At 42.0% G+C, this 144,179-nt stretch overlaps 3 protein-coding genes across 5 annotated transcripts; 2 read left to right on the forward strand and 1 right to left on the reverse strand.

The window, feature by feature from the left end:
- Positions 1 to 2,928: 2,928 nt before the first annotated feature.
- LOC307216110 (guanylate cyclase 2G-like) lies at positions 2,929 to 37,214 on the forward strand. The gene is made up of 22 exons (XM_079975966.1): positions 2,929 to 3,198; positions 6,132 to 6,480; positions 9,487 to 9,596; positions 11,933 to 12,077; positions 13,098 to 13,233; positions 16,499 to 16,602; positions 17,052 to 17,206; positions 18,411 to 18,560; positions 19,200 to 19,259; positions 21,424 to 21,507; positions 21,875 to 21,979; positions 22,789 to 22,860; positions 24,016 to 24,181; positions 26,972 to 27,127; positions 29,098 to 29,275; positions 29,953 to 30,096; positions 30,670 to 30,862; positions 31,788 to 31,962; positions 33,570 to 33,668; positions 34,439 to 34,530; positions 35,327 to 35,434; positions 37,078 to 37,214. The coding sequence occupies exons 1-22, from the start codon at positions 2,941 to 2,943 to the stop codon at positions 37,153 to 37,155; spliced, it is 3,117 nt and encodes a 1,038-aa protein (XP_079832092.1). The 5' UTR covers positions 2,929 to 2,940; the 3' UTR covers positions 37,156 to 37,214.
- A 3,657-nt stretch (positions 37,215 to 40,871) lies between these two features.
- Positions 40,872 to 77,651, reverse strand: TECTB (tectorin beta). Of its 2 annotated transcripts, none has more exons than XM_079976034.1 (12): positions 77,421 to 77,651; positions 58,642 to 58,812; positions 57,561 to 57,738; positions 56,086 to 56,276; positions 55,131 to 55,273; positions 54,955 to 55,027; positions 51,863 to 51,966; positions 51,693 to 51,776; positions 50,486 to 50,648; positions 47,854 to 47,923; positions 43,682 to 43,714; positions 40,872 to 41,040 (listed from the first exon to the last, which is right to left on the reverse strand). In XM_079976034.1, exons 3-12 carry the CDS (start codon positions 57,634 to 57,636, stop codon positions 40,988 to 40,990), a joined length of 990 nt encoding a protein of 329 aa, XP_079832160.1. In that variant the 5' UTR covers positions 57,637 to 57,738; positions 58,642 to 58,812; positions 77,421 to 77,651; the 3' UTR covers positions 40,872 to 40,987. The 2 variants fall into 2 exon arrangements, with proteins under 2 accessions (XP_079832160.1, XP_079832159.1); XM_079976033.1 differs by having other exon boundaries at positions 43,682 to 43,710; positions 47,850 to 47,923.
- Positions 74,961 to 115,982, forward strand: GPAM (glycerol-3-phosphate acyltransferase, mitochondrial). 2 transcript variants are annotated; one of them, XM_079975969.1, is made up of 21 exons: positions 74,961 to 75,109; positions 77,831 to 77,961; positions 79,556 to 79,678; positions 79,898 to 79,971; positions 82,785 to 82,898; positions 83,610 to 83,759; positions 84,333 to 84,429; positions 85,046 to 85,182; positions 87,365 to 87,464; positions 88,918 to 89,130; positions 89,533 to 89,646; positions 94,229 to 94,320; positions 95,927 to 96,042; positions 97,184 to 97,254; positions 99,748 to 100,012; positions 100,383 to 100,525; positions 101,703 to 101,780; positions 109,917 to 110,057; positions 110,824 to 111,013; positions 111,132 to 111,190; positions 113,013 to 115,982. In XM_079975969.1, exons 2-21 carry the CDS (start codon positions 77,860 to 77,862, stop codon positions 113,127 to 113,129), a joined length of 2,496 nt encoding a protein of 831 aa, XP_079832095.1. In that variant the 5' UTR covers positions 74,961 to 75,109; positions 77,831 to 77,859; the 3' UTR covers positions 113,130 to 115,982. The 2 variants fall into 2 exon arrangements, with proteins under 2 accessions (XP_079832095.1, XP_079832094.1); XM_079975968.1 differs by lacking the exon at positions 74,961 to 75,109 and having other exon boundaries at positions 109,920 to 110,057.
- The last annotated feature ends 28,197 nt before the right edge of the window (positions 115,983 to 144,179 follow it).

Below are 144,179 nucleotides of genomic sequence, written 5' to 3' on the forward strand. Positions count from 1 at the left end.
TGAAAGTAGGTCAATATTATTTCAGTTGGAGTGTCTATGTGTGTTATGGTTGAGGGGTGGGATAAAGGTTCCTTCATTAATCAACTCCTGGGGCAAGATTTCAGCTGGCATTTCCTAGCTGTTACCTTATAATCATTATGCTCCTATTAGTTTGATCTAAGCTATTTATATAATGCCTTCCATCAGAATTTTGCAAAGCAGTTTACATAAAAGAATTAAATTAATAAGCTTCCATATATATATATATATATATATATATATATATATATATACACACATACACAATAAAGCTCCATAGATAAGCTACAAGCAACAGCAAAGACCCAAAACCTTTTTCGAAAGGTAGATCTAGATCACCAAATTCAAGTTTATCATTGGCTATTATTCATGATTAGTATCAGAAGCTGCTTCCGGAACATTTAGTGTGGCTGCATACAAGATTTTTGCAGCACCCACACATTTTTGCTATTTAGTCCAGATTTACACTTTTGAAGAAAAATCCCATAATTAAAAATAAAACACCTGTTGCCAATGTTCAAATTGTGATATCTCAACGACCTGTTTGCAATATTAATACCCCCCCCTCAATATGGAAGCAAATAAATATCTGTTGCTAGGAAAAATAATCAGGAAAGTGTTAGTGCGGACTTCCTTAACCTTGGCCCTCCAGATGTTTTGAGACTACAATTCCCATCATCCCTGACCACAGGTCCTGCTATCTAGAGATCATGGGAGTTGTAGGCCAAAAAAATCTGGAGGGCCGAGGTTGAGGAAGCCTGTGCTAGTATCTTCATGCCCTGCTTGTTGTCTTCTCAGACTGTAATTTCCCAGTGTTTCATACTACTGCTGCTTACCCAGGAGGAAGGGGCAGGGCGGAGCTTGCTGCTGGTGCAGTGGCAGAGACAATCTGACGCCATACTCGCACCACACCAAGCTCAGCTCCTCCCACCCCTTTCAGAAACCATCTGCAACATGCAGCACTGGGAAGTCAGGTCAGCAGTGCGTCCCTGTCTGCACTACCAATCACTATTGCCCCCAGAGGCAACTGGTTGGCCACTGGGTGGGTTTCTGGTCAGATCAATAGGGCTTTCCCTACATTTTTACGTTCTTAACACTCCAGCCCTCAGAACAGGGTGGCTCTTGAGTAGCCCTGTGGTGGCAGTTTGGAAAAGAAAGGCCACCTCACCGGGAGCTATGTGCTGGGAAGCACATGAGTTGTTCTGACTTATCTTTCTCGTCCCCTCAGGACAAAGTGGTCCTCAGGTAGCCCTTTGGTGGCAGTCAGGGCATGTGGCCCTCAGTCTAAAAACATGTCCCCACCTGTGCTTGGAAAACATGTGTAAGGTAGTGTCAGCAACAGGAAGTGACAAGTGTTCCCTAAGAGATTTTAAATATCAGAGACTCAACAGGGACATTAAAGTGGAATCCAAGCATCTGCTTTAGTGGACTTGGACTTTAGGACTATTCATTGATTAAAAAAAACTGGATCAAAGGGAACAAATTTCGGACATGTAACAGTCAGACACAAAAAGTTTAAAGATCATTCGGAAGGCTTCTAAGTCAGCATATTGTTATCACCAGTAAAAGGCAATAAAAATGTAGCATTCCTCCCCCCCTCCAGCAAAGCTGCTTAGAAACTTTGTCACAAGTGCCCACCAAATACCGAACCTTTCTGTGGATAATTAAATGATCCTAATCACACGTATTTCAAAATGAGCTTACATATACAAAATTTACACACTTGAGAGGGCTTATAATTTCTGAGGTCGACCAATTGCAAAATAGCAGCAGCAGTTTTTGTTGTTTTTTTTAAAGTGGGTTCTCCCAGCCTCCACAGAACCACCACCAAGCTCACCATTCAGGGACTGTAGCAATGAGAACAATATTCTGTGGATGCTACAACACATTCACAAGCTGCACTGAGTTCAGACTAAACTGCAGTGCAGAAGTGTCATTTGTGAGAAGATTCCACATCAATATATTTTTGAAATGGAGGGCACTGCTTTGACATCTCAGTTTTGAAAACTTTCAGTGTGAAAACCGCACTTGGTCAGGCATGACCATGGGATCAGTTTCAACCATGTGAAGAGTGCAATAAACGGATTGGCAGAGCTTTAGCACTTATTTAAACCTCAAATGTTCTGTTAACACCAAGACTGCAGGTTCAGTCCCCATCAGGGACAACTGCATATTCCTGCACTGCAGGGGGTTGGACTAGATGATCCTTAGGATCCCTTGCAACTGTGATTTTATGATTCTATGAACATCCAGTAAGCTGTAGGGTACTGTTTTCCATTATCTGGATCACTCATGATGGGCAACCTCATAGAGGTTTGCACTCAACTCTTCTTAAAGCCACAAGGGACATTATTATTTGCAAGCACATAATTGCATCCTTCTAGATTGTACTTGCTGTAACAACAGAGCAGAAATAATACCTGACACTTTGCCAGATCCTGAAATTTTGTAAACAAGGTGTTTTGTAAACACTCATTTTACAGAAAGGAGTACACACACCAACATTTCCCTTGGATGTTTCCTGTCGGCTCAGTTAATTTAAGCAGAGTTTAGCAATGTCAGCAGCAACGACAAAAATACCTCTTCAAAAGTTTTAAACTGACCTTTTGACACATCAAGATTGGAGGTAGTGCTGCAAGGAAGCTGTTTTGGTGATCAAGGATTCTGTTAATTAGAACTGTTGATGACATGTCATGCTACAGGCAGAGGTGTTGATATACGTAATCATTTCAAGCAGTGGTATAAGTAACACAGAGAAAAGGACGACATAAGGTTTGCAAATTGGAGAGCAGCTTAGTATTTGGTTCAGTGATGCAGTGGTACATGAGCAAATGCCCACAGAATTTCTTCCACATTTACTATGGTTCAGTGATCTCATTTGCTACTGCAGTTTATTCCACTAACACTGCTAGTGATCTTGGAATGCCCAAGCTTGTAATAGCCTTTCAGGCTCCTTGGAATATCTCCCATCCCCTGAGTGGCCAAAGGTTAAGCTCCGCTGTCGAGATTGCCATCGATAAGGTCAATGCGGATCCATCTTACCTAGGCAATTACAGCTTGGAGTTTATTTATGCAGACTCTGGGTGTGAAGCAAAGAAGTCTCTGCATGCTTTCATCAACCAGTTTCAAAAAGAACACATTTCTGCCTTGTTCGGACCAGTTTGCTCAGAGGCAGCAGAGGTTGAGTATGAATTCATCCTGCTTTTTCTCTTTTGTTAATTGTAATAGACAATATTTGTTATCGTGTGCAGCCAACCAGGACACATCCACACCATGCATTTAAAGCACATTCAATGCTCATTTAAAGTGCAAGGCTTCCCCCAGAGCATCCTGGGAACTGTATTTTGTTAACGGTTCTCGGAATTGTAGCTCTGTGATGAGTAAGCTATAGTTCCAGGGTTCCTTGGGGAAAAGCCATGTGTGTTATATGTGTGTTAAATGTACTTTAAATGCATCCAATCAGGCTTTACGTTCCTCTCTTCTCCCCTGCAGATCTCGCTGCACCCCTAAAATCTTCACTGGAGTGTCTCCCAACCTTTCAGCGAAGATTTTGAGGATGTATACAGAGCTGTGAGGTGTGGGGGGCAGGGAAGAAAAGAAGGTGATTTCCTGTTGTGTGAGCAGATATTTATTCCACTTGTGCATAGTCCTGTTTACAAACTTCTCTCACCTTTCTAGAATAGCCTGTAGGTTGTATTTAAAGACTGGAGTTCACTAATCTATTTTATCTAAAAGAGGTGCTCTCCTATGCAGTTGTGGAACTGCTGAGGCCACAGCCAAGATATTGCGGGTGGGAGGCTGTGTGCCTCTACTGTATTTTAGGACACAGTTTGATTATATCTCAGACCTAGCTTAATTTCTAGTCTTTCCATTAGTTCTACGTACTTAGTGCCTATAAACAATTAAAATGGGGCTCTGCACTCAGTGTGTCTGCAAAAAAAAATCACAAAACATTTGTTGTTGTTTTTAAAAAGCAAGGTGACTGATAATATCACTATAATAATTGCTTGCCTGTCTCTTTGAAATATCGTTGGCTCTACACACGGATGGATTAAATCTGTCATGGCACCTGGTTGTTATGCACATGGTTGTTATGCAAGCAGTGGTTTTTGCAATCTTGATTTTGATGGGAACCTAACTTTGGCAACTTAAAAAGGAAATTAACAAACATTATGTGCCACTTAAGCCATAATAAAACCTCAACAAAAACCCCAAAACATTCTCAATAAAAAGACAATTAAAATGGGCATTTAAAAATATTCACAATGAATTAGAATGAACAATTAACTAAAAACATGTAATTTCTATTTGTCTGGATAGGCTTGCCTGAACATAAAAGTTTTATGTGGCTTCCAAAATGAGTGCAGCAAAAGTGATGATTATAGGAGGGTACTTTGTGTTGCCACACAAAGTGGTTGTGGGCTTTTGATCTATTTTTGTCCCCAGCTAAGGAAAATCCCAGTCAGGACTTCACCATGAGCATATCCTCCGACATTTCTGGCACTGAAATAGGGATGCTCCGTTTTTGGTCCTGAGCTCTCGGGCCTGTATCCCATCTTTCCACCAGGTGGTGCACAAACAAGCTAACAGCTGGAAAAGAAACTGGAATCCTGGAGGAGGAGGAGAAGGAATGGGCTTGCTTGAATTCTCTACAGCAGAGGTGGAGAAACTGTGGTTCTCCATACATAACCAGATCACAGCTTTCAACATCCCCAACTCCTAGCCATGCTGACTGGAGCTGATGAGAGGAGATGGGGAGTTCCAAAGAGAAAAAAAGAGCCCTAGTATTAGGCTGGGGAGGGGAGATGCTGCAGCTGGGACAGCAAAGCTTTTCTCTGCAACCTTAGTCTGTTTTACTATGCTCCAGCTCATACCCACCAACATTCCTCCAATGAAAATAGGGGTGTCCTATTCAATAATAATAATTTTACTATTTATATCCCACCCATCGGCCTGGATTGCCTCAGCCACTCCGGGAGGCTTCCAACATATATAAAAGCATAATAATACATTAAGCATTTTAAAAAAACCCTTCCCTATACAGGGCTGCCTCCAGATGGCTTGGGGGGTGGGTGGGTCAGATAACTCCATACCCTCCAACATTTCTCTGATGAAAATAGGGATGTCCTAAGGAAAAGCAGGACATATCAAATCAGAAACTGGGACTGTCCCTGAAAAACAGAGACACTTGGAGGGTCTGTGTTAAATGTGCAACCATTTGTACATATTATTAGAGCTCATGGAGATCTTTAAATTAGAGCCTGCCTATGACAAAAGGCACAACCTGCATTCATTTCAGATGGGCTTGGAAGCAAACAAAACATAGAGTGCTTTGGGGCATGATGGATATGCATGAATAAAGACAGCACAACTCAATTGTGATTTAAATATCCATGCATATATTCTAGTAAATGGTTCACAGTGGTCTCGATAACTGGTATCACAATTGATTTGGGAGAAATATTGGTGTTAGTATCTCACCACCCAATCAAACCCAATGCTGAGTTTAGCTTGTGTTTATTTATGCATTAATATATATCAACTTCACACCTAATTATGTTATATTGTGTTATTCTCTTCTTTTCTGTATCTACTTAAAGCTCCTTTGTTTAGACAAGTTTATCCAGACATGTGGATGTGGACATGTTTGAATCTCTTTTTCGTTTGCCACTGACTTTGTATTTAAATGTTTTAAATTACTTTTTTATTGATAATTTTAATATTTCTTGTAAACCAGAGGTTGTTGTTTTGTTTTGTTTTTACAATCAAGTGGTATATAAGTTCTGTTCAGTAAATAAATACACTGAAATCCTATTGCATTGAAATCCTATACACTGAAACCCTATTGTCATTACTTATGGGCACCATTATTGCAGGCAGTGAAATAGAGAAAAATGATTAACAGCTGGTTTTTGTATTTCCAGAAATGGGAAATCAGGCATTATGTGTTTCAGTTTCACATCCCCCAAAGGCCTCGATGCAATCTGAAACCTATACAGCACCTAAAAGATCTTCATTTGAACAAAATGCTATGAGTGACAGTCAACCAAGTTTACTTATTGCCTCTTGAATGTTACTAATAAATCCAGTTCTTTTTATTATTCTCCACCTAGGCAACTGGTTTGCTAGCTTCTCAGTGGAACATCCCCATGTTTGGGTTTGTTGGCCATACAGCCAAGCTGGAAGATTCCTTTGTTTATGACACTTATATCAATCTTGTCACCCCTCTGCAAATGATCGGGGAAGTCCTTTATAAAACTCTCCACTATTTCGGGTGGAGGTACGTTGGCCTCTTCGGAAGCTCAAGTGATGTTTTCACTTGGGCTGAAACAGAGGAGTTGTGGGCTTCTGTAGAAAATCAACTCAAAAGCAACATCACCATCACTGCTAAGGTGAGATACAACACAAAAGATCAAAGCCTCCATCAAGACAAGCTCAACTATATAGCATCAGTTGCCAGAAGTAAGTTTTTTGTTTCGTTTTTCATGACAGGTTTCTGAGCTCTGGAGGTAAAGAGATCATTCTCCATGTGAGTTCATAAGTCTCTCAGCACCATTGTAAGATGAACTCTGTACATGAAGGATGGTGACCAAAACACTTTATTTGGAACAAACTCAAACCAACATTGGACATGAGAAAAGCCCAGCAGAAATTTATGTCCTCAGCTGCCTCAAGGTCTGGTACTTAAAGTGCCAGACCCTAGTGAAATGAAACACACACAAAACATGGGCTGGACTTACAAAAGGGATTTTACTTCCCAATCCATTTCCCATGGCTTGGTGAACTGTATCTGGCCCATGGTCCACTGGTTACCCACCTCTTACTTAAATAACTTCTGCAAATAGAAGAGTGTCCTCTGCAAAACATAACACACTGCCGCTCAACTTATCAGAAATTGAAGCTCATTGCAGTTTTTTCTTCTCCCTATATGCTGCCTTTGTGTACCTTTGAGCAGATCCAACTAGTGGTGCCTTCCCAGTAGATATGCTTTGTCCAACCAAAGATGCCTTGCTGCCATATGTGCTGTCCACTGGTACTGTGGGCATCAGTGTAGAGAAAACTGTATTAAACCTGTGTGATTACCTGTCCCTTATCTCTCTGGTGCTCCTGGCTCCTGTGTTCAATAAGGTGTTACACTTTAACTTCTTCTGGGAATTGACATTGCATTCCTAGGGTTGCCATACTTCGAAAAGTGAAAATCTGGAACAAAAAGTTGTTGAGCTTTAACTGCGTTTTTGAGCTACTTCTGAGGAATATCGACAAAAACAATACTGCCAACATGGGGTGCCATACATCCAGCTTTTCCTGGACATTTCACCAATTTCCACCCAGTCACTGCTTGCAACTCAGTATTCCGGATATGTCCAGGGAATTCTGGATGTATGGCAACACTACATTCACCTGAAGACGCTCACATTGCATTAAGCCTGAAGATGTAGTCCTGTTTAAATATAGTCACGGTGCTTGGGAATTCTTACCGTAGACAAAAAGCAAGGAAGAGGTGGAATGGTAAAAGTTTAAAAAATTCCACAGGATGCAGGGATGGCCACAAATTTGCATGGCTTTAGAGAAGGAACTGAACAAATTAATGGAAGATAAGTCTACTATAGGCTACTCACCATGATGGGTTTGCTGTGCCTCCTTGTTCAGTTGCTAGTAAACACAGGAAGGAAGAGTGCTCTTGTTTTCAGGTCCCTCCTACGGGTTTTCCATGTGGCTGGCCACTGTGAGAACAGGGTGTCAGACTAGATGGGTCAGTGGCCTGATCCAGCAGGCTCTTATGTTCTTATGCCACATAGGTTTAAGTCATGTGACCACTTGCAGGATTTGAGCTGATGGAAGATCCGATTTGAGAGGCAATTTGGCCTCATTATTTCGGTTTATGCCTATTGACTCATATTATACATATTGCCCAGATATGCCCTAAGGAAATGTTGCATGCATACATGGAAGCCCAGGACGCATGCCTGGTAGGCAGAGCAGAAAGGCGAGATATTCTATCACATATAGGGAAAAGGTAGATATTACTAACAAGATTGTGGTGGTTTTTTTATGGACTGAACCAGCAGGAATTTTTTATCCTATGTGAAAATTCTGATGGGATTCTCTGTGTAAAACTATTTCAATTAAGAAACTCTTTAAATGAGCAGAACTAAGGGCATGATGAAAGATTTCCCCGAGGTTATTTATTTATTAAAATTGGTATACCACCCTTCATCTGAAGTTCAAAAATGAGAACACAAAATACATAATGAAAAACAAACCATACCCAAACACATTTAAAAGGCCACAGGTCGTTTAATCAGCCAAAGGCCTGATTATAGAGAAATGTTTTTGCCTCATGCCTCAAGATACGTAATGAAGCCACCAGATGAGTCTCCCTGAAGAGAGCACTTCACAATTATATATTACCGGATTATATGTTGCTAAACCTTTGTAATGTTCACAACTCTCACCTTTCCATAACATTCTGTTTCACAGGCAAGAAAGGAGTGGAGGTGTCTGAGTCTGGGTGTGTAAGTCACATGGCTACACAAGGCAAAGAGCTCTACTTAATGCCCACTTGTAACAAGAACTACTTATACAATACTTAGTATAAATGGAGGCAGCATTCTCATACTTTTTTCTTTTTTAAAGTACCAATAACAACTGAAGTTGGGAATACTTCTTTGCTTAAGGAGTATTCATATGCACAGCTTCTGGTTACATTCAGGTGCTCTTGTAATGCACTTAATGCACAGGGACTTCCAGAGACCAAATAAGTGACTTTTCTCTCTCTCTCTGAAATATGATACACTTCTCTGGACTGCAACACTTTAATCTTTTGTTCTGTGCGCTGATTTCAATGGGATAGTCATTTGTGTACCTGAGGGCCTGGGGGTTTATTAAATGATTTGGGTGATTAGGAAATGATCTAAAGTTACGCAAAGCATGATCTAAAGTTGCATTGGTTTTAATTACCCAAGATATTTTGTATTGCTTCATAGTGATGCACCCCGAATTACACACAATCAATCAGTAATTTACCAATACCCTTACAACAACTTTGTTCACCACATTATCCAATGTGCATTTATCAAGATATTGTTTTGGCTTTCTTTCCCTTTTGAGTTTTATACCACTGAGTTTGCTGTTGTACCAACTATTTAGTTAGGGTTGCCATATTTCAAAAAGTAAAAACCAGGACAAACCCTAAAGTTGTGTTTTTTTAAAAAAAAAAACCCAACAACTCCAAAACCGCCAAAAAAATCTTGATTTTCAATTGACTTGCCTAAGATCTAGGACAAAGCACTACATTTTAGAAATTCCCCCCAGACGTCATATCTGCCTTTGAAATCCTGGTAATGTAAGGGAAAATCCAGACATATGGCAGCTCTAATTTAGTTGCTGCTACTGGCCTGAGCCAGTGGTGGGTACACTTGACTTTTTAGATGCGCTGGGAACTGATCTGTACTATTTCTTTTGCAGTTATTGTTTTAATCTGCAGTTCTTTGGATGCAAGATCTATTTTGTTAGAGGCCAAGAAACTAGGTATGACAAATGGACCATACGTGTTCTTTGTGCTGCAGCAGTTTGAGGTCAGTAAATAGCTGCAATGTGGTGAGTATTTCTTCATTACCTTGCTAAAGGCATGGTTTTAAGGATTACTGTCCTCAGACTTACAATCTAAAAAGACACAACACAACAGGAAAATGGATTGTGAGGCAAGGGGGGGGGGAGCAAACTCAGGTTTAAGTTCTCAGTTACAAGTTGTATGGATGGTAGGTCAGAAAAGCAATGGGTATCTCCAAATCTAGCATGCTGTAGTATTTAGAATTCTGGACTATGGCTGGGAAGAGTTGGATTCAAATTTTTCAATATCTATCGCAGTAGACACTATTTCTCATCTAACCTACCTTGCACACTTCGTGAAGATAAAATCAAGCATCTATTGTGCCCTATACCAGTGTGGTGTAGTGGTTAAGAGTGGTAGACTCGTAATCTGGTGAACTGGGTTTGTGTCTCCTCCGCTCCTCCACATGCAGCTGCTGGGTGACCTTGGGCCAGTCACACTTCTCTGAAGTCTCTCAGCCCCACTCACCTCACAAAGTGTTTGTTGTATTCATATTACTAAGCATTATGGGAATGGGGTAAACTGCCTATTTATTAGAAACAATGCTGTCAATCACTCTTTTGTCTTCTAGGACAATTTTTTGAAAGAGACTTGGAGTAATGGGAACAGCAGCATCGCAGATGCCTATCAGCCTGTGCTGCTCATAGCTCTCAGATCTTACAGAGAATACAAGACCTATTCTGATTTTGTGAAGGAGGTCCACAGCAAGCTGAAGGAGAAGCAGCTTTCAGACAGTTTCTTTTCTTCACACGGAGAGGTCATATTCACAGCCACAACTTAGATACAGTAGTACCTCAGGTTTCATAAGCTTCAGGTTACAGACTCCGCTAACCAAGAAATAGTGCTTCAGGTTAAGAACTTTGCTTCAGGATGAGAACAGAAATCGTGCTCTGGCGGATCGGAAGCAGCAGGAGGCCCCATTAGCTAAAGTGGTACTTCAGGTTAAGAACAGTTTCAGGTTAAGAACAGACCTCCGGAACGAATTAAGTACTTAACCTGAGGTACCACTGTACTTGTTCCAAGGAGGCATAACAAAAAACCAAGAGGAAACCAGGCCAAATGCCCTCATTTCCCCTAACTTAGAAAGGGCACTGTGATGCCACACGAAAAAAGGGCCAAATATCTCAAATTTTCTAAAGGCAGACATCAAAACATTTCTTGAGAGATTTTCTTCACTCTAAAGCCATGCTGATTAGTTTTAGGAGCGGAGGCTTTCAACTCATTTACTAACATGTGTAGTCTCATTTGACCTGCAACCAGACCCGTGCAGAGCTTGTCTGAGGTGCAAGGCAGGAGTCTTGGTAGAATAAAATTATAAACTCACACAAGAAAGTAGCCAATCCCTTGCAGTCCCGTCCCCCCCGGCAGCTTAGCCCTCCAAGGCCTGGGGCAAGTGTACCCAGCTGCCCCCTGCCACACTCTCCATGGGCCTGCCTGCAACCATATCAGATAACACATACCTTCCAAGTGTCCTGATTTTCCAGGGACAGTCCTGGAATGATGAAAGCTATCCCAGCTTTTGATTTGATCCCAGAATGTTCCTATTTTCTCTGCCAGTGCCAGCACCACTGAGCTCAGGGAGGAGGGTGAGCCACCACTTGTTCTGAGCAGAGTCGGCAGTGACAGTTGTGACTGCAAGCGGATATCCCATTGCCCCTCTGTGGCCTCTCTATGGCCGCCACAGACAGCCTCCTCCCTTGGGCAGCTCACAGCGACTGCTGGAGTGTGGGCGAGGAGAAGAGGCTGCCACTGCCCAGCCCTGAATAAGTTGCAATTTCAGCTGTATAGTGGTACCTCGGTTTATGAACTTAATCAGTTCCGGAAGTCTGTTCTTAAACCAAAACTGTTCTTAAACCAAGGCGCGCTTTCCCTAATGAGGTCTCCCACCGCCAGTGTCCTTCCACCGTTTGGATTCCATTCTTAGACTGAGGTAAAGTTCTCAAACCAAGACACTATTTCCGGTTTTGCAGAGTTTGTAAACCGAATCGTTCTTAAACCAGACTGTTCTCAAACCGAGGTATCACTGTATTTGGGGGAACCACCTGAAGCATCCCTTGCGTTGAGCTATTTCAATTGTTTTTGTTTGATTTTCTCATTGCAAACAGCGGAAAATCTGTAAATTTTGATAATAAACCTGATTTGTAATGGGGGTTGAATAATTTTGATTGCAACTGGATTTTGAGTTTGGAATAAATGAGTCCACTGCTAAATAGATACAGTCAGACAACTGAAAGAATAGTTTAAGAAACTTCTTCCCTCAGAAGCCCAAACTCTTACTCTTCTATATCGACTCTTTTCCAGGTAAGTTCTTATGCTGCCTACCTACATGATGCTGTTTTGCTTTATGCGTTATCCATAAAAGAAATGTTAGAAGGGAAAAAGGACTTCCGTGATGGAAAGGCCCTTGTCAACAGTTTGAAAGGTTACAACAAAACTCCAAAGTATGGTAAGTTTGTGGATTCAGACTGCAAACACAGTCACTTGAGAGAGGGAGGGAAGCTGCACCTCTGTAGCTGAGCTGATACTCTGAACATTGATGCCCCTCCCATGTATCTTCAGGTAAAGCATCTCAAGGAGCAGGGCTGAGACAACAGAAAAGCTTTCATTCACTTGGTACTATCCAAATGTTTTGGACTACAACTCTCATTTGTCCCAGCCTCCATGGACATTCTGGCTGAGGCTGATGGGTGTTAAAGTCCAAGATATCAGGTTGGTGAAGAATACAGAGCATCTGCTAGTACCAAGTCAGAAGGACCACCAGGCTTACTTCATGAAGCAGCACATATTTGGAGTAGATCCATTGATCTTCTAAATAAATGTGCAAAGGAAGCTACTTTAACTATTGCCAAGTGAGCCTTAGGAACTTTTTCCACGCGACTCTTAGGATCTCATGTGATGCCAACAGAGAATGCTTGGGTGCAACTCTGTGATTGCCTGTTGCCCGCCCTTAAAAGTATTGTCTCTCCATGGTTGCATGTTCAGTCAAAACAGCATTGATAGATATAACAGAATAAACAATTTGTTCAACTTTGGCATTCCCAGAAACTCCTCCCTGATTAAAAGTGGCCACCTTATAAGCACGTAGCTGAGCTATGGAGTTTCTCCAACAGCCATTAATCATGATGCCTATGTCCTACTTCCAGGATCAAAGGCAGTACTCTCTGAATACCAGTCACTTGAGGGCTCAGTGATGTTCCTTTTGTAGGCATGTGATTAGCCACTGTGAGAACAGGCTGGGTTTGATGAGCCTCTGGGCTCTTGTGTTCTGACTATCCTGGAAATCTTTGCAACTTAGCCAGTGGACTTTTGACTACTGCAAAATGGACAGGATACATAAATATGTAGTACATTGTGTCTTCCTATGCTGAGGAAGAGGCAGAAAAACAACATCAGTCAAAATGGGACAGGTGCGCTGAAGTGTGGGGAATGTGCTAAAGCTCTTATTTTTAATATCTTTTTTGTTTAGGCATTACTGGCCCAGTCAACATTGATGAATTAGGGGAGAGGAACATGGATTACTCTGTGTATGATCTCCAGGAATTTGACAACTCAGTTCATTTCATTCCAGTTCTTAACTTTGATAGTGTCAGGAAAACAATCAGGTATTATTTGTGTGTGTGGTTCATGGGCACTTTGCAATTTAATCATTTGTACAGGAGATTGACCTTGTAAAGTACTATATAATCTTCATTTTTTGAAGGAGTATCTTTTCCTTTTTGTCCATTTTATAAAGGGAAGAGCTGAGACCAAGAGTCAGTGACTTACCCAAAGTCATTTGAGTGAATTCTACAATATGGCGATATTTGAACCCAGAACCCATGTTCAGCTGCCATGTATCCATGCATTATTGTGGTTGTCTGAAAAAAAGAGAGCAAGCAGCTGCTCCATGTAATTCAGACACCCAGTTACTCTGATGTCCTGATCCCATGGAAGTCTACTCTCCAGCATCTGCTCATGCCTAGACTTTGTGGAGCAGCCCTGTTCCCTAGTGCTCCTTTGATGCCTCCACCTGCAACTTTAAATTCTATATTGTAACAACAAACTGAATTCAGCTTTACAAAATCATTTTTAATTCACCTGGTTTAATTCACCTGGTTCCTTGCAAAGATAACCACATTGCATGTGATCTATTAGTCCCATTGAGTTCAGTGGGACCAAGTGGTTACAGGACTGCAACCTTACTATTATTTGTTAAGCAGGAAGTGTATTTTGACTGCAACATCCTGTGTCTTGTTCTGGTAGCAAGTCAGCAGAAGTCAGCCTGGTGTCCTCCAGATATTTTGGACTACAATTTCCTATAGCCCCAGTCAGCATAAATGGGCAGCACCAGGTTAAGAGGGACAAGATGCCTACTTACATGCAAAGAGGGATATGCTAGCTGTGTGGAAAGCTGCCATCTTCCTCCTTCTTAAATCAATTCAGTGCTTCATTCTTTATGAAAATCTTGAAATTCTATTTTCATTGACTATCTCTGAAATTAAAAGTGTGGATTTAAAACTACAAGGCTTCTTGCCTTTGATGCTACTCTGGAACAAAATGGTGGCAGGACTAGAAAGTCCATTGTCAATGTTAAATTCGAAGGAGATGCGCTGATCATTCTGTTATCATGATCGCTCTGTCATTGTTCGCATAAGCATTGCATGGCTTCCTTTGAACTAATTTGAACTTGTCTTAACTTGAACTTGTAAACATTCTTGCACAGATTTCTGAAATGGATAATCACACACTAAAGATGAATGGTATTCTGATACCAGCAGATATAATGATTATGGGTTGTATGCATCAGAGCATTGAGGAGAAAGTTCTGTCAGCGCAAGGATTTCTTCACGTGCAATGGAATGTTCTCTGACTCTGCTTCTTTGTGACCCCTCACTAAATCTATTCTAGGTTTCCCGACAACCCTCCAGGCTGATTTGGGGATGGCACATGTGATGAGATTAGAGTGGAGGAAAACCCACTGTGCCAGTACTAATCCTTGTCCTAGGGCAAATTTTAAGTTGAATGCCGCCCATCATTATTTTTTTGGCAGGCTTCTAAAGAACAACTGATCAAATCTTCCTCTTTAACATATTGCAAAAACATTTCATCATATTAAACATACTTTACAATAAATCTATCAGTGATATCAACAATGACCTGGTTGACATTAGGCCGGTTTGCCCAAACTTTTTTCAAAGGGGGCCAGATTTGATGAAGTCAACATGCCTGAGGGCTGACCAAAATTGCTGACCATTTTTAAGGACTGAAATTGTTGAGCTTTTTGGGGATTTTATCCCAGGAAGTAAACTGCAACAGGGTCCAGATTAAACTGAACAGCGGGCCGAGTAAGGCCCCTGAAACGGACTTTGGACATGCCTGCATTGGGGGATTAAGAAACCACAGCTAAGAAAATAGAGGATCACAGAAAGGATGCTGGCACTTGGGACTGGAACAGTGAGACTGGCCTCAGAGCAGTTGTATGATAGCTTCAGTTGCATAGGCTCCATGTATCTATTCCAGTGAACAGACAAATCTTGGACTTAGGTTTGCCCCTCTGTTATTGACAGCCATCCAGGTCCAAGGTAGTGCTGAAGCCTGAGCTAACCACAATGTAGGATACAGTGGTGCCTCGCAAGACGAAATTAATTCATTCCGTGAGTTGCTTTGTCTTGCAGTTTTTTCGTCTTGCGAAGCACGGCTATTAGTGGCTTAGTGGCTCTTAGCGGCTTAGTGGCTTAGCGGCTATTAGCGGTTTCGTCTTGCGAAGCAAGCCCATAGGGAAATTGGTCTTGCGAAGCACCTCGAAAAACGGAAAACCCTTTCGTCTAGCGAGTTTTTCGTCTTGCGAGGCATTCGTCTTGCGGGGTACCACTGTACCAGAGCATGTCCATATGCTGCCAAATCAACAAATATTTTCCAAGCATACCATTTTTAATAAATACAAATATGTTACACACAACTCATGGGTAAAAACGCATACCTTGACCTAACACAACAACCCATTTCTCAAAAGATAGCAAAGGCTGAGTGAAGTCCATGGAAGAAAAACACACACCAACAGTCAACTTCAATAAGTCACTTGCTGGACTTGTTCAAAATAAGCCATTCTTAACCTTTACACCCCAAATTTGGCATAGGCCATCCTGAAATATATCAGATCAGTTTGTTGAACCATTTTGCAATTATTCTTCTTTGACAATCACTCTTAGCAGAGTAAGATTATTTTCCATGAACACGGTTTTAACAGTGAGTCTGTAAGTGACTATGGAGGCCAATTCTGGATCCACACATTTTGTAATTATAAGCCGCAGAACCTACTGCCCCCAGTTTCTAGTTAAGATGGCAGAATGCAATCCAATCAACTCACCCTTAAAACTGGGAGGAAAATGGAAGCCAAGATAATGTGAAGAGCTTTCCTGACCTAGGAGCCAGGGAAACTCTAATGAAGGGTTTTCCAAACTTGGGTCTCCAGCAGTTTTTGGGCCACAACTCCCATCATTCCTGACCACTGGACCTGGTAGCTAGGGATGATGGGATTTGTAGTCCAATAGCAGCTAGAGACCCAAATTTGGGAGACACTGTCTAGTGTCTGAACCGGAACCTCAACCTGCTACCTGAAATCCCTCTATTTATATAGGTACTTTCATTCATAGGTTTGTAGTTTATGGCTCACTCTGAAATAACAATGCACTTTTAGTTTCAGATCTGGACTTAAAACCAATTTCTGCTTCATTTTCATGTGGAGAATTATGGCTATTTGTACATTCCTCTTTCCTTGTATGGGTACATTTATCACAAAGTATGTGTGTTAATGAGTTTTGGAAATAAAGAGCCTTCAGCTTTATAATTGATGCAAGATGCTGACATACTTATTGTCTCTGTCCATAGCCCAACCAGACAGATTGACTATATCAGTTGGGCAGATGGAGAAATACCTAAGGACAAACCACTGTGTGGGTTTCACAATGAACACTGCAAAACTCCAGTTACCAGTAAGTGTGATTATGTAATGCCTGCCGGTTAAATGTGGGTTATAAATTTATTACTACTACTAGCATGCAAGTAGGACATACTGCAGATCATGTGTCTTGCTCTGTTCTTGTCTGACACAACTATGCAACTACAGCTGTGCAGTTCTGACCAGTTTCATTCCACCAAGTCAAACCTGGATGTTTTTGTTACAAAGAAAACTGATTTATTTGTTTATTTTTAAGTTACAGTTGTGGCGGGGGCTGTGATCACATGTTCCATGGTATGATTGTATTATAATTAATAGCAATGCTTGTGTGATTTCTTGCTCCTTTATATTCTTTTCGCAATGGTGCGATGGCTTTGCTGCCTAGAATTTGGCCTTTTTTGCTTTGTTTTGTTTTTGGATGTGTTCCCAAGATTCAGCTTCATTTATATGTTCTTTAATGAACTGTTCTTTTGTCGTTAAAAGGTTCAGCCCTGATTGTTATGATAATTCTGCTGATAATATCGGTATCGGGGGCCATTGGTGTGGCAATGTATATGAAAAACCACAAGGGAAACCTCCGAAATGATACGTGGTGGAGAATTAATTATGAGGATTTCATCATTTTAAATGATAATAAGGTAAAGGATGATCTGTTGTGTACTGAAACTCAAGTTCTTTATCCCAAGGATACAGTTCTCCAGGGGCTTATTTGAGGGGATCAGTTGCATTCATGTAGCACTTGTTGGTGGATGTGGAACCATAACGATATAATACAGATCTGAAGCCAAGTCTTTTCAATAGCCATAGTCTTCATTAGACACTCTGCCCCCTTGTTCCTCTTTCTCAGGACCCTTCACAGGTTGGTAGATGACTGCATGAAGCAGAAAATCTCTCATACTGGTACAATTTTATTGCACTTTTTAGAAACCCTCACTTGCCATAGTCGTCCTTCAGCTTAAGGAGGGTGACAGTAGAAACTTCTCTCATTTGCCCTCTTAGCTTTATAATTTTATTTCATTTACAATATCACTCAGTAATAAAGGTTTTCTGGGGGGTTAACAATAAGATCAAAACCACAAGAAGTTCTCTTTTTCTGACAAGATGAATAAGGTCTATATATCCTATATGACTACAATACGTTATTTCATAATTCATCAGTATAAGCAAAAAGAAAAGCAGATGTCAGGGTGGAAGGTTCTAGCCCAGCCTTCTCCCTAACATGCTAGTTTCCTATATATAGGAATATTTTCCCCTCCTATGATGTGAAGTGGTGCAGTTGAGACATAATTCCTCTTGTACTCTTTGTACAAGAACTATGTCTGTGTTTCATACTTAGTGTAGGTACTTGCTTTGTTGCAACTTCATGTTCACTACTTGCCACCACTATTGCAAATAATGGTAATAACAGTGGCATGTTTTGAATATTTCAGTAATGGAGCTAAAATTAATGTGGCCATTTGGAATAAACTTTTGCATTTCAGCATTTGTGAACTTAAATAATTAAATCAAAACTGAATTACAAAGTTGCTGAGTTGAGCTCTGTAGCACATTCAATATTTGTTTGTCCCTCGTAAAGGCATACGTCTCCAAAAAGAACCATATAATCAAAAATCTCATAGCAAATCTCGTAAACAAACAAATAGCATATCAAAAATGCCAGGCTGCTTATTTACAGTAAGTTTTTCTCATGACAATGGCAATGACGCTTCAATCTGTGTTTTGAAATCTGAATCTAGTAAACACAGTTAACCCAAATTTTGCTTTCACTACTAATGCCAGTGTTATTTTCATTCAGGTCAATATATCAGCTTGTAACATTGCACCTTATATTATCTTTCAAAGGGAAACTTCTGTCTGTCTCAAGCAAGCACACCAGTGTCCAAAGGAACAGAGAGCTTGGGCTCCCATTTGTTTATTTCTAATAATGATGATTCTGGACCGAAGAACAAGCAAGGGAAAGAAGTATTTTACACCACTGTAGGACTTTATCAGGTGCATATGTAAACACCCAGAATATATTGTGCCAAATGGAATTGTGTTCCATTCACTTCTTGAAATATACTCAGAGTCCTGTAGTGATTTCATGCTCTTTATTGCAGCATGTAAAACAGTGATTGAATTGCCCCCCAAACCTAAGGCTGCTATATACATTATTTACACAATGAGTCCCATCTGATTGGCAGATTCTGCTTCCCTCTTGGAGCCTGATTGGTCTTTTCCTGCAGGCCAATCAGTTGTTGCATTCTACGATCCTACCAGCCTAATAGGATGATTAACTTCCTCCTGGAGCCTGATTGGTCTTTTCCTTCAAGCCAATCAATTCTAGGATCCTACTTGCCTATTGTTCTAGGATCCAAGCTTAGTACAGTGGTACCTCGGGTTACATACACTTCAAGTTACATACGCTTCAGGTTACACACTCTGCTAACCCAGAAATAGTACCTCGGGATAAGAACTTTGCTTCAGGATGAGAACAGAAATCGTGCAGCGGCAGCAGGAGGCCCCATTAGCTAAAGTGGTGCTTCAGGTTAAGCACAGTTTCAGTTTAAGTACGGACCTCCGGAATGAATTAAGTACTTAACCCGAGGTACCACTGTACATAACACTTCGTGTTATTTCTATTATGTACAGGAGAACAGGGCACAAACTGCCCAACAGAATAAAAGCCAGAATAAGTCACAGGATTCACAGGTAGGATTATAAAGTGTGACAGTGTTAATTTTCTCCAGGTCTTTCATAATATGCTCTAGCATTGTACAATGGACAGTATCTGTCTTGATAAAGTTCTTAGAATAATGTAGGCATGGTGTAAAGTAATAGATTGTGATGGTTTTCCAAAGGTGTGAATGTTCAGGTGCTAAACCAGTCCCATTGGTTCCTATCAGTAACATCACACAGTGTAGTACAGCAACAGTAGGCACTATAATTATCTGCAAGTAATATTTCTTTTTTTTTAATACATATTTATTAAAGTTTTTTGAATACAAATGCATAAATAATAAACAACATTACTTATATCATAACATAATTTCGTCACTTCTTTGGACTCCCTCACGTCTCCCGCTCGCACTTACATCGTTACAAAAAAATTTTCCAAGCAAATTACCCACTTGTTTGCAATCTTATCTCCGCTCATTTAAATAAAATCTAGCAATTCTCCAAAAAGTTTGTATTTTCCTTAATCTCACTTATCGTCAAATTCAGATCTAATTCAGTGGTGGGCAATTATTTATGATCTAGCATCTTTCTTAACATTCAACCAAATTACAATATTTTTGTAAATAAATCTTAAATTTCCTCCAGTCTTCCTCAACCCTCTCCTCTCCCAGGTCTCGGATTCTACCAGTCATCTCGGCCAGTTGCATATAGTCCATCAGCTGCATCTGCCACTCTTCCAGTGTGGGTAGATCTTGAGTTTTCCAGCTCTTAGCGATGAGTATCCTTGCTGCCGTTGTTGCATACATAAAAAATGTTCGGTCCTTCTTTAGCACCTTCTGGCCGACAATACCCAGAAGGAAGGCCTCTGGTTTCTTAGTGAAGGTATACTTAAATACCTTTTTCAACTCATTATATATCATTTCCCAGAAGGCCTTCACTTTAGGGCAGGTCCACCAGAGGTGAAAGAATGTTCCTTCATGTTCTTTACATTTCCAACATTTATTATCAGACAAATGGTATATTTTGGCAAGTTTAACTGGGGTCATGTACCATCTATATATCATTTTCATTACATTTTCCTTCAGAGCATTACATGCAGTGAAGTTCAGCCCAGTGGTCCACAACCTTTCCCAGTCCTCAAACATAATATTATACCCAATGTCCTGAGCCCACTTTATCATAACCGATTTAACCATTTCGTCTTGTGTATTCCATTTTAACAGCAAGTTATACATTCTTGATAATACCTTAGTCTTTGGTTCTAACAATTCTGTTTCCAACTTCGATTTCTCCACCTGGAACCCTACCTTTTTATCATTTTTAAAGACTTCTTTAATCTGAGCGTAATGTAACCAGTCTCGCACTTTATATCTGCAAGTAATATTTCTAAAAGTATTACCGTAATCATTGTATTACACTTGACTTATCACTGTTAGAAATCAGCTTAGGCTTTTGCCACAATCACCAAGCTGTACTTGTACTGTTGACACTTTTTTCAATTTAAATACAGTACATTTCTCATCAAGATGTAGGTTGTAATGTTGATCAGTTCCACATTAATATTTTAACTTTTATTGATCAGCAAATGTACATTTATTTCCTGTAAATGGCACAGAGTTACCCACTGAGGCCAGTATTTAATTGTGGGGAAACTGAATTTTCTCAATTACTGCATTTGCTACTGTTGTCTGGAAAATGAACATATAAACACCATAGGAGCTTACTGGATATTATTTGTGTTGCTATAAGTTATAATTCATAAAACACCCACTTGCGCCACTCACCATTTTGTTTTATTTTAAAACTTATCATGAGCAGCAGACTAAGACAAACCATGTTTAATTCACAGTGACACACCAGCAGCAGAAGTGGAAGAGGAGCAAAGCGGCCACAGTTTCATCTCTGGCAGCCCACACCATGCAAGCCATAGTTGGGCTTAACATTACATATGAACCAGGCCTATGTATCATTACTATTATGTAATATATTCCTCTTTTTTATCTGCCCATTATTTCTACCAATATCTACCCAGAGTAGCTAGCTAAGGCCTCTGTAAATTCCTAGAGTGGCATAGTTGATGCAGTCACACAGAAAGATCCTCAATGTATCCCTGAAGATGCCTACCAGACTACGTTGTTCATTTCCCCCCAACAGTTTCCATGTTAATGTATTGTGCCTCTTACAATTTATGTTTCAGGGAATTGTTGTTGCTCTCAAATTCATTGATAATCAAACAGATGCCTGGATCCGTAAACCATCAGTTCTCCAGGAGATTCGGGTGGTATGTTTCATTCTTAAATAGTTTAACAAATTTCCATCTGAACAGTAAGCTAACTGAAACAGGCAGGTGATCTAAAATTCACAACTGAGGTAAGGAAGTTTATTAAGTAATGCAGAAAAAACCATGAACTGACTGAAATTTCTAAATGAAGCTATAGGTTGATATGCTTTGGAAAACAGGTTTAATTAGCAAGGTCTCCAACACAGGGCATTGTCTTGCTTTGACCAGGTATCTCAGAGTGGTCCCATAGCTTATTTTTTCTGCAATGCCAGTAAGAAGGAGCAGAGCTGGCTGAAAAAGATTGTATTTGCTTTGCTGTATGGTGTCAAATCTGGATACCACACTTCCCAACATTCCTTTGTTTTAGATGAGAGAACTGAGACATGAGAATCTGGTGGCCTTTTATGGGATATGTCCTGAAGCTCCAAACATGTGCATTGTGATGCATTACTGTAAGAAAGGTAGCCTAAAGGTGAGTATTGTACATCAAAGTTTAGAACAATGATTACATTAAAGTAGATCATACTTAATTGCCCTAGAAAGGATTACTAAAGCAGTGTGTTGCCAAGTCATATATGCTATTTTTGGCTCTCTTCAGTATTATAACTCTATCTATCTATCATCTATCTATCATCTATCTCTATCATCTCACAAGACAGCCAATGGAGGTGCCCTCCAGATATGCTCCTGATCAGTGGTAGCCAACATGGTTAATGTTCAGGAATAATGGGATGTGGTCCAGCACATCTGGAAGGCACATGGGGGGAGGGGGGGGAGTCCTCTTGCAGAAGTGGCAATACTTGCTCTAATGTGATGCAGTAGTTGAATACCACCCCAGTTGAATGTGTGGTTTGCCCCATGAAAGTCATGTGTACCTCAGTAATGTTTCCACAATACTTAAAGTTTTGCCTTTTCAGTCATTTCAAAGACTTTTGTCTTCTTTCCATCAGTATAATAATAATAATAATAATAATAATAATAATAATAATAATAAATTTTATTTATATCCCGCCCTCCCCAGCTGAAGCCGGCCTCAGGGCGGCTAACAACAATAAAATAATGTGACATTCTAAAAACATTTCATTACAAAAATTAATTAAAATCAAACTGATGGCAACCATTAAGCAAAAATTCTATGCAGATTGCCGAAGGAGGGAGTCAGGTATGAGCTAAGCATGGCTCCAGGCAGCTGATATATATTTACATGCCTACTTTGAGTGGAGTCAGGCAGCAAGTGCAATTGTATCTCAAAAGAAATATTTCTACATGTGCATTTTCTAGGATGTTTTGATGCATTCTGATATCGAACTGGACTGGATATTCAAAATCTCCTTTGCCTATGACATAGTCAACGTAAGTATGGAGTAATGGAATTGCTGTCAGCTACTAGGACAGTCATAAGAAAAATGCTGTTATTGTAGTGACTGATTGCTGAAAAGAAGCCAGAAAGATCCATATCCATCACAAGCATCTGTTGTTTTTGTAGCTAAAGCATTGGTGTTTATCAGAGAGAGAGTGTGTGTAAACTGCACGAAGTTTTGCAACCCACTTCTAAGAGCACTGGGATCTTCAGATGGTGGCGAAACATTATCAAATGAAGTGGATTGTTTGGAGCGTATCACACCAGCGTTTCAATATCAGAAGTGGCACTTTGAAAAGTGTTGTTTTTAGTCTTTGCATGTTACATGATCTAATAGCTACACACTTTTGATTATTCCATTTCTGTACCATGTTGATACATCAGTGGCAAGTGAAGAGGCTTTTCCATGGTTAGCATCCGTTGTGGAATTCACTTCCCTTGTACCAGGGCTGCCAACTCGCCCTCAGTATTGTGGGTGCCTGCCACTGCAATGCAGACGTGTGAACACGCACACGCTCCTCCTCTCCAAAGCCAGTGAGGCACCCTTTTCCATGTCTGAGCTCCCCCCTACTGATAAAGGGTGCCTTGCTCACTGACTGCAGAGGGTGGAGCTGAAATGCTTCTCTCTCAGAGGCAGCACTGCTGCCTGCCAGCTTTTCTCATTGACTTTGTGGGTGCCCGGCCTCCCACAATTATATTATTGTGGGTTCCCAAGAAGCCACAGCTCCCTGGAGTTGGCTCCTATGCCTTGTATACTCCCTCTGGACTTGCATTTTGTGCTAGGCTTTCAGTAGATGAAGTGTTCTGTTTTTCTTATTTTTATTTGGACATATGTGTGTGTATATTTTTTTAACCGTGACCTCTCCCAAAGTAGAACGTATAAGATGAGTTTATGACCTCCAGAAAAGGCACAGGTGGCAACAACTAGGAAACTCTGATCTAGAGACAAAAGCCTCAATCCAGAACATTGAAGTAAAAATTTAAAAGTGTTACCTATGTAACCTGCTAAAATAAATCTATGTAATGAATGAAATACCACCCAAAGCTAAAAAGTTCTTGTTTGTGGAAACTGCAGAATCCCAAGCTGACTTGCTTTGTTTGGTATGTGTATTTCATGTCTTTGTCTACACTGTGCGTTTGAATTTTAGGGTATGGTGTTCATTCACAACAGCCCCCTGAATTCTCATGGAAACTTAAAGCCCACCAACTGCCTGGTAGACAGTCGCATGCAGGTGAAGCTGTGTGGCTTTGGGTTGTGGGAATTTAAATATGGAAGGAAATCTCAGGTAATGGCAGAAGAAAGCAATTATGCAGGTAAGAACATTAAGTACTTTCCATTCCAAGAAAAAAAAGCACCACCCACCAGAGCATTTTGCATGCAAATGTTTGAGTAGAGGTTTATCTTTATCTTTATTTATTAAATTTATATACCACCCTTTATCCAAAGATCACAGAATAAAGATACAAAATGAAAACACAAAATACAAAAACAAACAAACCAATAACTCCCCTCCCACAAACACATTTAAAAGACCGTAGATTATTTACTGGTAATCAGCCCAAAGCCTAGTGATAGAGGAATGTTTTTGCCTGGTGCCAAAAGATATGGAATGAAGGCACCAGGTGAATCTCCCTAGGGAAAGCATTCCACAAATGGGGAGCCACGTCAGAAAAGGCCTGTTCTAGTGTTTCCACATTCAGACCTCTCATGGAGGACCTATGTGAAGAAGGGCCTCAGATGATGATCACACGGTTGGGTTCAGTTCATATGGGGAGAGGCGGTTCTTGCAGTCCTGCGCCATTTAAGGCTTTATAGGTCAAAAACAGCACTTTGTAATGAACCAAGAAACTGGCTGACAGCCAGTGCAGTCGGGCCAGGATTGGAGTATGCTCAAACCTTCTTCTCCCAGTATGTAAACTGGATGCTGAATTCAGCACCAGCTGAGGTTTCCAAGCCATCTTCAGAGGCAGCCCCACATAAAGTGTGTTGCAGTAGGCTAATGTTTAACATTGCTTAAAGGCATGTTCATTGTGCTAAGGTCCTATCTTCGGGATGAATGGCAGGTTATACATTTAATAAGAATACCCAGTCAGCAGATACCTGCATTTCACATTGCAGAATACTGGAAAAACAAAATCTTGTCATTACATGGTTCTCTACCCAGCTGTTTAATGTATGTAATACAAGAGTCTCCACTCATGCTAGAAGGACTAGAAAACAGAAAAGAAAACAATTTGAAAATGCAACTGATTTGAATAGCGTTCAGATTTTCTGAAATATCGGGGGGGGGTGCAGAGAGAGTATCTCTGAGAATGCTGAATGCTGTGATTGCGAGGTTTATGACTTTCCCACAGCAAGGTTGTGTCTTTCCATGTTGCAATTACCATATTTTTCTGTGTATATGACAAGGTTTTTTTATTATAAAAAGTGTCAAAAACTGGGGGTCATCTTATACACGGACAGTGCAGAGGAGGGAAGGACGATTGGTGTCAGTCACGAGCAGGAGATTGTCAGAGGTGATTTGGTGGGTGATTGGTGGCTGCTAGTGCCAGCGGATTGATGATTGGTGGTCAGGCGGGTGAGCAATTGTCGGTAATCCCCCCTCCCCCCAAAAAGCTGCGTAACACTGGGCAATCTCCCCCCATTTCCTTAATTTGGTGTCCCAAAAAATAGGGGTCATCTTATACACACGGAGAGCCAGTGTGGTGTAGTGGTTAAGAGCTGTAATCTCGTAATCTGGTGAACCGGGTTCGCGTCTCTGCTCCTCCACATGCAGCTGGGCTAGTCACACTTCTCTGAAGTCTCTCAGCCTCACTCAGCTCACACAGTGTTTGTTGTGGGGGAGGAAGGGAAAGGAGAATGTTAGCCGCATTGAGACTCCTTAGGGTAGTGATAAAGCAGGATATCAAATTCAAACTCTTTTTCTTCTATACGGGAGCGTGTTATACACAGAAAAATATGGTATGTCTCCAACTAGCAAAGTTTCCTGGCAGGAAAGCAAATTGGGCAGGATGTTAGTTAGTGAGGTTTTGAGGGGTGGTGTAGTATCTTGGAAGTATTATGCCCAGGCAGTTGGTAACATAATGGGTTATGAAATAATAATTGTGGTTGTTTGCTGGTTCACAGAGCAAGCTTCCATAGAAACCCCAGAGGGAGAAACTAGGATTGACAAATACAGAAACCTCCCAGTGCTTGTTTTCATACATTGCATCATGCACATGATAAAAGATGGCACCTTCACGCCTTGGTGCTGGCTCTGGGGAGTGGGTGCGGGGCAATTTTCCGTGTCCTCAAGTTGTTAGCAGTGCCCACAAGAAGTGGTCTGCATAATGGTGGGGTCAAGGCTGGCAACTACCTATTAGCAGGTGGGCAGGGCCTGGCCATCCCAAAGTCTAATATACAGTCATACCTTGGTTCTCGAATGGCTTAGTTGTCAAACAAATCAGCTCCCGAACGCCACAAACCCAGAAGTAAGTGTTCCGCTTAGGGAATGTTTTTCGAAAGCTGAACGTCTGACGTGGCTTCCGCTTGAGTGCAGGAAGCTCCTCCAGCCAATCGGAAGCCGTGCTTTTGAGAACCAAGATACCACTATATACTATTACCAACAAAGCTGTGGTATTCATTGCTGTCAGCAACATACCTGGATGTGTCTGGGGCACAACTATCTACATGGACTTCCCTGTAATTTAGCATATGCTATGGCTTAAATGGAGACGAATAAGCATCTGTAGAGAATGCAAAAAGGAACCAGGGATAGTTGAGGATTTCTGCCTTTGTGAATTTCTGTGTGAAATTATCTGTTCTGCACCTCTTGGAGTAAAGATTGTAGCGACACAGTCATAAAGATTCATAATGAATAGCTATTTATTTATTTTAAAAATACAAATTAATGCGGAACAGAATGAAATGATAGGTTAACTTGTGCAAAAATGACACAGACCAGAAATGGATAGCTTTGTCCCCCTTTGGGAATGGGCGAAACTCATAATTACTCACCAATTACACCTGGGGTAAAACTACAGCATGGCAGCAATTTTAACAGACTGTTGAGCCTTTGAAATAGATGTTTTATCATTCCAATATTTTCTCTCTTCTTATTTTAGAGCTTTACTGGACAGCACCTGAATTGCTAAGAATGGCAGAATATCCATTCCATGGCACCCAGAAGGGGGATGTGTACAGCTTTGCTATTATTATGAGAGAACTGATATACAATCATGAAGATGGTCCATTCCATGATCTAAGCCAGAATGCAGAAGGTTGTTTCTTTGAAATCTGACCTTGAGCTTTATTTTTTCTTCCACATGTGTAGGAAAAGCAACAAAATCCTCTGTGTGTGTTTGTACATCTAACATGTCCTCCTCCTCAAAATTATGCAGTCCATTAACAGAGGAAACAATACAAACAATATATAATTATGGAGCAATTATAATTATAAATGTAAAGGTACCCCTGCTCTTGCGGGCCAGTCGTGTCCGACTCTAGGGTTGTGTGCCCATCTCACTTAAGAGGCCGGGGCCAGCGCTGTCCAGAGACACTTCCGGGTCACGTGGCCAGGATGACGAAGCTGCTCTGGCGAGCCGGCACCAACGCAGCACACGGAAACGCCGTTTACCTTCCCGCTATAAAGCGGTACCTATTTATCTACTTGCACCTAAGGGTGCTTTCGAACTGCTAGGTGGGCAGGAGCTGGGACCGAAAGATAGGAGCTCACCCCGCCGCGGGGATTCGAACCGCCGACCATGCGATCGGCAAGCCCTAGGCGCTGAGGTTTTACCCACAGCGCCACCCGCATCCCTTTAATTATAATTATAGAGCAAGGGAAAGAAAGGAAGATGAGATCAAAACATATTAGGAAATTCTATGCCTGTGAATGTGGTTTGTTTCTTCAAACAGTAGTAACCCTGAAATTAAAACTGCTACGAAAGAACATATGCATTACGCAAATCCCTTTGAAAAGCAATTCATCTAATAAATGATTTTCAAACTCTTGTTAGTAGAAAGACTGGGCCTGATTCAGTTTTTTCCTTAACGAGTCACACATGTTTTCTATCAATAGCAAACTGTATTCCATACAATTTCTAGATATTAGCAATTTTCATACAGTTGCTAATATGTTAGAGCCTTCCTTTCTCTCTTTATTTTTTTAAATTCCATTTTTAAATTGTTCCTCAAAGTCATTTCACAGTAAAAGCATCAACAATATGAACAATTAATGACAAGTAGTAATACTAATATTTTCATAGAAATTGCAAAGTTTAAAATAGTGCTCGTGATCAACAAGGTGTAAGTGTTCCAAAACAGGGTGCATATCTAAAAAGTTACTGAGCTTTGCTCAGAATCCAAATTTAAATAACTATTTACTGCAAATACAGGATATGGAAATTCATCCTATATTTAGCAAGTTTCATAAGTTAATTGGCTAACTCAGGGTCCTAAATAATGTCTACAAGATTAAGTTGCCCAAAACCAATATTCCCAAAACCAATATTCCCATACTTAATGCCTAGTAAACCAAATATACTCCATATTTATTCAAATAAATTACTGTATTATATTGCAGATCTATTTCCAACTGGTTATGGCTGCAAGCAATATGCATTTAGATTACTATGACATATCTCAGTCTAGCTCATGTTCGAAAGGAACTGGCTGAAAAGAACATATATTGCCATTTCTTTAACAACTACATGGCTTGCTGGCCCATTTCTGGGTAAAATTTGAAGCCCTACAGTGCTTGGGAAGTTGTCTATGAGGTTGTCCACACACAAAGACTCCATGGGCCTTCTCCTCATCTCTGCTTTTGAGCAAGGTTGCGAAGTGGCTTCCAGAGACAGGAGAAATGTCTTTTGGGCTCCCCCCCCTTCTTTTGGGGAGAGTGGCTGTGCACACCAGGTGTTCCAAGAATTATCTGAGGAATGGGGTTCACCACCTTAATGGGACATTTAGGAAGCTGCTTTATACTGAGGCAGACCATGGTCCATTCCTACTGACCACCAACAGCAGCTCTCCAGGTTATCAGACAAGGTTCTCTCCCAACTCTTGCTGGAGAGGCCAGAGATTGAACCTCAGACTTTCTGCATGCAAAGCAGATTCTCTACCACTGAATTATGGTTCTTCCTCAAATGTTGAAAGCATATAAAATTAAAGGAACTGAAAGCAAAAGAAAAAGAAAAGAATTAATATTCTGAAATCTGACTTATACTGTTTGTTTGGTTTTTCGTTCCAGAGATAATAAAAAGAATCCAGGACCCTAATTCTCCTATTCCACTGCGCCCTTCTATTTCAACACAGAAATGTAATGAAAGGATCGTTGCACTTTTGAAGGCATGTTGGGATGAATATCCAGAGAGGAGGCCAACATTCCTCAACATCAAGAAAGCACTGAAAGATGCCAGTCCAGAAGGGTGATTATTTTCCTTCATGTGAAACCAAGTATGTGTGGTTATTATTCAGGACAGAAAGCTAACCTTCATGTTGGGATCTGTTCCTGAAGATAAAAAAATAAACCACAGCTCAATTGTGTGGTTGCCAAATCTCAGTATTCTCACCTCTTTACCTCCATTTGCTAAACCAGAAAACAGTGAATGGGATAGGAAGAGTTTCTAGGTGAGGCCAAATGCAGCCCCCTCCCCCGCCCCACTATCTGACCCTTGGGACTCTTCCTAGGCCATGACACTTCACTAGCTCTACTCTGCAACTCTGTCAAGTATTTTTGCCAATCTGGAATGTGTCCTTCGACTGTGATCATGCCTCTTGCTTGCCTGGAAAGGTGTGTGTATAGAAACCTCTGTTTTTTGCATGGCTGGAATGCAACCTCCTGGACCAAGGTAAGGGTCACGTCCATTGCTCTGCCTATTTTTTTTTTTTTTTGCCTCTTACCATGCTCACTGCTGGCATGTGGCCCCTGAAAGGTTGCCCATGCGGGAGTGTGAAAAGATTCTCTACACATGCATCAAAACAGTTCTAGAGACAATAATGCACTATCTTACAAACAATGGAAAGAAATTTGGTAGAAACGGATACGCACCAGTTCCTTCAAATGTTTTTTTTGTGTTTTGTTTTGTTTTTTGAACATTTCCAGAAGTCACTTCAGTATCTTGGACAACATGGTGAATAAACTGGAAAAATACGCAAATCATCTGGAGGAAGTGGTTGAGTCAAGGACAACTCAGCTAATGGCAGAGAAGAAGAAGACAGAAAAGCTTTTATCAGCTATGCTACCTGGGTAACAGAAACCCTTTACTGCTTCTAAGCCATTCTCCAGTAGAAGATGCCTTGAAACACTTTCACCTTTGGAATAAGTCCTGCCCAAGAATGAGTTGGCAGTTATGTGCATTAGGCCTTTGCTTGAACCCCAGTTTTCTTAAATTTCATCTAGCTTAAAAAAGAAATAACAAGTCTCTGTTGAACATAGTTATGGATATAGGTTTGGAAATATTAAAATATGATTGCTTAAATTGAATTGGGCCACCACACACACACACACACACACAGTGGGAAACCAAACAATATATACACAAGATTCGTATATTAGTTGATATATGTATAGCATGCAGTATATTAGAGGAGGTTGCTTCAAAAAATTGCTTCAGAAACATGTATATTAGTCAAAACTATGTATAAAGGTGTGTATTAGGAGAAATTAACACTAAAATCCTGAATAATTTTCATGGGGATTTAATAAATAAATAATTCCCAGATTGCTGCAGAAATGTGAACTGAATTTAAAACAGAAAAATGAGAAACTGAAACAAATGGATTCCTTCATCTCTGCCCTTTACCCGTATTCTTGTTCCAGTTTCATTGGAGAACAACTTGTTGCTGGGAAATCAGTGGAACCCGAGAGCTTTGATTCAGTCTCCATCTTCTTCTCAGATATTGTTGGCTTCACCAAGCTATGCTCTCTCAGCTCTCCATTGCAGGTTGTGAATCTCCTCAATGACCTGTACAGTCTGTTTGATAACATCATTAAAAACTACGATGTCTACAAGGTAGGCAGCCAGCATTACCTGGAATTGAGTGGGTTGATTGAAAGGGCATTCTGCTATTTTTGTTGATGTTAATCTCTGACTAGTTCTGGCCACATACACTTACTTGGCTCCCTTCCACCCAAAGGAAAGAACTACCCATTGGGAGGAAGCCAGGCTAGCATGGATACATCCCTGTGAGATACTAAAAGTGGGATGAGCTCACTCCAAAACTTAAATTTTTAAAATAAAACAATGAAGTTCCCCTCAGGGAAGGGCATGCCAAGTCATTCCTCTTGGTACTAATGAGGGCCCATCAGTAATGGACCGTGTTTTGACACCTGTCATCAGTAGAGTATCTCTGAAGATAATAACGAGAAATGAATGAGGGGTTCCTTTCATCTACCGTATGTTCCGGCGTATTAGGTGACTGGGCCTATAAGACAACCCCCCAACTTTTGCTGTAAAATTATAGCGTTTGGCTGCCCGCTAAGCACCGCCAGGGGCAGAGCACGCACCCCTCCGCTACCTCTGCCATCACAGCAGCAGCAGCAGCAGCCCAAGGCGGGCATTTGGTGGGTGAAACAAAACCGAAACCCGCCACCCGGAGGGAGGGAGGCCTGGCCCGGCTCCCTCCCTCTGGGAAAAGGCCGCGAGCAGCCGCCTCAGCATCCACCACCCACACCTGTGGGGATGCCCAGCTCCTTGGAGCCCTGGCCGAAGCCGTGTATCACCTTGCCGTGGCAGGCTCTTCATGGCACGCGCAAGCCGAGTGAAGCCCCACATGGCCACGACGGAGGCCGGATCCGGCTCCCACGATGGCAGCAGCAGCATATGTGGGTTCTGAATTGGGCATAACGTTCCTAAGGAACTCTTAAGGCTTCCTTCATTTTCCCATTTCTCACTTTTTAATTTAAAAAGCGCTAATGATTCCTTTGATTGCTTACAGGTTGAAACTATTGGAGACGCCTATATGGTTGCTAGCGGCCTCCCCATTCGCAACGGGAAGAAACATGTTGAGGAAATTGCTACCATGTCTTTGCACTTTCTCAATGCAATCATTTCCTTCAAGATTAGGCACATGCCGAAGGAGAAACTGAGCCTGCGTATTGGTATTCATACAGGTGAAAGGCAGTGGTTTCATCTAAGCATGATTTTAAAGCTTTTGCTACATTGTTTGTTAAGTAAGGGTTCTGAGAATTGCTATGAGACCCCTCCCCCCCGCCCCAGAGAACTACAAGTCTCAGAGTTCCTTGGAAAAAGGAATTGATTGTTAAACCACTCTGGGAATTGTAGCAATGTGGGAGAATAGGAATATTCTAACAAGTCTCCTTGTCCTTAACAAACTGCAGGTCGCAGGATTCTTTGGGGGAAGCCACAACCGAGATGACTTTAAATGTATAGTTCAGTAGAATGCCACTCACGACTATGTTCCAGATTTTGACTGAGGGATAGTAACTAGTAAAAATGAATTGATACTCATAGCTGCAAGTAAGATTGCAGTGAAATTACAGGGTCAAATCCTGTGATTGTGCCAATTAAATACTATAACGAAGGGACTATTCATATTCAACTTCAGTTTGTGTGCAGCTCTGTTCCAAGGACTTTGCTCTGTTCCAAGGACTTTGGGGGAGGTAGTGACACGTTTTAAAAGCAAATACAAACACATTGAGACATAAATCATCTTGTCACATGATATTGCAAACACAAGTGTATATCTTTGGTGCTGAAATATCAAGTATGGCTACAGATTGATGAACCATACCAAGTTAAAGCAATAAAGCAACATAATTTGTATAAGTGTGTGTGTGTGTGTGTGAGAGAGAGAGAGATATCAATCCATTAGGCTTCCTGGAAATGCCTTTAGTCTTGCCAAATGTGGGCTGCCAGGATTTGGAGATGTAGTAATAATAAGAATGTGGCTGATGGTTCCCTATCATGTGATGATGAAATATAGACAATATGTTCTGAGATATAATTAATTTGAAGGGAATCTGGCACAATGAGTAAAATTTTCTCAGCATCATTTAAGATTTGATTCACAAGTGTATTTTTGAGGTGATTCACAAGTGTATTTTTGAGGTGATTTAAGTCTGGTCACATTCTCATTTGTGTGTATCTATGTAGAAAATGGCTGCAGAAATGTCTGACGTTAGTACTTCAGAGTAACTCAGTCTACTTGACTACATAAAGGTAAAGGTAAAGGGACCCCTGACCATTAGGTCCAGTCGCAGATGACTTTGGGGTTGCGGCACTCATCTCGCTTTTCTGGCTGAGGGAGCCGGCGTACAGCTTCCAGGTCATGTGGTCAGCATGACTAAACCGCTTCTAGCGAACCAGAGCAGCGCACGGAAACACCGTTTACCTTCCCGCCGAAGCGGTTCCTATTTATCTACTTGCACTTTGATGTGCTTTCGAACTGCTAGGTTGGCAGGAGCTGGGACAGAGAAACGTTGTGGGGATTTGAACCACCGACCTTCTGATCGGCAAGTCCTAGGCTCTGTGGTTTAACCCACAGCACCACCCGCTTCCCCACTTGACTACATATCCCCCCCAAAAAAACCAAAAAACATGACTGCTCTGTGGGAAGCAGAAAAGACAATTGGTAAATGGGATCACATTGCTGTAAAATCCAAACATTAATTCATAACTCTCAAAAGCATCATTGCATATGAGATTCTGCGTTTCTTTTCTCTGTGGCTGATGCCTTTCCTGGTGTTTGTTCTTCTAGGCCCTGTTGTTGCAGGTGTGGTGGGGATCACAAGGCCACGTTACTGCTTGTTTGGAGACACAGTGAATGTGGCTTCAAGGATGGAAAGTACCAGCTTACGTACGTTGCATGTATTTGTTATGAAGGTATGAGAAAGGCTGGTGTAAACTCCAAAAGGCGAGAGAACATGTTGTGCTTCAAAAGCCAATGAATGAAAGCTTAGAGCAGGGAGAGAAGCAGAACTTTCAGCAATGTATAATCATGAAGGGATGTCTTCAGTCCAGTTGCTGGGAAGCAGCAAGAGAATTACATAGCTATTATGCCCTCCTTGTGTGCTTCCCTGAGGCAGGTGATTGCTCACTATTGGCAATAGGTTAATGGACTATACAGACCTTTGTTCAGACTGAATAGGAATTTTCTTCTTCTTTTTTTAGAGTATTACAAAGTGAAGAAAAATGAAAAGTTGGTGGGCACATTTCATGTCAAGAACTGTCATCATTCCCATACACCACACTTGCCTCTGAATTGGCAACTGAGACAGTGGTACTCAACACTGGGAGTTGGATCTGCTGCCCCCGTTCTACTGCTTTTTAAGCACCATGCCCCCTATGTTCCATAGTGGGTGGTCCTTAACAACCAGCTTCCAATTGATGCTCAGCTGTAAGGCCACTTGAGTTGTTAGTTGAAATCAGCTGCCGTTTCCTTGTGCCCACCTATTTCTCTTACCTCATAGCCAGGTCCTAACACTGAAAGTGTTAGTTGGTACAAATATAAGCAACTGTCCATATTTGTTTTTACTACAACATTTTTAGAGTTTTTCTTTCCAAATATAGGCAATCAATATGCAATATGGTAAATTTCTCTCTCTCTCTCTCTCTCTCTCTCTCTAGCTCTCCAAATCCATGTCTCTATGATCACAGCAAATGTTCTCCAGATGATTGGAGGTTATGATTTGCAGGAAAGAGGGACCATAAGAATAAAGGTATAGTTCTCATGGAAATAGGGGTTCCTAGAGCTGGGAAGAACCCAGTGGTGATCTAGTCCAAGCTTCTGCACAAACATGAGGCCACCAGCTTCTAGCCATATGAATTTTTAAAATTCAAAATCAGACAACAGTCCTCCACCACAAGCAAGGAGCAGATGCACTGGAGAAAGGTATACCTTGTGAAGACATCTGCCCGTAGCTTAATATCGTGTGAAGTTGTACATGTTGAATTTTCAATGTCATGGGGCCTTGGCCTCAGAATTAGGTGATGGATTGTCAGGCACTTTGACTAGTAACAAATTTAGGTCAATTACTGAACTATTGGGGGGCAATAGTTGGACAATACTATTTATTTTTAATATGTCTGTAAGCAGCCATTCCTGTGGGTTGTGTTCTAATATACATACAGTGTTCTGGGCCCAGAAAATCCTGTTGCACCTCATGGTTCTGAGTAAGTCTTGACAGCAAGAGCCAGAGCTCCCCACCCCCTAAAAAGAGTCAGTCTAAATATACATCTATACATATATATTAGGAAATGGAAATCTATGTAATGGACCTGTGCCCTGAGTCTAAATACCTAGCAATCTAGGATACTGGGAGAAAGGATGGAAAATTCCAAGAATCCATCTTCCCTGTTTTTTTCACACCACCTTTACCTTTTACCTTGAAGGAAATTCATTTTATTTTTCATAGCACCAACTATTCCTAAGGTGTGTGCAATCATTTAGAGGATTGGTTTTGTTGTGGTTATGTGAGGCAACTTTGCTTTCATGTTATTTCTCTTGGCTGCCAGGGCAAAGGACATCAAAGAACGTTTTGGCTGAAAGGAAAGGTTGGATTCCATCTGCCCCTACCAGAGTTTGGCAGTGATGTAGAAAGCCACCCAAAGGGAAATGCTGAGGTAGCTATTAGACCCGGCAAGCAATAACATACATTGGACAATATTACATACAGTAACTCATATGTGATAAGTGCAGTGTTTGCATGGGGAAGGATTAGCGCTTGGGTGTAGGTCGAGCACACCAACCCCAAGGGGCACAAACGGGTGGTAGTTGAATTCCTTATTGGTAAAGCACTCCATTGCAGAATCTCCCAGGGTACACTGCTACATGGCTAGCTAGGCATTTAATCCCTAGCCTTGTGCCCTGAATGTTGGAGCAACAACATGACTACCTCTCTTCCGGAATGCAAATCCCCTCACTTGACAGGGCATGCACAAGCAACCTGCAACTTTCCCTGAACCTGGCGCTTTAAGCCCCTCCTTGTCCTTGGAGACAGAGGAGGAGGGGACGGAAGAGATCCTAACAACCCAAGTCTTCTAAGGACTGTCTCTTCCTCCCAATCCTTCCTGCAACTTGTCCCACACCTCTGACAGCCCCATCTCTTCCTCTTCCCTCAGCCCCAACTCCTGCCTCGCAGGTAGCACAGAATCCCACAAGTCACTGGCTCCTTCTCTTAGATAATTTCCAGCTCCCTTGCCTCCTCCACACACCTTTTGGAATCCTGCCAGCCACTGACATCTACCATTGGGGGAAATAGAGCCATACGAAAGACTGAAATTGCTTTGGTAGTTTTTAACTGATTTAACAGCTGGGAATCTTCACAATTTATCCTGTCACAATAAGTCCTCTTCTTATCCTCATCTGCCAGTGGGTGCACAAGTATTCCATTATTTCTAGCTTTGCCAGCCTGGTGCACCCCCCCCCCCCATGATTTGGGCTACAACTCCCATTAGTCATGTTAACATGAATGTTTTGGGTAGGGCCAATGAGAACAGTAGGCCCAAACTTTTGGAGAGCACCAAGTTTGCTAAATCTTCTTTAGTCTAACCATCCTTTAGCTTGGCTTTTCTGGGGCCTTATGCTCTGAGTTTAACCTTCACATTCATAGTTCCTCCTGCGCCTCCCCCCTCCCCTCCTCCCTGGTTCTGGAGATGGAAATCCCTTAAGCTAGGTTAGCCAATATTGTGTCCCTTCAGCTCCAGGCAACATGTCTAGAACAGATTGTGTGATTGTGTGTGTGCAGAGGGTGCAGAGCAGGGAGGAGAGAGTGAAAGGCCTGTTGAGTAAGCAGAAATGCTTGTGCCAACAGGACCCTAACTGAGTGCTGAACTGGATACAACCCATATTGTCATTCTGTGCAAGTACTTAGTTGTGTCAGTTATAGCACTGTAGTATTTTAGAATCTATTTCCAAATAGTTCCTCAGGATACCTAGCCCAAGGCCCAAATACAAATTATATCTTAATAGTGGACTCATTTATGGTCATAGTCAACCATCAACAAGATCTTAATCCAGAGTAGTGTAGCACAATGTCAGAGCTGTTACAATGACAAATGGGTTGCCTTCTGCACTTTCAAATGGAGTGTGGGAGCTGACAAATGCATTTCAGTCCTGGGGACAAGTGTTTGTAAGAATATTGTTTCTCTACAATGATAGCCACAGTGAGAATAACAAGTGAGATTAATGAACAAACTCTCAAACAGCCCCCCTTTCAATATTATTTATTAAGTTAAAATTCCCATTAATTATTTCCACTGTACAGGGCTGCCTTCAGATGGCTCAGGAGTTGGACGACTCCATATCCTCCAACACTTCTCAGAAGAAAATAAGGATGTCCTAAGGAAAAGTGGGACATTCCTATATCAAATCAGAAACTGAGACAGCGTCTGAAAATTCGGGGCTGTCCCTGGAAAACAGGGACACTTGGAGGGTCTGCAAAGGTGTAGTTGGCTATTATGTTTCCAAAAGTTATCAGACACTTTGTTTTATGAACTTGAGCTAGATGTATAGCCTAGATCAACTTTGGGGTAAAATTGTAAAATTGTAAAAAAAAAAAAAGCTTAACCACTTCAATCCTAACACAACTGAGTAAAAATTAGTTAAAACAGTTGAATCAAAGAGTTTCTGCATAACAGAGTTTAACTTTCCCCTCTTCATTTTCTCCATATTCCATAAAAGTGTGTGTAGCATGTATGTTCAAGGTAGAAAAATCAAGTTCTGAAGTGAGGAGAAACCTGCATTAAAACATATAATTACTTCTACTATGTACTTTTTCTCTCATGAACAATACTATCTCATAAAGACAGGCTGTGGTCTGACTTTTTTATATGCCTGTTGTCTTTGTCCATGGAGTTTTCTTGGCAGGGATACTGGAGTGGCTTGCCGGTTCCTCCTCCAGGTGGATCACGTTTGGTCAAAACTCTCCACTATGACCTGTTCATCTTGGGTGCCCTGCTCGGCATAGTTCATAGCTTCTCTGAGTTATTCAAGCCCCTTCGACACGGCAAGGCAGTGATCCATGAAGGGGGCATATAAGTTAAATAAGCAGGGAGACAATATACAGCCTTGTCGTACTCCTTTCCCAATTTGCTGTGGTCGATACTGTCATAGGCTTTTGCATAGTCAATGAAAGACATCTACTTCTGCTTCATTGACTATGCAAAAGCCTTTGACTGTGTCGACCACAGCAAACTATGGCAAGTTCTTAAAGAAATGGGAGTGCCTGATCACCTCATCTGTCTCCTGAGAAATCTCTATGTGGGACAAGAAGCTACAGTTAGAACTGGATATGGAACAACTGATTGGTTCAAAATTGGAAAAGGAGTACGACAAGGCTGTATATTGTCTCCCTGCTTATTTAACATATGCAGAATTCATCATGTGAAAGGCTGGGCTGGATGAATCCGAAGCCGGAATTAAGATTGCCGGAAGAAATATCAACAACCTCAGATATGCAGATGACACAACCTTGATGGCAGAAAGTGAGGAGGAATTAAATAACCTTTTATTGAGGGTGAAAGAGGAGAGCGCAAAATATGGTTTGAAGCTCAACATCAAAAAAACGAAGATCATGGCCACTGGTCCCATCACCTCCTGGCAAACAGAAGGGGAAGAAATGGAGGGCAGTAAGAGATTTTACTTTCTTGGGCTCCATGATCACTGCAGATGGTGACAGCAGTCACGAAATTAAAAGACGCCTGCTTCTTGGGAGAAAAGCAATGACAAACCTAGACAGCATCTTAAAAAGTAGAGACATCACCTTGCCAACAAAGGTCCGTATAGTAAAAGCTATGGTTTTCCCAGTAGTGATGTATGGAAGTGAGAGCTGGACCATAAAGAAGGCTGATCGCCGAAGAATTGATGCTTTTGAATTATGGTGCTGGAGGAGACTCTTGAGAGTCCCATGGACTGCAAGAAGATCAAACGTATCCATTCTGAAGGAAATCAGCCCTGAGTGCACACTGGAAGGACAGATCATGAAGCTGAGGCTCCAATACTTTGGCTACCTCATGAGAAGAGAAGACTCCCTGGAAAAGACCCTGATGTTGGGAAAGATGGAGGGCACAACGAGAAGGGGATGACAAAGGATGAGATGGTTGGATGGTGTTCTTGAAGCTACCAGCATGAGTTTGATCAATCTGCGGGAGGCAGTGGAGGACAGAAGTGCCTGGCGTGCTCTGGTCCATGGGGTCACGAAGAGTCAGACATGACTAAATGACTAAACAACAACAACAAGTGGTCTGACTATATCCGGGGTGCCTAATCTGTGGCCTTCCAGACATTACTGGACTCCAACTCCCATCAACCCCAATCAGCATGGCCAATGGTCAGGGATGATGGGAGCTGTAGCTCAACAAGATCTGGAGTGTCACAAGTTACCCACCTTTCTACTTCATCAGCCTGCTGGGAGCCTGAGGGTTCCTGCCTCTCTCCACCTGGCCCAGGGCAAGGCCTGACAGGCTTCATAAGAACTGCTGCTGCTCAGCAAGGACTGGGGTATTTTGGGGGAAGTTTTGTTGGGAGTTTTTGCTGTTATTGATATTAATTTTTGTATATTTATTTGTATGTGGAAATTGTTCAGTTTGGTTATGTAGTTTTTGATGTGTTTTATTTATTTTTATGACTACTTTGCTATGTTTGTAATGATGTAAATCTTTTCATATTGTAAGCCGCCTTGAGCATTGTATTAACTGTGGAAAGGTGGCGTACAAATTATGATGATGCTGTTATTCTAAGGGACATCTGTTACACAGTGAGAACAGGTGCTAAGGGAGCCTCTGATGCTATATCACAACACAGACGTCAGCTGTAATTCAAATACTTTCTTGGGTTGTAGTTCTCACAGGCAGACAACCTTTAGCCTTTAAGGACATACAGCCATAGCTTGGCATGCAACACCCCTCACACTCATTCACTAAACATGATGCATTCTGCGGCTGCTCCCAAACTGTATGCATTACATCATGTGGGTGGATGTTGCGCTTATTCACCTGCAGCAATCTTTGCTAGCCATTGTAAGTTCCTTGAGTATGAAAAATATCCAGTTCCAGTAAATGGAATCAGCACTGCTGCTTATTTAAGCAGCAAGCAACAGCACACACAGTCTTCCTGCTAACAGATGCTGAGACCTAATTCACGTGACTTCCATTCTAGCAAATTCTCCATCATTTATGCTTGATGTAACATATTCTTGTGCTAAGCCACCATATGCAAAACTGCATGCTAGAATTGCTATGGTATCAAAGAAGTAGGAACAGCTATGCTCTAGGGAAAAGAACTGCCCATTGACCAAATAGTGCTGTATTGTTTTTGAGTTTGGTGGAGGTAGAATGCATGCCTGAGCTCCCTTCTGATTCCTGGATCCAGCACAGATTCAATTCCTGGAATAGCCAGGCTAGCTTCTCAGTGAGGTAATGGCCCTCTAAGCATAGGCCATTAAGGTAACAAAGGAAGTGGCTCTGTGCCTGACGACAAATGGGTGGGAGCCCCTCAAGTTGCTGGTAGTTAGAAAGAGAAAGGCCAGAGATGAGAGTTGGTGTGCGAGGTAGAAGCTTGAAGCAAGGCTGCAGAGACAGAGCCATGCCTGACTATTTCTAGAATCCAAGCCTATGGCTATGGGCGAAACAAGACCTTCTTGGCATGTTAATGCTGTGAGCCCCTCCTAGGCTTAAGTTGTGTTTATGTGCAAATAAACCATATATCATAAAGACACCACAGTCTCCACTGGCCTTTCTTCTGAAGGAAACCGAACTCTGGAAACCCTGGAATTCACACCACTCAGAGCCTGGGGTGGTGTGTAAAAACATCACCACCATGAGAATGAAGCCAGCAGTCTTCTGCTAAGAGTGCTCCCAGAATCCCGAGAATGATTTAGCTCCTTAATGCAGATAGCCAGGAAGTGAGGACTTCCTTGTCTTTCGACTAACACTTGGAAGCAAACAGCAGACTTCCTTCTAGCGCTCTCAGGCTTCGTTTTGAGATACACTTATTTGAAAAATGTGCACACAGCTGGTAAAAATCACCATTGGTATTCTCAGCTGCCACAGAAACCAAATATAAGCCAGGTGAAATTTATTTGTCATGTAAAACAAGGCAGCAGGTAAAACAAGCATCTCTTCGTAGCAGTAAAGGACCATGGGGGTGATCAGCAGCAGCTGATGTTGGGTTGAGTATTATAAAAGAACTGCGCGAATTCCGAGAAAGAGGAGTAAATGGCAAAGGATAGCTGCAAAGAAGAGAGAAATAGGAAGAATGTGAGTAGTCTCGCTCAGTGAATTTCTGTTACATTGCCCTGTTTGAGATTTTATATAGCCACAGTTTTGACACCATTTAAAAAGGCCCAACCCATGATTTATCATTCCATCTTTCCACGGTGATTAAGTTATATGCTGAATTCAGTTTTTATACAGAGCTTTGTGTTGGATGTATGCATTGTGGTGGAACTGTTCCAGATGAGGAACATCCTGGAATCTGCCTGGGTTGGCCATCTGCCATGATCAGGAATGTTTTAGTTAGGATGCAGGCTGTGCTGTGCAGTTGTATAGCTCACTCCCCATACAATGCTGGTAAGACCACAAGTGGAGGTGGATGCCTATTAATTTCGATGGGTTTGCTGTGTGTAAAACTCAGTTGAATACCACCCTGTATGTATTTAGCCAAAAAGTTAGTGATTCTGGGTGAATTTGGAACTTTTATTACTTCATATTCTTCTTGCTGTCACCTTTTTTTACCTCAAGGGCCACAGTCCCATGGGGGAGGGGAGGAGCACATTTCAGGGGCTTTGTGCCGGTGATGAGTGGAGCCAAAAGCAAAAGCAGGCAGAGCAATGGATGGGATTCTTATCATTGTCTAGCAGGCTACATTCCAGTCATGCAAAAATTAGACACCTCTCTCCATCCTCCAGACAGGCAAGCAAGAAATAGGCATTATCCATACCCTCCATCATGTTGAGACTGAAAACTGGGGTGTGCATGTTCCCTGATATGCTTCTGTGTGAGTCTTGTGACTTGTGGGAGAGCGCGGAGGCAAAAAAACCTGAGCACTTTGGGGTTCCGTGCTTTCACGTGAGGTCCCGATCTCACATTTTTTGGGACTCTGTGATCTTGTGAGAGAGCATGACACCCAAAAATGGGATGTCCCAATTTAATTGGGTGCATTATCACAGTTCAAGGACACATTCCAGTTAGGGAAAAACACTTGCAAAGGATGTGCAGCAGGGCCGGGGGGTTGTGGCCTTGGGACAGTTTTAAGGACCAGATAAGGCTGCCTAGTGGCTGCAGAGTAGTGGCCCGTGAAATATGTGGCTTGGTGAGGGGAAAGGGCCTATGAACAGTCCCAGTGATAAAATAAGGGGTCGGGGGGGGGGGGCTGCATTTGGCCCCCAGGCCTAAGGTCCCCCACCACTGTTGTAATTGATTGTTTTTATATTAGCTTTTTCTAAATTTATGATGTTTACATTTGTGGTGTTTATAAGCTACCTTGATTTATCTTTTTATAATTTTATTTCTGAATTTCAAAAGTTTAGAAATTGATACATACTTTCCCGATTCATATTCATTTCACATTCTACTTCCCCACCAGCCCTCATAATTTCTGATATTGATTTACATTAATTACCTTGTTTATCATAAACAAGGACATGGCAGCAAATTCTGTCCAGGAAAGCAATTACCGTAGTTTTCGCTCCAAAACACGCACTTTTTTGCTCCTAGAAAGTAAGGGAAAATGCCTGTGCGTGTTAAGGAGCGAATGCACGGATCGGAGCCATGGCTGCCGTCAGTCAAGCAAAGCAGGAGCCGCTTACACACTCTACGAGGCTCTCGCTTTGCTTGCTTTAAAGCGACCTGGAGCCGGGGAGGAGGGAGGGAAGGAGAGCCATGGCAGCAAAGCGGGTAGCAGCCGCTTACACGGGAGGAGGGACAGACATTAGCAAAGGTCCGTGCGCTCTCTAAACAGAGCAATGAGGCTGCAGAGGGACGGCAGGAAAGATAAAATTTAAGCAACCAGCAGCAAAATAAAACCAACCTCGAGCTCTGAGCCACGCAGTGAAAACCAGTAAGTTAAAAAAAAAAAGGCTGGGGATGAGGGAGAGGGGAAAACTTCGCAAATCCCCGCGTCTCAGCTGATCCGCTGGGAGGGAGCAGCTTGTTTTCAGGCAGGATAGATTGGAGCATTGTCTGGGTCCTAGTGCCCCTATCACTTTTTTGTGCTCCATTCTATTGCTGCTGGTGGCTGCTTATCACTCAGGCTACAAGGAGGAGCGCTTTTACACAGCTAATGGTGAATCCCCTGCAATCCAAGTCCTCCTCACTTGCTCAAATCTATTCTGCCTCAAAACAAGGAGCGGAAGGAAAAGGCTGCAAACTGTTAAATGGAAAAAAACCCAGGCACAGGGCAAGTACCTTAAGTATACCTTTAAAGCAACAGTGCTCTTTCCCTCCCTCCTCCCCGCTCAGCTCACCAAAAAGCTCCTTCTCCACGCGTGCTCCTTGTCCCTTGAGTGCTTTTCCTTCCCTCCCCACTTAAAACGTGGTTACAAAGCACGGATCCACATGGATCCTCAGGATTTTTGCATTGGGCTACCCCATACTCACCATCAGATCACATGTCTGTGGCCACAGCATGAACCATAAAAATCATGCACCCACTGTTTCGTTCAGAATATTTTTTTCTTGTTTTCCTTCTCTAAAAACTACGTGCGTGTTATGGTCAGCTGCGTGTTATAGAGCGAAAAATACGGTAATCTAATACTATTATAGTTCTGACATCCTTCAACTATAATAAAGTTTATTATATGGCATTTTCATTAATGCTGATAAATTTCCATTGACTAACATGTTAAATAGTTTAATATTTGTAATTTTTACCTGAAAAGTTGAAATTCCTGGTTAATCCTCTATCTGTGAGAAATAAGAAAAGTTAGAATGCTCACAGGAAATGACTTATAAGTAAAAAGTTAAATCAATGCAATAATGTGATGAACATTACACTGCCACAAACTACATGCGAAAGTAATGATCCATTCAGCAAGGTGGAATGGCTTGATTTTATTACTTCATTGTGTCCTTTAAAACATTTATATTATCCTTTAATCTATCAGTGTCTGAAAGTGGGCCCTCCAAACAGGCCCCTTATCTGTGGACGTGTTCTCCTATTGTTAAAATAATAAAGTGATCTGGAATAGGGTCTAAACTCAAGGCCATTTCAGCTCAACAAAACACTGGGCAATGCAAAACTATAAATAGAAAGTGTGCCCTGCAACACGTGTAGGTTCCCTCAAAACTTGGAGACTACAAAGCCTTGAGGCACACCAGGTGTTACGGAAATCTCAGAGTTAGCCTCCACCCCACTGTTGCTGAAAGGACCACAGCTCAGAGGTAAAGCATCTATTTTGAATGCCGAAGGTCCCATGCCCAGTCCCCAGCATCTCCAAGTAATAATAATAATAATAATAATAATAATAATAATAATAATAATTTATACCCTGCCCATCTGGCTGGGCCTCCCCAGCCACTCTGGGCGGCTTCCATAGAAAGCAAAAATACAATAAAATATCACACGTTAAAAACTTCCCTGTACAGGGCTGCCTTAAGATGTCTTCTGAATGTCAGGTAGTTGTTTATCGCTTTGACATCTGCTGGAAGGGCGTTCCACAGGGCAGGCGCCACTACCGAGAAGGCCCTCTGCCTGGTTCCCTGTAGCTTTACTTCTCGCAATGAGGGAACCGCCAGAAGGCCCTCGGTGCTGGACCTCAGCGTCGGGGCAGAATGATGGGGGTGGAGACGCTCCTTCAGGTATACTGGACCGAGGCCGTCAGCACCAACACTTTGAATTGTGCTCGGAAACGTACTGGGAGCCAATGTAGGTCTTTCAAGACTGGTGCTATATGGTCTCGGACCAGGGAATCCTCCACACCTGCCCGCCTCCTGTCCCCCCAAAACAGCACTTCTGTCTTGTCAGGATTCAACCTCAGTCTGTTAGCCGCCATCCATCCATCCTCCAACCGCCTCCAGACACTCACACAGGACCTTCACCGCCTTCACTGGTTCTGATTTAAAAGAGAGGTAGAGCTGGGTATCATCCGCATACTGATGAACACCCAGCCCAAACCTCCTGATGATCTCTCCCAGCGGCTGCATGTAAATGTTGAAAAGCATGGGGGAGAGGACAGAACCCTGAGGCACCCCACAAGTGAGAGCCCAGGGGTCTGAACACTCATCCCCCCCACCACGTTCTGAACACGGCCCAGGAGGAAGGAGCGGAATCACTGTATGACAGTGCCCCTAGCTCCCAGCCCCTCAAGACGGTCCAGAAGGATGTTATGGTCGATGGTATCAAACGCCGCTGAGAGATCCAGAAGAACTAGGAAACAGCTCTCACCTTTGTCCCTAGCCCACCGAAGATCATCAACCAGTGCGACCAAGGCAGTTTCAGTCCCATGATGAGGCCTGAATACTGACTGGAAGGGATCCAAATGGTCCGCTTCTTCCAGGCGTGCCTGGAGTTGTTCGGCCACCGCTCGCTCAATCACCTTGCCCAAGAATGGAAGATTTGAAACTGGGCGATAGTTGGCCATTGTGGCTGCATCTAAAGATGGTTTTTTAAGAAGCGGTTTAATAACCGCCTATTTCAGCGGGTCTGGGAAGGCTCCCTCACAGAGGGAAGCATTCACCACCCCACGAAGCCCATCGCCCAGTCCTTCCCGGCTAGCTTTTATAAGCCAGGATGGGCAAGGATCCAGGAGACAGGTGGTTGGCTTCACTCGTCCAAGCAGCCTGTCCACATCCTCGGAGGTAACAGATTGGAATTGATCCCACTCAACTTGACTAGACAGAACTCTAGCACTCTCCCGCCCCAGCCCTGCTCCCACGGTGGAGTCTACTTCTTCCCGAATCTGAGCGATTTTATCTGCAAAAAACTTTGCAAAATCATTGCAGGAGAACATGTGGCCCGTACTGGGCCCCGATGTTGCAGGTGGTTCCACTAAATTGTGAACCACCTGAAAAAGTCTCCTGCTGCTGTTTTCTGCAGATGCAATAGAGGCGGTGAAGAAATTCTTTGCCGTCGCTATCGCCACTTGGTAGGCTCGACGTTGAGCTCTAACCTGTGTCCGGTCAGATTCGGAATGAGTTATCCGCCACCGGCGCTCTAGCCGTCTCAACGATTGTTTCATTGCCCTCAGATCCGTGGAAGACCACGGGGCTGTCCAAGCTCCATGCAATCGTAGAACTCAGAGACCTGCTGTCAGTTACTGCAGACAGTTCTGAGTTAGATGGACCAGTGCTCTGACACAGGTATAAGGAGCTACTGTACCTATATGTTCCGTGCACCTCATATGGCTGTATTGGAACACCCTTCTTTGTAAATGACTCTACTGAATTTCTTCTGGACTGATTAATGAGACAAAGAAAGCTACAAATCCCCAGTTATCCTTGGCCACATTTTCTCGCATAATCCCTGGTTGGTTTCTTGCATAATCCCTGGTTGGAAATAACATACCAGAACATGCCCAGAAGTATCGTTTCCAACTAAGGATAAAACCTGCAAGGTATGGCCTGTGTTTAGTAACACCTCTTCTCCTACTTTTGCAAGTTTAATACGGTGTCGGATTTAGGGTGGTTCAGGCAGCTCCCCCATACAGGGCGCTGAGCTGAGAGGGCCCAAAATTGAGAAGATCCATCATTGAGAAGATTCATTTGGGGGCACCAGATTTTGGCCTTGTTCAGGGTGCCATTCTACCAAAGATTACCAAAGTCCACCTCTGATTAATATATATTTGCTTTTGGCTTGGCAAGGGAGTAATGGTTAGTGGAAGGGGACCAACTTCATTTGGAGCAGGACTCCTAAGAGTTCTGGGTCCAACCAGTGGCGTAGCAAAGTCAAATGGTACCCGGCGCGGAAAATGTCACACCCACACCCACACTGAAATCTAGTTGGACTCCCAAGAGACTGCGATCTACTCACAGTATAAAAAGACTGGCTGTGATCTACCCATTGTCATTGCCAGGAGTTGTTCAGCTTTTTTTAGGGAAGGATTGACCAAGGTTGTCAAGCTTTTTCTAGGGGAGGGTTGGCCAAAGTTGTTAAGCTTTCTGTGGGGTTACAGGGTTTGGGTTCTGAGTTCTATCCTTCCCTCCAACCTCCACTTGTTTGCTCCTTCCCATCCTCTCCCTGCCTGCCTGCCTGCCTGCCTCCTCCAGCAGTCCGGGAGCACAGGGCTCTCAAAACAGCAAAGTGGTGCAGCTCTCCTCCTTTCCCTGACAGCTCGCGGTAGGCGGGAGTCACAGGTAGGCGACGTGTAGAATGTCACCCCCCTCAGTGGTGACACCCTGGGTGAGGCGGACCGCCCCCACCTTGCTCCGCCCCTGGGTCCAACTTAAAAAGCGTTGATATTTCATCCCCATATTTGAAGAATTTCCCTAGTAATAAGGTAAAGGTACCCCTGCCCGTACGGGCCAGTCTTGACAGACTCTGGGGTTGTGCGCCCATCTCACTTAAGAGGCCAGGGGCCAGCGCTGTCCGGAGACACTTCCGGGTCACGTGGCGAGTGTGACATCGCTGCTCTGGCGAGCCAGAGCCGCACACGGAAACGCCGTTTACCTTCCCGCTGGTAAGCGGTCCCTATTTATCTACTTGCACCCGGAGGTGCTTTCGAACTGCTAGGTTGGCAGGCGCTGGGACCGAGCAGCGGGAGCGCACCCCGCCGCAGGGATTCGAACCGCCGACCTTTCGATCGGCAAGCCCTAGGCGCTGAGACTTTAACCCACAGCGCCACCTGCGTCCCACTTCCCTAGTAATAGATGTACCGTAATCAGAGATTAGGAGGATATTGGAAACCAGCCCACACCAGTTAATCTGAAACAACTGCAGCAGAAATAAAACCCAGTAAGTTATTGCATTCATTCCTACCGAAGAGGTTGATTAATTATCCTACCTTTTCATCAAAGGGCAGCATTAATCTTCCCCTTTGCAGGTAGAGAATAAACTGTTTCACAATGTAGCACCCAAATTATAAATCAAAATATCCTTCTGCACTTACTGTTCACGGTGAGTTCGGCCATTAACACACCACCTGTTGGCTCCATTCGTTGTCTCCGATTTGTACATAACTTAAAAGGAACAAAGAAAATGATTTGCTTGATCAATATTTATTTCTAAAATATTTCATATATATCCTACCTTTCATCAAATCGATCCTGGGGCATGCAATCCTAATAAAATAGTTACTGAAATCACAACCTCAAACTCAGTTAAAATATAAAATATTAAAATAAAATAAAATATAAAACCCACCATTACAAAATACAGCAGCAGACTACACCCAGATATATTAGTCCCAAAGAATAAAAGGTAGACAATGTGTATGTCCATAGAACTGAACACATACTTAACAAAGGAACATTTTTTTTCTTCCTCTAAACCTAATAGCCCTTATCAGTGTGTTAGCATCTTTGTGGCTCTCTAGGCATAGGGGAACGGTAACCCTAGGCTTATTTATTCAGAAGTAACAGAGCAATCCTAATTTCAGTGAGGCAGCAGTGGGGTGGGGTGGAGCAGCAGGGCCAGGGCTGCATCCAAAGCCCTTCTGCCCATATCAGCAAGGCTGGAAAGTGCAGAGAGTGGCAAAACCCAGCTCTGTGCTATTGCTCCATGTTATGCAGCCTGAACTGTCCCTAATACCTTCAAATGAAGACAGCAGGGGTGGCCTGGGGTCCAAGGAATCCTGGGCCAGCTTATTTTCCACTCCCAAACCTATTTGCAGCTTTTTGTAGGCTATTGCCAATGGGAGTCCCACAGACGGTACTTCCACCTGCCTACACTTTCAGTAGATGGAACTGGGAGTTCCATGCCAGCATGATGTCGGTATCATACCATGGGCTGAGGCCAGTAGAGCTGTTTTGGGCAGGACGGAGGAAGACCTCTTAACCAGCCTCTTGTTAGTGCAGCAGATCAGGGGGTTGGAATTGCGGTCCAAGCCCCATGGTGTTCCATAGAGCTCACTTCCAGGAAAATGTACAGAGGTTTTCAGCCTAAATCACAAGTTCTTGGAGACAGAAGCAAGAGTCACCACAGGGCTAAGGGTGGGATCTCCAGACCAGCAGTCTCATTTGCCTCATTTCATTTCAGTTTTGTCAAAAAAGATCAAGGGTAACTGGTCAAAACAGGATTTAAACATGCAGCGCTGAGGGGGACATATTATTCAAGTTCAAGGTAAATAGTTCGTAAGAACAAAGCACTGCAGGGTACTTAATGGAACATCAGAGGATTTCTCCCTGCATGGTTTATTCAAATTCATTGTAATCAAGGAAAATAGCATCCAATTATATTTTCTGGCCTGAGATAAACTGGTGATTTCTGGGCAATGTGTAGTGTCTTCATTCAGTTTCCACTGTCACATGGTTTAAGACTGAAGGCAGCCCTGTTTAGGGAAGTTTTTAATGTCTGATGTTTTATCACCCAGCCACATGGGCGGGGTAAAAATAATAAGTTGTTATTATTATTACATGTTTCATGCTCTAAATTCTCCCAAAGATGTGCTGCAACATGATACCTCCATCCATCACTTTTCCAGCAGGTTAGCCAGCTGCCAGATGGCAGCAATAGCAATCAGACAAGATTTGGATGTTCTGCTTTTGTTTCAAGTTGACCCAAAGCCAAGAATCAAAGAAAACTGTTGGCAGTTACAGAAGTTCCTTTCAGCTACCCAAAATCAAAAAGGTGTGTGCTGATTATCTGCTATTTAGCTACATGTATCCATGGGTATATGGAGGAATGAAGTTGCATATGCAGATATTGTAATGGCCAGGTATCAGCGGTGCCCCCGCACAACACCAGTGTTTGCCACCTCCCGCCTTTTGCCTTCCACTCTACATCATAGTTGCAGTGCCCAGTGTTACTGAACTAAATCCACCTCTGAAAGGAGCGCTGACTAGGTTTGGAATCTAGAAACAATTCATCCACAAACAAACATTGTCCCGTGTGTTGCTCTAGCTCCTCCTAGTGAGAAGAACCATAGTTTTCTAATTTCCATTTATTGCAGTTGTCTTCCTCTAAGGCAGAGGTATAGAACTTATGGACGTCCAGATATTGCTAGACTGTAATTCCCATAATCCCTGAGTACTGGCAATACTGGCTGGGGCCGACGGGAGCTGGATGACCGTAGGGTTGGATTCAACGAAACTGATGTGCTAGCAGGACAATGAATCCTCTCTTTGGGAAGAACCCCAGAAGAGCATTGCACTGGGCAAACAAAAATGCTTGTGCTAATAGAATGATCATAGTAGTGCAATGTTGAATTCCTCCCAAAGGTTCTAAACCCCTGCCCTAAGGAGATCGGGGAAGCATGGTGATGTCTACTCTATATTACCTTTCCAAATAACACTGTGAAGTGGGCTAGGCTGAGAGACAGTGACTGTTTGGCCCAAGGACCTTTAAGGCAGAGCAGGGGTTGGAACCACGGGATTGCGCCAAAATTTGCAGTCTACCCAATCCAGCAAAGTCTTAAGTTGTTTCTTGTAACAAAATGAGAAATGACTTTTTTTTCTTTTTCAAAAGGTTCAATCAAAATTCCTTCTCACTGCTTTAATAGGCCCTCGGGAACGTGCAGGGTTTTGTTTTTTGTTTTTTGCAGGCTAGACTTCATTCTTAATTGCTACACACAGAAAACTTACCACAGGGCACGATAACTTCTCACTGTCACATACATGCGTCTCACAGTGCAGCCACACCTTGGAGAGTTTGGGAATATTCCGGAACCGAAATGCATTAAACTGGAAGGTCGCTCGGCTGTCTTTCCCATTTTCATGCACTATGATGGTGTCATCTGTGGGGCACCTGAGCCACATGATAACAGGCACTCTTAGAATGAGAAGAACAATAAGGCACTCCTTTTCTTCTCTTATCTCTAATACTATTACTGTATTTATTGCAGCTATTGCAAGAACATAGCATGGTTTCTGTGACAAACTGAGTACCTCTGAATGTTAGATTCAGTTGTGTAAAAAGAAGCTGTGATTGGACAAAAATGAGAGAGTGAAATGTCTGTCTTATATATTTCTGGTCGATTGAAAACAGTAGTAATGTTGCAGAGAACAGGGTAACCAAAATAGTGTCCTTGTCCTATAAATGTTGTTGGTCTGCAACTCCCATCATCTTTGAACAATGTCTGTGTTGGCTGGGGCTGATGGGAATGGTAGTCCAATATCTGGAGAGCATCAACTTGGCCACCACTTGGTGTAAAAAAATCACCACTACCTGAAGTGAAACCTTGGATCAAAACCCCTAATGATTTGCTCAGACCACATCATATACTAATCACACAGGCAAACACTATATCACATGTACTATTATTTATTTATTACCTGCCCTTCACCCTAAGGTCCAAGGGTGGGTTACAACATTAAAGCACAATATTATTATTATTTTTAAAACAACCTACAATGATAACAATAAGGTGGGTCCTAAAAACATGCACCTCAAATGTCAAAAGTCAGAGGTATGTCTTCAGCATTCTCCAGAAACTGGATAATAAAGCTGCCAGCTGTGCTTCTGTGGGGAAGACGTTCCACAACTTAGGGGCCACCACAGACAATGCCCTCTCCTGGGCTGCCATCCCCCAACCCTCTGAGGACAGAGAAACTACCAAGAGAACTTCCGATCTCAGCACCCAAGAGTGAAGGAGGTGGTCTTTCATATATTTGGGGCTTGAGTTGTATAATATTACTAGAAAAGTACTTCATTTGACATTAAAGGTAAAGGGACCCCTGACCATTAGGTCCAGTCCTGACCGACTCTGGGGTTTCTTAAGATATGCTTACCCACAACAGTTCCATTTCATGTGAGTAATGTTTATGTCAACCTTCTCACAAATTTACCTACCCCTTAGTTATCAGAGGCCACTGGACTGGAAAGAAATATTCTGATGAGGGGGTTGCCCAACAGTTAGTCAGAACTACTTTAAATCTGAGGAGACAAAGAGATGTGAGTACCAGACGAGTGAAAATTTCAATGATAATTTCACATTGGTGTTGATTGATGAAAAGTTGCACCTGCTACTTAAGCCCTTTGCTTCTACGCCAGCAAATATGTCTGAACCAATTTCTGAAGTTTCAACTACGAAGGGGGCTTCCTTCTTGACTGTAAACTTGGCATTCTGAGAGGGAAAATGGAGGAATGGGTTAGTAATGCAAAGGAGGAACAGCAAAAGTTTAACAATTAGATATAATGTCAGCAAAGATACTCTGTCACCAGCAATTTCCACTTTGTTTCCCCTTATGCCATTTTTGTATCTGTGTTTCGTTTGTTTTTCTTAACATTCTTATGATGTTTGCCCTAAATTGGCTCAACAACAGGATGCCTTGAAGTCGAGTGTGTAATGCTTCAATGAAAGCTCAAGAAATGTGGCTTAGAAGGAACTATTCCATGCAAATCACCGAACAGCCACATATAAAGGACAGCAACAAGCTTTTCAGTATCCGAGGGGGAAAAACATTTTATAGGCAACATCCAACTAACAGTTTGCCATAGCCAGCCATGCAGTGCTGAATGAGGAAAGCCACACATTTCTCTGGTGAGCAAGGCACAAGATTAATTGTCCATGAAGCATCAAATCACAGAATGTCTTCTCAAATTCCAATGCTAAAACTGCTGGGTGAAATGACTCAAGTACAAAATTGATTCAGGGATATATATCACATAACACACACCCAACCTGGCTGGTGCATGCTATGCAAGATATTTGTCATGTGGAAAATTGTCAGAAAGAAAGATAGTGAAATGACTTTGCAAGTGAATCCCCCCCCCTGGTTTTCTCTCATGATAATTAATTGAATTAGGAATAGAAGAAGCTGCCTTATACCAAGTTGGACCATTGAGCTCAATATTGTGGACGGTTTGCAGGCAAAGTATGTGTTCTGACCCTGAGCTACATTAGTTATTTCAGTGCTCAAAAAGGCTCAATTGGTCAGTGTCAAACCACTTGTTGGATTCCAGCCTATTCTTAATAGTATAACAGAAGAGTAGTAAAAACTCGGGCACAACAAATTTTATTCTGAAAAAAAGAAGTTGATAAATAACCAAGCCACATAAGGTGGTGAAACGTACATAAATACATAAGAACACAAAGTAAGCCTGGATAATCAGGCTAATGGCCCATCTAGTCCAGCATCCACAGTGGCCAGCCACAAATACAACAGCATTCTCCTTTCCTGTTTAGCACATTTCATCCCCAAGCCACAGCTAGTTAAGTAACTGTTATAGACAATTTTCCAACAGTCTTTTATTCTAGGTGTGCTGAAACAAGGAATATAAACACCAACACAGTGCAGTTTCAGTGACATTCTATTACTTTAGGGTCATGGGAAAACGTCAGTCACCTGACCCCATGGAGAGAATCTCTGCTAGAGTATCTTGAGGTCTGGCCTCTTCAGTTATTCATGGCAAAATCTGGGCCACCCTCTGTCTGAAATTTGACAGAAAGAGATTTGGAGTTGATTTCTATTCAAGCACTGAGTGTGCTCACACATACTGTACCAAAATACTGAAAGGGGGTTAGAACTTTCAGTTAAAAGCCTTATAACCTGGAACAAACACGAGAAACCAAACACAAAGTGGAATAAAGATCCCAAGAGAACAATAAGCATCTTCTCGATTCAGAGGATAGCTAGGCAAATTTCAGGGGGAATGAAAGGAACTTCTATGCGTAGTGAGACCTAAAAGACAAGATAGTCATTGCCCTTTGTTTGCTGTTTTCGGGAGGGTTTAATGGCGTCAGTTACAGCACTAATGCAGAATGCTGAGAGTACAGTGCTTGGACCGCAGTTTGGAACTGCAAATATATAAAGATGATGTAGAAAGCAGTCTGCATAGTACATTGTTACATGATTAGTTCAATAAACAATCAGATCCTAAGGGCATGTTTGGTGTCATATAGGGAAGAATCTCAATGCTGGGTTCATTTGCTACAAAATTTGAATTAACATAATTCAAGTACGTAGAATAATTGAGTGGTACCAGACCAGCCTATAATACAGCAGATGTTTACATAAGTAATGAATTGTTCTACTGCAAGACATATGCTCACCATGCCAGCCAAGGGGCCCATAAATTAAAAATCTTAAAACCTACATGGTTACAGTCAAATTGTGGCTCTGGCATCTGGTGCAAAAACTAAGTGAGTTGATACATGCGTGCCCATTATCACCCAGTGACTACAGCATCAAGCAATGATTTATATAAGTGGAATTTCTTGTCACACAATGAATAGTAGAGAACCCACACCACACTACCAAAAATAGAATGTGGAGCTGCCGTTCTGTGAATGGGAGAAATTCTTCCATTTGCAGAATGAGTTTGGATCTAGGTGAAGCTCCAATGACTGGAAGTGGAGAAGAGGTGAGTTTCACCATTTCTCCCTACATCCCCCAGGCCATCTCTTACACATTCTAAAGGGACTCCAAACTGCCAAGGTCTGAAATCATGCCATTCCACAAGCAGAACTCCATTGAATTCTTGGTTTAACCCAAATATTTTTGAATGCAAGCTGTTTATAATATTGAATAAGAAATGCTTAAGTGATGACTGCACATGCACATATCTTATTATACAGACTAATAGGAAACCCTTGGGCCTGTATCCTGTTATACATACTAATAGCAAAATACATTTTTGGAATGCTACATAGCCGAAACAGCATTAACCACACACCAGTAAGAAGGTATCCACAGGTTTGGAGGAAGCACAAGAAATAATAATAATGGTTTAGGGGGAAACTAAGGGATGGGAAGTCCATTGAGGATGATCATGTGTAAGGCCATGGAATGCTGGAGAGGGTAAAAAGAAAAAAGGAAAATGTGGGAGGAAGGGGAATGGAATGGATGAATGAATGACTGGATTGATGGCAAAATTTTGCTGCACTCTCACTTGTTTGAAACCTAAAAAACACTGTTATGGCTCGCTACTTTGTGTAGCCCATGGTACCCCCAAAGAGTAACAGAATGTCTACAATCAAATTTTTCATTTACATTTGGTAAAATGGAGGCAGTCTCCTATGCATCTGCATATTTTTGGCCTCTTCACTTCACCATTGCACCATCGAAAAATTTACAGTGGAAATCAGCAGACAGACACAGAGGGTACTTACAGTATAGAAGTTGAGGGACAGCTGGCTTTCAAATGAACCGGAGCTGCCATTCTTCACATGAATAGTTGCCACTCTAAAAGAGGCAGGAAATGTCACATGACTGAATCATACACTGTTGAATGCAGAGTGAGGCATATGCTAGAAGACGAAGGCCAATTGAATCGAGTCAGAGTTACCTTTGGTCAAAGGCAGCGTGGTTCACCAGATAGTTTGCATGGTATGTGCATGTAAATGAGTAGTTTACAGGCTGACTCTTCACAATCACAGAGGTGTCATTGGAGACGATGGAGTTATAGAAATGATAGATGGGGCTTTTGAACTGCAACCATGAAAAGATCAAGAGGTAAACGGTGACACTGCATATGCCATTTTTGTTTTACACGGTCACGTCAAGAGTTCACTTCTACATTATCTCAAATTTCCGAAAGAGAACATGCGGGAAGCACACTGTGACTGGTCTGGTGAAATAAACTTTTGCCAGCAAAAAGTCACGGCCTGTAAATAAGTTGGTTATTAAAGTCCGTGGGTTGTTCTTTTTTGGTCCAAACTTCATATTTTTAGATTACACCTCTGTAATCTAGAGTCCCTCAGCAATTTGCAGTGCTTTATTTTATTTTTTAAAATGTCTTGTAGTTATTAGATGGATTAGACATAAACATACATCCAAATCTCCATTCAATTCTTCCCCACATGTACAAGGGAATGTGTGAAGTAGGAGCTGATCTGCAGTGTTAGCCCTAGGTATACACATATTTAGTACAGGGTCTGCATAGGGGTGTGTGGCATAGTACCTAAGATTGCACATGTGCCGCAACTGTGAAAATCTCCCTAGTGCACAGAGCTGTACAGATGCCATTTTAAATGCCTGTACATTGAATGGATAGGGCCAGCAGTGTGTGTTCCATCAGGGTGAAGCTATCAGGGATCAAATATAAATTTTAACAATGGATCTATATAAAACAATGTTGAAAAGGTATAAGAGATATTGTGAATCTATTGTTTTTCAAATTATAAATTAAAAAGTTATTGTAAAACTGGTGAAAGTCTCAGGAAAGGCATGAACAGCTTCAGACATTTATTGGACACAGTCACCATCCAACTCGGGGAAGCATTTATACTTTGGCTACTTACATCAGATTGAGTTCCACAGTATGACTTATTTTTGGGTGACAAATCTGGGATTGTAAACTGGTAATACCCCGACTCATGGACCCCGTTGTAGCAAATTCCTCCAAGAGCCAGTTGATTAACTTCCCACCCATAAGGACATTCGGGGATTCTTGCGATTATGGTTTTAGGATAACAGTACACCAAAATGGCATCTAGAAGTAAAAAAAAGGGGGGAGGAAAGCACTACTAGAGCATGGTTAAGTGATTACAAAATGTGCCTCTATCATTATTTTGCAAATGCCAGTGAAAACACAAGTTCCAAGGCTTAGCTCTGGTAAGCCTGGACTCAAATCAAGTTTTCAGCTTGGCAACTAGTGTATCTCCAGACGTTCAAACTACATTCAATAAATGCACGTGGTAGGAAGCAGCAGCCTGCAACCCCAATGCACACATGTTCATTAGGATGCCTGCAGGCTATTTCCATGCCACATCATGTTCAGATGGGTGAATCTGTCACTTTCAGTTTCTCTCAGTTTCTCATTTCCCATCTTCAGTTTTCCACATTTACACATCAGTTTGCAATTAAAGCAGTGCTTTTTTTTCTTCTTCTAAAAAGATGTTTAGGGGTACTGTCATTTCCCCACTCATATTGAAATACTGCCCCTCCATGAGGCCAAAGTTAGATTCACAAAACGTTTAGGGGTATGCGTCCCCCCAGAAAAAAGCACTGAATTAAAGAGAGAGAAAATAATCAGCTACTAACATTTCAGTTTAATTACAGGTACCCTGAACAGGGGCTAGGGGCTGTGATTCAGATAAATTCTTTCCTTTATCTAGACAAAGGTACTATTGCAGGTGCTATTATGTGTGTGTGACACACTCCAAAGAAGCCGGCAGAGATATTGGACTCTTTCAGCTATTTCCTCGCAATCTCCAAATTACACTTCCAAAGCAAGAACAGGGATACTGTCTCACATTAATCCACCATTTATGAAAGGAACAGGCCCTTAATTTGTGTTCCAGTACTGCGTTTTAGTGGTGAGGTGACCAGTGCCGATGGAAAAGCCAAAGGATACATGGTCCAGACAATCTAATCACAATCTCGTGAGATATCACGGAGCACACAGCACAGTCTCATCTTGCCTCAAGCGGTGAAACAAGGCTTACCCCCTCTGTGTTGTACCACCTGTTGCATGGCAATTTTTCACTAGGATTCTTGTGCTGGATTTCATACTGCACAACCAATATAATGCTAGTGCAACAGTCCTTGCAACAGGATTCTTGTGCTGGATTTCATACTGCACAACCAATATAATGCTAGTGCAACAGTCCTTGCACTGGCAGTCAGAGAACATTCAATCCAAGCCCATATATACATTGTCACAAACAGGTTGTAATGAATATCTGTGGATCTCTTGATAAATAAAACTAAGCAGTTTGAAGCGTATTTAATTGCAAGAGGTTAACATAGCTGGAATAGTATGCAGCTATTTTACCTGCTTTGTTTGGACTGCAACGTGCCACAATGCCTCGAGCCAGGATGACCCACAGGAGAAAAGCCACCATCATCATCTTTCCAAAGATATGTAAATACTAAGAAAACCAGGACTTGATTTTCCAAAATGCTGCTGGATGCTGAGAAGGATTCACATGTATCAAACTTCTTTGAATTGCCTATGAATTACCAGAAGTGAGAAATGTAAACTCTTCTATCCAAAATGAGTTAAGTGCAATTCCCAACACAAACTATTAAAATCTACTGGATTTTGAATCTTTCCCTTCCATGTTCTTACAGCACAACCTTATCCCTATCAGCTCAATAGACAGATCATATTGAGACCAATGAGTTTGAGGCTATTGGATTGCAACCTTTATCTTCTATCTAAGATGAGATCTGTGTCATAAGAAATTAATTACTAATGCCTTCTTTCATTTTATCTTTTTAAACAAACATGTTGTTTTTTTAAAAAAGAGGTAAAATGGGATCTGGAGGAGAAATACTAAATCTGACAGTGAATGGGATTGGAGAGAAAGTATACACTGGATAAAAGAAAAGATCTCATTAGAAGGCAAGAGAAAAGTCAAAGTAACAGAAATATTTTACACATTCATTGATTTGGCAGTTGTAATTTCTATTGTTAACTGGAAGATTTTGTATCCAAACATTCTTTCACATGAGTGTAGTTACTGCTATTCTACCTCACAAATTATAATTATAATCTAAAACAATATATTCTGAAGCTTAATATTTCTGTGAGATCACCTGTTATAAAGCCACCCATAATACATTACTCATAATGCTATTTATTTCAAATTAAAAAAAAAAATAGGTCACTGATATTACACAAATCATACCCTGGACCCTGAAAGCCATTTTAGCACTACTATTTTATATTATAACATTGTAATCCATCTAGGCATCTATCTGATGTTTTCAATCTCTCTCATAATTTATTTCAAAATATATTACACAATATTTTCAAACACACATTTTAGTATTAGTATTAGTACTAGTATAACTTTTCTGTTTCAATCACCTAATTATGTCCAGGAAAATGTTTAGAGCATCATACGTACAGCATTGGAACAAGGTTGTAGATCAAGCTGTTCATTATCTCTGTTTAAAATGAAAGAGGGTATATTTGCTTTTCCCAAGGTGTTCTTTCAAACAGCACCAGCTGGCATTATCTTTGCTTTATATAGGCCATCTTGTAAAAGGAGCCCCTGCGTATTCAGCCTTGATTAGCCCTTGTGGGAAAACAGGGTTGGATGGATAACAGGTTAGATCACTCTCTTTTCCAATACAAGTGGTCCAGGTTTTTCAGTATTCAGTATTTTACTGTCAAGTTGTGTCATATACAGGACTCTTTACCAAAAGTATGACTCATTTTTAAATGACTAAAGAGAAATCTGATTATTGCAACTGACATGGTTTTACAAAAATGTGTATATTTTTTCAGGCAGTGTTTAAAGAAAATTGCAACTAGCACAGATCTAGTTTTATCAACTGAGCTATTAACATGTATGTTTTATACTATAAGCACCTGGTTGATCCAGACCTATAAAGGACTTTAAAACAATCTGAAAGTCTTCTGTAGTCATGTCCAACTAAGTCTTCAGAGTAAACCCACAGAAGTCCAATTAAGTCAATTGGTTTAAATGGGTCTACTCTAAGTATCTTAGTTGGATATCGCCCCTAATGTTTGTGGTAAGTCTAAGTGTTTTTCTTTTTTAAGAGATGCCTGAAATCTCACCAAGAGATAATCTTGACAGAGCAGTTTTTAAATCAAAATGCACCACTTTCTTTGAGATAATAAACTACTTTGATTTTATAATTGTCAGAGGAAATAAAATTCCCAAAGTTTCATTACAAGTAAGTAGTTTTTAAGTACACAATCCCCTCTTAGGCAAAAGGCACTAATCAGAGCAATTTCTGCTACACTGAAGTGTTGTCTGTAGATGTTTTTATTTGCATAAGAAACAAGAACTGCACAAAACTTACTTAGGTGAAACAACATTTGATATCAGCACTGATAAAAGGTGAGGGCTCAGGGGAGGTTTGTATTTCTCTGAGTAATTGCAAATAAAAAAAAAGAGCATTCACTAAATAGCAAATTATACTGTGGATGCTAATTACCCGCCCCAAGAGCCCCCTTTAGATTAAGCAGATTGCAAAAACCTTAACTATCTGAGTATCTCTAGAATGATCTACAAAAAGCGAATAAATGGCTTCTTGTGATCTTCGCTTCAAAATGCTGTTTAAGAAATAGCTTTTCAATTTCTCCTTGTTGTCTCGGCTGTTACTTAGAAGGTTTGCTGTTCACCTGTTGTAAGGTGGAGACCTGTTCATGCAAAAAGTGGCACTTTGCGAGATAATATAATCAGTGTTTTACAACAAGAAAACGGCTCTTCTCACAGAAAACACACTCGTGTTGGAGCAACCTAGCAACAAAATATCTTACAGTGTTGTTCTAATGACTTTACACTATTTTTTCTAGTCGTTTTGAAGCTCTGTTTATATTTTGCGGAAACCAAGATAGGGTTGCAGATTGCTGAAGCAGTTAAATGGGCAATGGGTTGCAACGTGGATCTACCTATAATACTGTAGTCCCCATATGAACTGCAGTGTGCACATTGTTTCAAACAGTTTCCGCTAGGTGGCCACATCAGTGCTTATCTGTTTGTTTATTAATATGCATAGTTCTTTGCAGAGCAGAAGAGGACAGCAAATGGCTTATGTCACAGTGGTGTCAAAACTTTTTTTCAAAGAGGGCCAAATTTGATGAAGTGAAAATTGTGGAGCTTTCCTTAAGATTGAAGTTGTTGAGAGTTTTTTTAGGATTTTACCCCAGGAAATTAACTGCCACAGGGGCCAGAATAAACTGACTGATGGGCCGATTTAGGCCCTCAAAACAAACTTTGGACATGCCTGGCTTATGATTACCGATTCACTAAATGGCGATCAGGTGAAAAAGGTTGTCTGATGTGGGTCAACAAATGACTCTTTCCCACTTATCCCAGATGTACACGAAGGCTGGTTCTGGTTACTCACAGGTGAGGAGGAAATGTACTTTGTACTTTGCACATGCTCAGTGTCTTTTTCATCTTATATTTATTTCTTCTCATATCTCAGGGAAAAGATCTGATCTTCTAGGGTGATGCCATATTCCAATTTTGTCCTGGCAATGCAGTTGTTGTTGTTGTGTCCCCCCCCAAAAAAAAATCTACACAAACCAAGTGGCTGGCTCTTAGTATTTTCAGTTATGCTCTGTACTGTGGTCTTGTATTCTCTTTCCCATAGAACATGGCACAGCATTTCTTTACTTAAAAGCCATGGAACAGGGACAATTTGGCTGGCTTTGAGTTGCCAGAATAAAAGAGAGGCTGTTATGAAGCTGCTGCCATTGCCATATCTGTGGCAGCCTTCCAGTGCTACTGGGACCATGTCCAGCAACGAAATACACCAAGAACAATGGCTTTGATACAAGGGCTGACTGCCAATCTTAGGCAATCTGACAGACTAATGAATGGCACAAAGGACCCATTTTCCCTTCTTTTCTCCTTTACTAAAAAAAAGGAGGGGGGAATCATTTTCACTGGTGGAAGAAAGAGAAAAATGCAGAGAAAGTATAGCAGGAATGAAACCGCTCATAAGTGTCTGAGCATTAAGATGGAGCTAGCTGGTGGAAAGGACGTGGGTGGTGCTGTGGTCTAAATCATTGAGCCTAGGACTTGCCGATCAGAAGGTCAGCGGTTCAAATCCCCACGACGGGGTGAGCTCCCGTTGTTCGGTCCCTGCTCCTGCCCACCTAGCAGTTTGAAAGCACGTCAAAGTGCAAGTAGATAAATAGGTACCGCTCCAGCGGGAAGGTAAACGGCATTTCCTTGCGCTGCTCTGGTTCACCAGAAGTGGCTTAGTCATGCTGACCACATGACCCGGAAGCTGTACGCCGGCTCCCTCAGCCAATAAAGTGAGATGAGCCCCACAACCCCAGAGTCTGCCATGACTGGACCTAACGGTCAGGGGTGCCTTTACCTTTACCTAGCTGGTGGCAATGTTTGGTATACCTGACAAATACCACTTCATGATACAGATATATTCCGTATCTTGAGCCTGATGTCATCCTGTTTATTGTTGTTGTTGTTTAGTCATTTAGTCATGTCCGACTCTTTGTGACCCCATGGACCAGAGCATGCCAGGTGCTTCTGTCTTCCACTGCCTCCCGCAGTTTGGTCAAACTCATGTTGGTAGCTTCAAGAACACTTTCCAACCATCTCGTCCTCTGTCGTCCCCTTCTCCTTGTGCCCTCAATCTTTTCCAGCATCAGGGTCTTTTCCAGGGAGTCTTCTCTTCTCATGAGATGGCCAAAATATTGGAGCCTCAGCTTCACAATCTGTCCTTCCAGTGAGCACTCAGGGCTGATTTCCTTCAGAATGGATAGGTTTGATCTTCTTGCAGTCCATTGGACTCTCAAGAGTCTCTTCTAGCGCCATAATTCAAAAGCATCAATTCCTTGGCGATCAGCCTTCTTTATGGTCCAGCTCTCACTTACATACATCACTACTGGGAAAACCATAGCTTTAATTATACAGACCTTTGTTGGCAAGGTGATGTATCTGCCTTTAAAGATGCTGTCTAGGATTGTCATTGCTTTTCTCCCAAGAAGCAGGCGTCTTTTAATTTTGTGACTGTTGTCACCATCTGCAGTGATCATGGAGCCCAAGAAAGTAAAATCTCTCACTGCCTCCATTTCTTCACCCTATTTGCCAGGAGGTGATGGGACCAGTGGCCATTATCTTAGTTTTTTTTATGCCGAGCTTCAGGCCATATTTTGCACTCTCCTCTTTCACCCTCAATAAAAGGTTCTTTAATTGCTCCTCACTTTCTGCCATCAAGGTCATCCTGTTTAGGGCAGAACTATTTCAAGATGGTCACTTCCTTGCCCACTAACAACAACAACAACAACTTTTTTATTTACACCCTGCCCATCTGGCTGGGTTTCCCCAGCCACTTTGGGCAGCTTCCAACAAAAGATTAACAATACATTAAAACACCAGTCATAAAAAACTTCCCTAAACAGGGCTGCCTTCAGATGTCTTCTAAACGTCAGATAGTTGTTTATTTCCTTGACATCTGGTGGTAGGGTGTTCCACAGGGTGGGTGCCACTACCGAGAAGGCCCTCTGCCTGGTTCCCTGTAACTTGGCTTCTCGCAGTGAGGGAACCGCCAGAAGGCCCTCGGCGCTGGACCTTAGGGTCCGGGCAGAACGATGGGGGTAGAGATGCTCCTTCAGGTATACTGGGCCGAGGCCATTTAGGGCTTTAAAGGTCAGCACCAATACTTTGAATTGTGCTCGGAAACGTACTGGGAGCCAATGTAGGTCTTTCAAGACTGGTGTTTTGTGGTCTCGGCGGTCGCTCAAAGTCACCAGTCTAGCTGCCGCTAATACCCAGAAGGTCTTTGAATATACTGGGTAGCCCATGCTGGGAGTGCCATTCTGGGAAAAAGTCGTTTCTGATATATGGGATGATCAAGCGTATGTCAAGGGAACTGGAACTACCTTAAAAAAACAAAACAAAACTAACCCTAATCCATAATAGGAAAAGAAATGTTACCCCCCTCTGTGAGAATGGGCTCTAAATAGGCAAATCGGGATTATCTCAACATAATTAAAAGAGATTTTTCAGCTTTCCCAGGTCCCCTGGCTGCTCCTGTTACAATATAACTTTTATTAGAAACTTATAAGATCAGCACATGTTAGGAGGTACGACAACCAATGTAGCTGGATATGCTTTGGACTCAGGAATAGATGAGAGGTCAGATTTATTAGGGAATGAGAACAGGACACAGTACTATGTGCGAGGCAGGTCTCCTCCTACTCCCCATCCGACAGCCGTAGTGCATCCAAACCACACCCAAGATTGATTAGCCTTTCCTGGAAAAGCAGGTTGTGCCAGCAAAATGGGCACAAATCCCAAGGAAGTTACTCTTTCACAAGGGCAGCCTACTTGTCTTTATAAGGTCCTTCTGCTCAACACTGGGAGGCAGCAGCAGCTCAGGAACTCGCTGAGGGAGAAGCAGTAAGAAGAACAAAGAGCTTAAGTTCATTAGAAGTCTGTAGCGTGTGGCTTCCCTTTTTCCATACTCTTCCTGGAGGTCAACAGTAATCTTTCAGGCAGGATTGAATCCCAGCCTGTAACCCTCCTGGACTAAGCTGAGCTGTTGACATAGGTACAGAACTGATGTAATCTAACAGCCCTCTCTTTCACTTAACTAACTCTAGAAGATGGGAGGAGACTTGGCTCAGTTTTTAGCAAATCAAAGAAAACAATCACATTTCTAGTTCGTTCTATGTCCAGGTAACAATCTACATATATGTGTATTTTGGTTTCCCCCCCTTTTCTTGCTTTGAGATCTGTGGAATGGTGAGCAGCCTATACCTAGAGTAAAATAAATAAAACTCCAATTACAGATTTTTAAATAAAATAAAATAAAATGAACTTGAGGACTGGCAGAAGAATGATGGGGTTTGTGTCAAACTGTACTGAGAACACCACCAGCAGCAATTGAAGATAGTGTCATGGGGGGTGGGTTAGGTTCCCCTCTTCCCATCTTTATGGTGTATCTGCTGTACTTTTCCACACTGGGCTAGAGTGATACAGCGGCCCTTAAGGGGTGGAAAATACAGCTTGGAGTCTTCAAGTAACTTCCCGAAATTCCAAATATCAAGTGGATTTGTTCATGCTTACAAAGTGGAATTCAGAATAAAGAAGAATCCAGCAGACATTATAATGCTTCCCTCAGTCATTTTAAATATCATAGTTATTCAGTGCTTTGGAAATGACATTTCCTCTGCCTCCACAAACTTCCATCTTCTGTTAGTTTTTCTATGAAATATGAACATCAATATTCACACTCGTTCCAAGAATGGCTACAGATGAGAGAGAAAAAAGGTGTCTAGTTTTCCCAAGTCACAAAATTCTACTGAATATTTCTCTCTACTTTCATTGGCACACTAGAATCATGATCCTTCTCTTGCCCCAGGTTGTGTGTGTGTGTGTGTGTGATTTTCAGCTTGTTAGTAACAGTTAGAATGGGACAGTTCCTCATTGTATGGTCACCTTCTTTCATGAAATTGCACAAAGTAGGGTTTGTTTTGTTTGCTTTGCACTTTTCCCTCCCTTTTTAGTAGCTCTTACCTTTTGAAAAGGGTATATTTTCATGTTGTTGTTTCTGAGAGAGGAAGTACTTAGACTGTGAACCTATACACCAAGGCTGGGAAACCTTTTTTTTCAGCTTGAAGACCACTTCTCATGAATAACTTGCCAGGGGCTTCCCTCCTGTGATGAGCAGAGCCAGAGGCAGAAGTGGGTGGAGCAACAGGTGTGATTCTTACCTTTGTACAGGAGGCTACATTCCAGCCACACAAAGGCCAGAGGTTTCCACATACAAATATCTTTCCATCCGCCATCCATCCAAGTAAACAAGAGGCATTACTACAGTTCAATGATACAATCCACAAATGTAAAAGCACTCAAGGAGATAATGGAGCAGGGCCACTTAGTAGTGCGGCCGAGGTTGGGGTAAGACCTGGGAAGAGTAGATGGAGAGGCTTGGCAGACTGTACTTGACCTCCTGGCCTGAGGATCCTGATTCTGCTATATATGCCTACCTGGGAACAAGTCCCATTGAAAGCAACACAGCTTTCTTTTGGGTAGACATGGAATGCACTAGTCAGAGTCTTTATTTCATGGGTTCTTCATTCTCAGACAGAACTTTAGATTTATTTACTAAATTACTGCTTATTTCAAACACGCTTTAAAAGAGATGTTACCAACCTAATTGTACCCTTTAGCTTTTTTTCTAACAGACATGGCCATTTAAAATAAATTTATCCTTTTGAAATTCAAGTAAATTGACCTACACATATACCAAACGTATTTAATGATAGTCATGATTGGGAAAACCATAGATTTCAGATTGAATCACAACATTTAATGATGTTATATCTGCCTTCTTTTTGTTATGAATTTGCTACGAAGAATTATGCTTTCCATTAGAATTCCTATATGACAAAATGTTTTAGGGTTTGTTTCTGTAACTTGAAATGAAACACAAGTCATATTCTTGTAAACAAAGACTCAGAGTCATAATTTAACAGTATCTAAAATGAGAATCTGAATTTAAGGTTGAATTGGGATCCGGTCTAACAGGGTGAATGTGAAACGAACAGCATGGAGTAATGCAATTTAGTAAATTTGAAGGGATAGAAAAATGAATAGGTGGAGCTAATAATTAGATATCTACATTTGAGCTGCTTGTGCTGTTAAGATCCAAACAATGCCAAGATATTTTCTTTTTTCCCTTTGCTAAATTGAAATGACTGTAGTAATGTATTCAAGAAGCTTAGCAGATTCAGAGGATTAATCAATTTGATTGTTCCCTCCAGTGTCATTTAAATCTGTGCCTGAACAAGCATTAAAAGCAATTAATTGAGTGCTATGAAATCAGTGCCAGAAGCATTCCAAGTGTCATGGAGATAATCACATGCATTCTATTGCCTGGTTTAGAGAAGCACCATCAATGTTGTGTGTGACAGAAAAGCGAAAATATATAGAAAATAAAGCTCAACTCAATATTGTCTGTGAAAACACTGGCTGTATAAGGTTATATCATGGATGTAGCAGTGGCAAGGGAAGGGTGTAAAAAGCAATTTTAGTTAGTTCAGGTGGTTACAAAGAATAGCAATATATATTATGTGTGTATGCAGGGCGTTTTTCTGCTAGAACTCAGTTCTGGCACCTTTCAGGTGGGTACCATTGTCATTATAAGAGAACAAGGGAGGTGTTTCATGGTGAATTCCGGCAACTCTTTTTCTAGAACAATAGCACTGGGAAGAGGATAATATATTCTCAAAATAAAAATAATAAAATGAACATCTGTAACCATGTACATGTCTCGCAGACCAATCCACAAGTATAAAATGTGTTTTTGAAAAAAGGATCATAAGGATGCTGTAATACTGGGATGTGCATGCCAGCACAGGGGCTGATGCAGGGCCTGTTTGCCATGCTATATCCTCCCCCCTCCACAATTATCTGTTGTTCTCCAAATGGTCATCTAGGCAGCCCCTGGATTGTTGGGTCCTGGGCATCAGCCGCAAGGTCCAGCTCTCGCTGTACCACTGTGGTTACAAACCTGAGTATTTCCCAACATTACTGTTGCTTTTGCCTGCTTCCTCATTTATGTGCGCCTCTCATTTTCTACAGCAAGGTGGCAGCTGTGAGAAGTGCTGTTCAGGAAGACAAAGTTGGAAAGGCAGCCAACAGCAGATGCCCTCACTCAGATTTCCTAAGCGAACAGAAGTTTCGCAAGTGGCAATTCTGTGGCATGGCATAGCAGACTGGCGGCGGTGGTTAGTTCCCTTCCCTCGATGCAATGGTCCCCATTCCCTGAATGGTGGGCTCTGTGTTGCCATTTTAACTTTTTTTAATTAAAAAGAGAAAAGCAATGACAAACCTAGACAGCATCTTAAAAAGTAGAGACATCACCTTGCCAACAAAGGTCCGTATAGTAAAAGCTATGGTTTTCCCAGTAGTGATGTATGGAAGTGAGAGCTGGACCATAAAGAAGGCTGATCGCCGAAGAATTGATGCTTTTGAATTATGGTGCTGGAGGAGACTTTTGAGAGTCCCATGGACTACAAGAAGATCAAATGTATCCATTCTTAAGGAAATCAGCCCTGAGTGCTCACTGGAAGGACAGATCGTGAAGCTGAGGCTCCAACACTTTGGCCACCTCATGAGAAGAGAAGACTCCCTGGAAAAGAACCTGATGTTGGGAAAGATGGAGGGCACAAGGAGAAGGGGACGACAGAGGATGAGATAGTTGGATGGTGTTCTTGAAGCTACCAGCATGAGTTTGATCAATCTGCGGGAGGCAGTGGAGGACAGAAGTGCCTGGCGTGCTCTGGTCCATGGGGTCACGAAGAGTCAGACATGACTAAACGACTAAACAACAAATACATGAAGTGCATCAACACATTTCATATATCATCTATGCAAGAGACTGCAGGATTTGCTGATCATTACCAATCCAGATAAATGGCTGGTAGTGGCAGGACTTGTAGCCACTACTACTACTAATTTATTACTTGTACCACACCCATCTGACTGGTGTTGCCCCAGCTACTCTGGGCAGCTCCAATGCTGCCATTTGTGCCAGCCAGGACAGAAGGTCGGACAGGGAATAATGTCTCTTTAAAGAGCTAGCTCCCATGCTGGCACAGCAAAGAGACCCAAATCAGGGTCTTTGCAATCACATCCTATCCGAGCCCAGCCCAGCCCTACCCTGAAGTGCCCTGTTTTGAGAGTTCCTGATAGCTGCTGGGGATGCTGCCACTGGTTGCTTCTGCCCATCTCCCATTTGGGTGGCTGTTTCTGGGTTGTCCCTATGATTACAGCGGGGCAGGGATAGGCAGAAGGCCTTACAGTATCTAGCCCATCCAAAACCCCTCCAACATCTAGTATCTAGAATGGAAAGCTTCATGAGTTTGACAGGAACCGTAACAACCTCCAGTTCTGGCTCACTTTGGATTTAGCATTAGCATGGCATTCTATCTCCTCTTGATGGACTTGTTTCCAACTTGGGTGTGGTGGCATGGATCACTGTATGATTTTGCCATTGAATGGTATGAGGTTCTGATGATTCACTATTCAATAGTGAGAGCCAGTGTGGTGTAGTGGTTAACAGCAGTGGCTCGTAATCTGGTGAACCGGGTTCGCTTCCTCGCTCCTCTACATGCAACTGCTGGGTGACCTTGGGCTAGTCACACTTCTCGGAAGTCTCTCAGCCTCACTCACCTCACAGAGTGTTTGTTGTGGGGGAGGAAGGGAAAGGAGAATGTTAGCCGCTTTGAGACTCCTTAGGGTAGTGATAAAGCGGGATATCAAATCCAAACTCCTCCTCCTCCTCCTCCTCCTCCTCCTCCTCTTCTTCTTCTTCTTCTTCTTCATTTGGGGTGGGGTGTCCTTCAATAATGAGACCCACCATTTGCCCAATTTACCTGGAAAAGTAGTGTAGAAATATATTTTAAAAAAATTAAAACAAAGCTCTTGTCTCATATAAGGCTTCAGTTTCTTTAGGGCCGTGTGTACTCTGATTCCAAATCCATGACTATGTCTTGGTCACAATCCAGAGCTGGGAAATTGCAGTCTTTGCATCATTGACTGGAGGCAGGAAGCAGTGGCATAGCATGGGGGGTGCAGGGGGGGCCAGCCGCATCAGGCGCAACATGGGGGGGCGCGCTCGCACTCGCAGCTCTCTGCCCCTACCTGGCTCACTCACTCTCTCTAATTGCAGTGCTGGCTGTGCGAATCCGATCCGAGCTGCCGGGTCGCCGCCCACTGTGGAGGGGGAGGGTGCCAGGCGTGCGGTGCGGTGCGGTGCGGTGCGGAGCGGAGAGAGAGCGAGGGAGGGACTATCTGGGGGAGGGACAGTGCAGCGGCCGCCCAGCGCAGCGCTGAGCACGGGAGAGAACTACACCCGACCAGCCCAGGCAGCAGCAAGAAGAAGCTGGCAGCGGCGGCAGGTTAGGGGTTAGGGGCACAAATTACTTGCCTTGCCCCGGGTGCTGACAACCCATGCTACGCCGCTGGCAGGAAGTAATTATAAGGTGTGTTTGATTACTTCCCTGTTGATTGGAATGAGCTCTCCACAATTCCAACTATCTATGTAGGCTATGCCATGAAGTTTCATCTGTCAACAAAGCTGAGTTTGGGTATGTGGAAATCCAAAATGCTTTGCATACTTCTGATTTTGACTTGGAGTTAACAATGCATGGATCCGTTCTGGGCTTGTCTTGAAAAACATTTGATGTTTTCCAAGTGTTTCTGTCAGTCAGAAAACATCATTTTTTAAAAAAAGGAAGATGAGCATACTGGAAAAACTCAAATGTCGATCAATGTCATCAAAGTTGTATGTATTTCATGTTTTGTTTGTTTGTTTTTTTTTCTCTTTTTCTGTTTTTTCTTTTTCATTTTGTCTTTTGTATGTTTGTGAAATATATTTATGTCAAAATTTAATAAAAATTAAAAAAAAAAAAAAGGAAAAACTCAAATGGGTGGTGCAGTCCCCATCTCCTGCCAATCCTGCTATATTCCAAGCAACCACCTCCCAGTAGTAACTATGGAGAAGTCTGCAATCCTGGACTTTGTAAATATGCTTTAGTAGTAATGAATTAACAGGCAGACAATGCTGTGATTGCAAGTTTGAATAGCTGATAAATCCAAAAACCCAGTAATATTGAATCCCTTTTGTGCTAATGCAAAATAAGAAAGAAATAAAAGCATTTAGAACATAACCTGAATGAGCTCTCTGTTCCCATCATTATTGAGCTGAGATAATGTTTGGACTTCTTCCACCTCTAAACCATGACAAAATGAATACGGGCTTCATACATGCTCTATTTCTTTTCAAGTAGAAAGGAAATAATTTATCTAAGGGGTTACAAGAGACAGCTGAACAACTACTGTCATGAAGCCTTATCAGGCAATAGACTAGCTCTCTAAATCTGCAAATGTCCCTAATGTAATATATACAAAATGCAATAATATTGCTATTGGAGCTTTCTACTGCCAAATAGACCAGATTGTTTGTATTCTTGGGAGGGCAAACTTGGTCAAAGGAAACAAAAGATCCTTTGTGGATTTGACTCCTTCCTTCACTTGCCTTCTCTGTAGTGTTTTTGGTTTCTGAACAGTGCCTTAGCTTACAAGTTTCTTTTAACTTTCATTTTTTAAAACAAACAAACAAACAAACAAACAAACAAACAAACAAACAAACGTACAGTATTCTTCTGTAAATGTGTCTTTGTTTTTTCTTGTGAAAGTAGTTATGTGGAAATTGCTAGAAACAGAGTAGGTGGCAGATATTAGGTGCAATCATTTACGGTATTTGCAAGAGACAGATGAGATGCAATTTTATGCTTACATTAGCTCTTATATATAGCCTGTCACCACACAAACACATGGCCACCATATGACCACAGAAAAGATTGCAATTTTTCTACAAAACTCAAAATACATGTATACCAACTGAACACTGAAAACATATTCAATTTAAAAGACAGGTGAAGGGGGAAATGACATTCTTTAAGATAGCTTCTACCAAGGCTAATGTCAAAAATCTAAATCATTTCAATAAAAACAGAATACAGCTTTAAGTAGCATCAAAAGACTATGTTTTCTGATTCTTCTTTTTTAAAGAAATCATGCAGTCCTAGAAGCCAATGCCTTTAGGCACATTCTAAAACTATTCTCATTTCCTCAACTCCATAGCAACATTGCACGCACACACGCGCACGCACACACACGCTCTGAATACAAAATGGAGACCTTTTTACATACACGGAGGGATTTCTTGTCCAAAGCTTTTAATGGATTTCATCTTTTGTAAGTACACCATTGCTGGCAACCATTCACTTCAAAGGAAATTTATTCTCCCATGAATAAAGCTGCCAAAAAGGAAAACAGTAACAAGAACACCATCGCCCCAGAGAGGAAAACATTAAAAATTAATTCACAGACTAGAACATTGCTGAATGTAGAATTTTATACAGAAAAGAATATTTTTATATCCTTAACTGGCATTGTTATCAAAATCTGCTATCTAATCTAATCCTCCCAAATGAAAGCTACTGTCAGTTAAAATATAGTTGGTGGGTGTGTTCACATGTGCACACACAGGCACATCAGGGAAATAAAAGCATCATTTTAAACTTACATTCATGATTCTTAATGATGGCAGGATAACTTATCATGTCCCCGCCTTTAATTATTTGTCACTTATATAGTGCCACCAATTTGCTTTACAGAGCAGAAAAGAGATCCTTGCTCCAAGTAGCTTACAATTTAATTTGAAATAGGGGACAGAAGAGCAGGCAGTGGTAAACAGGGAAAATATATTGTTGTTTCAGTTACAGAAAGAGTGGCTGCTTTAATACTGCCAAAGAGGATAAAAGAGGGTGCGGATTTGCCCAAAATGTTTGTGTGCAAATTTATATGCAGAGATGCAAATTTACAAGTAAATGTCAATAGACTGTGGCCAAGTGATCTATGTACAGTACTTTGCTATTGTCCAGGTGTTCACTGTTGATGGGCAACTTCAAGGTCACTGCTTGCCCTTCCTATGGTTCTTTATCTTTAAACCTGACTTCAGTCAAATCTAGGTCATCTTCTAATAGAATGCGATCCTTTGACACCTCTTCAAATGGATGACTGTCCTTGCTTTTGTACAAATGTGGATTTGTCCTAAGCATGTATTACTGGATGATTTGGGTGGAGCATTAACCCAGCATTTATGTAAACATGAAACCACAGTATAGTTTACTTGTTATTTTGCATTGTTGTTGTTGTTTAGTCGTTTAGTCGTGTCCGATTCTACGTGACCCCATGGACCAGAGCACGCCAGGCACTCCTGTCTTCCACTGCCTCCTGCAGTTTGGTCAGACTCATGTTTGTAGCTTCAAGAATGCTGTCCTTCATGCCGTGGCGAAGGGGCTTGAATAACTCAGAGAAGCTATGAGCTATGCCGTGCAGGGCCACCCAAGATGGACAGGTCATAGTGGAGAGTTTTGAACAAACGGTATCCACCTGGAGCAGGAACCAGCAAGCCACTCCAGTATCCCTGCCAAGAAAACTCCATGGACAAAGACACCAGGCATTTGTCCATACAGTTCTATAAAAATTAACCCCTTCCCCCCCCCCCCCCAGGTCTGGGATACCCAGAGTTGGATCACCAGTACAGGTGCCATTGGGCAGTTTCATTTAGAAACTGATGAAAAACATAATTGAAATAGTATAGGCATTTGAATATATTGAGTTGAAATTTGCTCAGCCATTAAACTGTAATTATTCTGCCAGTAATATGTAATTGTAAATATTATCATTATTTTCATATTGCATTTTAATAACGTTTAATGTGTTGTGTAAGATGATTTCTCAGAAGAAGGCAGATCTGGAAAAAATATATCCTGAGCATGCTTACTTAAATATTAAATACTCATATATTTAAATACTGGTCCTATGATTTTTAGGCACACATATTATTTTTAGGATCACTTTGCTCCTGAGATTTTTTCCAAGGGCACATACAGTTTTATGTTGTTTGCTCAGTAACTTTGTTGGTAAGAGTGTGAAAAAAATGAAGTAAAAGATAATGTTGCTAACTCAATGTGCTTTTGTGCTTGGGTAACTCCCCAGTAGAATTTGTTATAAGAAGCAACACTATCTCCACAAACACATATCCTCCGCAGTAACATTCCTCTGACACTCACAGTAAAGGCTATCTTGTATATGATCATTTCCCTTTGGATACCATTGTTTTTATGTATGAAAAAAGCATGGAAAAATGTGTATGATGTCTCATGAGATGATGACCCATTTTGGGGATACCCCACACGGTGCCCTCCAGAAGTTGTTGGACTACAATTCCCATCAGTCCCGCCCATCATGCCCTATGGTCAGGGACGATGATGGGAGCTGTTGTCCAACAACATTGGCTAGCCATGGTCTGCATGTTGTTTTCCTGCATGGATATGCTAGACATGTAGAAAAGTGTGCCTTGAGTAAAGTAGGCTAACACTTAACACAATGACAAATCATTATCAAGACAAATGAACCATTTACACAGGAATCCATGTTGTATCTGTGCTTTCCCCATTTTTCAGCTCACAGAAGACTCAGGGAAGCAGTTTAAGTCATGGGAATGGTTAGGGGCTAAGCTTTACCAATCCACAGTGACATGGCTCTAATCAAAACAGGGCATTCTATAGCTCCTTTTAGAAGAGATAAGAGATGCTGGGAGATTTGATCACAAAACTGCCAAGACACATGAAGTGGTTGTAATGCATGGAAATTATAGTGGTGGTGGCTAGTAGCTGGAAACAATGCTGGCAAGGACAGTTGGGGCCTGGTAGGTGTTGGTAACCCAGACAGTTGTCCATGGGTAGGCAAACTAAGGCCCAGGGGCCAGATCAGGCCCAATCGCCTTCCAAATCCGGCCCACTGACCGGTCTGGTATGAGCGTGTTTTTACATTAGTAGAATGTGTCCTTTTAGTTAAAATGCATCTCTGGCTTATTTGTGGGGCCTGCCTGGGGTTTTTACATGAGCAGAATGTATGCTTTTATTTAAAATGCATCTCTGGGTTATTTGTGGGGTATAGGAATTCGTTCAAAATATAGTCCAGCCCCCCACAAGGCCTGAGGGACAGTGGACCGGCCCCCTGATGAAAAAGTTTGCTGACCCCTGCAGTTGTCAGTAGGCCATCAGAACAGCTGCTGTCCCCACACAACTGCTTGGCATTTCTTTCTCTCAGCAGTAAGGGACTGAGCAAAGTGATAGCTGTCCACAAGTTTCTATGTGAAACTTGCAAGTAGGACTTGAGGGTAAGAGCACTCTCCCCTTCTGTGGCTTCCAGAAATTGGTATTCAGAAGCATTGCTGCCTCTGACTGTGGAGGCAGACAAGAGAGGACTTTGGTAACCCTTTTGGAATATGGTACCCTGTGCACCCTCAAATGGATATTCTCAGTTATGGATCATCTGAATTTTGTGTCTCTTTGGCTTGGCACTCTGTGTAGGGGAACCACTCACACCACGCTAAATCTGGTGCTGAGGCGGAGCGTAGTTCCTGGCTCCTATTGCTCACACCCTCTCTCTGCCTGCTTGCCTTTCCTCCAGCTTTGCCTGATTCTGCAGGAAGCATTGGGGCCAACAGGCCTATCCAGAGTGAGGAAGCAAGCAAGGAGGGCATGCTGCTTCTTGAAGGGTTAGTCACCACTTCTGCCTCTTCCTCTTCCCGAATCCCTACCACCTAGAGGGAGAGTGTAGATGACTGAAAAGTTGAGCAGCTGCTCTTTGCATCCCCATAAGCACTAGCGGCTGATGTTTGTATTTATCTGTAAGCATCAATAAGCATCACTATGGGCCCCATCTTCCTTATCACAGTGCCCAGAAAGGTATATAAGTATATTTGGGTGGCAGCTGCCCCCCTGCCTACATCCATGGGGGGCACAGGAAGGAAACAAGGTCGGAAGGTTGGGAAGCACTGAACTAGGTTAACCTTGGGATCCTTCCAACTCTACGACTCCCTCTTTCCTGCTTGATCTCCTCACCACCAGCAGCTGCTGATCCCGCCCCCCCCCCCATTCTAAAAATAGCAGGCCACGATTCCCCCCCAAGCTTCCACGATCAGCCAGGCGCTTCTGCCGCCTCCCCGCGAGCCCGGCCCGGGAGAGGCGGGGCGGCGTGTCCCCGGCGCCATGGCAACGGGCGCTCCGGAAATCGCGTCAGCATCCCGCCCTCCCCTGCCGGGGCCGCTTTAGCGAGGCAGCCAGTGCGGCCGGGCAGTCCGCCAGAGCGAGTGCCGGCGAGCGTGCGCCCGCGGCCCGATTAGGCGGGTCCCCCCCGCAGACAGCGCGGCTGCCCAAGGTGCCCCGGCGGACGGCGCTGAGCCTGGAAGCAGCGGGTTGAAGGGGCGCTGCTGGTAAGGCGGGCCTGGCGCTGCGGGAGGAGAAGGAAGAGGGGAGGCGCGCGCGCGCGGGAGGCTTGGACCAGCGCAGTGCTGCCTCGGCCGGGGATGCTGGCCGCGGGGTGGGGGGGGGGGGCGAGGTCGCGGTTTTGGCGGCTTGCGGCTCGGGGCAGGAGAAGGGCAACGGGGCAGCATCGCCTCCTGCCACTCTCTGTGCTGCGCGCCCCAAGCCCGTGGCAGCACAGCACGGAACGTAACGAATTGCATTGCTTATGAACTTGGAAGGAAAGGAGCCCTGCGTCCACGGAAGGGACAGTGCCTTGAAATAAGGGGCAGGTGGCAAGGGTCAGAAGCAGCAGCAGCAACATGCATGCATGGACCCATGTGCGGATGAGCTGCGCCCAGTGATTCAGCACCGGGAGGAGGGGGTTGGAATATGGAGATGGACCTCTTTCTGGCCAGCCTAAGAGCTGTGGGAGGAAGGAAGCAAGAGTACTAGAAGCGAGCATGGTAGTGCCATTGTAAGTCATAGCTGAGCTCTTTAGGATGTTCAAAAGTTATGAGTGATGGGCTTCTAGCAAAAATATGTACCGGTATGTTGCTTTCGTTACTAGCAACGTGTGTGGGGTGACGTGGTGGGGAGAGTGGTTCTTGCAAAAGCCTGGCAGCTTGAGGCCCATTTGCGCCAATGCATCTCTGCGTTTTTATGTTGGTGCCTTTTGTCCCAAACATAAAAGTGGACGGAAACAAAAAGTGGATGAAAGGCATTCTTTCAGCTGTGAGAACCAGCTTAGCGCATTTGGACTTGAGTTCAGAGTAGATGCTGGAAGGAAAGCCAATTTCCTTTTTAATATGGGCTGCTTCTCCTTCTCCCCTTTTCTTTTGACCCTGCAGTTGTCCGTCACTGGTGTACTTAACTAACCCTGTGTGAAAGTCCTTTCAACCATCTTGCCAACTTGGCTTAGATGAGTGCCGTTCCCCTGGTGATTACATAGCTTGAGTGAAATCCCTTGGCAGTAGCCTTCTGCTACTCAGAGATATTCAACACCTGATACTACCGTCTGGCAGTTGTGCTTTATTTATAGCAGGGCTTTTGACCCTGCTGTGTATCCTTACACGATGCTGCTTCAAATTAGGCTATAGTACCTGGGTTTAACTGTCCATAATTTATAAGCTACCGAAAGAGCAGGGTCTGAAAGAGGAACCTTTCGTTTCTCTAGAGATCATCTGAATTTCCTCTTTCTAAATTAATGTGCACTCAGTCCCTATCCTTGTTTACTTGGGAATAAGTCCTAATGGGTTCAGTGTGACTTAGTTCCAGGTGAGCCTGGAAATGGCCTTAGATCTCTTTTTCATTGGCCATGGAGCATCATGTTCCTAATGATGATGATAATTGCTGTTGGTGAGTTCTAGCATACCTTTTCCCATACTAATTAACGGTGCGGTAGGTATGAAAAAGGCAAGTTCGATGCTAGGGATCATTAGGAAAGAAATTGAAAATAAACAGTTTGAAATTATACACCCTTGGATCACGGGAATCAACATGTTCACTAGTTTGCTTTTTGCAGAATAATATATTGCATTGTGAATGTTTAAGAATATAAATGCAGCGTTAGTGTTGGCATACTAAAATGGCATGTTTCTTGAGTACTGAAGTCTTGAGATTTCCTCTTCGTATCCTAGTTTCTTTGGCAATTGTTATTTAGTTTTATATCAACATTTATATACCACTTGTTTGTAATGAAACATCAAAGCAGTTTGAAAAAAGAATGAAACAACAAAATGATAAGTAACCCCCTTGTTAAAAACAGGTTTTTAAAACATTAAAAATATTTATAATCAGCATTAAGTTGAAATCATATTAACAACACATGACAGTTTGTACATGTCTAGATAAAAATTAAAGGACCCCTGACAGTTAAGTCCAGTCACAGATGACTCTGGGGTTGCAGTGCTCATCTCGCTTTACAGGCTGAGGGATACGGCGTTTGTCTGCAGACAGTTTTTCCGGGTCATGTGGCCAGCATGACTAAGGTGCTTCTGGCATAACCAGAGCAGCACACAGAAATGCCGTTTACCTTCCTTCCAGAGCGGTACCTATTTATCTACTTGACTTTGATGTGCTTTCGAACTGCTAGGTTGGCAGGAGCTGGAACCAAACAACGGGAGCTCACCCCCGTCGCGGGGATTCGAACTGCCGACCTTCTGGTCGGCAAGTCCTAGGCTCTGTGGTTTAGACCACAGCGCCACCCATGTCCCACATATCTGGATAGACTTGCCTAAAGAAAAATGTTTTTCACAAGTGACAAAAAGTGAAGGCACTCACCTGATGCCAATAGGCAGGGGGTTCCAAAGTGTGGGATATGGCAGCGGGGATGCAGGTTAGAGAAGGGTGTGGGTTTTCAGTTCTTCTCACTCATGTTCACTTCCCTTGTAGTAATTTGCACTCCCCTCTTCATATGTGGGAGGAGCAGATGTGAAGACCAAATGTGACTTCCAAAATGAGACGGGGCTGCTGAAAGGGAACAAGTTTATATTTTGACCACAAAGCCTCATGGTGAACATGTTTACTTGGAAGTGAATATCAGAGTGTGTACATGGGATTGTAGCTTCAGGGAACAAAGAGAAGAAGCAAGTGGTCTTTGGAAAGAGGAACATACTATGTCACTTATAAGAAAGATTTCTCAGGCATGCCGCATAGTTGTTTTCTTTAACACTGACTTTTTTCTTTTCTAGCTCATGATACTGAATATAAGTTCTGTGTCATGGATGACGCTGCTTTGTCACTTGGAGCAATAGATGTTTCCTATTCTTCTTCCTTGGCAGAATGCACTGTGACTAGATGTAAACACTCCAGTGAAGAATGGGTATGTAAGATACAGCTTTCTGTTTTTTCATAAGCACCTTGTTGCTTAAGTGTAGAATTATTCTCCCACTGTTAAGAAAATCAGCTTACACGTCTGCTTATTTCAGAAAATTAGGAATGCACCTCAGTACATTTATGAGGAAGGGTAGTAAGTTTTTCTGCTGGTGATAATCTCTGCTGTGGTGATAATCTCTGCTTGAAACATAAAAGATTCTCTATTTGTAACTGTTAAATATGAAACAGGGGAAAAATCAAGAGTTTAAAATAATGTATAAAGAGATGGGTTTACACCATGACTAATGACTTTGTGGTCTTAAAAAGATGTACTGTAATAGATATGGGGGATTTCTGGGTGATCTAATGCAGATTTTAAGAAATCTGAAAATGCACACTCTGGACTTGAAATAGGCATGAGGAGTAGTGAATAGATATGTCTGGGTGGAGCATAAAGATACTCATGAAATGGAGATGATGAGAATTGTAGGGTAGGAAAAATACCTGTTATCTAATATTGATGGGTGAGAAGAAGCTTGAACCTGAAACTCAGAGATTTGGAGAGATGGTCAGAGCAATAAAAGAGAAGGCTAGAAAGATGAGCTAAAAGTTTGTTTAGTGTTGCAAACTGTCCCTGGTGAAATCATAGTAAGAAAAGCTAAGAAACTACTAGGATGGTTAAGAGGGTCTTCACTTTGTTTATTTTAATAAATCTGGGTGAATATTAGTCAAATGCTACTAATGAAGGTGTGGAATGATTACTTTTTTCTGGTTAAGGTTTACCTTTTATTTGGCTTTCTGACTTTTGTGTCTGCTCTAACCTCTTCAATTAACATCTAGTCATTTTTGTGTCCCTCTATTACTTGTAATTCTTGTTTCCCTCTATTACTTGTAATTCTTGCTGTATTTAGAGGCCAGCCCTGGGCATGTGTACTCAGAAATAAGCCCATGGGATTGTCATGGGACTCCCAAGCAAGTGTACATAGGATTGCAGCACTTGTTTGTTTTTATGCATTTCCCCATCACACTATATGTTTAAAAAAACTTACCATATGTGGTAACTTCTCCCCTGCAAATCCTACATGCGATCTTAACAAGAAAAACACCCAAGCAAGTGTCAGGAAGATAAATTGATAGTAAATGGAATATTTAAGCACAAAATTAACAGCAGTCTTTGATTTTTATAATTCACTTTTAATCTTATACTTTCCATTTTGTCACCATGCAATGCTGTGCAAATGGAGCTTATTTAATGTGCAGTAAGGTTGTAACATGTTAGGACATTTGGCATTTTACAAGTGTATCTATACATCTTGCACAGTGGTTGGAATTTTGGGATTATATAGGCATGGAAGTTTTGGCCTTGAATCACATCTTGTTATTAAAAGATTAACCTTTAGTCATGTAATTGGGTAATAAACTTTGGCTAGGTCAAGACTTAGAGTCTGATCTGTTTCAGCAAGAGGATTATGCTTGCACAGGAATCTGTGTTGAAGTCAGTGTGTCTTTTAAAGGGTTCTGCGTTCTCTGTTTCATATATAGGAAAGAGTGTATGGACTTTAATGTGCTATCTTCACTTACTGTATTTTACTGTTTTCTAGGGAGAGTGCAATTCTAGGCCTACTGTCTTCCGATCAGCCACTCTGAAATGGAAAGAGACCCTACTTGGCCGGAATCGGCCCTTTGTGGGGCGCTGTTGCTACGTATGCACTCCTCAAAGCCGGGTAAATTAGATTATATTGGTAACTAATTGAAACACACTTTCCATATAATAACATTCACAGTAGCTGGCATCTAATTGTTTCGATTCAGATTCTGCCTTGTCACAGTTGGTTTGTGTTCCGTATCCTTGTTTTAAAGAAAGGCACCATAATATATAAACTCTGCGGTCCTTATGAAGCCATGACTGGAAATGGAAGACATGTTTCTCTGTTAACTTTCAGGACAAGCTCTTTAATGCTAGTATCCCTTCTTTGGGCCTTCGAAATGTCATCTATATTAATGAAACACACACAAGGTAAGCCTTCTTCTTTTTGTATACTTAATGTTACTGTTCACAACGCAGTTGCCCAGTTTGCATGTCACATTAAGCCATAGCATAAAACAAACTATGTTGGTTCATATCACTGTTCATTCATCTTAAGCCCAGGATGGAGAACCTCCTACTCATGGGCCAAATCACACCCATCAAGGGGCCTGAAATGGCTGGTGAGGCTGTTCTCTCCACTTCCCCAGCCATGCTCACGTGCTGCTTACCTGACATATTGCAATCGTACTTTGAATTGTTCCTTGGCAAGCACAGACTGCATTTGGTGCCTTTTAAATTGGCACGGAAGTTAAGCTGATCCCTGCAGAAAGTGGGTCTTATTAGATGGCTCTAAATTTAAATTCCTGGCAGGCTGCAAGCCCTGCTTTCAGTAGGAATCCCTGCTTCAATCCAGATTTTTAAATGAAAAGATGTGCTTCCGATTCTGCATTTGAAGTTGAATTGCCTGACGTCACGTACCATCTGGTGACTGACGGGTGGGCAGTTCTGCCCACCTCTCAAAAGTGGATATGGTATGCAACTTGGATTCTGTTCCTCACACCTAAAGTACACCATAGGTTGTTTTAAACAGTAGTTAAACGTGATATGTGAGCCAAGCCAATATGTATTGTATTATTGTTGGGGATAATCAAGAAGAATGAAAATCAAGATGTGTTAACGTTGTTCTTTCACTGAATTTACTTCCAGAATAGGCTACGTAATGGCTTGCAGCTCATGCATACATACTTGAGAGTGACTTAGAGCAGAGCTTTCTGAACTGTGTGTCACAACACATTAGTATGTCGACTGCAGTGTGTAGGTGTGTCGCACAAACGTTCCCCGCATGCTTCCCAGGGCTGGAAAGGAGTTAGTTTAACCTTCGGTTTGCTAATAAAGCTGAATTACCACGTCACAAAATGATGCATGTCTAAAAAGTGTGTCACCAACATGAAGAGTTTGGAAAGCTCTGGCTTACAGTAATAAGAAACTATGAGTTCACGTGCTGTACTCATTGCAGAATCACAAATGTACAGGTTGAGCTTGCACTACTAACATAAATAGATGTTGCTGTCAACTAAAAAGCAGGATCCCCAAAATGTAACTGGATTTTTTGTCAGCCAAATTTTCTACTAGCCAGTTGTGAAGTCCACTCCTACCACGGTACTGCAACAATATTGGGTGCAGTTTTTGTAACAGATACTGGTTTCATCAGACTTGATGAAATTGCATATTAGTAAATCTGGATAGTAAATCTTATTCATTATGTGGCTTTTGACTTTCACCTACACATTTTAAATACTTTCATCTCTGAATATATGGCGATTATAAAAAAACAAACAAACCTAAAATGCTGCACAAAAAATTGCAGTTTTTTGGTACAAAACATGAAGTGTTGGAAAGAATAGATTTTGATCAGTAAGATGTATATCTCATTCTCTGACCAAGAAAACATGTAACAGAAGTGAGGAAAGAATTACAAGTTTTAGCAAGCACCAGGTTGGCAAAGGATGGCCTATAGCATTTTTTTTCAAGCTAAATTACTGGAACTTGATCCCCCAAAGGACATAGTAAAGCTACTCGTGAGTTTCTTTCTAATCAAATCTTATGGTAAAACCAGATATCTGTTGAATTGTAAGAATATAGACATACTTTTGAATGAATAAATTGCTGAATAATTTAAAATAGCTTTGAAATTTCCAGACTTTTATTAAACAGCAGCAGCAGCAGCAAAATACAGTGTTAGCACAACTTAGATTTTTCTTTTGTTCTCTTTAGTAGACAGTCATATCAAAAAAGGATTTATGTATTTGGGACTCTATTCACAGAGAGAGTCTGTTAAATAGTACATTTAAAAATAGTACATGCAAAATCAATACATTAATGGGCTGTAAAACATTTGTTGGTTGCAAATGCAATGGATTTGATCCTCAGAATTCCATCATGTTTTAAGGTTTGCAAGCATCTACTTACCAATATTTTCTGGTACTAGGCAGCCATCAATATGATTTTCACATTGTAACGGCTTTGAAGGCCATTTAGATTCGAAGACAGCGTCTTCATTTCATTCTTAAAGGAACCTTAACCATGCATTAAAGCAAGGGTGGCAGACATGTGACTCTCCAAATGTTAGTGGGCTCCAACTTTCAACACAGCCAAGGGTCAGGAATGATAGGAGCGACATGTCAGGGGCCACAAGTGCCCCATTCCTGAATTAAAGGATAGAAGATTGGCTCTAGTGGTACCTATGGATGAATGGAAAGGCACTTCCAGTCATGCAGTACAGCTTCCCTACATTCCACCCCCACAACCACTGCAGTCCCTCCCTCTTCATCATTGCCCACAATTCTGTAAGATTTCCTTATCCTCAAGCAGTTAGTGGGATATGCTGCCGTCATTTACACGTGTACATGATTTTTTATTGAAGTGCAATGATGTGAGAATTTGTGTTTGCTTGGATTGGTTAATAGAATGTGTGGCTTTGGGGTCAATAAGTAAAGGGCACAGTAACAAATATCTGTGGATAACAGCTTAATAAACAAAAGCTTGGAAGGAAGATTGCTTTAATATTTTCTTTTTCATACTGTGTAATACATACACACTTCGACCAGACTAGCCTTAAAACAATAAAAGGGTTTGCCTTAACTCTTAGCCTCACCAATTTAAGATTTACCCTTTCTGATTGACCCCCTACTTATTTAATCAATTTACCAATTAAAGTTAGTTCTGATAGGGACATGATTGACAATATTGAATGCAATATTTCTCATTGTTGTGTTTTGCTAAGTTACTGTGTATTGTTGTAGGCACAGAGGTTGGCTTGCGAGGCGACTCTGTTATGTTCTTTTCGTGCAAGAACGGGATGTTCATAAGGGTATGTTTGCAAATAATGTGACAGAAAATGTGCTGAAAAGCAACAGGTAAGAAATTAAAATACCATTGTTTTTTGTAAAGTTCCATTGTCAATACAATGTATTGGGTTTCTTTGAAAAAGAACTGTCCTTTTTGAGAAATCCCATTTTTAAATCAATGAAGCCGAGTTTGCTACTATTTATGCCCAGTGCCTGATATCTTAGATACTTGTTTCCACAAGCAACCATTACGAAGGCATCTGTGTGCAGTATAATGTGTCAAATTGTGTGACATAAAGTTAATGTGAGTTGTACACTAGCTTTTCTATTGCAGCCTTCCCCAACCTGTTGCCGTCCAGAAGTTCTAGACTACAACTCCTATTGGCTCCAGTCAACATGGTCAATGGTCAAGGATAATAGGAGTTATAGTTCAACAACATCTACAGGTATCAGGTTGAGGAAGGCTGTTTTTCAGTGACTAGTTACTGCTCCCCAGATGTTGAAGACTTATAAAATCTTTATAGGCTTTATACTGGCTTTACACTGAGATATTTTGCCTTGTGCATTTGAGGTATGTGTATATGTGTGTGCTTTTCTACTTGGAAAGTATCACTGTACTGGAACCTTAATTTTAAAAGTACTTATGACTAAATATAATTGCACTACAAGTTCCCCAACATTCTGTAGCTATACGTTCTGTCTGTCTGTCTATGCATCTCAAAAACAGGTGAAATATCGAGCTTATTTTAAGAATCATCTTACTTTATTTGTAACACCTAGAGTGCAGAATGCTATTGCACAGGAAGCTTCAGAAATGTCTGCTGTGAGTGGCTCTGGTCAGCCAGACCCCAGAAACGTCAACAAGGTCAAGAAGCAAGCTAGAAAAATTCTGCAGGAAATGGTAGCAAATGTCTCGCCTGCTTTGATCAGGTAATGAAACTAGATCATGGTTGCTGGTGTCAGGGGGTGCTGAAATACAACCTGTGTTCACATGGAGATAACTGTTTCTAGCTGCCTCAGATTTCTGCTTCTCTTATCTGTGGTGTAAGCTGAACTCAAAGCCCTGGTATTTGCTCTTGAAGAATATATAGTGTGTGTGTCTTGCGTCAATAGTCTAATACAGACTTTTCCATGAAACAAAATAACATTTTGTCATAAATGAATTTCATGTTATCATCACGAAGTTACTCTCTGTATTTTCAATCTGGATGTAAACTTCTTGCTACATTTACTAAGGCTGCAACAACTGTTGTCTGTTTTGGGTTTTTTTTTTTAAGAAACAACCTGTTTGTTTCATATAGAATTTTTGCAACTGTTACACTTTTTTCATGACTGCTGATTTAGTTGCTTCTGTTCTGTGTTTCTACAGTAGTGTCGGTTTTAAAGGCAGCATGTTTCTGTGTGTATGCTTCTCTTATATTGTTTCATTCTGCTTGAAACTAAAATTGCATATAAAACACGAATACTATTAAATGTTGGCTCAACTTTTATTGCCCCTTTTAGGTTAACGGGATGGGTGTTGCTGAAATTATTTAACAGCTTTTTTTGGAATATCCAGATTCACAAAGGCCAATTGGAGATGGTGAAAGCAGCAACAGAGGTAATAAAATCCCTGAGGCAAAAAAACAAAAAAAATCCCTTCAGAGGAGAAATATGACATTGTTCCATTTCTAATATTGTATGGGCCTTACAGGACTCTTTTAACAATTTGGCAAAATAAATCAATCTTAGCACACTGGAATTCAATCTGAGAAGAGTCAATATGGGGCAAATTCACCCTAGATCTAATTACTGGAGTTAACTGTGCTTATTTTGGAATGAAATCCATTTGTCAAGAGTTGTGAAATACATATGTGCATTTATTATTTACTAAAACCAACCACTCTGTAGCCATAGATAATATCCTTAAAAGCACTTTTCTCAACTATGCAATGTTATGTAGTGTTTGCATACAACTGTATTCAGTGAAAATAAAAGCTTGCACATAATCAGAATTATTTGGGGGATACTTAATAACTTTTTATAATACAAGTGCCTCCCACTCCTCACCTCTACTCACCCCATGCTGGCAATTCAGTTGTTTTGCGTAAAGAGTAGAAAGAGCACCTACCTGGCCTGCTTTACTTGTCAAAAACACATTTTAACTTTTAAAAATACAGTTTTAAAACCAGATTGTTTGGGTATTTATATAATTGCTTCTTTTCTTCTTCTTACAGCTGAATTTGCCGCTTATATTTCTACCTGTTCACAAATCTCATATTGACTACCTGCTTCTCACGTTCATTCTTTTCTGTCATAACATCAAAGCACCGTACATTGCTGCAGGGAATAATCTGAATATCCCCATTTTCAGGTAATGTTCTAATCATGTATACTTTCACTTTGTTGATTTCGGCCATGTGAATTACTGTATCAAAATCCTAGCTAAATGAACCTTCATATTCTGGCAAATAAATTTTGTGCTTACCTTGCAGTGCCCCAGTAACTGTCTTGATTGTTTTAACACTTGACCTGCAATTGTGAAATAATTTTATTAATATTAATATGCCAGTTGTAGTCATAATTTTGCATTCTAATGTCATTATTAGCATATCAAAAAACAGTGCACTCAAACCAGTGAAGGCTTTGGCCCCAATCCGTAGTTGCACGTAACACTTGGTGGCGCCTGGTACATTGTCCCAAGGTCATCAAAAGAAGCATTCAGTTGAATTAGTGAGCTTCAAAGGTGTGTAATTCTTGACCGTGCTTATGGAAGCATTACTTCTCCACTTGTCCTTGTGGGATCAGTATGTATGTGTCAGTTCATACGCTTCAGCATGGTGTGATCACATGCTGCAGGGGCACTGAGTCCATGCTGCAGCAACCTAAGTCCAGTTGTGTAAAATTGGCACCTCAAGAGGGAGGTTAGCATTGTTCAAATGCATCGCGATCAAGCTGCTCCTATGCTGCGATGCATGTGAAGACCCCTGTGTCGAGCATTATTAATGGGAAGAATGTTTATCACAAAACACAGTTAATGGAGCAGAATGTTTTCAGCCATAGAAAGTGAGGCAAATGTAACTTCCTTGATAAAAGGTGTATCAGCAGATAGGCACATGTCATATTTAGATATGCTGTAGTCTGCTTCATGTTCATATAACACAAGATAATGTATGTGGCACCTTCTAAATATGATTGCGAGTCCTGGCGGTGATATTATGTCTAATATTATGCATGCTTATTTGGAAATAAGTTTCAGTGAGTTGAGGGACCCAAGTAAGTGTAAATAGGATTTTAATCTCTGAAATGGTAGACAATATAGTCAGAACAATCTTCTATACTGTAGTTTTATTAAATCCTATAGTAGCCTTTTATTCAGCGTTATATGCTGTTATTAGGTATAAATAATAGAGAGCCACAATTTTAAGTCACATAATGTTAGGCCACAAATTTTTGGTTAGATGGGAGGGCCTTTATACAAATAGTTGTGTGACTTGATCTTTTTCTTCCCCATTTTTCATTGATCTGACCAGAATAATTGGTTAGAGTTGCGAACGCTGTAAGAATTTTATGTGAAAATTGTGAGCCGCTTTGCTAATTTTCTGTTATCCCAATGTATACCATACTGACATTTTTGTTTGTTACTTCCTTAAATTTTCACCTGTTTATATTCTAAGGCATAGGAGGGACTTCAGGCTTGTTTTATTTCTATATATGTAATATTGCAATCTTCGCCAGGCCAAATAAATCTTGTCTGGTTGAACCAGTAAAGATCTCTAGTACAAGGCAATTTTAATAACATAATTGTGGTGTCAAAACTTTTCTTAATTTAGCCTTTAAGAACAAGTGACATAGGAAATAATTAGTAAATTGTGTTCTGAAAGTAAAGTTGTTTAAAAACAGCTGGAGCCAAAATTATACCGCTTTGAAAAACGTATATATTGGTAGTCACCATAAAAGGATTTCTACGAAGCCTGTTGTCCCTAATTTCTGTGTACTGGAGAGCTTGTGCTCATATATGGACTACCAACATTTGTCTGCGGTACCACAGAACTCAGGGATGCGGGTGGCACTGTGCATTAAACCACAGAGCCTAGGACTTGCCGATCAGAAGGTCGGCAGTTTGAATCCCCGCCACGAGGTGAGCTCCCATTGCTCGGTCCCTGCTCCTGCCAACCTAGCAGTTTGAAAGCACATCAAAGTGCAAGTAGATAAATAGGTACCGCTCTGGCAGGAAGGTAAACGGCGTTTCCACGCGCTGCTCTGGTTATGCCAGAAGCAGCTTAGTCATGCTGGCCACATGATCCGGAAGCTGTACGCCGGCTCCCTCGGCCAATAAAGCGAGATGAGTGCCGCAACCCCAGAGTCGGTCACGACTGGACCTAATGGTCAGGGGTCCCTTTACCTTTACCTTTTTACTACAGAACTTAATGTGTAGCTTTCTCATGCAGAGAGATCAATCATTGAGTTGTATGGTTATATCACACTGTGGACACAACATGCTAATGTTAACATTCTTAGCCTTTTAATAAAAAAGGGTATTTCTTTACCCATAGCACTTTGATCCACAAGCTTGGAGGGTTTTTTATACGGAGAAAATTGGATGAGAGGCCCGATGGCCGTAAAGATATTTTGTACAGAACCTTGCTGTATGTGGTATGTATCTTTTTCTTAATTCAAGGCTTATCTCTGCAAAGTATTTGAAGAGCCCGGCCGCTATCTCAGGCTTGATTGTGGGGTGTGCAGGTTTGCGGCAAGATTCAACAGTTAAATAGCAAAAAAGAAGAAGAGGTAGCATTTTAAACGTCTTAATAATTAGGAATTAGTTGCATCTAAACGTGTGTGGTGTAAGATACAGTTGAACAGGGTTGGGGAGTCTCTGGACTTCCATATGTTATTGGAGTCCAACATCCATCAAGGATGGATGGAAGTTGTGGTCCAGAGGCATCTGTAAGACTGCAGGTTCCAATATAATCTGGAGGATGTTCTTTATATCGGAGGTAGGTGGTGCGATATGCCCCTTTGAAGAAAAAGAATGCGGAATTACTCTGTATATTGTTTATTAATTGCCTTCCACATATATGTCTTAAGGCAATGTACAAAATAGAGCAGTTAAAAATAGAGCAGAAAATAACAGCAAATAACCTTTTTAAAAACAATACAGTGCTACCTCAGGTTACAGACGCTTCAGGTTACAGACTCCGCTAACCCAGAAATAGTACCTCGGGTTAAGAACTTTGCTTCAGGATGAGAACAGAAATCACGCAGCAGCAGTGGGAGGCCCCATTAGCTAAAGTGGTACCTCAGGTTAAGAACGGACCTCCAGAATGAATTAAGTTCTTAACCTGAGGTACCACTGTACAATACAAAGCAAACATGTTTTACACAAGTTTGTGATGCTTTTGTTAGTGTTGTTGTGTACTGTATGGAGCATCTGCAGAAATGCCTGTACCTCAGATACCGAAGCAGTGTCGCACATTTGGATACTATTAATCAGTAGTCCTTTCAGCGGATGTCAAGGACACCTATGAACTTGCAGCACTCACTGTTCTTCTATGTTACTGTGTAATCCTAATAAAACTAATGGGATCACTGCGCATGGACTAGAATTATATTGTGCAATGCTGGGCTTGGTGCCATCTACTTTGCTGGAAATCCTGTGTTGGTTCTTCAGTGTCTCAAGTCTCAGAAACTGGTTTAAAAGGGGGGGGGTATATTCTTTCTTCTGTTACCTGGAAAAAAGTGACTTTCAAAGAAAATGAGGATTGAACTGCTAGTGAGTTTGGATGCTCCTGTGAAAAAGCACTCACACCCCTTCCTTTAAGAAAGGAAGTGATTTCTGAATATTTGGGAGATTCTTTAGGTATGCAGCAATATAATAGTTTGCAATTATGTACAAAACAACCATATAGTTGTTTTACAAATACTTATTGGATTGGAGGATTAGTGGAATTCTAGTGGCTACTGAGCCACAGTACAATGAGGGTGTCAGCAGGAAGAAATAATAAAAAAATTCAGCAAGGGAGGATATTATTACAGTACAGATATAAAAGAGGAACGCAAATAACTTGTGTCTGATTTTTGTTGTTGTTGTTCATTCTTCATTTAGCATATCCAAGAGTTGCTTCGCCAGCAGCAGTTCTTAGAGATATTCCTGGAGGGCACCCGGTCCCGGAGTGGAAAGACATCCTGTGGAAGGGCAGGCCTTTTATCAGTAGTGGTGGACGCTCTGTATTCAAATGCTACTCCAGACATCCTAATCATACCCGTGGGAATATCCTATGATAGAATCATTGAAGGCCACTACAACAGTGAACAGCTGGTAAAAGTGTTTGGAATGCTGTTGTCCGCTCAGCAGATATTTAGATCACTGTCAGTTGTAACCATCTTGGTGATAAAAATGTGTCCCCTTTGGTCAGAAAACAGGGCCTTGGAAACATAAATTGCATGCTGATCTTCGCAAATACTTATTTGTATCAAGTTGAGATACAAGGAAAAATGACATCTGAATAATGATTTTCATAAACAGCATTTGAAATATCCAAATAGATGTCTGGCTTAGAGGAAATGGCCCAAGTGACCACAATGCTTTTTACGATGCTTGAGCTGTTGCCCAGGTTTATTTCTGAGCATACTTAGGTGGCTTGGATTTATGAACTTGTTTAACATTAAGTAGCTTTTAGATGCAATTGTTGAACTCCCTTGCTCTCCCGATGTTTCACAGGGGAAGCCCAAGAAGAACGAAAGCCTTTGGAGCGTGGCCAGAGGAGTCTTCCGAATGCTGCGGAAGAATTACGGCTGTGTTAGGGTAGATTTCGCTCAACCGTTTTCTCTGAAAGTAAGTTCATATAATATGAACATAATTTCTTATTGCAGGGTTACACCTATGGTGATAAAATAGTCTTAAGACTATATGTCGCTAGGCAAGAAAGAAAAATTGGACTTCATGTGAACTTCTGTTCTGTCTTAGTCAGCCTGGCCCAGCAGTCTGTTCAGCTGTGGATCCTAGTCCATTCAGCGATACCTGCCCCGTTTTCTTGCATGCCTTGTTGGTTCCTTCTTCCAGAGCTACCTGTGGATGTATTTTCCCACATCACCCCTTTCTTACTCATACTGTTTCATTGTGCTTTGGTATCTGACCATAAAGTTGCTTCAGTGGAGCAGTTTTACCGACCCACAGATTGAAGCTATCTCTCAATGTGGGGAAGAGAAATGATTGCTTGCCTCCTGATTTCAGAAGAGCTTAAGTCTTCTTACCTATGAGCACAGAAGAACTCATTTCTCTCCATCACTAGGACAGAATGGAAACTCGTGACCAGTCCAATTTTATACTTGAAATTTTGTCAGGATATATAAAGGTAAAGGGACCCCTGACCATTAGGTCCAGTCGTGGCTGACTCTGGGGTTGCGGCGCTCATCTCGCTTTACTGGCCAAGGTACAGCTTCTGGGTCATGTGGCCAGCATGACTAAGCCGCTTCTGGCGAACCAGAGCAGCGCACGGAAACGCCGTTTACCTTCCCGCCGGAGCGGTACCTATTTATCTACTTGCACTTTGATGTGCTTTCGAACTGCTAGGTTGGCAGGAGGTCAGGATATATAGCAGGCAGTTAAAAAAGAGGTTTGTAATTTCACAGAAAAATATAATGCATGCATAGGATCTAAAACTGTTGAACTGTTTGGATTGGTTGTGTTTGTCACACCCCTACCACAAATACCACCATACGTGTAACTTTTAGAAGTTTTTAATAGCAATAAAGCTGCTGAAGAATGCAGAGATAAATCTTTGATTCTACAGTTAAAATATAATTCACTTACAGCTGAAGGATAACAGCACAAGATGTACCAACTCTAATAGTACAGAAGAAGATGTGAAAAACGGGTGCTAATATTACCAGCTCTGCTCATCTCGTGTTGTAGTCTTTACGCTAGTTTCTAAAAGAGAGATTCCACAGAAGCCTTGGTCTTACTTATCCGCTTCCAGCCACAAACCAGTTTTTTGTGCATTGTTGAATTGTACAAATATAATGGCGGATTGGATTTCCAGGGGGCTAATAATAAACAAATTAGAATTCTTAAGTAAAAGGAAATCAGTGGGATGCCAGTCAGGCCATCATGTACTTTTGCTGCCTGAGAAATGTTGGCTCACCAAGGAATGTGGTATGAGCTAAGAAAAAAGCTGCTTCTTGTCACTTTTTCAGCTGATGGAAATATGCAGGGCACTTCTAATTAAGTTTTATTGCAGCGGTGTTCCTGACAGGTAGCTTTGTATGCATAATTTAGCAAGCCAGTAGAACATAATCCCCTTCTGTGTTCAGAAATTCGAAATAAGTGCATATTGCTTTAATTCCAGTACCTCCTATCATTTACACAGGGATAGCTTCAGGATTTATTTCCTTAATGAGTTCATAAATAAGTCAATTTCACTGAGATAGCAAGGTCTCATATCCTATAATATTAATTACCAGTGGCATATATTTATTCTTCTCTATTCTTTATTCATATACAGGTGTTCTCATAACTTCTTCACTTTAGAAAGCCTTAATTCTATCACAACTCCTACAAGCCTAAAATTGGCTTTATCAGCACACCCAGCAAGCTACACATATGTTTCAATCTGTGTGTAGTTGGATATAATGGGTGTTATCCAATGAAGTCCTTCCACTAGCACAAGGGTTTCTTCTTACGCAACAGAACTTCCCTTCCCTCTCCTCTGCCTGCGCATCCTTGTGCTCTCCCCAAAACCTTTCTGGAGGACTGGCTGAAACCCCAGAACAGATTCAGAGGGACACAGGGGGAGGAGAGGGAGGAAAGGTTCTGATGCAAAGCCCAAAAGTCCTTGCACTAGCAAAACTACTTCATAAGATACTGCTCAATATCATATTATGTTTGAAAATACCTAGTTGTACAGGTGATAGGCTTTTGTAACTACAGCTTCATATCCATGCCCACTTTTCTTGGAACATGTGTATCTGAAGAAGTGTGTATCTGAAGATGTGTATCTGAAGAAGTGTGCATGCACACGAAAGCTCATACCTAGAACTAACTTAGTTGGTCTTTAAGGTGCTACTGGAAGGAATTTTTTTTTCTTTTATTTTGTTTTCACTTTTCTTGGATTTACTTGTCTTTTTGCAGTTTGCTTGCCTTTCAGTGTAACCTGTAAAATTTTATATGGTAGCCTCTTCTTATAGCAGTCCCAGGCCCAAAATCTTAAGACTCTTCCTTTGATCACTTCCAGATATGTTCCACTCCCAATTCTGTATCTCTGTTTTCATCCTTGGTGGGTTTTTTGCAGAAGGGTTATGGCTAGCATGTCAGTCAATTGACTGACTTGTTAAATATTGTCAATTAACCAGTTAGTTTACTGCCTGTTATTTGACTGTGGTCAGATTCTCCATGAAGCCAAAGATGCCACAGTCTGGGTGGCTTCACTACTTTTAATTGTAGTGTCATTTGTTAGGAGGGACATGACTGAGGGCAGTGTTCCCCCTTGTATTGCAGTGATTGGGGACAAAGCTTTCCCAGCTAGCCACCAGCTGTAACTACAGGCTTCTCTGATCAGAAATGGGAACTTTAGCAGTCATTAGTGGCAAACCTCTTTGCCTTGGACAGCTCACAACTCAGTCTCGCTTGCTGCAGGAACCAGGAAATGCCCCTTTGCCCCGTCAGCTCTGCAAAGATCCTGTGGCAGATTGGACTCGGATCTGGAAACTATTTAACTTCTGAAACTGCTTAACATCTTTAAAAGTTAATCATCAATGTGAAATTAAACTAGGATGTCTATCAAAGCTGTTGATGTTTAAAGTGTGCAAACTTGCAATAAAGGTTAATGCTTTAGAAATATTTGACAGTGTTTTCACCAATACTTCAAATGCCCAAGACTTAGATGGAGCTGTGGAGCCTTATCTGGAGTAAGATTATCTTGTCTTGAATGTGTATCTTCATAGTGCAGTGCATGCAATGTTGTGAGAACAAATCTAAATAAGCTATTTAGTAAAGGCAGCAATAATAGAGGCATTTTGGTTGTTAGAAACTGTGTTTACATACATAGCGACAGAACCACTAATAGAGAACAGAACTGTAGTTCTGTTACCACAGATGTGGATCACCCTAGCATTTCTCTTCCATCTTTTCAAAGAAGTGTGGCTTTGATGTGTGCAGTGACTTAATACAAACATAATGATCATTTGGAGCATCTTCACTACTATCATTCCAGTGGGTGTCTTTTTATTACCATGTTGTTGTTCTGCATCATATCACCATGTTGTTTCTCATCTACCTTTTAATCAGCACAATAATGCCTCAGGGCTACTCATACTGTTTAGAATATTCATGCAATATTACTTAAAGACCACTAATTTTAAATATTTTTTTTTTTAAAAAGCCGTATTTTCGCCCTATAGGACGCACCGGCCCATAGGTTACACCTAGTTTTTTTTGGGGGGGGGGAATAAAGGAAAAAAATTATTTTCCCCCCAGGTGCGGGGCTGGGGCGGGGGAAGCCCGAGCTTCCCCCGACCCCAGCCCCCAGAACAGGCTGCTATCCACAAGCCTTGGGAACTCCCGCCGGGCTCCCCAGGCTTGCGGACATCTACCCGAAGCCCGGGGTGCGCTGCGGAGAGCTCCCCAGTTTTCGGGCTGCAGGCTTCTGTCTGCAAGCCTTGGGAGCCCGGCGGGAACTCCCGCTGGGCTCCCAAGGCTTGTGGATAGCTTCCTGAAGCCTGGAGAGCGAGAGGGGTTGCTGTGCACCGACCCCTCTTGCTCTCCAAGCTTCAGCGAAAGCCTGCATTCGCCCCATAGGACGCACACACATTTCCCCTTCATTTTTGGAGGGGGAAAAGTGCGTCCTATAGGGCAAAAAATACAGTAGGTTGCCTTTCTTATGGCTGTCATTTTAGCACTTTCCTCCTCCTCCTTTTAGCCACCTACAGATTTACCCCCAAACACTTCTTATCATGTTTAAACTTTACTTTAAGGAGTCTTTATTTTTTTAAAAATCTCATAATTGTACTTAAATGTTTAGTGCTAATGACATTGATTTTTTTAAAGATTTCTTTCCCCTCCAAAAAATTGTGTACTCAGGTGAACTGTCCCGTCAGTTACTTGTGCTTATTAATGTCGATAGAACATAGGGAAGCATGCACACCCAAAAATTGTTACATCCCTCAAAGTGCATAAACGTCAGTTTCAGTTCTGCTTACTGCTTACAGCTGAATAGCATTGATTAGTTAATGCTAAGGACATCACAGAGGACCAAAGTATATTGCAGAAATGTTGCAGCTTCAGCATCTGTTTCCTTGAAATCTTAAATATGTTTTCTTTATCCTACTTTTCAAAGCTACTTTCAGTGGTGAGTAAGATGGCTGTTGGAATGCTACATTTTTTCCGGGAGAAATACATGAATAACCTTGTGTATTTGCAGGAATATTTGGATGGCCAAAGCCAGAAGCCTATGCCTGTGCCTATCCCTCTTTCTCTGGAGCAAACTCTCTTACCAGCTGTACTCCCTTCAAGGTAGGACTGAGCTGTGAAGTTTGAGCAGCACAAAACAAGTTTATATCAGCCCATGATTCTGAGTCTTTGAAATGTTCTCTTGTAGGCTTGGTTGAACTGTATCAGGTTGAATTTAAACAAATATTATCACAAGATCATAGTGGCCTGGTTCACGTGTCATGCTAAGCCTGGCTTAGCAAATGCTAAGGCTTACTGCAAACAAACCACAAGTTGTCCCACAGGCAATCAAACAATGGCTTGTTTCATTAAAGAAGTTTCTTTCCAGCCTACCCACTTTCTTGAGTGCCTCTGTGAACTAGTACTGTCATCAGTGTATCCCTTTGCCATTGCCTGCCTGCACAAACAGAGCAGGAGATCTCAGAGCTCTTTGGTAAATCTCAGCAGCAGCTGAGCCATACCAGCTTCCCTTCCTTTCCCCTACTTAAAGGAACACCAACTGTTGATGTTGTAAAGCTCCTTAATCATTTCTGCCCACGGTTCTGCTGAAAGAGGTTTCTTCTCCTCCTATACTGAACACTGGAGCTGGTGTAGTAAATTCCCTCCCTTAAGAGTCAATGGAAGGGATGTTTTTCATGGAAAAAAGGCATAGAAAGCCTCCATCATCGCCTGCTTTGGCCTTAGCTAGTCAGCAGGGTTTGGGATGTGGAATCTCCCACTACCACTGGAATGCTCCTTGCAGTGTTAATCCTAGAATGTCTACTTAGAAGAAAGTCCTGTGGATTTCAGTCGGGCTTTTCCCCAGATAAATGGGCATAGGATTGCAGGCTTGGGGTTTGGCCAGCAAAGTTGGCCCGTTAGTGACTAGACTTCAGCTTGTGCAACTTGAGTTCCTGTCCCTCATGCTGCCCAAAATCTGTACCGGGATTCCTCCAGTCCCCTGGAGCAGTTTGGGAAGCGTGAGAGGAAAGGGAGAAGTACCGTTGCACAAGAGGAAGCCTTTGCACTAATGAGATGATTTTGTTGGAAGCAATTCCAAGTCATTAATCTTCAGTAATTCATGCCTGTTAGGTACTGGATTATAATAGGCAAAGTTGATGGACTGAAAGCTTCTTTCTTGGTTTTTTGCAGCACCTGTTGCAAAAATACACTCGTGTATTAAAAGACGACAAGCTTGTGCAGACTTGCTGATATGAGAGAAAAGATGTGTATAAATAAATTTTGGTGCGTAGCTGTCATCCCACCCTTAATGTTGCATCATGATGCCTTTGAGTTGTGATACAATCTTGGAGCTGCTGTAGGAGTCTAGAATGTCTCTAGGCTAACATGCAACGGCTTGAAGATGCGAGTAGTTGTAGAAAGATTCACCTTTGTGTATGTGTAAGAACTGGGAGAGCACTAGTGTCAAACAGTAGTGAACATATCCTGTGGTTTGTTTTTACACATTGATGCTTCTTGGAGCCTAAAGCAGCTTTCAGGTAGTCTTACAGGTGCCTCCCTTCTAAGCATCTTACAAACATGATCTTAAGTGGTCAAATGGTATGAGGAATTGTAGCCTACACTCAAAATACACAAGACTGAAATATTTTTGTGCTTTGAGCCTATGAGATGTAATAATTTATCTTAGAACTGTAATCCTAAATCATCTTTGTATGTTTACTTTCTTTAGACCTAATTATGTGGTAGAAGAAGGTACAGGAGCTGCACTTCCTGATTCCAGGGATTTATCCTGTGAACCATTGAGAAGACAGTTAATCGCTAACTTGGCAGAGCACGTAATGTTCAGTAAGTAGCTGTTAAAGTTCAGATATGACTCTCTGCTTCCATTATGCTTTTAAATATGGCAGGGCATTCCTCTTTCTGTACCCTGTGCCCTTGTTATCATCAAAAACAATTTACATTTTATCTTTTTCTACGTTTTGAAGGGTCTTATTCTGAATGGGCCTCTTAGTAAGGTTTTTATTTCAACTGCTAGTCCTGAGGCAAGTAGTGACTTCCTTTTGCTATGGTGGTTTATTTTCGTCTTTTGCACCTGCAATACTTTAATATAGGAAGCAACCCAGATGTTGTGGGAACACCACATCTGAATTACTTGTGAATGGGTAATGTGTAAATAGAGTAACCCTGAAGATAATTATCTACTTCAGATACCTTAAAAAAGAAAAGAAATTGAGTGCATGCATGCATTGCAACCCTGTATAGGTATACTCAGATCCATTCAGTTAAGTGGGGCTCACTGCCAGGTAAGTGGGTATAGGATTGTAGCCTAGGTAACCAGAGTTGTTAAAAAAACAAACACCTTAGTTCTGCCTGATGTCTATCAGTGCTGGAAAAAGAAAATTCTACAAATGTCCATAGTGAAGTTTATACCAGTGTGGAAAGGAGCTGTCAGGAGAGCCAATTGTATATAGCAGGGTTGGGGAGCCTGTAACATAGCCCTTTGCCTAGTTTCATTTGGTAAGAAGGGAAAAAATGGAGTGGGGGTGGGGAGGAATTGAGAAAAGCCCTCTGCAAGTGATTGGTTCAGGCCTGGCAAGAGCAATAAGTCTCTTTTCTGGCACCCCACCAGAAGAGTGGGGGGCATAGAGTATGAGAGAGAGCGAGAGAGGGGTGGGGAGTGGTGCCATCTCTTCTGGCCCTGCCCACCTCCAGCAGATTAGCTTTGAGGGAATGCAGCCCAAAGAAAATGCTGCCTGCTCCTAGCTTTGAAACATTTAAGTCACGATTGAAGTTCAGTTGGCTTTCTTTCTGACCAGTCTTGTGCACTGTGCTGTTGAATATGTGAAGTCGTTTGGTATAAAATCACAAAAGATTGCTGTTCGTGGTTCATTGACGGCTCTCGTTTTTGTTCCAAGTTGCCTTCTACGCACTTCAGTTGCATGACAAAAGTGCCTGCATAGCTTTATTTTGTTTTGTTTGCTTTTAGCTGCTAACAAGTCATGTGCTGTGATGTCAACACACATTGTTGCCTGTTTGCTGCTCTACCGACACAGGCAGGTAAGGCTGCTGTGCTTCTGCATCTCTGAACATCTCTCTTGACGACAGCTTTTAAATGTCAGGGATGCTTAGCATATCCTGTATCCTTGTAATCCACGTTGTATCCTGCTCACCTCTAGGGTTGGAGGTGTCAAAACATTTGTCCGAGTCCCATGCAAACTGGCCATCTAGTTAGGCTGTGGATCCCATTCTGTTGTTGTTGTTTGAATGTTCTGAATTGGTCATAGTCATCTCATGAAGATCAAACTTGTTAGTAGTTACTGGAGGCCAGCATTATGTCAGCAGCACTATGTGCACAGGTTCCTTTCTAGATCCTCGTGCATTTAGTGCAAAGGTCTGCAGGGGTTTCTGAACCTGAGGTTTGTAAATCTTCCACAGAATTTGTTTAGAACTCCCCTGTAGACCTTTTCAAGAAACATGCAATGACGGAGGGGCTTTCAAGTGCATCCTGCCCCAATCCACAACTTTAACCCATAGAGCTTAAGTATCCTGTAAAAAGGTAAAGATAAAGGACCCCTGATAGTTAAGTCCAGTTGCAAATGACTCTGGGGTTGCGGTGCTCATCTCGCTTTACTGGCCGAGGGAGTCGGCATTTGTTTGCAGACAGTTTTTTCCAGGTCATGTGCCAGCATGACTAAGCCGCTTCTGGTGAAACCGGAGCAGCGCACGGAAACACCGTTTACCTTCCTGCCGGAACGGTACCTATTAATCTACTTGCACTTTGATGTGCTTTCGAACTGCTAGGTTGACAGGAGCAGGGACCGAGCAACAGGCGCTCACCCCGTCTCGGGGATTCAAACTGCTGACCTTCCAATCGGCAAGCCCTAGGCTCAGTGGTTTAGACCACAGCGCCACCCTACTGTTACATTGCGCTGTGGGTTAAAGCCTCAGCGCCTAGGGCTTGCCGATCGAAAGGTCGGCAGTTCGAATCCCTGCGGCGGGGTGCGCTCCCGCTGCTCGGTCCCAGCGCCTGCCAACCTAGCAGTTCGAAAGCACCTCCGGGTGCAAGTAGATAAATAGGGACCGCTTACCAGCGGGAAGGTAAACGGCGTTTCCGTGTGCGGCTCTGGCTCGCCAGAGCAGCGATGTCACGCTGGCCACGTGACCCGGAAGTGTCTCCGGACAGCACTGGCCCCTGGCCTCTTAAGTGAGATGGGCGCACAACCCCAGAGTCTGTCAAGACTGGCCCGTATGGGCAGGGGTACCTTTACCTTTACCTTTAATTTCTTTCACTTCTTATCCTGTCTTACATAGTATAGCATGTAATCTGCTCGTCCTACCTTTCCCTTAGACATTGTGAGGGAGAATGCAATGCATATTCAGGGGCAATAACTGTGTGTTTAGGTGACCCAATGGAAAGGAGCAATTCTCGTAGGAGAAAATGCTATTTGAATAGTTTAAGATTATGCAAAAGGTCAGCTTGCTGGCATTTGTAACAGTGGCTCAGATATTTAAGGCTAACAAGTGAATGTTACTTTTGTGGAGGCAGTTACAAAAATGACGAGTTGCTCATGACCGAGGTGGAACACACCATATTGGTTCAGGGCAGTGGTTCAGAAGGTGTATTCACTGGTGCTGTGGAATCTATCTGTAACTTCTTCATTAAGCATTGTTGCTGCGGTGTTTCTTGGAAATTACTTTAAGCCAGGTGTGAAGAACCTTTGGCCTGCCAGATGTTGCTGCACTACAGCTCCAATCATCACTAGGCCAAATGTTCCCCACTCCTGCTTTATGCAGCCTTAAATGTTTCTTTAACATGGTGACACAGACTGGGTGTGACTGTAAGACTCAGTTTCTTGTAGTAAAGATGTGACCAAAAATTAAAATAAAAAATGCTGGCATGAAGTATATGCTAGAATTGAGTCCAGTTCATACAGTTCATGAGCTGAGAACTATTTTGACCTTTTATTTATATTTATGATATGGATATGATAGTAGAATAGACTCTAGCCCTCCCTGAAAAAAAGTTGTACAGTGGGTGTCTCCTTAGAGATTTCTGTAAAATGAGAGTGAGTGTGGTGTTGCCACTTTGTGTATATTTTTCCTGGCACTGAGGAATGCTCTCTACTACTATTACACAGCAAAAGTGTTTGTGTGTGTGTGTGCATGCACAAAATCATTAATGTGTGATCTCCACAATCGGGAGCAGGAGTACACAGCTGACTTCCGATTGTAAGCATAGGATTCTCTGGGAAGATTGTGTTTCTAGCTATGTGTTACACCTGCCCTTCTGTGGGAAGCATTTTGTGTGGTGCCACAACTAGCAACTATTTTGTGACTGGATCCCCCAGCACACTCTCAAAATTTGAAATGTGCTCCCAAGTCCATAAAGGTTGGGGACACTCAGTCCTGGAAGGTTGGAGCCAATTAGTAATTCAAATACACGGATTTTGAAAACTTGAGGGATAGATAATGGAGTTTTCCATATTTTTAAAAGGTATTTTTTTTAAAAAAAGATGTACTGTCTTGGATCTTTTGGTTGATTTTCTGCAGGGAATTGATCTTTCCAAGCTGGTGGAAGATTTTTTTTCCATGAAGGAGGAGGTTCTGGCTCGGGACTATGACTTGGGATTTTCCGGGAATTCTGAAGATGTTGTCATGCATGCCATCCATTTGTTGGGGAACTGTATAACTATCACAAACACCAGCCGAAACAACGAGTTCTTCATCACACCCAGCACATCCATTCCTACTGTCTTTGAACTCAACTTCTACAGCAACGGGGTACTACATGTCTTCTTCAAAGAGGCCATTGTTGGTATGTTCCAAAGCCAAACTAAGAAATTATGAGTTCTGCACTTTATAGAGCAATGCCAACATTTCATATACTGTAGTGATCGCTGCTGCAAGCATTATTGATCTATCTGTCATTTGAAAGGCAGTGTAGTGTCTTCTCAAGGCAGTGAATAATTTTAAAGTTGTGAATAGCACATTTCTTCCTAGTGTCCTTCTATCTTCTGCACATTGTCCTAATTTCAAAATCTATTGTATTTTGATCTTACTTTGCAAGAATTGTGTGATTTTTTTATTGAAAAATTACCATTTTACTAATTGTTTGAAGCCGATTTTGAGTTGTTGATTTGTTTTTAAAGGTAACTGTTTATGTGTTTTTTTTCTTTTCACTTCAGCTTGTAGTCTCCATGCTATACAGAATAAAAGGCACAGAAATGGCATCAATGGAATCCCACCAAACATGATCAGTCAGGAACAACTGGTCCGAAAAGCTGCCAGCTTGTGTTACTTGCTTTCCAATGAAGGCACTATTGCACTGGTAGGTTTGGGGTGTAGGAGTGTGTGTGTGTGTGTGTGTGTGTGTGTGTCAGAAACCAAGTGCTTTGCTGCTACTGCCACATATTGTTTATACTGTGTTAAGGTGTTTAACGGCAATTAGAGGTACAGTGGTACCTCGGGTTAAGTACTTAATTCGTTCCGGAGGTCCGTTCTTAACCTGAAACTGTTCTTAACCTAAAGCACCACTTTAGCTAATAGGGCCTCCTGCTGCTGCCGCACCACCGAGGCACGATTTCTGTTCTCATCCTGAAGCAAAGTTTTTAACCTGAAGCACTATTTCTGGGTTCGCGGAGTGTGTAACCTGAAGCAAATGTAACCTGAAGCGTATGTAACCCAAGGTACCACTGTATATCTGAATTCTTAAAACTCTTTGAAAACCTGAAAGGGAAAATGAAAGCAGGAAAAATCTAAGGCTCCTGGTAGTAAATGAAGATAGTTTGACAGGTGTTGCACAAGGAGGCAAGCAGAATTATGAAAACAGCTGCATATGGTGGAATATAAAGATTGCTTTTTTTTCTAGAAAGCTGGGGGCTGGTACTCACCATAAAGTGCCACACTTTTTAACAACAACTAAAAGAGCTGCTGGTACTGTGTGCCATTGAGTACCCCCTACCCTCTGAAAAAAAGCCCTGAGTATATATGTGAAATGTTAAGCTGAATGCATAGGATGGAAGAAACTGGGAAGTGCAGTATGGAAAAAAATAGGAGATTGCATTAACAGTGAACTCGTGTATTTGATGAACGATATACTTGTTTGGGGGTAAAAAGTGGAAGGGAATGAAGACTTGAGAATAAAGACTGTGTTTGGGTTAGAATGGATATCATAGCAGCATTTTATTGTTGTCGTGGCTTTGATTCCATGAAACAGGAAAATGCCAGAGAAAATAGAAAAGCAAGACAGTCCTTGTAAAAATATCCACAACTCCTGCCCCCCCCGGCCCCCTCACCTCTTAATTATTTGGGGTACTGGGAGAGCTTGGGGTAAAAGAGGGAGAGAGAACTCTTCTAGAAATAGAAGGGTCACCTAGGGGCAAGTCCTGCTTTCCACAGGCAAGCAAGTGACGATTTGGAACAGGGCAGTTAATGCCAGGGGGAGGGAGGGGGAAGATAGGATGGGTGAGCTTCTGTGAATGATTAACCTGACTTGTTTTCCTTAGCCCTGCCAGCTGTTATGCCAAGTGTGTCATGAAGCAATTGAACAGTTCATACAGTATGGCATTCTTGTGGTAGCGGAGGTAAGTTGCTGATGGTTCGCTTTATTCCAATAGTTAATATCCTGCCTCTTGTCTCTGAGGACTGATAACACAGAAGGAGTCCGCCTAGTGTTCCTGCACACCTAATTTTAGCATCCTAAGCAGCTTGCTGGACCAAGGCCACAGTTAAACAGATCCTAATTTCACATCTTCCTGAGTATTTATTGATTTTTCAACTTGGAATACAAAAAGGGGGGAGGTTTTGCACACCCATGTATGCACAGAGTGCTTTTTAACTTAAATTTATTTTTAGTTCAGGTCCCAGGCAGCCATTAATGGAATCTAATGGTGGAAGTCAAGTGAATTTTTCCAATCCTTCAGTGGGGTGGGTGAATCTTCAGTTTCAGATCTTAATCAGAGGGCGGCGGGAAATAAGCTTTTTAACCAATATAATACAGTGCAAACTGTAACAACATCATCATCATTACTTACTTACTTACTTATCAAACCTTTATTAGGCATTATGTTGGTAAAACCGTAAAAGGAAAATAACATATAAAAGCCTTGAGATATATATAAAAAGGCAGGAGTTGGCTACATACAAATATAAATATATACATATAGAATCAGTGGTTTTCCTTGTTAACCTGCTCCTTGGAGGACTGCTGCCAAAAACTCGGCTACCCCCGCCGTTACCCTTTGGTCAGCGTCGGATAGGTAGAGTCCCACACATTCAGCTTGCTGGGGTTCCAGACCACCCGAAAGGGGGGACAGCACGCGTTGACGGAGCGTACTGTACAATGGGCAATGAAAGAGGATATGCTCTACAGTGTCCGGGACATTCATAGAACATCTGCAGAATCTCTTGCTTCTGGGAATGTTTTGATATCTTCCCCAGACAAATGCTGAGGGAAAAACATTCAAACGGGCCAGCATAAAAGCCCTACGTTGGGCTGGGATTATTAATTTAGAGACGTAATTGGCTCTGCAATCTAAGATATTTAAATCGTAGAATCTGGGGGAGCAAATTTTGTTTACAGCTGCCATAATATTTTGTCTCTCGACATCCTTTAGTCTAGTTAGGATATTATGGAGAATATATTGCTCATTAGAATTGTACAGGAGCTCCAGCTCGATGCCTAAAGATTCAATTTTTTTTTCAAGGTGCTGATACCATCTTGATTTATAAGGGTCTTTGAGCAAATCAGCGAGCAGACTTGATGGAGGGCAGCGAAAATGGCAGCGTAACCAATACTTTATTGAGGTGGACCATGCCCAGTATTCCATTGTGTGTATGCCTATTTCTGCACACATTGTTTCATATTTGATCATAAGAGGGAGTCCAAGAATACGTCTCAAAAAGCTGGAGTGAATCTTTTTTATATCACTGTTATATGCTTGGACCCATAGCGGGATACCATAGAATATCTGGGATTGCACTTTTGCTTGAAATATCTGATTGGCCGCAGGAATAAATTGATTACCTTTCTGATAATAAAAACGGGCAACTGCTGATGAGATGCACTTTGCCTGTTTTATGGCATTTGTGCGATGGGTTGCCCACCCTAAGTTGCTCTGGAATAAGATTCCCAGATATCTATGGATTTTCACTTGTTGGATTTCTTGCCCTCTTATTTTCCATTTCTCTAATTTCCAACCATTCGAGAAGACCAAAATTTTTGTCTTCTCATAATTTATAGAGAGTTTGTTACATTCGCAGTAAAGGATCAGTGAAGATATAAGACGTTTCAGACCCAAGCTCGTTAGTGATAGTAAGACAGCATCGTCTGCGTATAATAAGAGAGGAACTGGTTTCTGATTGAGTTTAGGGGCATGTGATTCTATTTTTTGAAGGTAATCTGGCAAGTCTGATAAAAATAAATTAAATAGAAAGGGGGCAAGAATACACCCTTGTTTTACCCCTTTCGAGTTTGGGATGTCTGAGGAGAGGTGACCTTTGGTGTTAAGTTTGACTTGACAGGTATTGGAAGAATGTAGATTTTGCATTAGAATCAATAAGCGCTGATCAATTTTTAATTCTGTGAGTTTCCTCCACAACTTTGGGCGGTCAATTGAGTCGAATGCACCACGAAAATCTACAAAAGCAGCGTATATCTTAGATTGCCTTTGGGATCTGTATTTTTCAACCAGGTGCATAAGTGTAAGACAGTGGTCTAGAGTAGAGCAACCTTTGGAGAAACCTATTTGTTCTTTCCCTGGTAAATTTAGATTTTTCATCCAGGTGAGAAGTTTAGATAAGAGGTGCTTAGCGTAGATTTTCCCTATCACTGATAGTAGGCTTATCGGTCTATAATTCCTTGGTTCTTTTGGGTCGCCATTTTTAAAGATTGGAATAATTATTGATCTTAACCATATCTCAGGTATGGTCCCATATTTATCTATAAGAGTAAACAATTGAGCTAAGGGTTCTGCCCACCAATCTATATAGGTCTTAAATAGTTCTATTGGTAGACCGTCTGGCCCAGGAGATTTCCCCGATTTGAAGTTTTTAACTATCTCTCTAATTTCCTCTTCCTCTACCCTTGGCCACTCCTGGAGTTTATTAATTTTATTTTTAATGGTTTCATTTCCTTTAGGTTCACCGTGTAGATTGTTAAATACAGATGTAAAGTATTGGGACCATTTGGATTCTGCAATTGGTGGCAGAGTTAGTTGATTTTCGGCTTTCAGTCCTCCGTACACTAGGCTCCAGAACGCTTTGTTGTTTTTACTCTGAATTGAGTCGAATAATTGTAGCCATTTTTGGGTTGCGTATTTCTGTTTCTTTTCGGCCAGAATATAATGGTATTTTCTTTTTTCATCAAGATAAGAGGGCTCTAGTTTAGTGCGATTATTTTTAAATGTTTGGCGCAGTTTTCTTTTTAGCTGGAAACATTCATCATCAAACCAAGGGCTAGCGCTATATTTAAGTTCCCAAACTTTAGGTGGAGTACTAAGCTCTACAAGCATTTGGAAGATTTCATTATAAATTTTAGGAATATCACAGTAGGAATTAGTGGTCTTTAAGTTGAATAATACTTGTTTTCTCAGGTTAGCTGTAAGTTTATGCCCCACTTCTGCACTCATTTCCTGGGACCATTTTAATTGGGTCATTTGTTTGTATTGAGAAGGTTCTATGATATTGTGCTTAGTTATTTTGGTTTCGTCCTTTAAACTAATAGACAGCAATAATGGCTGATGATCGCTTTCAGTGCGCGTTCCAATTTTGAGGTCCATGATCGAATTTATAATATTATAAGGGACAAGAATATAGTCGATGACACTGCATCCTCGGGGGGAGAAGTATGTAAACTCCCCGCTTCTATCGCCATTTGTTGAACCGTTCACAATCTGCAAATTAAAGTTGTTACATAATTCAAGTAGGCGTAAGCCTTCGTTGTTAACAACCCTGTCTCTGGAGAATCGTCCTATTTTCAGGGCATGTGCGATATCATTATCAGTATTCCAATTTAGTTTGCTACATAGTTGTTCATTGTTGGTTCCCACTCTGGCATTAAAATCACCTGCTATTATCAGTGAGGCATTTGGGTATTTATCGGACAGATTTTCTATATAAAAGGTTAGTTGTGACCAATTTTCACTACTGATGTTGTTTTTGGTTGGGGGGATATAGACATTTACAAGTAGCAAAGAGTCTTTTTTTTTGGGTTAAAAGTAGAGCTTGTGCAAGTGGTAAACATATTTCTAGTTGCTTGATTTCAAACCCTAAGTTGTCTTTGATCATACAACAGAACCCTGCTTTCGGCCGGCCCTTCGTGTTTGTTTTCAATGCGGGTTTCGTATAGGAGATGAATCCGTTAATTTTAATATCTCTAGTTGACCATGTTTCTTGTAGGAGTATTAGTTCAAAATCCTTAAAGAAGTTCATTAGGTCTGGGTCTCCGTCTTTGTTTCCCCACCCTGCGATATTCCAGGACAACAGGCGTAGGATCCGTTTTTGGGTTGGTGGCTGGTTGACAGCATTTAGTCATTCTAGTTCTGTCATTAAGTCCAGCGAGGAATTTTTTCTTGTGTAGATACAGCCATTTGTCGCTGCTTTCGGTGGGGGACGTAATGGTGGATCTTTTTGATTCTTTTTTAAAGTGCGGGAAATTAGAATTTCCTCCCTTTCTTGATTTTCTTCCTTAACTGTTCCTTGTTCCTGAGAGATTTCTGTGGTTGGTGGGCTATTATGGACAGTAGGACTGTTTTTAGTCTCTACTTCCATTTCTTTGGCCTCATTAGGTGTTGAGCTCGGTGTGTCAGGTCTGTTGGAGGTCATCTTTTGTTCGGCAAAGTTAGAGTCCTTTGTGGTACTTAAATAAGGGGTACCTATTTCGTTTGGAGCTAGTATTTGATATCTCAGCCAGGAGTTTGTAGTCTCATTACTGGAGTTTTTCCTTGCCGTTTCATATTCTAAAGGCGGCTGGATTTGTAGCTCTGCATCTATACATTTGAAAGTTCCATTTGCAGCTCTCTTTTTGACTATGCATTTTGGGGAAAAGGCTGGCAAATGTAAAGTTTGATTGTGTATTGTATCTACTGCATTTTGTTGACCTTGTCGGTGAATTTCGGTCAATCTGGCCTGTAGTTTCGTCAATTTACTGAGTATGTTTATTTGTTCTTTATCTGGTAGCTTGGCAAAATTACTCAGCAGATCTTCTTCTTCTGGGACTGTCCAGTCTATTGTGTCAAGGGCGAGGTTGTTATTTGATGCTACAGTCGCATGGTTTGGGAGCTTGGATTTTTCTTGCGTAATTTTCCGGGTAGCTGACTGCGGTTTCTCCCATCTACTGGGTTCTTCCACGGGGGTAGGGGAGATGTCGGCTTCTGGTGGAATGGCCTTGTTCATCTTATTCTGTCTTTTAGATGCAAACAATGGTCTGGGTGATATATCTTCAAAATGTCGGCGCGGAAAAATTCCTTTCTGGGCTAAATGAGCCTTTACCCTTAAGATTTTAGTTGGGATTCTATGACTACCAAATCTTAGTAGTACTTTTTTGGAATATCCGTCGTTAGTGAGCCTCTTGACTGCTTTTAAGTCAATGCTTCCGCCCTCAGAACCAAGGAGCAGATTTAGATGGTGTCTGGCCCAGAAAGATGACTCCCAGTAAGGTAGGGGTCCTCTATATGGAAAAATGTGGAGAACAATCTCACATGGCCTCAGTATCAGGTTGATTGAGTGAGGGGGGCTTCCTCTGATTTTTGACTGATTTAGAGGTATAAATTTGTATTTGTTCTGTTTATTTCCAGGGGTTGTTAAGGATGGCAAAAAGGGAGTGAGTTGCCTCCTTTCATCTGGGTTATCCAGCTTCTTGGAGATGTTTTGTAATTGTTCAAAGATTTTTTGAACTGTTTGAGCAGTCAATAGGCAGCATTCCTCCAGCAGCTCCACCTTTCTATCAATTAGTGCTTGTGCCTCGGTTATGGGAGTAGTAGCCTTGTCCTCATTTACTCCTAGGGATATCTCTTCAATTGTCTTTCCATGTAAGGAGTTGAGGAAGGTTTTGGGAGGAGATACGTGCTGTTTTTGAGGTAGCAGGTAATTATCTAGATTACTCTGTTTAAAACCAGAGGGCTCTGTGTCAGTTTCTATATCAAGGCACCTGGGTCTTTTGCCTCTTCTCATTACTAGATTCTTAAATCAATGAGATCAGACTTCTAAATAGAATGATAAAGTGCTAAAGTTCTCTGGTCATAATCTCGTTCAATTCTCATTCGGTCCTAGCTGGACTGCTGCGAGGTAAGTAACGAGTAACTGGGAGGGAGTGCCTTAGTGCTCGAGAGGGAATGTCTGAGAGCCTTCGTTAAAACTTCTTTAACTTCATTAAGTCCCGGCACCGAGGAGGATAAGATAAGATAAAATGTTCAAACGCACAGCGAAATAATGAAAGGAAATAGAATCCAAAAGGGAGGAGAGCCGGCAACATTTAGTTAAAAGATCTCTTTGAGCTCCGATAAGAGCGTCTTACCTCGGCGCCATCTTGAAACGTCTCATCATTTATTACCATTTATATCCCACCTCCCTCCATCTCAATTTAGAACTCTTTTGGGGAAGTAGTTCTATAAAAGTACTAGTAATGGTTCTCACTGTTTTTTAAAAGCAAAAGTCAGAATCATTAATCCTAATATTAGAATATGTTCTTCTCAACCTTGGCATATGTCAGCAATGAAATTAGGCTGCAGTTCTTGCTCCCTGAGAGTAAGCCTCATTGTATCTAATGGGACCTCTTTCTGAGCAGATACGCATAGGATCACATTGTTAGTGAGTCGTCCTCCCCCCCCCCCCGAGAACATCGTTAAATGTGTCTTGTTACCTTTCAGTTTGGGTCAGAATCCTATCAAATCATTTGCCTGATTCACTTCATCTAAGTTTTACACTGATTCTTTTCCTCTTATTGTGTGGCATTGCCTTATTATAGAATGTTCTTATTTTTTCATTATGTTAGCTTTGTTAATTTTCATTGCAAATGTTTTCATCAATGTCTTGTAATCTAACATTTGACCCTCTAGAAGGCACTGTTCCCTTTGGTATTGGTTCATAGTTTTTCCCTTTCTGTTTTACTAACTGCGTTTGTATGTCTGTATCTGTGTGGGAAATGTTGAGGAAAATGGGCGAAGTGTTATAATATATTTTGTTCTGTTATGATTAGTGGGGAAAATAATATTCTCTTTTGTTATAATTAGTGAACTTGTTATACTACGAGATATTTACTTTTGGGCTTTTAAAAGTGCTATAAGATCATTGAGGTCTGCTACGTATACTGTTTCTAACACCAAACAATGTACCTTAATGTGCTACAGTATATCTTAAAACTTACCAAAGATAGCATATGGGGAAGTGGCTGACTAGATTTTGAAGAGGTGATTCTATTTTGCTCCATTAAAAAAGAGGCTGATTTTAATCATCACAATCAGTGTTGTATGAATGGAACAGACTTCCAATTGCACAACAGAATTATACCTTCCCAGTGTCTTGACTTCTCAAAAATGAGGGCAACTTGTTCATTTTATAAATGTGTTCAATTGTCTTTTCTTTAATAAATCAGACAGATGAAGGGGGGGCGGAGGGGTTATACTTTCCTTTGCCTCATGTACACCCCTAAAATCTGCTCCAGAGAGTACTTCCAATCCTCTGCAGTGAATTTTGAGGGTGTGCAAGAGAGGGGAAGATTTAATCCTATTGTGCAAGCTGAACTCTGTTCCACTGGCATACAGTGGTGCCTTGGTTTTCATGTGTCTCAGAAGCCAAACGTTTCAGTTTTCGAATGCCGAAAACCCAGAAGTAATTGTTTCCGTTTTCAAATGCTTTTTGAATGTCAAACGGTCTTCTGGAACAGATTACGTTCAATAGCCAAGGTACCACTGAATTGAATACAACTCATGCTTGCATGTGTTTCTCTTAATTGGGAATGGCCATTTCATTGTGATAGACTTTTATTTATTTTTTTTGCTAATGTAAACAATAGAAAATGAACTCAGAGATCAGCTTACTGGTAGATTCATTTAGGTGTTGTTTTTTGTGTGTGTGAACATACATTCATGAAAATGACAATTTATATCAGGTCTTTGGGCTCATGCATTCTATATATTTGTGGTACTGTTCCTCTTTACTAAATGATTAATATTCTGCAAAAAAGGTCCATCAAAGGCAGCTAAATTTAGCAAACTAGAAAAACCAAATAAGTGGTTTAGCTAAAACCAGTAGAAGCAGCAAGAGAAGAGATATCTCTTCTACACTCTGAGGGCTCCTAAATGCCCTTTGAAGCAGCACCCCCTTTGCTTGTTGCAAGGAAACGAGAATGCTTCCTCCCCCAGGCAATATTATGAATGTCATTGCTCATAGTATTTTAGTGCTTACTCAGTGGTTAAATTCTCCAGAGTTCCTTTGGGTCTGATACACAGGTCTCTGGGAGCTGTAATATTCAAAATTGTGTGGACTTGTTTTTGTGAAAACTATTGTTAAGGGAATTAATCTGAAGACTGTTGCCTTGGGCATCTTTTTTGGAAATTGAGATCGCTTTATAGGGGAAATGAAGGCTTGTCTTCCCTTTGCTCCTTTGCCACTGTATGGGCTCTAAAAATCCACACAGTAGTTGCTCTAGGGCCACTAAAGTGAAAAAATGCAGTAGTTTTAGTGGGTGCCTGATGCTTACTGCTTTGCGTTCCTCTATTAAGCAGGATGAGCAGGAGGATATTAGTCCTAGCCTTGCAGAGCAGCACTGGGAAAAGAAACTCCCAGAGCCATTATCTTGGAGGAGTGACGGGGAGGATGAAGACAGTGATTTTGGCGAAGAACAACGAGATTGCTACTTGAAGGTACTGCATAGGCTGTAAGGGCACATACTGTTCTGAAGTGCTTCATATTCATAGCTGCGCTGCACAGAATGAATGAGGGAGTTTGAAACTCAGGCTTTGAAAAGTGGATTTATGATGCCATCTGTTTCTGTGGTCTACAGTCCATCACTGGGTTGTTCTGGAGCCGTGTTGAGCTTTTTGGCCTGTTGGGATTTTTCCTACTTCTGCAAGCCCTTTGGGTTCCTCTAACCACCCCTCCGTCTTGTTTCTCAGTGCTTTATTGTTGTTACGTAGCCATCATAATGGAGCACCTCAGTTCACTAATATGTATATAGATAACGTGGACCCCTTGCTATATTGGTTATGGAATGGGAAATAGATCCATTACAGCTTTGCTGCAATATTGCATAATGCTTCAGTTCTAATGTTGTCAGACCTGGGCAGAGCAGTCCAAACCTATGACCTGCCCTGCTGTGGAGGGGGTTTGGAGGAACTGAAGGTGTCCGTCCTCCCAGCTCTATTGGCAAGGATGCCCCATGTACAAGAAATATCCCAGTGCAGGCAGAAGCCACCACTGGAAAACCCTGAAACAGAGAAGGGCTGGCAAAGACCTGCTGGCTCTTGAGCCGGCTCTGCTGTTATCGCAGGCCTGATCCAGGCCTCTTGGCTGCAGCAAAAAGCCGTTGCTTCTCTTGCCGCCTCCTGCCTGGGCTGGTGCGAGAGACGGGACTGGATATTGGTAGCTTGAGTGACATTTATTTTTCCTTTCTTTTCTTACCTCGCACAGGTGAGCCAGTCTCAGGAGCACCAGCAGTATATCACCTTCCTTCAGAAGCTACTGGGACCGTTACTGGAGGCGTACAGTTCTGCTGCCATCTTCATACATAACTTCAGCGGTCCTGTCAGGGAATCTGAATATCTTCAAAAACTACACAGATACTTAATAACACGAACAGAAAAGAACGTTGCAGTATATGGTATGTCAAACGGCTGCTTTCTGTGGAGCAGCCTTCCCTGTCTTTCAATATATTCTTATGAAAGTTTCCTGTATTCAGCCTGATATGTGTTTATCTGCCTGCCTTTCCATGTTTACAGCTGAGAGTGCCACCTATTGCCTTGCAAAAAATGCAGTGAAAGTCTTTAAGGACATGGGGGTAAGTGTTACATTAGTTTCAGGTGCGTTACAGCACAACTAAACTTATGTATTCCTGTTAATGAGACTTCCTTTAATATGTGTATTGAGGGTTGTAATCTTAGTCCATAAAAATGGATAACGTGATGTGATATCGTAATTTAACCTTTATTTAGGCTAAAGGGCTGCACTAAGGCTCAAGAGATTAGCTCATTATATCCAAATTGTATTATCCCAATGTTCCCTGTGATATAAGCAAGGTGCATGATGTTAAACATAACTGAACATGAAGAGTAGTACTAACTTCCTTGCTTGAGGAAAGTCTGTGCCCTATGCAAAAGGGTATGTGTAAAAAGAAAACCCCTATAATATTTTATTTTTTCATTAAATATTTTATTTTTTAAATATCTACAACTGAGTCCTACAACAATCAAACTACACATCTCTACAGATGTGCACACCCCCATTGTACACCTTTCAAACATTGAATTTCTTCTTCCTTTACCACATCAATCATGCTTTTGAAGTGCTACCCTTTTACTCATTTAGAAAAATGCTGCTATGGACCTATTTGAAAATGAAAGTTTGACCTTCACAGCCTCTTCCTGCATTTCCCACTTGTTGCTAGTACCCAAATACCATAACATCCTCCAGTGATATTCTGTCTAGATGCCGGTTGATAGCCACTGTCTCTGCCTCAGGAAGAGTACTCTTGCCTGCTACACACCTTGCTACATTAATATAAAAACTGAGCAGCTTTCTAGTATCATCAGCACAAGAGTAAAGTATCTCATTTGAGGATACACTTATTGCAGTCCTGCATAAATACATCCCCTGCAATCCTCTCTCCAACTTACAAAAAGTATGTGTGGGTTGTGGTGGGGAGATGGCGAGAATGTGTCATGTTATAGATTGGTGTCCACATGTGTCCCAGGTCAGTGTGACATGCATTGTTAGAGGCATGTGCCAGCCTGCTACCCACCTATGAAGGGGTTCTGAGAAGGATGTGAATCAGTCCTGAAAATCTTGATGACTGGGCCACTCTGGACTTAAGAAAACACGCAGACATGTTCTGAGTTCCTTTGGACGCTGTTGGTTTTCAACATGGTTGAGTAGACTAGTGTGCTGTTCTGGAGTCTCTAATATTTAGAATGCTCCAACAAAAAGCAGTTTTGGTGCCACATTTTGTTCCAGACAAATCACACAAATCAGTCATAGGCCTTGTCCTTTTTTCTCTCCCCATATGGACACTCAACATATTCCTTCTTTCAATGATGTTAACCTATCTACCCATTCTATAAATTCAAGTTTGTAGTATTGGTATTTATGGCAGGGGTGCAGCCAGCATTACCGGTGGTCAGTGTTGATGGGATCTGCAATCAGTTAACAGTTGGAAGGTCATAGGTTTTCCACCCTGCCATAAATATCTAATACTCCACAACTTTTGATGTTGAATTACTCATGTCTAAGACAATGACTAACAGAGCTTGCATACAGTACTAGTTTTAAAGATGTGTTGAAGATGGCATGGGCTAGATGCAGACGAAGCTCATTCACACATTTTCATTGTGGGTGCTTTTGCAAGAATCAGTTGCAAGGGCTGTTACAAATGGTGAGGTATGTTTATAGCCTTGCAGATCAGGAAAGTTGTTTCAGCTGATATCTGCAAGCTGCTACACTGTTATTGCAGAAGTGGATTGCTTTTCTGAATGGGAAAAGCAGCCCAAGATAACATGGCTGTAGGAGGAACAATTTTGCTGAACAGCTTTGGTGTGAACTTTGCAAAAATGTGGCGCTGCTGGAAGGTGTTAGTGATGAAACACACTTTTACATTTCCCTTTTAGGTATTTAAGGAGACAAAGCAGAAGAGAGATTCTATTTTGGAGCTGAGCAGCACTTTTCTACCTCACTGTAATCGGCAAAAACTACTAGAATTCATTCTGGGATTTGTTGTACTGTAGAACATTTCGGGTTGACTTTGTCTGCCAGCAAGAAGTTGGTAGACTTGGAGAATGTGACACAAAGCTTTGGGGCTTTTGCTGCTTCCATAATGTGTATAGTGCCATTTGTGGGTAAGGCTTGATCTGACCCAAACCACTGGAAGACAAGTGCCTTCATACATATGCATGTCTGGAACTACAAGATTTGGTAACCAAGTCAAACACAACATCTTGGATGCAAGAGAAGAGCCATTAATGGAAAAAACACGCAAACACACACAGAGACACACACTAGTTTTTACATGTATCCAGTGTTACATTTGTTTCAAGACTAATGACTGTGACAAATGCACAAACATATATACCAGCAATCTGTCATTTTAATACATCAGTTCTGAATGTCATTTAAACTCCATGTAATGTGGGAACTTTGCAAAAGCCTTGTCAACAAGACCTACCCATTGGTCTCATTATTTCAAACTGTGAGAATTTTAGGAGAATTGAATGCAGGTTGTCTTTTTTCTGTTGTGGGGGGGGGGAGGTGTTTGATGTGTGTTGTTGATTACTATGGCAACACGCTAAATAAAATAAGACTAACTGCCAGTATCTTACTAAGGATCAGTTGAATAACTACCAGTGACACAGTGGCAGAATGAACAAGTATTATTAAGATATATTAATAGAGAAGTTACACGTTAGAATATTAAATATCTGAATCACTAGCATTTTGCACCCAAATTGCAAAAAACACTTGACTTTTACTTTGAACCAGAAGGTTTGCATCATTTCGCTACTTGCTAGCATATTGATCTCTAAAATGATTATAGCCTAAGCTCTCTAAATTTCAAAAATAGCACTAAAGTTGTTTCATAAGTTAACTAGCTCATTCCAATCTTGACTAATTTTGAGTGGGAGAATGAGTCTAGAACATAAGAATCTTGCAAGCATAGGCTATTCAAGCAGATGCATAACATGGGCATGGAGGTTTAAGTTATGATAGATTAATATTGCAATCCTCTTGGGTAATAGTATAGAAGGCAATGATGTTTCACAGAGTGGATTATCACCAAATTCACTCCTTTGATAAGCAATAAGCATGGCATTTTTATTAAGAGAAATTGGGTATCTCCCCCATTTCTCCTTGTATTACTAACAACACAACAATCCTTTCCTTTTCTCCTTTTCTGTTTAAAGTTGGGAGCTTGATCGTGAAAATACCTTTTAGCTGCCAGCTTTTTTAAAAAAAAAAATTAAAGCATGCCGAAGTGATAACAGCACTGCACATTAACTCCAGCACAGAACTTCTGTGCCGTTTTAGACTGCGTGTTTACTCCACGTTTGTTAAAAGTAATATTTTCTATAACTGTTTATGGATTAAAACAATTAATGGATCACAATGTTTTTGTCAATATTCCCATGCAATTTCCTGTGAGAGGAACTGCTATGCATGTTTCCCAACACTAAATAGGTGCTTTGAATTTTTTTAAGGATGAATTTCTGAACCAAAGTTGCATCATATCAGTGACAGCAGCGGGCAGCAAGTGTGAATAAAGTAGTTTGTTCTTTTACCATTTCCAGTAGAATAGCAGCTGAAATGAAATCCATTTGTTCTAATCAAGCCAACTAGCTACTTAGAGCAATTACATCTCATCCTTGCTAATGTGCACTATTTGTTTAAAACTGAATGTATTCTCCGAGTAGCAATTTTTAAAGATTGTTGATGGCTTCCATTTTAAGGTCAGATAAATAGGTGCTTGTAAATAAATAACTTTCCTTTGTTTTACCATGCTTCAGTGAACATTTTGGTGTATGCTAGAATGAAGATTGTGTATTTAAATAAATACAACCAAGCAATATATTGCAGATGATGCTTGGCTAATTTTAACGAGAATGTTCTGCCTAATTTTAAAGCAATGAGGGGCTGGGAATTAGTTTGAACACTAGAAAGTAAAATAGCTTGTTGTCACTAATGATAATAACTTACTACATTATTAAAATGTTTCTGGGGTACAGCAGTGTGCATTTGAGTTGTGTTGGTATGTGCAGTACATTGTAATTGCTGGATGTGAGAGGGTGTTTTTCAGCGTAGGCTTCATCAGCAGAGAGACTTTGCATGTGCAGAAATGTCAAGCTGTGAATATTATGCTGGGAGGGGGACGTGGCTATGCACCTACTTGCATGTGGGCTGGTTTTGCTTTTCCGCAAAGGTAAAGCACAAAGCTCTTTTACAATAATGCTACTAAATAAAATTCTGCCTTTCTGGGGTTTAATCCTACAATCTTTCTTGCTGATAGGTATAAGGCAAGGTTTTTACTTATGTTTTTAAAAGTAAGATAATCTGATTCTGGATCTATAATAAAGCTAGTTACATTTCATTGCAAGTACAATTGCAACTTGTACTTAGGGGAGTGTAGCTGTACAAGTTAGTATAAAGACCAACATTCCAACTTACATCACTGGACTCTTGCTTGTTGGCTAATATGTAGAATTTGTTCTCCCTAGGGAAAGGGTAACATTACCTTTTATAATCCCATATTAATGATTTCTTAAGGATATACAGCTTTCCTGCCACAGTAACTATTGCATTCTAATGCTTTACATTCTGAAGTGCAACACTTTCATTTTTTTAATCTATTGCCTTGCCTGTACAGATTTTTTTTTTAAAAAAAGTATTTGCATGACATTTTCAGCCATAGAAGTCTTGAGGAGAAGAGTAAAATACTGTAGCTGCTCTATAATTTTGCTTTGTGAAGCCAGGCACTGTCTTGAAGAATGTTAACACATTTCTTTTTCTCTTTAACATTTCCTTCTGTACCTCTTATAAGAAGCACAGAGCTGCAAAGTAATTTTATTTTAATAAACAGTTTGAAATTGTGTTGTTGTGATATCACTTAAGAGATTATAAAGAGCACTCCTTGTTCAATCTCTGGAGGTTCTCTCTAAAGCATAGGTTTGCATACTCTCACACCAGTTGTGTCAATTAGGGGGAAAAAAAATCAGTCCCTCTTCAGTGGCTTGTAGACCACTCATTGCTACTCTGCTGCAAGGAAGAATTAACTTAATCTATACTCATCTAAACACACTATTTTCTTTACTTCAACATAGGACAGTTGTATTTTTCCAACAATGAAAGCTTGATCTGATTTGTCTTGTGTAGGAACTAAAAGTCTACATACTTGAGGGTAGGTTAAGGTTGCAGCTCGTAACAGGGCTTTTGTAAGAAACCTGATGCTTCACAATGAGGTGCTGGTTTCAGCTCATCGCATGAGAAAAAGTTCTTAAAAGGGGGAAATCTGTCACTTGTGCACAGGGCTTTGCAAATGCTGCACAACAGCTGTTAATTGATGTCTGCAAATCCCTTTTGCCCTTGCCATGCCTTTACCTGATGTCAGGAGGAGGGAAGGTGGGTGTGGCTTGGCCAGAACAGCCTTGCGGGTCAAATGGGGACACTTGGTGGGAATAATTAGGCCCATGGGCTAGAGAAAAAATGGTCGTGAATGACTCATGATTTTCTTGTTCTTTATCAACTGCTTTTGCTTTGGAAGTCTTTGGCTGTGCCTGCACCCATCCACTATCCATCACAATGATTCTGGAATGAAAGCTTGGATACAGAACGAAAATTCTATTATTGCCAATGGCTTATGTAACCCCTCCCCCTTTTAATTGACAGTGAGCACACATTCTCTTCTATGTCAACATCTTGCACTTTCTAAATCTGCTTGCCTGCAAGATGTCAGATGAAGCAACTTCTAATCTTTCAATCTTCGTGTAATTCAGTTTTGTTCTCAGTGATATTTTATTAAACGGGTTTGAGATCAGTCAGAAGGAGGTGCCATTCTTGGGTACCGTTGTTGGTATGATGCTTTTTCTGGGAAGCGTGATGAATGGTATGGTACTGAGCCTTCTATCAAAGACCGCAGTGATGTGATTATAGTGACCGTCATGTAGCATGCTGTTGCAATTTGCATAGATAAGGAGATTTAAAGCACTTATTAAAAGCATTATTATGAGGCGGAATTTAAAAACATTCCTGTTTACGAAGCAATTCAGGGCTGTAAGACACCCTGAAATCACTGATTTGAGAGACTGTTTTTAGCTTTAAAATAAATAAATAATGATACTTGTATCACTGCCTACTGAAATGTGCTAGAGCCATTTCTTCACCTGTGTTGTAGAGTCATGGTTCTCCAAGTGTGAGACAGGTCTTCCTAAGGAAACTATAGTCACTGCAGCAGGGAACAATAAATGTTGGTGCTGATTCTTGGTGCGCTAATAGCATCTGGGCTCTTCTTAGAGCAAGGGGCAGCAACCTTTTTCAGCCGTGGGCTGGTCCACTGTCCCTCTGACCTTGTGGTGGGCCGGACTATATTTAAGGGAAAAATGAACGAATTCCAATGCCCCACAATAACCCAGAGATGCATTTTAAACAAAAGCACACATTCCACTCATGTAAAAACACCAGGCAGGCCCCACAAATAATCCAGAGATGCATTTTAAATAAAATGTTGCCTACCCCTGTCTTAGAGCAAACAAGACAGGTGAGATGAAAGACACAGAAGCTTTTCCATGCAGAGCAATCCTGTGGGGTTTGTGAGGAAGTGGAGAGTCCATGGCAGAGAAATCAGTGCTCTGCTGGGCTCACAGTGGCCTGAGCAGAGAAGGCTGTCTTTACCCTTTCCCTCTCTTTTTGTACTTGGTCTTTCATCTTCTCTTCCTCTGCTTTTTATTGAAGGCTTTAGATGCTGTGTCTCCAGTTTCTATGTGCTGATGGTGCCCTTTCCCACCCAAGAGTATCTGGTTTTATACCAGGCATCCCCAAACTCAGCCCTACAGCTGTTTTGGGACTACAATTCCCATCATCCCTGACCACTGGTCCTGTTAGCTAGGGATGATGGGAGTTGCAGTCCCAAAACATCTGGAGGGCTGAGTTTGGGGATGCCTGCTTTATCCCCTACCACTGGGGTGGGAATGATGGTGGAGAAGCTTTTCACTACAACAGGGAGACCTTCAGCAGCAGCAGCAGAGAGGAATTTGCAACATCCACCAGCTCAGCCCACCTTTTCAAGTCTAGTACATTGAAAAGTAAAGTTACACATAAACACATAAAAGAATACGCCCAGCAACTGACATCAGTAAATGCTTTTAAAGGTGTATCTATGTAGAAGGCAGGGTAGTTTTGCTGAAACAGGCCAATTATATTTGCTGCCTTGCTGTATGAATAAGGCCACCAAATGAACACAGAATGTTGTGGAACATATGGAAGGGCAATGGCTGAGATTTTTCAAAGCCATTTGGAAAGGATTTAATTCTGCGCTTCTCATTAAGCTTAATGGCAACTGTGTCTGTTTAAAGGATCTGCACAATTATCTTTTCCCTAAGGGACCTTCGATAGAAGGGAACAAGACAAGGGAGTGGGTTGCAGGCAGTGGGGAAGAGGAGAAACAACGTTGTAGACATGTGCACGTTGTTAGACATGAGATATGATATTGGAGGGAGTAGGCCAGTTGTGGGTTCTATAAAATAAGCAATGAGAGGGAAAGTGGGTGGATTGGAGAGCTGCCCTTGGTGCAAGACTGAGCATGTGAACCTGAAAGGGCAAACTTAAGTTTACCTACTGAGAAGCAAACCACATTTCATTCAATGGAGTTGACTTCCAGGAAAATTGGTATAGCAGGGTTGGGGAACCTGTGTCTCCCTAGATGATGTTGGGGTACAGTTTCCATCACAATTGCCCACTAGCCATGCCTGCTGAGGCTGAGGAGAGTTGGAATTTGACAACATCTGAAGAGCAACTGATTCCACATTAACACATGTTAATTTAGTTGGCTATTTAATTGTGCTCCATTGCATTATTATTATTATTATTATTTAGGTTATATGTGGCACAAGACTTTGGTATTTTAAGCAGAAAGTAGCAGTTGAATAAATCCTGAACTGACCTTTCAAATACATAGAATATTTGAGAACTGATTTGTTTCAAAACTATAAAGATATTGTTACATAACCTTTTTTGACTTTGCCTTTGGTTTTTACTTATCCGTGGCATTTGTGAGTGGGTGGGATGCTTTGTTTTAGTTTTTAAAAATAGAATTGTCTTTTTTGATTTTTTAAAAAAGTTGGTTTTAATGTTTGTTTGTTTGTTTGTTTGTTTAACATGCTTTGAATTGCTTTGTGGCAAAAAAAGAGCGACAAATAAATTTAATACATAATAATAATAAACAGCTGCAAAATATAAACAGTCCCTTGTTTTCTAATTTGGATTGGGTGGCAGTGGGGGGGGGCAATTGGAGGGCAAGCAGAGCTGTTGTTTGTTTGCTTTTACAATTTATATGCCACCCTTCACCAAAAGACCACAGGAGAGTTTACAGCATAGGACATAATAAACAATATATGTCCATACATAATGCAATGCCCATACAATACAAAAAGTTAATAACAGTTATATGAATACAATGCATAATAATAAGTGATGCATAGTAATAAATAATACATAAGAGTACATAATACATAAGGAACATATTTTAAGCAGCAACGTCAAATAGTACACACCATCACCCCAGCAATAAACTCCACAACCCATCATAATGTAAGATAAGTTATTACCTACTTATCCTGAGTGCAACAATAAACATAATACATATTTAATAACAGCAACCTCCTCAAAAATATGGGAGGGGAGAATCAGAATCAGAATATCTAAAGTGCAGAAACAGTGTAAAAGAGCATAACCTTATCTCTGAACAAAACTGCCTCTTAATTCCCTCTCCATCCCCACAGAGAATGATAGTTCAATCCTTGATACAGAAATATCCCAGGGGCAATTTGAGGGGCGAAGCCATGGGGAAAATAAAAATAAGGGGCATGTTCATGTGAGTTGCTTAATCCGCAGTGAGGCCCATCTCCCTCCGCTGTGTTTCAAGCTGGTATTCACATCAGAGAGGGGATAGAGATGACTTCACCTGAGGCACATCACCTTTTGGGTTTCCCCATCCCTGAAATCTCCCACCCTCCAGAGCTCCTATTCATGGAGGTGTTAACTTCACACCCAGTTTTCTAGTGGGAAGAATGTGTCCGACTACAGGATAAATATGGATTGCAGCTAACCTCTTGGGAACAGGGTTTCAAAAACTAGCAGTGCGGCCACAATGGATGTGGGGTAACCAGCAATGCGAAGATACACTAAGTAACCCCTTCCCCGGCTGCTGACTCCCTCATGCAAAGGATTCATATGTCTTAAAAAATGCTATCAATTTGAAAGTGCCAATTTCAGCACAAATTAAATGGTGCTCACTTTTGAAAACATCCCATGTGACTTTTTGAAACTAAAGTACCAGGGTGCTTATGTGGTGTGAATTTACATTGTTTAGTCATTTGACAAGAAGGTAGGTAAAGGGCCCCCTGACCATTAGGTCCAGTCGTGACCAACTCTGGGATTGTGGTGCTTATCTTGCTTTCAGGCCAAGGGAGCTGGCATTCATCCACAGACAGCTTTCCGAGTCATGTGGCCAGCATGACTAAACCGCTTCTGGCACAATGAAAAACCGTGACAGAAGCCAGAGCGCATAGAAATGCTGTTTACCTTCCACTGCAGTGGTACCCATTTATCTACTCACACTGGCGTGCTTTTGAACTGCTAGGTTGGCAGGAGCTGGGACAGAGCAACGGGAGCCCACTCCATCATGTGGATTTGAACCGCTGACCTTCTGATCGGCAAGCCCAAGAAGCCCAGTGGTTAGACCACAGCGCTACCCACAAGTACAATGGGAGGGGAGGGATACCCTCAGATAGCCTGAGCAGCTTGACCACCTCTCCCTAAAAAAATGCATTAGAAAGGCGCAGATCAGGGCTTTATAAAAGTGAGCATGAAAGCTTCATGGTTTTCCTACCTCATATGAAATATTATGTTGTGACAGCAGCACAGATCTATGTGCCAATTTAAACATCGAGGCTGCATGGTTGTAATTTAAAAATCGCTTCTGTGTGGTCTGTGCTCCATGGAGGCAAAGTAACTTTTGAACTGGATTTTGATGTGAGGTGGTTGAATTGTTTGATAAGTATCCAAAGCAGCTCTGGACCTTCTTCAAGGCCGTTGTTGTCATGACAACATTTCTATCCTACCCTTCGGGGCTAAGTGGAAAACTGGGTCCAGGTTTCCCCAGTCCTAGTGTGATACTGCCCTATCCAAAGCGTATTTGACGTGGCTTCCCCCAAAGAATTCTGGGAGCTGTAGTTTGTAAAGCGTGCTGGGAACCAGAGCTCTGCGAGGGGCAAACTTCAGTTCCTAGGATTCTTTGGGAGAAGCCATGTATCTTAAAGGTCTGGTGTAGATGTCACCACTGCTGGTCATTTACTGCACAAATCCAGTTAAGTGAGAAGCTAAGACAAAAGACATCACCCTACCCACACAGAGTTCTAACCATGTTAGGCGGACGTGATCATTAGTGGATGTGATAAAGCCTCAGTTGGTCCTGTGTAGGTGGAGCTGAAGTGGTGAATTAGGCACAAGGTGGCCATGATAGACTCATGGAGAGAACAAGTCCCCCTGCCCCAGGGGTGGGAGAAGGACATCCTTTAAGTGATGGTAGCAATGTGAGGTTGACTATCCTCATTGCCAAGGCAGAGATACAACCAGGGGACAGGGAAAGTGATTTGTGATCTTTTCGTATATTGGCTCAGGTAGTTCATCTGCTATAGTAACTGAATTAAACGCAAACTGGCCATTAATATTTCAGAGCAAAAGATAAATGCTAGCGGAGGAGTTAAGAGTAATTTGTCCATCACTTTTAGTGATTTAAAGATTAGTCGCAGCAATGCACTGCAAGATCCCCTGCTCTTTTATTAACACCTCCTTGCTTTGCTTTATTAAGAAATCTGATTGAAATTCCGCCGTTGATTTCATCATTAAGTTCCAACCTCGAAGGGTGAGAGCTACTGAAAATTCCTGCTAAGCCAGAAAATGACTCACTCTGATACATTCGAATTGTCTAATGGTTCCCAAGAGGTCATTTTTGGCTCTCTCTTTTTTAATGGTTAGAGGATACAGAAACATTTTATGCATTTTATGCAAAAGACAACAGACTTTAACTGGACAACTGGGCAAGCCCTGTTGTGTTTTACTGTTTTGTTCTTGTCACCGTCTACAGCATTGCACAAAGCATATAAAAAGAAAATGTATTGTTCAGGTTATCAAACATGTAACCATACCATGCCAATGCTCACTGGATCGGATCACATTGCTAGGTTAAGTACATCAAAAATTGTGTTCAGGGAAATGGTCCATTAGGAGGCAGCAGCAAATGCTTTGCTTGGTTGAATTCTCCTGCAGGTCTGCTCCCAAAATCTCACATCAGTACATTGATATGGAATCTCTCCATGTCGGAGGCTGCAAGCAATGCCCAAGGCATCAAGCTTCTCTCCTGTTCCATCTCCTATTCTACTTTGGGTTTACTTTGAGTAAAAGTTAGTCAAATGCAACCCTTTGTAAGTAATGTAGAATTTATCAAGAAGATGGTCCAGCACACAGCCCAAAGGCCACATGTAACACCGGTCTTGAAACACCTACGTTGTCTCTCAGTACGTTTCTGAGCAAAATTCAAAGGGTTGGCGCTGACCTTTAAAGCCCTAAACAGCCTCGGCCCAGTATACCTGAAGTAGCGTCTCCACCTCCATTGCTGTGCCTGGATTTCAGTGCCAAGGGCCTTCTGGTGGTTCCCTCACTGCAAGAAGTGAGGTTACAGGGAACCAGACAGAGGGCCTTCTTGGCAGTGGCGCCTGCCCTGTGGAACGCCCTCCCATCAGATGTCAAGGAAATAAACAACTTTCTGACTTTTAGAAGACATCTGAAGGCAGCCCTGTTTGATGTTTTATTGTGTTTTTAATATTCTGTTGGGAACTGCCCAGAGTGGCTGGGGAAAACCAGCCAGATGGATGGGATATAAATAATAAATTATTATTATTTTATTTTTTGACCCTCAATGCCTTTTTTGGGTGGCCCTCAGCAACATTTGCCCCCCCCCTTACAGAGCCAGGTAGGTGGAGTGATGGGCTTAGGAAAGGAGGCGTGAGAGTTAGCCTGTGTAGCACTTTCTCAGCTTTGGGAAGGAGGTGGGAAGGCTCTAGAACCTGCCAGAACCTCATGGCTCCTTGCCAAATCCCAGTGACACATTTAGCTGGCAGCTTGAGGGCTGTGCAGGGCCAGGAGGTTACCATGGGAAAGCCTTGGGTACAAGGGGAGGTGCAAAAAAGTGGGGGAAAGGAGGAGGGATGAGCATGGGGTGAAGGTGACAAGGAGGAAGGGCAAAGCAGGGCTACAGAACAGAAGAGAGAAGTGGCTTCGGAAAGAGGGTTATGGAGGTGAAAAGTGGGAAGATTAAGGATTCTATGATTCTGTGATTTGATTTATTATATTTCCATGCTGTTTTTCATTCAAATAAATCCCAAAGCGGCTTGCAAACAGGAAGCAACAATAACATGGCAGAACATCAAAAACACAGCATAAATCATATGGAACAATTTAAAAATCATCAGTGAACCAAGTATAGTCTATAAAAACTGTTAACAAAAGCAGCTACTGAAAAATAAGCTAAGCAACACCATTCAGATGGGATAACTTGGGAGTGGTGGAGGGATGAGGATAGAAATGTGCTGTGGAGAAGCTCCTGGTGTCACAAGTAACCTGTTAGTCGTTTCAGATGCCACAAGATAGTGGTTTTGTGTGCGTACGTGTATTCATTAATACACAATATTTAGACAATATTGGCTTAATTTTAATTGTGTCCACTAGGTGGCATTGCAAGAACATACACAACCAGTCTCTCTTTTATAAAGGCAGTATGAGCACATGACGAGATAAAGGCGGTATGATTGCCTCCATCCCAGCCCTTGGTTATCTCACAGGTGATACTTTTGCCTTATTCTGTATTTTCTTTTTTTCTGTCTGTTATTGTCTTTATTGATCTTGGCAGTACCTCAATCAGGCATCCAATCAGAGACCCCTGACGCCTTCTCAAATTCTTAAAAGTCTGACACTCCCCTCCCTGAAAATCACTGCAAAACCCATAATATAAATCAACGTGTTGATTTTTTTGCTGGCAATCACATCCAGAGCAGGTCAGAGCATGCATGGAAAGGGTCCGCAGAGATTTTCTCTGCTTGCCCCATTGAATGTTCCATGAGTAGCTGTCCTTTGGCAAATGCCGAAGGGGCTCACTGAAGGCAAGGCAGAGAGAAGAAAAGGTTGGGCCCCATAGATCAGGCAGAAGATACAAGGGGGGGGGAATGGGGTTTTGTGTGCGTATGGAATAAAATAATTGAAGACCACAATTTGGGGAGCTTAAGAGTTGAGGTTCAAATCCTATCTCTGCCTTGTATAGTCGTACCTTGGAAGTTGAACGGAATCTGTTCCAGAAGTCCATTTGACTTCCAAAATGTTCAGAAACCAAAGTGCAGCTTCTGATTGGCTGCAGGAAGACCATGCTCATGCATGGTCTCCTTCTGCATGTACTCCAGCAGCAAATTAGAATAATGGTAGAGTTGGGACGGGACCCAAAGAGTCATCTAGTCTAACCCCTGCAATTGTGGGAGCAGGAGTGGGCTTGGGGACTGTATGCCTTGTGAAGTGAAGGACATGAGGCAGGAGTTGGTAATGCAGGTGAGCTGTGCACAAGCGAGCTGCAAGCAAGCTGCCGCCTAGCACTGTGGAGGCTCCTTTTATTGGCACAATATGCAAAACCAGTCAGATACATTTTGAACTGTGACCTTTACAGATCTTCCAGTCCCGAGGTCGTGGGGTAGCACAAAGTTATTTTGGCACCTGTTTCCACCGTGTCATTTCCCCCTTGCACAATGTATGACGAAGGAGACAAAGGTCTCAGAGACAAAGGTCACAGACAGGACATGGCAGACTACTGAGACCACAAAAGGTTAGACAGAGGGCAAGATGTTTAGACAGCTGTGGCTTTATCTGTGAGGGGTGTGTGTGCCCCGCACCCCAAGGTCACACGTGCAGACAGCTGAGGCTGCCCGTGGGCAGGAGTGTGTTCCACAACCCAGTGATCATTCCTACAGCCTTGGCAGACAAGGCCACAATACACATGATGTAACTCAGGAGATCCATTTCTTTCAAAAGAAACCTATAAAACAACCTCCCTACTCCAACAAACAAAGATTCGTCCACTGTTGCTAGCCTTGTTGGAGAAGTAAAATATGCATATAATAGAGGTATACAATACCTAACTCTCCCTACCATTTGGTACTAGTGGAATTTTTAGAGGGGATTTTGATTTAATCCCCCGCCCGCCCCCCAGTGTGCCATTGTCCTGGTCCTCCATCCTTGCAGTTGCTTTGATGTGTTTTTGTTTGTTTTTAAGATACGCATCCCATATAGTTTATCCTTCAGATTGTGATCTTGCCAAAGCATTTGTTTCCTTTTGTTCACAGCACTGCCCATCACCAGGGAAGGTTAGGACAGGAGTACTATAGTTGCATGTAGCTATTCTGACTGACAGGAAGGGCTTTCATATGCAGAAAGCTCCCAGTATGTTTCCGAGCAAAATTCAAAGGGTTGGTGCTGACTTTTAAAGCTCTAAATGGCCTCGGCCCAGTATACATGAAGGAGTGTCTCCACCCCCATTGTTCAGTCTGGACACTGAGGTCCAACTCCGAGGGCCTTCTGGCAGTTCCCTCACTGTGAGAACTAAGGTTACAGGGAACCAGCCAGAGGGCCTTCTCGGTGGTGGTGCCCATTCTGTGGAACCCCCCTCCCATCAGTTGTCAAGGAAATAAACAATTATCTGACTTTTAGAAAACATCTGAAGGCAGCCCTGTTAAAGGAAGTTTTTAATGTTTGATGTCTTATCGTGTTTTTAATATTCTGTTGGGAGCCATCCAGAGTTGCTGGGAAAATCCATCCAGATGGACGGGGTATAATAATAATAATTATTATTATTATTATTATTATTATTATTATTATTATTGGCAGAATGTGAGTCAAGCAGTCCAACGGCGAAGCAAGCCAATCATGCGCCTAGGGCGGCGAGTGGGACAGGACAAGCCAGGGCAGGACGCTCCGTGGGGCCTCCGAGGAGTCTGTCTGGCTCCTCCCACTCAGCCGCCCTACAGGTGAGGGGGAGGCGGGAGGCGGGAGGTGGATCATTTGGGATGGCGCGGAACCTGTGGGTGCCCTAGCCAATGCATCACTCCCAAAAGAGACGTGTGGCTCAGGCGCGTTGCAGGCCCCACAGTGAGTGCCACCTGGCATTTGTCACCCCCCCTCAGTGGCTTGCCCTCACCATACCCCCTTCCTCCGCCCCTGAAGCAGTCAGGAGGAGCTTTGGGTGGGTAGAACCAAGGGCTGAAAAGCTTAGCAAAGTATCCTGGTGGCATCTCAGCTGTTTGGAGGTGTCAGAGTGTTGGTGGGATCCTAGTTATTGGGACATTGGGTGGCTGCTGATTGGACAACAGGTGCCCCTCATGTCTTTTTTTTCTGGAGTAACAATTTTGGAAACACCAGCTTCCACCACTGTGGCTGTAGCAGTGTGTACTTGTGGACTCCTGAGAAGGTGAATGTAGAACAATCAAATTTTATAAGCATCAATGGCATTTTGAAATTTGTGGTTAGAATTGCTAACATGTAGGTTATTGGCGTTCTGTAACAATGAATGCAAAAGAGTTTCCAGGAAGCAGCAAGTATTTCTCACTACCAGAGCTATATTATTGGTTTGGTGGCAGCAGTTAGAAACCTTGTGCTATTGATTTGGTTTGGGAGATGGAAAAATGAGGTGTCAGTCGACAGAAACTGAGCCTTGATGCCAAACATCATTTTAAAACGTTGTTTACTGTTTGGGTAGAGCCAAAGTTCAGAGTTCTCTTCAGCTGCCAGTTTTACAAAATGGCCACTGCCCCCTTGAGAATATCAGTCTATTTCAGAATTAAAAAAACAACAGCAACTGATGTTCTGGCTGCTTTTTTCTCCCCCTTCAGCCTGTGTAGGCAGGTAAAATTGACAACTTGTGCTCTTGGCCAATGAGTCAGACATTAGCAGGGAGTTGCCATGGCCTCAAGAAACAAAGTGACCATGAAACATATTGTTGTGGTGTCAATCAATTCCCATTCTAAGTGACAGAATCGAGATGGGAACATTTGTAGTGGGCAGTAGCTGGTTCTTGAAAATCATGTGTATCTAAGAATATTATAGGGGCTGCCGTCCTGCAGGGGTAGCCTGATTTCATTTCATTGGTATGGTTCTTACTTCTGCTCTGGCAAGGCATGCAGTGAAAAGATTGTTTTAAATTAGATTGTTTTATAAGAAGATTGGATGAATTCACAATATTACCTCTTGGTTCAGAGGCTACATGGCTCCGAACATCAGTTGCTGGGGAACAACAATATCGAGAGGACTATTGGCCTTATGTCCCGATTGCGAGTTTCTAGCGATATCTGATTGGCCACTGTGTAACAAGATGTGGCACTATAAACCTGTGGTCTGATCCATTATGGCTATTTTATGTTCTTATGTTCATGTTGCTTTTCTGTTTTTGTTTTGCTTTTAAACCTTGTTGATGGTTCTGTGAGCTAATAAGAGGCTTTAAAGAGAAGTGCCAGAACTGCATTTCTAAATGCAGCATCTGCTTTTACCAGAAAGCCTGGCGGGGAGCAGGCTGAAGTATCAAGAGCAGTTGCTAGGTAGTATTGACTGTGGCCAACTGAGAAATCTGCCCTGAATAATTAACAGGCTCAGTGACGTAAATGGAAGCTGAGTCAATTAGGGCTGGGCAAGCAGGCGACACCTTTGAAATTCATTATCTGGGCCTCTGGGAAGCAATACAGGTTACGTAAGGCAGGGAAATGATGGACCGTAGAGAGCAGCCAGCATGCTCAAACCTACCGGCATCCAGTTTCATGAGGAAGGTAGCATGGATCAGCTCAAGCTGTAGTAGCCCATTTTATAGAAAAGATAAGATAATATAATATTGTAAGTCTGTAGCAGACCAAAGGCATTCACATTCACAGCCAAGTGTGTCCTTGTTCCCTTTCTCAATGGGAGTTACTTGGGCCGTGCCCTAACAGAAGCTTCTTCCAAGGGCAAGGGTAGGGAAACTTTGGTCTGGGTTTGCCTCAATCACTGAGGAGCAATCTTTACCCTGTATCCTGAGTTATGCCTTTGCTGTCAAACGGCTTCTCTCTCATGTCAAAAATCTTGTGCTGAAACGGGATTCCTAAGTTTTGGTTCCACAGCCAACTTGTCTTCCTCTTGAGCTAGGGCTCCTCTCTTTTCCCAGAGCAGGATGAGGAGGAGGATGATCCCAGTGAGGGGTGTAGCTGGGACTGGGACACACCAGGGCAAACAGGGGGATGGGGAAAGCGAGGTTGGTGTAGGAAGTACTCACAGGGTGATGGAGAATGAGGAGGGGATGGGGGTCAGTACACAGGAACCAGAGAAGCAGGATTCATCACCAGAGCCAGAGGAGCCCCTGTCACCACAAACACAGTGGGCTCTGAGGCGCAGGGAGCAGCAGGAGGGGTGCTCTTGGAGGCTGAGGCAGGCAAAAGCCCACAGCCCAGCTCCCTGGCTGGCCAGGTGGGGCTCGCTAGCTCTGGGAGGAGGGCTTTGATTCCTCAGCTGGAGGAGGCTTGGAACAGGTGAGAGTCACCTGCCTCATCAGGTGCAATCAGCATGCAAAGTACACAAGGGAAGCAGAGCTGAGGTGCTGTGTCTGTTCAACTGCCCATGTTGATGGACCTTGGCTTGGTTGCTCCTGGACCTCTGTGGGGTTGATTCTGGACTGTATCCTGACTGCTGTACTTCAGACTTGGTTATGACTGTGTTTCCTGACCTTTGGACTTTGCACACTGACTTGCTGCCAGGTAGGCCAGGGGCTCCGGACAGGTGCCCCTTCTGCTGATAGCTTTCCTTTTGGATCTAGTTTGCTTTACTAGTTTTGGCACGCGTGTTTGCTTTTGGGAACCCATTGCAGTTCCAGGCTTCTCTTTTTTTAAGAAAACCAGCCTCTGGATGTCTATAGCTGGGTTTTGCAGCAGGGACTTGTATTTATACCAGAAAATAGCAGCCCCAGATTCTGCTTTCTACAGGTGTTAAACTGAGGCTTATTGGAGTGCTTAGCTTTTGGTAAAGGCCATCTTGTGAGTTCAAAACTGAGGTATCATTTGTACAAGGAAGCTAGTGCTTTTATCCACTAAGATGTGCTTGTTGCCATTAATTCTTCGTTACTTGAGCGTGAAATGTCATGTCAGATTAACTTTTTGCCAAGATCTAGCAATGTTTACTAGACTTAGCCCACCATGGTAGAAGGGATTACAATGGAGCTGCGTATAATCCAAAGCACTGGCACTGTCTTCGGGATGTGCTGTTCGATGGGAGTCTGGTAACAGCTAAACTCAGCCATCTGCATATTGCTTATCTGACAAGAACTCTGGCAGCAAATGAGCGGCAATCATGATCGTATCTGTGGGAAGCATGGCAAAGAGGAAATTGGATTTGGCAAGACCAAGCGAGAGACGGAATGCTTTCCCTTAAAGCCTAACGGCAACAATGTACAAAACAATGTTCTAAGGGGTGGCAGGGAAAGAAGAGGGGAGCATCTTTGCTTCCATTTTGAAGTATGGCTGGAGATCAGGAGTGTGCGAGAAATAATTGAGTTTGGACTTGCTTCCCCACCACAAATGTGAAGCAGTTGTTGCGTTCGCGGGAGTTTTGTGGGAATGAAGTGACACTATAGCAACAGAGGTTGTTTGTAACTTTCCCTCCCACGCAGAGATATAACTGTCACCCTCCTCCTCCAGCTCCCTTAAAGCTCTTTCGCTTCTCGGCATCTTCCTCCAGCTACTTGGTTTGGCAAGCATCCCTAAAGGACTTGATCATCCACAGATGCCTGTCAGCAGCTGCTCAGTGGTGCCATGTGGGGTGCCATATTATATCTCTCAAAGATATGTGTATCTCTCAAATTCTGCTGTAGGAGGGACTCTGTTTTAGCACGACTAAAGCTCAATTTTTTTGTGGCAGAATTCACCAGTTTTCCATAGCCATGACCCTTATTTAGATTAGAGAGTTAGACTTTGACGGTTTGGAGGCAGTTTCTAAGGATAGTGTGGCTTCAGGAGAAGATTTGTATTATGTTCAGGCATGGTGTGAGATACATAAGGATTGCAGCATCTTTTGGATTAGGTTCAATATACATATAATTGCCGCTACTCTAAGGGTAGCCAATGTGGTGCCATCCAGCTGTTGTTGGACTCCAACGTCCACCAGTCATGGTCAATGGCCAGAGAAGACGGGAGTGGCAGTTCAACAACAGCTGCAGAGCACCGCACGGATTTCTCCCGCACTATGTGGTGGACACCTGAAACAACGTCCACCATGGGAGTAGTAGCTCTATGTAGCAGCCATATGGGCAGAACAGCTTGCCACTTGGACCACCCACATCACCTGGAGAGCCATGCATAATTGCTTTTGCCATTGCATTCCTAGACAACTGAGTCTTCATAACAATGGTCCTTCACTAATATGTGTGTTTCCCCATTACCATTACATTCCCTGCCACAAATTTCTGCATCCACTGCCTGTGGTCAGGGCATGCATTTTCTGGCAAGGCCTGCAGGTATGACTAATGACCCACAGTGGAAAACGAACAGGCAACAAAACAGCATACCTGTTACCTGTGCAGTTATCCATTTGCATTCTGTTCTGTCTGCTATCGTACCTGTGATACTGGATCCAAAGACTGCTAGGTCCAATAAGACTGATCTTATCCTTAAAAAACATGTTTTATTTTCCAAAATATGATTTCAGGCTGCTGGACATGTGTTTGTCACTCCCAGGCAGCAACTCCTTGGACAAACCAGGCGATTCTGTTAGCAAAAGGGTGGGATCTGGCTAAACTTCAAAAACAGGCCTCAAGACCTGGTGGGTCCTGGTTTGTTTAGAATTCATTTTAGCCTTAAAACCTTATCTTAAGCCTGTCAAAGTGAGGTTACTTCCATGCAGTGACTCTCCATGCCTTGGCTAAATCGAGTACAGATGGTCATGTGGATCCACTCAATCACATGGAAATATTTAACCCAGGGTTTCTCTAGAGCAACCTGTCTGTTATGTACTGAAGTTCTCACCCTGGGCCAGCAGGGGGATACTGTAGATAGTTCAGGTCCACATATGCAAATAAGGGATCGAAAGTGACATTCAGTGATTGGATAGTTACAGAAAGTTGTTACAGTTACATTGTACTGGAGTTCTATATCAGCAGGCTGGCTGAACCCTTCAGTTCAGTTCTGTTCTGACCTGTGAACAAACAAGAGCTGTTTGGAGAATCGCTGTGTCGTCTGATATGTTCACCCACAATCTAACACTGTCATTATGGGAGACTCCTTGTTTTGGAGGACCCTTGTGTCAGCTGCTCCAGATAAGGCCATAAGAAGTTGCCCAGCCCTGAGGATTTCAGTGTGAAGGTAGCTAAGGAACCAGGCTGAACCGTCAACAACACTTTGCCCACCAAAGGGCATTGTCTTTTCACACAGCGGCCTGCCTCAAGCCCTTTGGTGTACAAAGAAAGGGAGAGAGTGGCAAGCTACACTGTTAAAGGCAGCTGTCTTCACACCCTCCCCTCTGCTCATTACAGCTGCTCAGCAGGAGGCCGGCTGCTTTGGAAAGCCTGGCCTCACACTTGACAAACCTGCCTCAGAGAATATTAGGGAGATGTGACACAGAGGCATTATCATCCATCTTGTGCTTGGAGGTTGCCTCAGGCTGATGGTTGAATTATACCGTATGCTTTTATATCATCTGCATTAGTCATAGCTGTGATCTGGATTGTTTCCTCTCTTCCTCAGTATGCCATATCCCTCTTTCCCTGTTTCTTCTACAGAACAGATTTAAAGAGGCTAACAGTGCCGCTGCATGAAATTATTATACACATATCCGTGCAGTCAGGTTTCGACATGAGGGAACCTTGAAACTTTCCATGAGAAAATTGCAGCTTAAATAGCTGCAGACCGACGTTGTGACGATGGAGGAGAAACATCCTACCGACTTGTTTATTCACACACATATATATATACTGATAGGAGGTTATTGAAATGGTTTAGGTACTTCTAAGATTACAACAGACAAAACGAAACAGAAATTCGGTACGTCTGACACACCTGGATTACTAGCAAGATATGAAAGGATGGCATTTCAAAGCTGTCCCTCAAAACTAAGGAGATGAAAGATGCTTCATAACAGCTGCCAGCACCCTTATTATAGAACAAACCAAAGTACAGCCCAGCAAACATTGGCCCATTTTGGCAAATGGGGCACTACTCCATTGACATCAGTATGTCTCCATCCAGCCCCCACCTGCTTGCCTTCTTTCAAAAACTATATTTACTAGTATATCTCTTACTACAGTTAAGGAGAGTCAGAGAGTCAGGAAGTGATAGCAAACTTCGGTGTGCCCTCCATATTTAGGGGTAGTGGTGGTGTCCTGCTTATTGGTTCAGCAGGTCCAAATGCTAGAAATTTGAATCTCTAACAGCTTCCTGCTGTTCCTGTACCACCAGTACAAAAAGTGATCCATTGCTGTCAAGTGGTAGGGCAAAGAGTCCATTTTTGTTTTAAATTTTTATGTATGCAATTCTTTTAACTTTTTGTGTAATTGGTTTATATGTTCTTATTGTACTGCAAATAGCTTTCAGATGCTCATAGGAAGTGACTCATAAATGTAATAAAATATAGTAATAATGTCAAGTTTATTAGTTCATTGCAAGCAAGATCCAAAATGAAGCCCACATTCTGCAAATGCATGGCAAGTGCAGTCAATTAGGCAGATTTTATAATCAAGTTAATGAAATTTGATTTAAACTGCAGTGCGCACTGCTAAAGCTCTAAAAAGATGTATACACAGTTTTGTTTGATTGTGAAAAACCTTTTTTCATTTGTAAATCCAGCTGTAAATAATGCAATTTCATGACTTTAAGAGATGACTTTGCAGCATATGAAATAAGGCAAGATGCTAATATGACATTGATTATATTTATCTATTTTTCTGGAAAGAACCCAGACAACCATCCAATCAGTAAGTCTTGCTCCTGTAAACCTCCTCCATGGGCCAATCCAAGGTTGATTTTATGATGTTTGTAGTAGTTTAAGTATTTCAGTAGTTCTTCCATTTTGTTTGAAGAGAAGCTTCATGCCATTGCAACAAGGAACTGTTCAGTATATGAAAGGATGGATCAGTCTGTCTCTGCTCTGCATCAATTTCACAGGTGTTCATTCCTAAATCCATTCCTAAATCATCCCTTTGACCTATGGCCGCAATAATCTGTTAATTTTTTTCTTTTAAAAAGTACAACATTCAGATTTAAATATGTATTTTATCTCAGGGTATACACATCTAAACACAGAATCATAGAGTTGGAAAGGACCACAAGGGTCTTCTAGCAACACCTCTGCAATGCTGGAATCTTTTGCCCAACATGGGACACAAACCCACAACCCTGAGATTAAGGGTCTCAGGCTCTGCCAAGTGAGCTAAAACTTTTGTGACATACACATTTTTAATGCAGATTTAAATGGGGTTTTTTTATTTAAAAAAAAGCAGAAAACTATCACACAATTCAGACAAGTGAAAATTCTGGAGGATAATTATGTTACGGTCCCTGAATTAGTCTGGGAGATGTGAATTAGGTTGGTTCACTAAAAAATGTGGGCTGACTAAAAGTGCCCTCCATTCATAGTTCAGTAGGGGTCTCCTTAAATTGACTCCTTATCTTGACAGAAATAGTCCAATCATGCTCCCCTCACGCCCCAGTCTCTCATTCTGGTGCATTACGAAACCCAAGGTTGTGCCACTTTTAACCATCTATTTTCCAGGCTCATGCATGACGCAGTAGGCAAAGACATAAAAGGTTGTTTCTGTAATAAAGCCTGTGTTTCTCTCTCCCGACATTACAGCTTTGCCTTATAGCAGGGCACTTTCGAAACTGAGTGAACTGACAATCTTTCCTGTCTGCTGTGCGATGCATAATTGAACTCAATTAGATGTCAAAACTACCCAGGGATGCATTAGAATTCTCTCTCTGTCTCTCCTGGACTTGCTCTTTCTCTGTGTGGCAGAAGATTGCTCTTCAGAGTGTCTCATCTCTTCTGCGGCAGTAACAGCAGAAACGTACTTGAATTAAACTTTGAATGGAATAATTTGAGCACCACCCCTTGCCATTAACGCAGTGGGGCTGTCAGCCCTCCTTCCTAGCTTGCCTGCTTAACATTGCGCAGTGTTCATAACAGGCTGACAGGAGAAAGGAAGGGCTGATCACAGCAGTGTGATGGTGGGAGAGACGGGGATGGTCCTGGCAGTGGAAAGCACAAAGCCACAGGAGGAATACAAAGAAGGATATTAACTAAGTCACAATCACTCACGATCAGTTTGCTTCACTTTATTCTATGGCTCCCAAGGGACACCTGAGAAGCGAAACATGATTGTATTTTGTACTGCAAACAGAAATGTGTATGGTTCAACGGTGAGCTGCATCTCAATCGACAAACCCTTGAATTTCACTTTGCCTTGGCATCGTCACTTATTCAATCACTGCTGGAAAATTAGTGTATAGAACTGAATGCAGAACAGCTGGCTGCACTGATATGGGCGATGTTGCACTGAGAGAACAAGCTGGTTCCAGACGCTGTGGCAATGCTATGGTAGCAGTAGCTGCCACCGTTCTGACAGTGTCACAGGAGCAAAGCACCATGCAACTGCTATACGGCCCAAAAATAAGCAGTGTGAGAAGGCATAGTGGCAGAACCAGAGAAGACTCATTTGCCATTCTAACAGTGCAATCCTATAATGGTCAGTCAGTTTATTTCAGTGGGGCTTACTCAGTGTTTTTTTTCTGGACGGGGGGATGCAGGGGTACACATACCCCTAAACATTTTGTGAATCTAAGTTTGGCCTCATTGAGGGGCAGTATTTCAACATGAGTAGAAAAAGTACCCCTAAACATTATTTTTTTAAAAAGCAAAAAAGCACTGGGCTTACTTCAAGGTAACTGTTAAAGGATTACAGTCTGAAAGACTTTTAGCCTTCGTTGGATGTGCTGCATTGGCACCATCCTATATATCAGATTCATTGTAGGAAAAATATAATGGGATTGGAACTGCCGGTGTTGCAAGCTGCACGAACTCTCCTTTCCTCACAGACAAGGTGATTTACAATCTTTGGTCCAGGTTTCTCTGCGTGGAACTCTCTGCACATTGATAATGGATGGCACCAACGAGTAACCAAGTAAGGAACAAGTAACCACTGGCAAATTGCATTTCAGTGAAACTTTTTTTATTATTTAGAAAAATCTTCCTGAATTAAATAGGTTATGAAAGTTTTTTTTTAGAGATCATTTCGGTATTAAGAGAGAGAGAAAAATGTAAATAGTTATTGCCAGTGCTTTTTCCCCCTAAAAAATGTTTAGGGGTACTCTATTTTGACTGCTCCCCTCCCTCTCCCCTCCCAATCCCTGGACGAGGGACTCAAGGTGGCGGAGGCGCTGAGAGGACAGGAAGGGTGACGGCAGGGTCAGCTTGAGCGAGGAGGGGCGAGCACACGCCGGCTGGCTATAGCCCAACAGGAGGAGGAGGATGCTTCACAGAGGACAGTTTTGCCTTGTGAAAATAACTTCCTTGTGGGCAAAAATGCATATACACCACCATGTGTGATGAACTCATATGTGTGTTTTTCACCATGTTTATATGTGTTAGATACAAAGGTTTCACCCAAAATGGTTCAATGGGAATACAGTGGACCCTCTGGATATGAACTTAATTCATTCCGGGGGTCCGTACGTACCCTGAAAAGTCCACATTTAGAGGTGCCACTAGTATACACTTCCGGGTTCGCCGCTTTTGCAAACCGAAAGTTACGTTACCCAAAGGTAACATAACCCAAGGGACCACTGTAGTAAATATGTACCTGGAATCCCATGGGAAGGAATAGCAATGAAAAATAGGGGTAGCCAACATGGTGCCCTCCCCCGATGTTGTTATATAATTTGAGTCAGATTATGTCCAAAACAGAATGCTTAAAACACCAAGTTAGAAAACATTGTAGGGTATGTGCTGAGCCTGAACAGAAGATGGAGATTTTGATGCCCACAATTTAATTTCCACAAAAGCTGCCTGTTGGAGATCTCATTATATCAGACATGCTCCAACAGTTGTGGGTCGTTGGCACTAATTCAATGAGTAACGAGGGAAGTAAGAGCTTGAGGGAGTTAATACTTTGTGTTCATGTGGCTGTCAGTCATGAACAGTTTAGTCCTTGTGACAACCATGTCGGCAATCCGTCTTGGCCCAATTGCTCTTTGAGGGATGAGTGACCATGTAACAAAAACCGCTGTCATAATTGCTGCCAATTGACCTTTCCTTGCCGGTGATGATTTCTGAGTCTGACGGAGAGCTGCAAGTGGAAACAATGCCCACAGGTCAAAGCACGGCTTAGAAATAAAAGTAAAAAATGAGGAACATCAATTTGGCAGCCGAATGGAACTTTTTGATAACATGGAGGAAATAAAATCCACTGCTGTGTAGCTGAAAGTAAAACTCAAGTATACAGATACTTTTCTTTCTCTTGTGGCTGATTTATTCACTCTCCTGATAGACCTCTGTTCATGTTCTCAGCAAGTGAGACAGATGTTCTGCCACACTACATAGCATACAATCTAGGTTTAGCTTTGACACCTTAATTTGCTCTGGGCAGGTGATAAAACATAGAAGAAAATTGCATCATTGATCTATGCAATCTACTTCCTGCAAGCAAAGGCCTTGAAAGAACTAAGCACATTTGGATCCTGTGTAGCAAAAAATGGTGTTGGTAGGATCTGGTATACAGAGGAATGTTAGCCCTCTCATCTTTCATCGTTCTGCTTTGGAACATAATTGCAGATTTGTGTGTGTGTGTGGGGGGGGGGTTGTTTCCTTTTTAAAAAAATAACACTTCAGTAGAAAGGAGCAGATATGCCCATAAAATCCATACAGTGGGAAATGAAAAGTGAGCTACTGATAACCCAGGGAAGAATGTGAATCATAGAATCATAGAATCATAGAGTTGGAAGAGACCACAAGGGCCATCGAGTCCAACCCCCTGCCAAGCAGGAAACACCATCAGAGCACTCCTGACATATGGCACTCCTGACATATGTTAAGTTGTGGGCGAACATATCAGATGACACAGTGATTCTTCAACAGCTCTTGTTTATTCAGAGGCCAGAATAGAACTGAACTGAAGAGCTCAGTCAGCCTGCTTATATAGAGCTCCAGAACAATGTAACTGTTGCAACTTTCTAAAACTATCCAATCACTGAACGTCACTTTCGATCCTTCATTTGCATACAAACTATCCAATCACTGAACATCACTTTCGATCCTTCATTTGCATAACTATCTACAGTATCCCCCTGCTGGCCCAGGGTGAGAACTTCAGTACATAACAATTCAAGTCTTCCTTCAGCTGTTGAATGCAAAAATGGAGCTGTGGTCAGTCATGATTCCTGAATCTAGCAGTGGTCTGATCATCCCATCATCTCCAGATGGGGAGCCAGGCCAGGTTTAGGGCTCAGAGTTGACTGCTGAAGATAGAGAGACCATAGCACCTGAGCTTGTTGCATAGGAGCCCCCAGAGGAACCTCTCAGGCCACTGTGACCTATGGGGCCAGAGCCTAGACCCTCACAGGCCCTTTCCAGTGAGCCTGAAGAACCAGCTGCCTCCCACTTCACATCACCAGTCCGGTAGTGCAGGGAGCACACTAGGAGGGAGACTATGTATAGGACAGAGGAGCAGTTCCCATCTTCAGGCCAGGTGGTTGAACCTTTAAAGCTCTGAAGTTCTCTACAAAGCGGCAAGCCTAAAGCAACTCGTCTGAAGTCAGGAGCTTACATGGCCTCAGCTTGCTCTCAACCCTTGTTGAAGCAAGCTGCTCACTGGGAGCTATCCGTGACCCAGAGACCTTCAGCCACCCTTGCTTCTTCCTTCATGATATCTAGCATTGGACCAGACCATGATATATACATGAGATTGGTTTGTCAACATAGTTCCCATGAGCCCCAGTGTGCTGGTCAGATACATCCACAAAAATGTCTCAGTAAATATCCCCTCAAAAATCCACAATTCATGAGAGACAGTTCCTCCTGCTGAGTTTATGTTTGTACTGATGTGGCGTCTCCTCCACCAAACATACGGGTAACTACTTAAACATGCTTACATTTCACTGGATGCCAGGATTGGAAACTCAATCTCTCTTCTCTTGTGAACAGAGAGAAAATGTGAAGGATTTCTCTCTGTGACTAAACACTGGTGTGACTAAACACTGGTGGGCATGTTTGCCTCTTTCTGCTCTTTTCAGTGTGGCACCATTTTTATTTATGAGGAACCCCCATGGCAACAATTTTCTGACAGACACCCATAGCACTTTCTCAGTATGTCACTTACCTGAAAAGTTTGGCCTGAGGCATTGCTTGGAGGGATAAAGGCAGAATGGAAAATAGAAACAGCTTGTAGCCTATGTGGGATGAATGAGCAGTATCATAGGAAATATATTTTTAGTCTTTTTCAACTACTGATCACCACTGACCCAATGGCAAGTATAGATCAGGGATTGCAGAGATTCACCAAACCAAAAGCTTCTGGGAATAGCAGACAGTGCTTTATCAAAAGCAAAATTTGAATACACACAGTTCAAATCATGCTCAAGGTGGCTTATAACATGAAAAAATAAATAGCAAAAGTAATCATAAACTATAAATAAAATCCTGCTTATTTAACTTATATGCAGAATTCATCATGCGAAAGGCTGGGCTGGATGAATCCCTAGCCGGAATTAAGATCGCCGGAAGAAATATCAACAACCTCAGATATGCAGATGACACAACCTTGATGGCAGAAAGTGAGGAGGAATTAAAGAACCTTTTAATGAGGGTGAAAGAGGAGAGTGCAAAATATGGTCTGAAACTCAACATAAAAAAAACGAAGGTCATGGCCACTGGTCCCATCATCTCCTGGCAAATAGAAGGGGAAGAAATGGAGGCAGTGAGAGATTTTACTTTTTGGGGCTCCATGATCACTGCAGATGGTGACAGCAGTCATGAAATTAAAAGATGCCTGCTCCTTGGGAGAAAGGCGATGGCAAACCTAGACAGCATCTTAAAAAGCAGAGACATCACCTTACCAACAAAGGTCCGTATAGTTAAAGCCATGGTTTCCCCAGTAGTGATGTATGGAAGTGAGAGCTGGACCATAAAGAAGGCTGATCGCTGAAGAATTGATGCTTTTGAATTATGGTGCTGGAGGAGACTCTTGAGAGTCCCATGGACTACAAGAAGATCAAACGCATCCATTCTTAAGGAAATTAGCCCTGAGTGCTCACTGGAAGGACAGATCGTGAAGCTGAGGCTCCAATACTTTGGCCACCTCATGAGAAGAGAAGACTCCCTGGAAAAGACCCTGATGTTGGGAAAGATTGAGGGCACATGGAGAAGGGGACGACAGAGGACGAGATGGTTGGAAAGTGTTCTCGAAGCTACAAACATGAGTCTGACCAAACTGCGGGAGGCAGTGGAAGACAGGAGTGCCTGGCATGCTCTGGTCCATGGGGTCACGAAGAATCAGACACGACTGAATGACTAAACAACAACAACATAAATAAAACATTAGAAAATACACAACCAAACTAAACAATTTACACGTACATCACAAGATCTAAAAGAAAGATTAAAAAACAACATAAACAATACCAACAACCCTCCCCAAACCCCTCATACAACCTGTTAGCCCAAGAGTCTTTCATAGCTGGAATCCGGCACCCTCCTAGACCAGGTGGAGAAGGCCTGCAATGAAGGGAGCTGGTCCATAATCCATTTTCTACAGTTCCAGTTGGGGGTATCATTCCTAGCATCACCCCTAGGAGAGTTAACAGTGTAATCTTAAAACTTGCATCCTTGCAGTCCAGTGATGCCACATAGTCTATGCCAGTTCTGCTCTGTTTTTGGTGGTAGCTTACTAGGCAATGAAATGTCTTAGAATCATTCAGCTGACACCAAAGCAGGGGGGAGCTTGGGTTCAATACATGCATGAGTCATTGGTCTCATGCAGAGGATAACCGGCCTTGGAAACTGGATGAGTGGGAGGTGTATTTCTTTGGACTATTCTAAATAACCTTTATTTGATAATGGAGGTTCTCTAGAACAATTAGGACTTGCCATCAGTCCTAATTTGGCCCACGAGCCAACTTACCCTAGTGACACTCACCTGAATTCACAAGACATGTTAGATAAAGCTATGGCACCAATGGAACAATTAGAAGCCAGTGCACTCCTGCCATTTAAATTTAAATTTGGGTTGTTATCAGGGTCATATTGGGAGCTCTGATAATCAGCATGGCTTGCATCTGGTGCAACTTCAATTTGTTGCCCAAGGCAAGCCATGCTGCCAGGGTCAGATCCACTTGGTAACTTGGAGCTTCCAAGTGGATCGATATCATGGCTGCGATTTGACAGAAATGTCAAGAGTGCTCCGAGTGTGACTTGCATTGTGCTCTTTTTAAGTTTGGCACTGAATGAAAGCCACACTACTTTGCTCAGGGGTCAGAGCCACTGACGTCATATAGTATTGGGTGACTGATAGATGTCACCCAGTTGCATCTGGCCTGCTGGCAGAAGGAGGTTCCCCATTTCTCCTCAGAATGAAAATGAGCAGGAAATTTGAACATTCCTGCGGATAGATTGCAATTCTATTAAAATGTTCCTTTAACCCCTTTTTATCTGAACGCCTGGTTTTCTAACAAAACTGTGCAGATAAAAAAGTTTATCATGGTAAAGCTGTGTGTGTGTGTGTGTGTGTGTGTGTGATGTGTATATATATCCTTAAAGGATTTATGGAATTCATATTGTGGTTGCTTGGAAAGATTTTGTTACTGGAACCGACACGATTCTCACTCTCAACTTTGTAATTTTTCATTGTGATATGTGTGGAATACATCATGGAGTGTGATGCTGGGTTTATGGTCAAAAGTGCTTTAAAGAGAACCATCCTGGATCTCATATAATACCATTTCAGCTATAGATGTGTGCTGAGCCTTTTCGACCCAGTAATGTTTTCCTGTTAAGCTTTTGTATAGCAGAGACATCATCTGCTTCTGGGTTAAGGGAGAATTGGGAGTCTTTTCTTAAAAACCAAGTTCTAAAGCCAGAGACAGGATGTTCTTCTACCTTTAAATCAGGTTCACCCAAACAATCAGTCAAAGCCAAGGGATGTATATTACATTACTCTTAGAAAACTGTATCAGTTCACTCTGAATTGCACAATTCAGATTGCTTTCCAGGAGGGCAGGAAGGGTGCTGAGAGGCAGCACAGTCATGGCTATAGCTTTGTGGGGAACAATGACACAGAAGCTGCCAATTCATGGGACTATCCATTGTAACGAATGATTACCCATTTTAAAAAAATGCATTAGATTTAGGGTGAACTAGACATGACTTTTACCTAGTAGTTTTGTGATGTGTGGCTATGTGTGTTTTTTCTGCAGAAGGTAAAGGTAAAGGACCCCTGGACAGTTAAGTCCAGTCAAAGGCGGCTAAGGGGTTGTGGTGTTCATCTCGCTTTCAGGGCAAGGGAACCGGCATTTGTCCATAGACAGCTTTCTGGTTCATGTGGCCAGCATAACTAAACTGCTTCTGGCGCAACAGAACACCGTGATGGAAACCAAAGTGCATGGAAACGCCATTTACCTTCCCACTGCAGCGGTACCTATTTATCTATTTGCACTGGTGTACCTTTGAACTGCTAGGTTGGCAGGAGCTGGGACAGAGTAATGGGAGCTCACCCCGTCGTGGGGATTTGAACCGCTAACCTTCTGATCAGCAAGCCCAAGAGGCTCAGTGGTTTAGACTACAGTGCCACTTGCATCCCTTTGTTTTCTGTAGAATTGTGGTCTAGGAAAAGGAGCAATTTTCCAAGAGTTTCTCAGAGGCAGGGCTCCCCATTAATAGTGGTAGCAACACAGCTTCTTTGTTTTTCCCTAAAATCAAGTGACTATGGGTGGTGCAGTGTAAATGCACCAGCACACATGCCAATTTGGTTTGTGGGGTACATTTGTACTGCACTGAACTTGCCGCTGCCTTAACCCCACCAGCAGTGACACAGCTACTGGGAGACGGATTAAATGTTTCCACCCCACTACTGAACATAACTCAGTGGTAAAGCACATGCTTTCCATGCAACAGGTTCTGGATTTAATCCCTGGTATCTGCAAGAAGAGTTAGTAACAGCCCCTGGTGGAGGTCATGAAGAACAGCTGCCAGTCGGGGTAGACAATATACTGAGCTACATAGGTCAGTGGTCTGATGGTATAAGACTGATTCATTTGTTCAAAATGGCTCCACTATACCCCACTCCTGTCTTATCCATAAATTAAACCTTTTCTAATCATAAAAATTTATATTAATTTATGAAACAATTCAGTGTGTTCAGATATTCACATGCATTATTTCATTGTCCATTGTACCAATCCTGTGCTGTCCCCCAGAATTGAAAATGTGGGGCTAACATGGCAAGACATTTCCTTTTACTAGCATTACATGCTAAGGTTTTAATTGGGGTATTTGTTTGGGGTTGTTTTTGAACCGCACTTTACTTCTTGCCACTTCGCTGCACTAGCTCTCAGATGTCTGATTGATTTTCAGTTTGGTCAAGTTTCAAAATTTATGGTTTGATTTACAAACTCCAGAAAATCGGGTACATAATTAGTGAAAACAGCAATATAAGACAACATGTAAACAGCCTGTGCAAAGATTGCCAATCTGGAAATATAAATTGGCTGTTGTAAACAAAATGTAAGTACAACGCTTTCAATGCTGACCTTTCGGGCCTGGGGGAGAAAAAAAATCCAAATATTCTATCAGATGGGAGTTAAAATGTAATCAACATTCATACCGCAATCCTCCCTCCGGCAGCATAATAATTTCAGATTATTGGCCTCTTCACCTTCTTTTCTTCATATGGTAGTGCATGAACATTAACTACAATTATCCTATGAAAAGTTTCTCTCTGTAAAGATATATTATTATGCATTTCAGAGCACAACAGAACGACTGTATCAGCATAACAATGCTTATAATGGCTCTGTTGCATTTTTAAAGGCTTGAGGCCTGATATATAGCCAGGAAGATATGTGCATGAAAACAAGGCTGAGAAACAGCATGGCACTTCCATCTCTCATTTTGTTTTTCTTCCTGTCTTTCCCTTGGTGAGCTTGAATTTCAGATACTTCTGAGAGAGGCTAGATTTGGGTTGACTATACAACTAACTCATTCGCAGCAAATTTTTTTTAAAAAAATCCCAATACAGAATTGTTCATGCTCGTACTCAACATTCTGCTTTCAATCTAGATTGGTTGTAGATCCTTCCAGTCACAAGAATGGGTTTGGTTGCTTGATACATGTTTTTAAAACCCTCCCCTTTGATTAGCTTATCTACACCTTTTCCCTCCCTGCACCTACACCGGGGAAATGAAGAAGGAAGTGGTGATTGCAATCTTAGTATATGTTCACCCACAATGCCATTGGTCAGGTGTGGATACATGGCTCCCTCCAATATTGAAACCACCTATGTCTTGTTTCAAATGGACACACTGTGGGATAATGCAGAATTTATCTGCAACGACATTTTGTTTTTGGAATGAAACCAGTTTCTCAAGAAGTTCTTTTCATGGGCAAAAGGTAGGCAGTAGAGCAAGAGTCTGTGTGGACTAAATAAAGAAGTATCTAGTCTCAACTGATTCTACAATAAAATGTTCACAGCTTTTGGTTCACATACCCTTAACTTTAGAGCTGTACTTTCCCCATTTTTCCTCTGTAAGGAAGATAATGTTCAAGGATATTATGCTCTTAAGACCTCCCCTGAGTCTCCTCTTCTTTTTAAATAGGAATTTGTGCTATATAGAAGGAACAGGCATCTGGGAAGCCAACTCAAGATGAAGTATACATGATTCAGTAGGAACCCATGTTGGAATGGGCCCTGTGCCCTACTTGGTAGAAAACAACCC

The sequence above is a fragment of the Podarcis cretensis genome (assembly GCF_951804945.1).
Source record: "Podarcis cretensis genome assembly, chromosome: 5".
NCBI lineage: Eukaryota > Metazoa > Chordata > Lepidosauria > Squamata > Lacertidae > Podarcis > Podarcis cretensis.

Excerpts from the sequence above, each read along its gene's own strand:
- GPAM (XM_079975969.1), top strand. The coding sequence starts at position 77,860 with ATGGATGACGCTGCTTTGTCACTTGGAGCAATAGATGTTTCCTATTCT. Across the intron at positions 79,679-79,897 it reads TATGCACTCCTCAAAGCCGG|GACAAGCTCTTTAATGCTAG; the intron begins GTAAATTAGATT and ends GTTAACTTTCAG. Across the intron at positions 97,255-99,747 it reads TGCTCTACCGACACAGGCAG|GGAATTGATCTTTCCAAGCT; the intron begins GTAAGGCTGCTG and ends GATTTTCTGCAG.
- LOC307216110 (XM_079975966.1), top strand. The coding sequence starts at position 2,941 with ATGCCCAAGCTTGTAATAGCCTTTCAGGCTCCTTGGAATATCTCCCAT. Across the intron at positions 19,260-21,423 it reads ATAAGTCACAGGATTCACAG|GGAATTGTTGTTGCTCTCAA; the intron begins GTAGGATTATAA and ends TTTATGTTTCAG. Across the intron at positions 30,863-31,787 it reads AAAACTACGATGTCTACAAG|GTTGAAACTATTGGAGACGC; the intron begins GTAGGCAGCCAG and ends GATTGCTTACAG.
- TECTB (XM_079976034.1), bottom strand. The coding sequence starts at position 57,636 with ATGATGATGGTGGCTTTTCTCCTGTGGGTCATCCTGGCTCGAGGCATT. Across the intron at positions 51,967-54,954 it reads TGTCCCTCAACTTCTATACT|AATGCCAAGTTTACAGTCAA; the intron begins GTAAGTACCCTC and ends TTTCCCTCTCAG. Across the intron at positions 50,649-51,692 it reads TGGCCTCTGATAACTAAGGG|GTGCCCCACAGATGACACCA; the intron begins GTAGGTAAATTT and ends CATGTGGCTCAG.